A 130,004-nucleotide genomic window follows, 5' to 3' on the forward strand; every position below is an offset into this window, starting at 1 on the left:
TGCATAAAATAGACTTAAAACACCAACTCAATCAAACACACAAAGTGTGTTACTTGTTCAATTATTTTATCGTTTCTCACTATTTTTAATCTAGGGAGTTTTTTTTACGAGGGATGATCGGAAAAAAAGGTTACAAAGCATATAACTTTTGTTTTATTCACTGTAACGTAACGAAAATTTATGTGTAAATTAATAACATGTTTGTCTTGTTGCGAGTTTGAGGACTTATCTTACATGTGACATGTGATGATGTCAAAAGAGCTGCCTCACGGTGGCTACGAGAACTTGACGCGGATTTCTGTGTAACCGGTATGAAAAACCTCATCTACCGTTGTGACAAGTGCTTGAACAAAATAGGTGATTACATCGAGGACTAGTGTTGAGTGCCCTCCATCATCAGGTGTGTTGATCTTCCAGCTATGTCTAACACATACGCCATAATAGGCTTTGTAACATTTTTTTCCGATCATCCCTCGTACATTTATTGCCATTGACTTTGTTATATCCTCCGAAATTTTCCTGTTGCAATTTGTTAGAATTGGTTTAAGTTTGAAAACAGACCTTTGTAGATCATCTTGACTTGCTGCCATCAATATCTGATCGTCTGCAAATAGTATTGTATTTCCGTCAATATATATGCCTCTGGGCTTTAAAGATTTCCATTCATGAATTACTTTGTCAAGGTGTATTTGTTATTTAACGTCGATTTCCTGCTACCTTTGTCTAATCGCGACGATGAGGATGAGTTATGAGTTAAGTCGACTACTTAATGTTCTCGGGCACCGAGGTTGGTAAGAGACCACAAGAAAATTAACATTAATTGTCAAACATTTCCGTTTCAAACTAGATACTAAGTCTTATAAACATTTTCCCGAATTGAGAAAAATGCTAATTTCCTTTATATGAAATTTCATTATGGAGAAAGAACTGGAGCTGAGGTTCGTTCCTTGCGGGATGCCCGCTGTATCTCGCACCATTGTTTAGCATGATCGTTGATAACAGTTTTAGCATGAACCGTTTTCAACCCTTCTCAACGTCCTCTTGATCCTCCCATGCTTCTAGATTATAGTTTGACGAAAGCTTTGTCTAAGGGGCTTGAAAAACGTTATGGAATTCGTTGTAACTTATTGGAATGTCTCGAGGTCAACTGTTGCTTGCTTTGGTGGAGTCTTGTCCTGTCTCGTTTCTCTCGTAGCCCTTACCGAATACCGATTGGTCGACGGAGGAAATTGGTGATGAAAGAACGTGAAAGCAACCAAACATTCCAACAAATACGGAGCATTCCCTGACATTCGCTACGAGACTCGGCTGCAAGCAGCCCGGCATCAGCGCTTGTCTCTCGCAGAGAACGGATCCGCGACAGTCGCACGCTACAGTCTTCTTTTTCGCTCTCTTTCCCTTTCTGTTGACGTTGCAGACTGGCGTCAGTATAATCCTCCCTCGGAAGTTGCGTTGTGTCGTGTCCGTGTGTTGAAGATTGTGGCTTAATATGGCACCACATAAGTTTAAATTACAACAAAGAATTTATCTTGTCGAGTGTTACTTCGGAATGAGGAATTGTGGAGAAGTACGACGACGTTTTGCAACGAAATTTCCTGGTGTTCCCGTTCCACATAGGATTAAACCTTGTAAACATGTTTAGAGTAACAGGGTCAGTTCTGAATAAAAGTGGAAAGAAAAATGGGGAAATTAAAAAATAAAGTATACAAAGATAATCCGCACACCATCTGTGAGTTAAAAGAGAGTAATGTACGAGAAATCGGGAGAATTACAGTAGACGAACATGCACGTGTAAATGCCAATTTCCTTCGGAGATGCCAGGAATGTGTTGCAGCAGAGGGACATCATTTTCAACACCTTCTGTAGTCAAGGTTAGTACAGAATATGAAAACTAATTTTAATAGCCGACTTTAGCGACTGTCGCGGACCCGTTCACCGGGAAAAACAAGCGCTGATGCCGGGCCGCTTGCCGCCGAGTCTCGTAGCGAATGTCAGGGAATGCTCTATACCACAGGTGTATCGGAAGTTGCTTTAGAGATTCCGGTGTTGATTCAAAAGAAGTTGAGGAGAGTCTTCAAAAATTGTAAATTGTTGCAAGGTGCTGTTGTAGTTAGAGGGAATGTTATCCATGCTTCCTGATACACTGTAATTACGAAAACACACAGTTCACGCAGAACGAATGTAGGGTTCACCCCGATTTAGTTATTTTTATTTATTTACTTATTGAGAACATTCCAGATACAGCACACATAGCCAGTTTTGCACTGAAATTGTCAACAATGCAAAAATAAAAATAATAACCAAATAACACAAAAATGAATAACAAAATAGCAAAGAATAAGTAAAAGATGGCACTATTTGATATTATTTACAAGTATTTCTTCTGATAGAAGACCAAAAGGCCTACTCCGAAAAAAATATGTCAATACGTGATGGGAGGTCATTATATAGCGTTGGAGGTCTGCAGAAGAAAGATATTTTTTGAATTTCTAGTAGGTATAGGTTTTGTTATGTAAAATAAGCTTGTGTTACGTGTTGCTACCAAAGGAAAGGCAAGATTGGGATAATGCAGATAACAACAGATAAGCAATTTGAAGTTCTGAAAACGACATTGGATAATGATGCAATAAATACAAACATCCACGGGGATGTCCGTAGAATGGCTTACCAAATACAGGAAAGGTACCGACAAGGATGTATGTGTGTTTAATAAAAAAATCAAATGGATTTCACTTTGGTTCACTTTTGCTTCTATGAATAGAAGCAGCTATTGTATGAGTTAAACATTTGTAATACTTACCTTGTTTCATTAAAAAAATGTCTAAAATTATAATAAATTTGTAATTTTCATAAAATTTTCTGCGTACCTTCCTTCACAAAATAGAGAGGCTCATGTTACCAGCACGTTTTGTAGAAAATTGAGCTTATAGTTCCGATAAAATAGCTGAAAAACAAAATGGGGTTCCTTATTTCACCTTTTCTTTGCAGAATCTGGCAACCCCGCGCAGGTCCGTAGCAAGGTGTAGACTTGGGGGCTGATGTCTAATACGCTATGCACAGCGAGCAACATTCAAAGCTCTTATCTTTAAAAAAAATTAAAAAATAGATAATGTCAGAATATACGATGAAGGTATACACTTGCCAGAGGTATATTCTGGTAACACTGCTGCAATTTTCTGTTTCCCAGTAGTACGATTGTAAAGATTTTTTCAGACACTATAGAGCGCCTCAACCTTAAAAGTCAGTATGGGTTAAATGGAGCGCGGCGTTGCCAGATCAACAAACGGAGTCGCATCGAGTCGCTGTTAATCGCTAATGATTGCGACAAATTTACTTTCTTAATATCGTATAGGAAATCATCAAAATCTATGTATTTGATGCATCTTGAAAAAAAAACGATACTTACCTCAAGATTTGCATGTAAATGTTTATATTTCGACGTAACTATTTACCATTTTACATTTGCATTATATGTGTAATACACGACGCAACTATTGTTACTTCTTTCGTTGAATGTTGTATCCTTTTCATAAAGAGATTTAAATAAATGCAAAAACAAACATTAAGATACTTTTTTACGGAAAATAAAGCACACTGCACTTCCTACGAACCAGGGCACCTGCCTGCAACTGAATTATAACCTTGGTGGCTCGCAATGAATTTGATACGCGAGACAGCCCGCATAAACAAACTACGATTGCGGAATAAATAACTGTGCTGTGGAGTAACAATGCATTCTAAATATAACTTCAAACAATGGTCAACACTTTTCTCGCTGGTCTGCATGTGTATCGCGACAAACCGAAAAGTTTCTCGCTAACCAACTTTTTCGTGTTACGGTCTGATGATTTATACAAAATATCCAATGTATATATAGTATATAACTCTTCTCGTAAGCAAATTAATTCACTCAGGCGAAGAATATGATATCTGCAAACATCATAGATCCCGTAGAAAAAAAATTGGCGAAGTTGTTCAAGCGGTTTAATGTTTATGGCTTTTGAAGTATTTACTAGAAAAAAATTAAGTGTTTTGCAAAATTACATAATTATAAAAAATTCAGATCACATGAATTTATGACAAGTTATATGATGCCGTCATTAAATAGAGCATAAAAAAACTACAGGATAATGATTTCACTGTTTGAAATTTATGACTCACATTTTGTAAATTTTGTAACATCTGGCAAAGCAGCGGTGGTAGAGAAGGACAGAGCTATTGGCAAAACTCACGTATTAGAGAGAGAGGGAAGTACTCCATTTACTTCCATACTGACTTTTAAGGTTGAGACACTCTATAAGGCATTACTGAAATATTCTTAAATGTGCTAAGCTTTTTTCAAAATAAAAAAATTGCAAAGCAGGAATATTAAAATATAACCTATGTTATTTCTTAACACTGGTGTACGTAAATTTTACGTGTGCTGTGCCCTTAATTCCCTTCCCTACCTCCCACCTAGCAGTGCCTCGAGTAGTCTGACAGACGTAAGGCAGCACTGTCGTAAGGAGGGTGCAAGCGTTATCGTCTTCATTTTGTTTGTTATGTTGTGTACTGTTCGTCAATTTTACGTAGCTCTAGTAAAACGAGAAAAATATTTGACGTAAATTTGACATTCGTAAATACGACTTTAATAATTAGATTTTGAAAACAAAATTTAGAAGCATGCGCTACTTTCTTGTAATATATTTGAATTACATTCGTTCCTTGTTTACAGTGTTATGAATATTATTATTGTTTGTTTTTCATTCTAAATATTCTATGTTTAATAAAACCATTTTTATACATTTTAAAATGAAGAATAAAAAACAATATAAGGAAAATAAACAAAATAATGTTAAAAAAGTATCGTCATTTTGTTTTCATGATGTAGAGGTTCTGTTGAAAATCAGTTTCTTCATGTACGTAAACTTTAGGCACTAGTTCTACGTAGTTACAATGTAATATGGGAACACGCTAGTGTTCTAGGGTTAAAGAGTTTACTCATTTCAAAATTTGTAGAATGTAAATTTCACAAACCGTGGCATTAGAAGAAAATATCGAAGGACGCACATAAAATGTCGGTACTTGGCGCCAAACTGAATGCAATCCTACACAGGACGTCAAAATATCTAGCTACTGTGCTGACCCTACGAGTGCCTTACCTAGGACTCGAATCCTGGACCCTTGTTGTCGTAACGCGTCACTAACCACATCGCCACAGAGGGCAGAAGGTGGCAAGTACCTGTAAACATAATCTTGTCTCACTTACTAGTCGGAGCTTGTGGAAGGGTCATGAAAAGGCTTTTACCACAGCATAAACAAAAGCATAAATACTGGTAGGTCCACTGGTAGATGTTATCTTAGGCGTCGTGAGGGGTGTTAATTAGCGAAGCGAGGGAGTGTAATCAGGTTGCATAACTGACCTCCTCCGTGACGCTTCGTGAGCAGAAAGGGTAATAAATAATTTAACACCCACCGATGCATACGAAATGAGTCGCCCGTTCCGCCATTTGGGTGCAATGCATCATGGGAAGACGTGTGACGCCATGACTCTGTGATTCACATTTAAAGCAATTGTTCTGTACTTTGCAATGATTGTAATTTATTTTTACAAATTGCCATTATGGGTCCGCTTCAGACGAAAGCATATCCCTTAGCATTTTTTAAACATTTGTGCCATGACCAGGGCCGGATTAAGGCGAGTGCTATTGATGTTGCAGCATTAGGCCCTTTCCTGAAATAGGCACAGATGAAAACAGACGAGAATTTTCCGAAAGCTGAACAGTTTTATTTTGCTATATTAAACTGAAAACAAATCTTAGAATGAAATTTGGATCTCCAATTTTGGACGCCTAGACACAGCGTTACTTATTATACAGTTACTATTATTCTTTACGCTGTGACGTAACTATAACGTATTTGTGTTTATTGTTCACCGAGAATTTCAAGCATCAGGCCCAATTTCGTCTTAATCCGGCCCTGGCCATGGCCAAAAAGCTACCGTGTAGTGTGAGAAATGTTATGGCATATGTTAATGCATATTTCATGGCATTTCTCAAGGATAGGCTCGGTCCGTATCATTTTTCGTAGCGTAACCAATTAGAAGCGACCTCTAGGTCACGAGTGCAGTTGTAATGGCGGCCGCATGAGATGTAAACAATGTATCACTTCACACTTTTAAACGACGATAACTATTCAAGCGAGAGGAATATCGCTTCGTGTTAAATGGTTTTAGATACAAAAGAATGGCGCTGATTACATACAAAATTGTTCTTGCTCTCCCTAGTTTTTGCACCTTGCCCCCCTAGTTTTGGAACCCAATCGCCGCCACTGTATAACTAGAAGTACGGACTTTTTCATTATATGAAAAACAAGGACTATGTTGAACATCTCTAGCACACGCAAGAATACACAGATTCTAATTGTATCTTTTTTATCATGTAGGCAAAGAAATTGCCTTTATTTTGATGAATAACATTGTTGAAAATCACATAAAATGCCCGGGTTTCTGAGTTATTGCCAATTTAAATACCTTGGGATTCAATGTGTTAATTATTAGCAATTTTATCTTAAGGTTGTCACTATCCCTCCTACTTTAATATACCTCTTTTCAAGGTTCAAGCGTTTCGGAAGTGTACCGTTGCACTTTTGCGTGTCCAATTTGAAATTCGCCGTATTAATATTACACCATTCAACGCCATATTTGGCCATTCTAACTTTCAGTTTTTACTGCCGTTGTATCGCAAGAGAGCTTGTACTTAGTGCTAAGTCTCCACTCTTCCAGGATATGGTACAGCAATTTCTTGCGCTCCCCAAGTTGCTGATGGTAATTCTAGAACTCCAAGTAACTTGCTCTGTTCAATTATAGTCCAAAGTCTAAAGGCAGAATCAACACGGAACTGGATTTCCAGTAGGAATGCCCTAGTTGACGCTGTACAGTGGGATCCACGAGTATTACCGTGCAAATTGTCCATCACCATGTTCGTGCACTTTATTTAACCCAATAAGAGCTTCAAGAATTATAAGAAGACTCAAAACAAGCTGTTGACAACTTCTGCACCAGCATACATAAAAATCCGTCGCTTAAAAACATCTAGGGTGTAGAAGAAAAATTAATGAAATTAGTCATGGACAATTTGCACGGTAATACTTATGGATCCCACTGTACGTGCTACCTGGCAGGAAATGATGGCTGCCAGACTTTCTGAAGACTGGTTTTGATGAATAGACAGTGTTCTCATTGTAAGATTCTGTGGAAGAACCAATCAGAGCGAAAGTTTGGCCATGTGAAGATAATCTATGAGTTTGGAAAGGGAATTTTTTTTTATGTCTGTGGTTTCCGAGTGTTGGTTGTTCGCAGCTCGATGAAAGAAAAATAACAGAGATGATGTCCATTCGTGCTCATAAAATTAGAAATTCATCCTCAGCGATAAGATTTGTACACGATAAATGTGATTAGCCGACAGTGGCGTCGCCAGAAATTTTTCTTGGGGTGGGCACAAGGCAGGATAAAATATCTGTAAGTGAGCTCTGTTTCGGTGGTCATGGCCACTGGCGGCGCTGGGAATTTCTCATGAGGGAGCAACGTTTATGAACGTTGTGCTGTACTGGAGCATTCACGTTCATGACGCAAATTCATACTTATAATGCAATTATTACAAATATTTTGTATACAATTTTTATTAGTGTTGAAAATTCGGCATATAAATTCCCTGTATTTTCTAAAAACAAAAGAATATTATAAAAATTAAGCCAAATAAGCTTTCATCGGTTAAGAAAAGCTTCTCTATGCTTTTACAAGAGAATCGAAGCTTGTAAATGGGAAAAATTATCTTCAACTGATGATAAAACTCATTTAGTTACAGTTACAGGAATACTAAAAATAATTCTGGAATAATGATTTTGAACAAATTTATTCAATAAACTTTTTCTATTTTTGTAGCTTTACTCATTGTTTTTACATGTGTTTAATATGAACATTTTGGCGCACGAAATCATTTTTCGCACATTAATGAAATGAAACCAACCTATTGGAGAATCTAGAAATGTTCTTCACTTTTGAAGTCAAACTGAGTTATGTTAGTCAAATGTTCGCATTGTGGCGCTTCATATTATAATTATTTACCAACTTGTTTTATTGCGTTATCTAAATAATATATATCATGTATTCATTCTATTTGGGTGGGCTGAGACTATTTTAAGTTGGGCTAGAGCCCACTCTCACCCACACAGTGGCCACGCCCCTGTTAGCCGATAATGAAAATCCTTATTATTACCAGTGTATTAAATAGTTGACACATTCAGTTGAACGATTTTTTTTTTTATGAATGAAACCTGCGAATCTCATGTGATTGCCATATTTTGCCAACTTCTAGCCCATACTATTATTGAAATTCTTTTAATTTTTAATAACAGCAGTAGCTACAGTAAAACCTCGTTAATCCGGACACCGATAAGTCGGACTTCGCTTAATCCGGACAGGCAAAAAACAACAACAACAACAACAAAAAACAACAACAGAATGCAAGGTTTTAAATGTGGCTAGAAGTCAACAAGAGAGCTTCCCAAAGAAAAGGCAGTCAACCACTGATGAAATTCTGTTTCCCGCAGGCCTATGCCCTTTAAATACACCATAATAAACGTGTTTTGTTGCTATAAACGGAGTTTAATCATTTAGGTTATTTCAGTTAATCCGGACTTTCGTTAAACCGGTCAACTTATCCCCCCCATTAGTTCGGATTAACGAGGTTTTACTGAATTCTCCTACAACGTTTATCAAATCGCTTTTCCATCTTTTTAACTGGTCCGCTCTGCGTAATGCCTTGTGGGAACAAAAGTATGTCGACAAGTATCGTGTGAGGCGAAAACTAACAGATGAACCAGTACGATACACACAACTAGTCCAAGTCTACCTTGAAAACCCAGCCAGAAATCGAGCCTCGTGTGATTCGGCCATAAGCTCTTGCCTTTCTAAGTCTCGACACGTTTGGTGAAGAAACGTGGATCTGCAATCGCTGTGCATGCTCAGCAGGTGGTAAAATTAAATGCAAAAACTGATGATGTCAGAGATATTGCAATTTACTCGTCTTAACATGAACTTCCGACTACTACCTTTGACGCTTCACAGCCTTGCAATTTATGGCTTAAATGCTGCATATCCTTCCACCTGTCCCAGCAAGGGCAATCGCCTCCTAGGAGTTCAGGAAACTGCCGACAGATGGCAGGAAACAAGAAACGTATTAAAATTACTATCATTTGTTTATTTTAATCACTTGCATGTAGCAAATAAGTAACAATTATTTACAAGGTCAGTTGGTTTATAATTGAAGGAACAGTATTAAAAGTTATATCCCATAAACCTTTTAGTAGAGTAACTTTTACTTGTGAAACTGTATATAATTAATAATATTTGCTTAATGTTAATTAGAATTTCTCCTCGCTCCGCAACTAGTCAAGAAAATCAATTTATTCTAAATTATGCAATTAGAAAAGAAGAAATAATTTTAGGTGTAGATATTCAAATTGTGGCCAAGTGCTTACAGAGGTAATTTTATTCAAAGATCTCGGTGTTTTCAATGACTACGCTCTGACCTTCAAACAACACATTGTACATACGGTAAATAATACCTATGGATCATTAGGATTTCCCATGATGAATTCTGGAGATTTTAAGAATCTACTGTTTAACAACATAGTAAGAAAGAAACTGGAATACGCGCCCATTATTTGGTCTCAATATACAGCTCATGCGAAAACAAGGTGGAAAGAATACAGAAAAGATTTCTAAGGTATCTATGTTACAGAAAATACACACACTACAAAATAACTAGAATTATTATAATCTGTTTGAAAAATTCGGGTTGATTTTGTGCTTGTTATAAATACATGACTTGCTTATAAAATAATAAGGTAGATATCCACTTGGTATATCTGAAGAAGTCTCATAGTGAAGCAAATTTTGTTTGGATTCTGTTTTCAATACGTACAATATCACATAATATCATGTAATAAGTAAGTCTAGGAATGTCTAGTCTCGAGAACTCTATTACGAGTCTGTATCTATTCCATCTATATTAGGCTTATATGACTGGAAGTACCAAACGAAAGCACATTTTAAGTGTTAATTTAATTGAACTTAATTATTTTCGTAAACTGCTCACAAAATTATGAAGCTTGTTATGTTGTTACTCCTACATAATGCAGCAACTGAAAGAACAAATACATGACAAGACGTATTCATTTGACGATAACCTTTTACAATTACAATATTAAAACATATTTTCCCGGATTTAAATATTAACCAACATAGCAGATGATCTTTTGAAAAAAAATATATCTGTTTGATGCAATTTATAATTTTTGTACTAAATAACTCCAGATTTATCTAATTGAAGAATCAATTGCTTGTACATTGGAAATGAATACATTAAGTGTAATTGTTTTGAATCTAATGCAGGAAAACATATTTATATGTATGTTAGATCATTGGTGCAACGGACATTTGTATTATAGAATTCTACGTATAGGTATATATATTAGAATTCAAACATAGAATGACCATCTTCTTTATCTTTGCTTGTCTGTGGCAGCACAGTCATACACGCAACATACTCTGGTTTCACTGTACTATACTCTATCCCGGGAATCTAGAGAATCGCTCCAGAGATTCCCTGGACAAAGTATACACCGCTCCAGAACGTAGTGCAAACGATGTAGACACCAAATCAACGAAGCAGACGAGTCGGTGTTGCACCGGTAACCAACTATACTGATCGCACTTCCAGCTGGCGGCGGGGAAACGACGAATCAGCGATCAGTTGAATTCTCTTCGGCTGATATCGGGCATTTTCGAGTCACGAGGCACCGGAAGTTTCTGGCGGGACGAAACAAATGAGCGGCGTCGGTTACACAGAATGTTGCCAAACGTACTGTAAAACGGTGGGCGGGGGGAGAAGTTGAGAGCGCCGTTACTGGATAAATGTACGTGCCTCCACCGAGTATCGAACCCGGGACCCTTGATTACAAGCTGACGACGCTACCACTGCGCCATCGGTTAGGCACTTAAGTAGTACGAGGAGGTATCAAAAAGTTTTGCCTGTTGAGGTATAATTTGTTTAATAGTTTAAGGGTTGAAACAATGAACATAGATATAGTTTGCCTGTAGTGTCCTCTACTCAGAGTTACCCTTCCACACAGTTGCCATCACGTTCGATGGATTTGTGCCAGCGTTTTATCCAGCCCTCAAAACCAGTTTGGAAAAATTGCAAGAATACTCCCTGCCTCACCTTTTTGAGCTATTTTAACCTCCTGTAGGTACTCGAATCTCATGCCACGAAGCACAGACTTAGCTCAGACTTTATGGTATCCCAAATTCTTAATCATTCCATGTGCTGACCCATAGGACATGTGCACTGCATCAGAAATTTCCTGGACGGTGATGCGTGTATCCTCTCGAATGAGCTCATCATCCTTGTGGCGGTTGTCGTCGGTCAACGACGTTGATGGCCTTGTCTCTCCTTGTCATGTCCACACTTTCGATTTCTCCCACTTTGAACTTAACTACTTAAGTCTGAGCTAAGTCTGTGCTTCGTGGCATGAGATTCGATGACCAACATGAGGTTAAAACAGCTCTGAACAGTGGGGCAGGAAGTGTTCTGTGGAATTTTTCCAAACTGGTTTTGAGGGCTGGATAAAACGCTGGCACAAATGCATCGAACGTGATGGGAACTATGTGTAAGAGTAACCCAGAGAAGAGGACACTGCAGGCAAACTATATGTATGTTCATTGTTTCAATCTTTCCATTATTAAACAAATTATACCTCAACAGGCAAAACTTTTTGATACCCCCTAGTATAATCAATTGATTGATTGATTGATTTGGTGTTTTAAGTCCACTTTATGCACTGTAAGGCTAATCAGGTCACTATGTGTCTCCACCGGGTATCGAACCAGGGACCCCTGCAGTATAAGGCGCCGACGCTACCACTGCGCAATCGGGGCATAACTCATAGTTTATATCAAAAGAGAAAATTAACGTTTCAAAAATCTTAGAGCAACTTGATAAAAATCTTAATCCACTCACTTATGAGTGCCTTATCCAGTTGAAACTCTTAAGCTTAACTCCCATTGAGACGCGGCACAGAGTCAGGGAGCGATATCCTTTAAGAAAACCTGCAGACTTCTGGCACGGAAATTCCCTCTTCGGTTCCGCGCGTTTCCCTATAGTGGGCGTTACACTATTTGATTTTAATAGAAGCAGACAACATAAGTTCTGTTGCTTTCTGCTGCAGCGTTTCTCAGCGTCTCAGTTGGCGTCAAGCTTTAGTCAATTATTGTTGCATGTCATGTACACTCAACGGCAAAAGAAATGGCAGGCGAATGGTAGGCCATTACTACTTTCATTCAGCCTTTTTTACACAATTCGATGATCATAAATTGAAATAAAAGTTTCAATAAGCATAGGACTACATCTGCTTTGCATCTATATTATGTCATATATAGTATAAAGGAGAATAAAAATATCGATGGACAACTTACTTACTATTCATGGACGTCTGGAAGGTGGGTGGCAAGGGGGTCACGCCCCCTGGATAATGAATGTCCACCTTATTTCACACGTATAATTTCATTTCAGTTACAATAATTTATGTTACTTATTGGATGGGCTTTGCTGGAACATGATAACGTGAAACTGAGTTCCCTTTTATTTTTACGAGGCTTGTCCATTATGGGGGGAAATTGACTTGTTTGCCGCTCTGGAGGAACTATACCATGTCTCATTTATTTCTGAAGCAAGGCCGCGTGTAGCGGCAGAGAAGGGAGAAATCGAGCGGGCAGAGCAAAATAGTACACGCTACTGGGACGGCTGATAAATGCAGTCGCTTCTCCCTCCACGCAATTCCGTTCCCCTCATGTGTGGAGCTGTCTCGCTCCAGAGAGAGATGAGACAGGGTGTACCTTGCTTGCCTCTTCCTGAAAAAATCCTGCGGACATCCTAGCTACTATTGTCGTTGACTGTACGATAATACTGTACGACTGCAGTAATATTGATCTAACTCTATCCAACAACCGCATGAGCCCTCTTATAGAGGGATGGAAAGTCCTGGACATGGTAACAACCAGTGACCACAACGTCATTGAGTTTTATGTCAACCTGGAAGGTGCTCCAAAAACCCACACGTTGAGACCACCTACCTACAACTGGGCAAAAACGGACAAGACTGCTCTGCTAAACAACATCGATCTGCCAGAATGTTCTAGATCTGCAAATAACGCTAATGATTTGGCAGAATTGCTCACGAAACAGCTTCAAGCAGCCATAGAGGCATCCACGCCTAGGCACGATATGGACAGACCTCCTAAACCATGGTCAAACAAATTGACAAGGCTAAGGAACAACATGCGCAGATCTCGAAAACTATACCAAAAACCAAACATTCCTGACATAAGAGCAACTTATCTAGAAGACTATAGAAGAGCAAAGTCTAAATATGCAGAAGAGTTGAAAAGCTTCAAATTGAAAAGGTGGCATAATTTCGTAAATAGATATCTTAATAAGGATAAATGGAGTCTGCCGTATAAAATTATCACGAGCAAAACTAAACAGAGAGAGGTGACAACAACCCTAAAAAGATCTGATGGAACCCTAACCAATAACGCAAGGGAAACCGCGGAACTGATGCTGCATGGACTCCTCCCAGATGATGAAGAACAAACGGACAACGAGGAAAATGCCGCGATAAGGAGGGAACGTGGACGCTATCCTAACAACACTCCCATAGCCCCATTCACATCTGAAGAAATCGTCCGAGAGCTGACATCAATGAAAAGTAACAAGGCGCCAGGCCCAGATGGCATACCAGCTGGAGTAATCAAGCAAACGCTTCCAAAAACACTACCTTTCATTACAGCCCTCTTCAACCAATGTATTATAGGAAAGGAATTCCCCAGGGCATGGAAGGAGGGACGCCTAGTAGTAATCAGGAAGGAAGGAAAAGAAGATGCTGCGAGCTTAAAATCGTACAGACCCATCTGCCTGCTAAATACTATGGGGAAGCTTTTTGAAAAACTTATAAACAAGCGTCTGCAGGAATTCCTCGCCATGGTAGGAAAAAATGACAACCAGTATGGCTTCACAAAGGGTCGATCTACGGAGGACGCTATAAATAAGCTAAAACAGGTTGTGGAAAAATCAGAAACGAAGCTCGTCGTAATCGTTTTCGCGGACATTAGCGGGGCTTTCGACAATTTGTGGTGGCCCCACCTCTTCTACACCCTCAGGAAAATAAACTGCCCGGTTACACTTCTCAGATTGTTGGAAAATTACTTCAAAGACAGACGAGTTCACCTCGACTTAAATGGAGTAAAGGTATTAAAAATAACTACAAAGGGCTGTCCACAGGGTTCGGTATTGGGCCCGCATCTATGGAATGTAAACCTTGAACCCTGTCTTCGAGCGCTAGAAAATGACGAAAACATTGACCAAGTTATTGCTTATGCCGATGATGTAGCGGTGGTGTGTTCGGGCAACTCGAGAGCTCAAATCGAGAATAAAGCAAATCAAGCATTGAGAACGTTGGCAGAGTGGTGCAGAGGCGCAAAATTAGAACTTTCGTCATCTAAGACGAAATACCTTATTGCCAAAGGACATCTAAGTCATAAGAGGAATCCTAGCATTAAAATATCTGGCTCAACAGTGAAAAGGACAAAAGAATTTGAATACTTGGGTGTGACACTGGAGGAAGGGATGAGATTTGGGGCTCACATTCGCAAAATTACCCAAAAAGGTGAAAATACCATGAGCAAGTTAACGAGACTGGCAGCCCAAAACTATAATCTGCCACCAGGCATCATGGATACATACATAAAGTCCATATATGAACAGATTACCACATATGCGTCCTCGGTCTGGGTGGATGGACTCAAAAATAAGAAGAATGTTAGGGTACTTCGATCCTCACAAAGGAGAATACTCCTGAGAGTGACGGGAGCATTTGGCACGACCTCCACGGAGGCACTCCTTGCTGTAACTGGTAACATACCACTAGATAAGGAAGTGAGATGGCGAGCAGCCAAATACCAGTTCAGGAAAGGAGATGAACAGGAATTGACGAAATGTGTTGGAATCTTCCTCCCTACCCTACACGATATAAGAGCAAGATTGACAAATGAATGGCAAATGGAGTGGGAAACTGCTGAGAATGGAAGAAGAGTATATAGCTTTGTGCAAAACATCAGATACAATAAACTAGCCAGCAATCAATATTCAAGAGGACTCGTACATCTTCTGACAGGCCATGGCCCATATGGTACGCATCTCTGCCGAATAGGCAGCAGACCCACACCTGCGTGCAGCGCATGTGGTGTGATAAGAGATACGCCAGAACACAAAGTCTTCTTCTGCCAGGCAGCTGGTGAAGAGATCAAACGACTAAGACGGGAACTACCAACCACTGACATCAAAACACTCTTATGTCCTCAGCAGTTGGACAAGCTTAGAGCCCTGGCGAACGCAGTATCATTAGATGAACAAAGAAAATTTAATACTCGGCTCCAAAATCCCCAACCGGAAGCGCCCATCCCGGCAAGACACAATGAAGAAGTAAGGAATATCAGGTTTCAACCGGCAAGGAATTCACACACCAGGAATGTGCCTCCCGCACCGGCTCGGCTGGACGAACAGGAGGCAGAAGGAGACGAAGTGTAAGAAGTGGAGGAAGCTCCGGAAAATGCTTCTAGAAGAAGATTCTTCGCTGTCTTACTGGGAAGGCAGGAAGCTGAGGAGCGTAGGAGAATTCGTCCAATCAGAATGCCTGGTGAGAAACATGAAGACTACCTTATAAGGGTGGCTGCATCCAGAACATCAAACATCTAAATTAATCCTCTAACTCATATAAATATCCTCATCAGACCCAAACAAAACACATATCTTTAAATTGCCATGCTAAAGTGCACTTTACACATTTTATCCCTGCACTGGTACTCCAGTGTCTTATATTTCAGTTTCATATTTAGCACCATATATCTACACTTTCAGTACCATGTTTTCACTACGCTGGAACTCCAGTGTTTAAAATATTTTTCTTCTTCTTCTTTTTTATTATGTTTCTTTTAAATTTTTATATCTATTATTATCTCATATATAATTTTTATCTCAAAGCATTAAGAAACCACACATACCCGTTCTAAGGAAACTCGCGCGCGCTATAATCACTCTTTACGAACTCAAAATCCCAAACTCTTGTACAGACGGGGGCTGGACACCGACAGCGGAACACCTAGCCTCTGGGGTGGAGCATTCTTTGACAACAATAATTGCAAAACGTAAAAATAAATGGTCTTAAACCAAGAGCTCACCCGCTTTCGGTTGCCGGCTCCTGATGCAAGATGCATCAATAAACAATATTATGTAATGTATAGGGCGTGCGAGCTCCAAAAACTTCTCATTCATAGATCCTGGAGACCGGGATCCGGTACATGCTAGATCACCACACATTACAGCATACCACCTAAAATTGTAATACAAACAATATGTAACGGAAGATACTTATTCACGTGGAAAAATGTATAGCATTGTACTGTCTACAAATGTAATGTAATGTAACTCAATTTATTAACTATGTTATTTAATCTTGTATTGTTTTCTTTTTATTTTCAGTCTTATGTATCTGCAATTATCAATAAAATAGTAGTGCACAACAATAACGGGGGAACCGTAATTCGAGCAAAAGACGTCCCAGTTTATTGCAGAGGCACTGGGACAAGCGTATGCCCTCGAATGCATACGGGTGGAGGTTTGGTTGTATTCGGGGGTTCCCCCCTTATTTGTACGATAATGACGCCACATAATTCGGTAATGCATGTCTATAGAAAAAGAATGTTCTTGAAAAAAAAGTAGATCTTGCTGTGACCTTAATTTCCCTTCGAAAACAAATGACAAATGATATGCTGAGATATAATCAGTGTTGCATTTTATACTCTTTGAACATGTGGATGATGAAAACGTGTTGAACAGGAAATCAGAACAGGAAAATTAAGAAAACAAAACAAGCTATTGGCAATCTACATTTCGAGCTGATAGTCATAGACCTGAGAGCACAATTAACTTTGATGCACACGATGGACAACTTTATTGCGATATCCCGCGGGTGCCAGTGGTTCTTTGGAAGTAGAAGTGAGTTGTTACACAGGAACTCTTGCACGATGGTTGTTCCTTGGTACGCTTTGATGAACAAGAGGTGCATGGACACCCCACACGTTCACAGAGATTACGCATGGATGGCAATAGATCCTGAACGAAGATAATAGGTTATTATTTCTTTAGCGGACATCCATTATGAACGTTTCTGGTCTTTGACTTCTAATTAGTGTATGGTTCCTTCATTTGTGTGTCTGGGATCGTGCTGGACGCACTGCTCTTCCGTGCTTTGAGGACCATGTACACTGTGCTTCCTGTTTGGTTGGTGTTCGCGGTGTGTTTCTGTAAGGATGTTCACAAAACTCCTGGTCCTAGTGAGACGAAGCTGGACAATAATGTTCCAGCAGTGGCAGAGGAACGTGCGGACACGAACCAGTTCTCGCACTGCATCCAGGACTGGGATGTGGACTGCATGAAGGCGAATGTGGTGTCCAATCTCGACAAACTTCAGAGCTTCAACCTTCTGAAACTGTTCGACGGCGTCGAGTTACGAAAGAAGCAAGGTGCTGAACGGTTTGACATCCCCGTTGCTGAAGGCGTCGCAGAAACGCCAAGAGGGTTTAAGGAGGACGATTTGTCTTCCAGGATAAGGCAGCTGGCGAAGAAGTTCTACCTGAACATCAACATAGCACCTGGTGCTGATCTGAGGGCTTTCCGAAGCGATGATGACAAGTCATTCCACGCCGGCATTGTTGTCGCCGATTCTGCCGATCTAGGAGCTGTACAGGGTATGTATGTACTCAAGAATAAAAAGGCATAAAGCTAGTGTAAAGGTAAGGTTACACTCATTCTCGATCTCGGCAACAGTGAAGGTGATGTGTAAACAGTACCATGCTCCAGTCGCTTTTACTCCCAGGTAACGGTGAGAGAGTGGATGAGACCCAGAACTGGTTATGGAGGGACATTTACAGAGAAATTTCCACCTGGGAATCGAACCCTGATCCCTCACATGACAAAAAATACGCCCAACTAACTTTTTGCTAAGAATTTCTTTGTGTGTGTCTATAATGGCATCACCTGTATACCTCTGAAATTTCTCACTTTACTCACGTTGCCATAACGATACTGAAAGATCTGTTACAAAACACATAAATGCTTTGCAAGCATTCACATCCATTCCTTACCAAAATTAGAACCCGGGACACCTGTTGCCCTAGCGCACTATGCTGACCACCGTGACAATATGCTGTACATTAAAGAAGCAATGTAATTATGAATAGGTGCGCAAAGAGAAAATTGAGGGTATACATGTACGCCGAAATGCCCCCCTCCCGCCAAGTCCAAAGATGCTTCTCCCTCCCACAGATTATGTCATAATCCCCACAAAGTGTTTAATTATGACAGCAGGTCTACTACTACCCTCTTACTGAATGTCACTTTTTTTTAGCTTTACTAACACTTTACGTCATCTCCCCCCTAAAATTCTTCCTTTTCTACATCTAACTGATTAAATATGGTGAACCTAGATGCAAACGTAACTCGAAACCAGCTGTAGTAAATGAATTACTAAGTAAATATATTCCCATTCCCCTACCCGCCTCATTGTACATATTGCAACATGGTGCCAATATGTAAACTTTTTACATGTAATTTAGAAAAAAATATATTCTTGTTGAATTTTATATTATACCAGCTGATTACCCGGCGTTTCCAGTGTATTTATTTACTCCAATCTTCTATTAGACAGGAAAATAATGGATTCTAACTATAGTGTAAAATGAAACTAATTTTAAATGTGATCGTGAATGTCACCAATTAGCTTAGCGATTCCGAAAACTATGGATTCGACACGAATCTACGTCATTTGTCTAATTTTATTTTTCACCCCCTCTCACCCCCCATGCCGATATGTCATGAACTTGAAGTTGAACCGCATTGGGAGCGTCACGAAAATTATGGATTCCATTCGCAACACAGCCTGAATGTTAGACAACCCGAGAAACACTATCGTTGTGCGGATTGCATAAAGTCACGGATGTGTGTTTGTGCAGAATTTAATATCGGTCGTTCTCGATTATTTTTACATGTCACCCCTTCCCACCCCACCCCTATGGGTGACAGAGGTGTCTTACCCCCAAAATATTCTTTCCAGATTGCAAGTGATACGTGTACTAAGTTTGGTTGAAATTGCTCCAGGCGTTCGAGAGTTATGCCGGAACAAACATATACAGGGAGGTTATTTCAGTCGTTCACCGCCAGAGTGACGGCCGTTCAGCGGTCTCTTCATGCAACAGGTCCCGGCAAATTGCATTAGAGGAAGTCCGTAACAGAAACCGCTTGTTTTGTAATGTTTCCACTTTTCACAATTACAGTTACAATTACAATTGAAATAAGCACGTACCTTGTCGCAAGGATGCTGTGTGTGTGTGGAAAAGGTGTCCTCCCAAATACAAATATTTCTGGCACCTTATTTCTGACAGAAAATCTTAGATTAGACATCGCTACTTTATCCTCAGTTGTCGCGACAGCGCCGGCAGCTTATCGGGGGTTGGGTGAGTTGTCAGCCGCGAGAGGGCGATTCAAACTGCACGTGTCGGCAGTGATGCCAACCGTAGGGACATGTCCCTAAGCATAGGGACTTTTCACTAAATTTCGCCCGCGTAGGAACGTAGGGACAGATTTTGCCAAATGAGGGAAAACGTAGGTACTTTTTTCAATCTTGGTAAATGACATTTTATGAATTAGTTTATCTGGATACTTTAGCGAAGAGGAGAAAAAAGAACTAACTAACAAATCTCCATCAGAATTTTGGAACATGTTATCGGTTGCCAAAAACTTTCAAGGCAAGTTCCTTTTTGAAAACATTTCCACTCTCGCGAAAATAGTGCTAACATTGCCACATTCTAAAGCGGAAACGGAAAGAATATTTTCAATGTTAAGTGATACAAAAACAAAAAAGGGAAATAAAATGGGACCAGAATTGTTAAAGACTGCAGGAAATACAGCATCACCAACCAACATCTATCTCTGCACAGCAGCAGCATGTATGACTTCAAATAACATAATCAACAGTAAACGACTCAACGTTATTCATTAGGGGTGTGCGGGATCCTTTACTTTAAAAAGTCGTTAATTCTTGACGTTTTCTGCCTTGTAAGTTTCTGGAACTTATCGAAAATTGTAAGTTTTTATTCTAGAAATGCAAAAACAATCACTTAAAGTGAAAATGACTTGTAAAATTCGAGATTTCCAGTGCTTCGGGAAATTTCGAACATTTCCCGTCCCGAAAATTTTCCGACTTGGTCGGGAAATTGCAAATTTTTCAGTCCCGAATGTCGGGATTTAAAAAAATTACCGTCCCGATCCCGTCCCGACCCAAAAAATTCTGTCCCGCACACCCCTATTATTCATTAAGGCAAGAATTTACAATACCGGACCCTTCTGTAATTTCTATGCTACGTCTTATATTCACGAAATAATTATTCGTGATGATTTATCTCAAGTTAACATGTTGGGGTGAGGGGGAAAAATGTTAATTAACGTGTAGAAGTTGTAAAATAAGCATTTCAATTCTCGCAATGATTCTCCGTATACAAGTATGGTAGCCATATTTGTTGATATGAACAAATTACAATTAGTTACGCTGTCTACAGCGTTGCCACACTGTTGATTTCATACTTGGAGAGCATGGATTGTGTAAGAATAGCGGAAGAGAACAGTAAAAAAGTTGTTAATGTTATACAGATTGTTAGGTGGAGTGTGCAGGAGGGCTAATTAATAAACTTATTCATTTCAGTATATTGCCCAAAGAACGTGCTTACATGTGACAGCGACAATCGCGATGTAGAAGAACTGATTTGATTACAGGTAAATTTGGCAACATTACATCAATCATAAAATTGCAGGATACTAAAATGGCGTCTTCGATGATGTTAAAGTGCTACGAAAAAAATATTTTTTATCGGTTCGAAATCACAATTACCGCAAAACCATTCAGGAATAGCCCCACTGAGCATTCTCGGTAAGGTTAGGTTAAGTTAGGTTAGGCAAGGCAAACATAGTTAAAATTTGGGCTCGAAAAACGGGTAGCCCAACAAACCATTGACGGATAGCCCCACGAACCATTCAGGTACAAAAAAGGTAAAGTGTTCCCCTGTGCATAGCACCACGCCATGAAGGCGTATAAGGGGTGTGAGGGTAACGCCCCACACTTTCTTGATCCGGTCGTGAGTGGGGGTGATGTGATCAGCATCACGCCCCTGACCGCCTTTACCCCCCAGGGTTTCCCCCAGGTACCCATGTTATTCGACGCTGGGTAGGCGCCGGGGCCGCTTCCAGGTACGGTTAGGTTAAGTTAGGATAGGCAAATGTAAATTCGCTCCTTCATTAATTGTGGAAGCACCGAGCAGAAAGATTTGGTAAGTAAATGTGTATATTTTATCTTCTGTTTTGCATGCTCATGAGGTGATAATTTTTTTAGTCGCTTTACTTGGCGTAGGGACATTTTGACTACGTCTGTAGGGACATTGCCGAAAAATGGTTAGCAACACTGTCGGCTACCAGACGTCAGTGTACGTTCATGTTCACTTCTGTTTGCGTTTATCAGTACACGTGTTGCTTATACTGTGTTATTGTAATGTGCTACTCATGGCCAGTGCTTTATTGTGTGTTAATTGTTATTCATTCATTAGTTATGTCGTTAAACAAATATAGTCTTGAACAGAGAGTTTTTATGTACGATAATTACGTGAAAACGAATTCTTGCAGAAAAGTGGTCAGGGAATTACGATAGACAGGATCTCTTGAACCTAAGAAACGTGTTGTATTGCTGTTAAAGGAGGTCATTTTCAACATCTCTTATAACACAGGAGGTTAGTGATCATCATTATTATTACTTTTAAATATCATTTTACGCTTTCGGTTTGCTTTATGCGCCGGGATGCTGTCTTCCCTTTCTGACAACTGACGATAAAGTAACGATGTCTAATCTAAGATTTTCTGTCAGAAATAAGGTGCCAGAAATATTTGTATTTGGGAGGACACCTTTTCCACACACACACAGCATCCTTGCGACAAGGTACGTGCTTATTTCAATTGTAATTGTAACTGTAATTGTGAAAAGTGGAAACATTACAAAACAAGCGGTTTCTGTTACGGACTTCCTGAACGCAATTTGCCGGGACCTGTTGCATGAAGAGCCCGCCGAACGGCTGACACGCTGGCGGTGAACGACTGAAATAACCTCCCTGTATATACACATACATACATCCATTTTTATATATATAGAAGATAAATTACGAAAAATATATCTCCCAAATTTTGATGGCTGAAACTACACGAGGTTCGGCAAGCGACAGAAAGCACGGCAAAACAAACTTTGAGAATTTGAAAATAAACCCGGTGCTTTAACACATTAGGTTGCTTTTTTGAAGTGGAGATTATAAAATGAAGTTTTCTTTGGTTCCTTTTCTCCGTTGTTTGTGTGCGTGCATGTGTGTGTGAGATTATTCATGAAATAATTAGGAAGAAGGCCATACCTTCATACAGTTTCGTCGGTCCTTAGGATGGCGTGATTTTGCCCAATTCAGGTGAAATATGAATTGTATATGAAAGGCAAGTAGGCTACTGTTTTTATGGCTAGCGTTGTGTGAAGTTAATGCTAACCTTCACATCCTGATAATTTGTAACGGAGCTGCATAAACATTTGACTGGTTCATAAGATGCGAACCTGAAAGCTTAACCTCAGAGAATGTTCACGCAAAAAAAGCTCCGTGTATCAATCAGCGTATGCGTTCGCACTATGCATAGTTTTATTTCTACAATGCGTTCGTTTTGGCTGTGGGCCGAGATAGCGTGTGACATGACGCAGATGCCGGCATTTTCGTCCCGTAAAGTCTCGCTTATTTACACGGATATGTTTAGCATGTAGGCAATTATATTTATACTAGCTGGTTGCCCGGCATTGCTCGGGTATTTATTTACGCCAATCTTCTATTAGACAGGAATATAATGAATTATAACTATAGTGTAAAATGAACTTGGAGTAGAACGGCATTGGGAGTGTCACTATTCATCTCAGCGGCCAGAAAAACTATGGATTTCACACTAATATCGATCGTTTTACATATCACCCCCTTCCCACCTCCACCCCTAGAGGTGCCATAGGTGCCAGGGGTGTCTTAGAGTTGAACGGCATTGGGAGTGTCACTATTCATCTTATCGACCTCGACAACTATTGATTCCACACTAATATCGGTAGCGGAGCCAGGGGTGTCTTACCTCCACAGTATTTCTGTCCAGATTGTAAGTCATAGTATGTGTACCAAGTATGGTCAAAGTGAATGTCACCAATTAGCTTCGAAACTCCGAAAACTATGGATTCGACACTAATCTAGGTTATTTTTGACATTTTATTTTTCAGCCCCTCTCACCCTCTATTCCGATAGGTGATGAACTTGGAGTTGAACGGCATTGGGAGTGTCACGATTCATCTTAGCGACCCCGAAAACTATGGATTCCACACTAATATCGGTCGTTTTCGATTATTTTTACATGTCACCCCTTCACACCCTCACCCTTAGGGGTTCCAGGGGTGTCTTACCCCACAGTATTTATTTCCATATTTAAAGTCGTATGTGTACCAAGTTTGGTTGAAATCGCTCCAGGCGTTCGAGAGTTATGCCGGAACAAACACACACACACACACACACACACACACATCCATTTTTATATTGAAGATTGCATAGCGAGTACTAACCTGTGTTGTAAGAGTTGCTCAAAGTAGTTTACGCGCTATCGTTGCCCAGAACCAAAACGAACGCACTGTAGATTCGTAGATAGTTTTCAGCATATCGTATATGCATATCTCAATATTCATACAAAAAGGAAAAATGATATGATTTTATTTCCGCAAATTTTGATTTCAATTCACGTTATGTTCAGATGAACAAATCGATAGAAGATCTACAGCTAAGAAAGTGCCTCCACCAGTAGTGGAACCCAGAACCAGTCGATTGCAATGCAAGCATTAGTCCCTACGCTATCAGACAGCGTATTTACAAACCCTAAAGTGCTGCAGAACCAGAGGTATATAACGCTCTCTTATTGGCTGTGCGCACCGGAAGTGTTTACGTTCTTTGTCCGTCATTCCTTGTTTCACTGTTTACAGGATAAGTATGGAAAGATCAGTCTCGTGATTATTTAGGAATAAAATTTATACTCAAATTGTCGAAATTATGCTAAGAAATATATATTTCAATGAAAAAATACTTTTAATTTTAAAAAAATATTTTTCAAGTTATAAAAATCAATCAACATGAGGCTACCGAAAATAATAATTTTGATACCTCTAAAAGCGCTTGTAAAATAATTATATGAAGTGATTACTGCATTAAAGAAGAAATTTCATATCTTGGAATATACTAAATAATTCCATTTCTGTATAATCTACCATGGACGCGACATGGAAAATATACAATAAATAGGAAGGTGCATAAGTTGTTATAATGTTTGCACTGATGTGACTTTAAATAACTTCATTAACTTCAAGAGTTCTGATTTTCTCTCTTTCAAAACATTAATTTAGAAAATGTGCTAAGAAATTAACTTTAGTTTGAAGGGGTTTCTTATCTTGTTGGGATGGATCTCTGAAATCTACACTGTCAGTTTCAACCCTGCCATCTAGCGTTACCTTGAAGAAACACTGCACTTACTTCCGGAATGACAGCCAATAAGAAGCCACACATATCGCTGGAGCTTCTGCAGCACTATAGGGTTTATAAATACGCTCCCCGTTTCCACGAGAAACGCAGAGGCTACTTAGTGCAGAATTTCTTTCGTGTGTTACCTACCTTTGAACAAAGCTTGTTTTGTTGAAAAGTATTTTTTTTTTTGTAGACAGGATTGTGCAATTACGCGTAAAAAAGGTTTTCTACATGAAACGTAAATTATGCGTAGAAAAACGCGTAAATACGTAAAGTACAAAAGTAACTAAAATAAAACATAAAAAAGGAAAGAAAACATTTTTTGCGATGGTTATTGTTATGTATGGCAGTTGGCAGAAAACAAAAAAAAGGGCTTTAAAGTGCTTTTCTTTGGAATTTGTACGTACTTTTGTATCGGAATTTTACAAACTACCATATTCACATTCATATCATAAATAGCCTATGCAAACGTACAATACGTGCCTCTCCTATGGCGCAGTGGTAGCGTCGCCGCCTTGTAATCAAGGGGTCCCAGGTTCGATACCCGCCAAAGCACATAGAGGTTCGGATCACACTTTAAACTGTAGGTCCAGCCCCGATTAGCTTTTCTGTGCATAAAGTTTACTTAGGCCGTGTCCGAAAGGTGTAAGAGCGCACTTTAAGCGAGCATCCTCCGAGCATGGTCTTGCAGTGCGGTCTTCAAGTCGTGTACTGGAAGTGAAAGTCTTTCAAACAGCACTTCGACTGCAGCGCCAAATACGAACAGTAGATAAAACTGAGTACTCGTTGGTTTCCTCGCCATTTAAACACTTGTTTTTCACCATAGAAATCACATAGTATTTTCAAATGCTCGTACACATACATTTCCACACATTAGAAGAACTATAACCAACAACTTGCTGGCCAATAACGTACAGGTGTTGGCCATTGAAACTGAAACACCTGGTAGAAAGCCATTATTTTTATTTAATAAGGGTTGGGGCACCTTTGGCGGCCAGTACAGCAGCAACACCACGTGGGAAGGATCGAAAGAGGCCCTGCACCGTGGGCAGAGGGATTTGGAGCCATTCCTCCTGAAGCACAGTGACAAGTTCAGCACGTGTATGTGGTGGAGAAAAACGTTTCCGCACTCGATTCTCTAACAAACCCCATACAGGCTCAATAATGTTGAGATCCGGCGATTGAGCGGGCCATGGCAGATGTTCAACCTCACTGTCATGCTCATCGAACCACTGTGTGGTAAGTTTAGCAGTGTGAATAGGGCAGTTATCATCCTGAAACACAGCACCACCGTCCGAGAAGAGTGTTTGAACCATAGAGTGTAAATGGTCCTTCAGAATGGTCCTATAGTCTTTGGTAGTGACACGACCCTCGAGAACAATTACTGGGCCCAAAGTCTGCCACGATATTGCACCCCACACCATCACGGATCCGCCTCCATGTTTGACTGTGGTTACCAATCAGTCTGGGTTGTATGCATCAGAGGGACTTCTCCAGACAAACACTCTTCCTGTTGTTGGGAACACGGTGTAGCTAGACTCAATCCGAGAATATGACACGTTTTAGGTCATCCAACGTCCAGTTTTTATGAGTCTGGCACCACTGAACCCGCTTTACGCCATTTGTGCTACTGATGAAAGGCTTTGGGATAGCAGCCCTGCCATGAATGTTCGCCTTATGCAGGTATCGACGGACTGTTTTCGTGCACACAGATTCTGTGAGGTGTGTATTCACTTCTGCGGTGATTGCCGATGCGGTGGTTTTCCGTTTTCTTGCAACAATCCTAGTCAATGCCCTGAAGTCCCTTTCCGACAACTTCCGTTGTCCCCTGCAGTTGCTCCTCCTGGATGTGGTTCGTCCTTCCTGTTCATATGCACACATCACCCTGGATACTGTAGCTCGTGAGACGTCACAAAGTGTTGCAGTTTTAGACACAGATGCACCTGCTAGACGTGCCCCCTACGATCTGCCCACTTTTGAAGTCGGATATGTCCCCCATTATACCGCTCTACACACACGATTTGACGTTCACTGACGAACCTCTTCTACTGGAGTGACTACCAAGGACTCGCAAACGTGACTCATTGCCGATAAGTACGATTTCAACTACCAGATGGCTCTGGCGAGTCCCGCGAACATCCCAGGCTATTTGCGCAGGTGTTTCAGTTTCACTGTCCAATACCTGTATATCTACCTGTGCTGCTCGCTTTCTACCTCCGTGATTTTAAACAAATGAACAACGAGTGTGGAAATCACGTGACCTAGTCAGCTCCCGTCTGTACTGCAAGCTGTGCACTTGCGTACTTCTGTTCTTGGCGCTTTCGAACTGTACTAGATGACGTCACTTCCGCTAAGACCATACTTAAAGCCCGTACTTTGTACCTTTCGGACAGAGCCTTAAAACAAAACAAAGACAAAGACAAAAACTTTACAAAGATTCTTTAAGGTCCAGAACCCATTTACGCGTGCTGATTTTCTCTCCTGGACCGGAATTGAATTTATTAAAAAAATCCTGGACCTTTAAGAACCGTGGCATGAAGCAGCACAGCCCGGAGTCTTCGCGCAAGTGAATGTAGCACACAAAACGGCAATCCAAAACAGCACCCGACGGGATATTCCTTACAGCTTCATAAACACAAAATAGTAATTACGAAAGTCAATAAATTTACATTAAATGTTAATTGTGTTTCTTTAAAATGTATTATAAATTAAAGTTAACCAAACATGAATGACTGAAAACTTGTGAAGGTAAATTAAAACATGAGGTATCGTTAGGAATGTTGCATTTATTGGTACTCATAATTTTACGTTGCTAGGTTAGGAATGTTATGTTTAACACTGATAGCAGTTTTTTACGTTTTTGTTAGGTTAAGAGTGCTAAGTTTGGTTGCGTTATCATTTACAGGTGTTCTTCCATTATTCGAGCGTGTATGCAACCAACCAGTGATTACGAATAAAAAACGAGGAAGCCACACAGATATAGTTTTTCATTAACATACCCAAGCTGTACTTTGGGATCAAATATCTCAGTTATTTAAAACTAAATATGCTGACCAAGGCAGAAATTTATTTTATTTTAAAACATAAACTAAACGTAACGTTTCAACCTTCTAGCAAGGTCTTCTTCAGACTCGGTACCAAGTACAAATGAAACAAGGTACAACAGGAAGATATATATACACAAAAATCACTCCCCTTCAGCACAAGGTAATTAGAAAGTTGCTTTTTTCTGGAACATTCCAGCAGGTGGCCTTCCATTGTCAACTGTACTTTCACCTGACAGGCGATTTAGCTAAACATTTCCTTTCATCTGGAAAGTGGTTTGACTCTATTTCACGCTCTTTTTCCTTATCCTTTCTTTCTTCATGCCTTTTCCTTCTACTCTCCTCTTTCGCTGTTGTCCTTTCCACTCTTTCTAACACATTCTTCCATTCTTTGTTTATCTTCAGTCCCCCATTCCAGTTCATTGTGTCTTCTTCACCTTTCTTCTCTATTTCCTTGGCCTCCTTCCATTTTCTCACTAGTATTCTCTTCTCCCTTCCTATCTGCTTAGCTTCATCCCACTCTATGTCATGTCGCATTTCTCTCTCTCTCTTAAGTCGTACATCGTCCCTATGTTGTTTCAACCTGCCTTTCATTCTCTTTCTTGTTTCTCCTATGTACACACACTGACATTCTTAAGAATACCGAAGAATGGAAATAAGAATAAGGAAAACAGAGAAGAGGAAGAGGAAGAGATTATCTATGAAGTTAGGTGTAAATAATGTCAGAGTGTGTACATAGGAGGAACAAAAAATAGAATGAAAGACAGGTTGAAAGAACATAGGGATGATGTACGACTTAAGAGAGAGAGAGAAATGCGATATTTTAGCACACGAGAGAAACAGGCCATGACATAGAGTGGGGTGAGGCTAAGCAAATAGGAAGGGAGAAGAGAGAACTACGCAGTGAGAAAATGGAAGGAGGCCAAGGAAATAGAGAAGAAAGGAGAAGAAGACACAATGAACTGGAATGGGGGACTGAAGTTAAACAAAGAATGAAAAAAGGTGTTAGAAATAGTGGAAAGGACAAGAGCGAAAGAGGAGAGTAGAAAGAAGAGGAATGAAGAAAGATAGGATAAGGAAAAAGAGCGTGAGATAAAGAGTCAAACCACTTTCCAGATGAAAGGAAATGTTTAGCTAAATCGCCTGTCAGGTGAAAGTACAGTTGACAAGGGAAGGCCACCTGCTGGAATGTTCCAGAAAAAAAACTTTCTAATTACTGTATTTTGTGTGTGGAAAGGATTGATTTTTGTGTATATATATATATATCTTCCTGTCTTGTACCTTGTTTCATTTGTACTTGGTACCGAGTCTGAAGAAGACCTTGCTAGAAGGTTGAAACGTTACGTTTATTATATGTTTATAATTAAAATAAATTTCTGCCTTGGTCAGCATATTTAGTTTTTCATATCATGGGAACAAGGCTTAATGGTGTTATACTCAATTATTTGTATTTTTCGCGGATAAAACAATTTTACATATCATAAAATATCGAACTCTATCGCTGAAAAACAACTCGACATAATTCTCAATGCGGTACAAGGGTCCCGATTAATTAATGCACAAGACAGGGTTGCCAATTTGGTGCTCTTTACACCAGATCTGATGTTCTAACACCTCGAGCTGGTGCCAACTTTTTGAAATTGCGCCAAGATGAAATTATTTTTTAAAATTATTATTATTATTTTCTAGTGTAAATCCTGGTACGAAGAATGTCATCGTTATATTCAATTTGTAATGAGTTATAATAGCTTAAATGTAAAGTAGGCGACTGTAACCTCCCACCCTCTCCTTCCCTATTCGTAGCTACGTCTTTCAACACAATTCCACTTTACCACGGGAAGTTCTGAATACGTGTTCCAATGCACATGTTTCGGAATTGATTAACGAACTATCCACGGCCCAAGATTATTATAAAGAAGACGTTTTCTTTGTCAGATGATGATGATGATGAAGGAAAATATACTATTGTATGCTATAATTCACTTTTTTGTAACGTTTCTGGTGATTTTTAAGCTGGAATCTAGTGCATTTGTCCGCTGTTATTTGGCAACCATGCAAGACAACAATGGGGAAATAAGGTCCTTATCACAGTGTACGAATTAACGGGAGAGATGCCAGGTATTTCCACACCACAAAATATTTTAACCCCTGCAAAAGAAAATTATTTTTATCCCTGCCAGGGGTGTTTTTATCCAGGGTTGTTAAAGGTCCAGGAATTTTAAATAAATTCAATTCCGGTCCAGGAGAGAAAATCAGTAAGCGTAAATGGGTTCTGGACCGTAAAGAACCTTTTTATCTTTAAGGTATTTCAATTCGGTCCACGAACATTTTTTTCCCGATACGGTCCAGGAATAATTTTCTGAATGAATTTAAATACGGTCCCAGGAACCTTTTTTTCCAGAATTAATTTAAATTCGGTCCAGGAACCTTTTTTCAGAACCAATTTAAATTCGGTCCAGGAACCTTTATTCCAGGATCAATTTAAATACGGTCCAGGAACCTTTTTTTTTTCAATTAAACAATACACAACTTGGACCGAATTTAAATTGTGTGAGAAAAAAGTTCCGGTCCTGGAGCGGAAGCCAATAGAACCCATTAGAATTTATGGGTTCCAGGGCTTTAACAACCCTGTTTTTATCACCCTCAAATATGATTGAATTGAAAGCATAGGCTATAGTGTGCCATCTTAACATGTAACAAACACAATTGAAAAATCATCGGTGTCCATTATCGGGCCAGTCATCAAAGATTTCCCTGCCGAAGAAGTATGGACCCTTGTGGATTAAAGAAGGACACCATTCTGAAACTGACCAACCTCAGCTGCCGAAACCACAGCTGGCTGGCTGTCAGTGATGTGCCGTAGACTATAAGTTTACGTCTACATGCGTTGTCTACACGTAATCTACGCGTAGATTACATTGGGTTGTAGTTTACATAGACTACGTAGACAATCTAAAGTGCATTAAAATTAATTTTCAAGGCTTTCATGAAAGGAAAGTGGCATTTTCAACTATATTGGTTCCCAAAGAAATCAGAAGAATCCTATTTACAACAAAAAATTTCTTCTCTTCTATCATCAACTATGGAAGAAGATAAATAGTATGCAAAAACAATAACAGATGGCAGTCGTGAGGCAAGAGTGGTCTTTTTCCCATAAAATACTAGAATATTTCCTGTATTAGGTTTCTTTCTAGGTGAGAAATTGTTCCAATTTGGAAGAAAGAATATGAAAAGTTCTCTTCACACATCAGCAACTGATACGCAGTATAATTTTATTTTAATTCCACGGCGCCCTTTGTTAAGTTATCACCTTTCGCCATGTTGTTTACATAGATTACGTCATCTACGTGTATAAAATAGTCTACGTGTAGAATGAAGACTATCGTTGTTTACGCGTAGACGCACATCACTGCTGGCTGTTTTACACTTAAAGTTTTCATGGCATAGTGCTGATATTTTGCATGTATTAAAGTGTTCGCAATAAACGTGTCGGTGGGTTAGAAGGACGTTAAGCTTGAACTTGGTAATAATCAAGTTATTACCTCCATAGCTCTTTTTATGTGCGAGTTTGGGTTCTCTTAGAATGTAAACGATCCACTAGTATTGCTCGGCAAATTGTCCATGACTATTTTCATTAATTTTTCTCTTACATCCTATGTGTTTTTAAGCGATGGATTTTTATATATGCTGGTTCAGAAGTTGTCAACTGCTTGTTTTGAGTTTTCTTTTAATGCTTAAAGCTCTGTTTGGGTCAAATAAATTGCACGAACATGGTGATGGACAATTTGCACGGTAATACTCATGGATCCCACTGTACTATGTGTTTCTAAATTACGTGTAAATGTTATAAGATTTAACGACCTAAGTTACAACCAGTGTTCTAAACTACATAGAAATGCAAGGCAACGGTTTAGTTTATTGAGTGGTAACATCCATACAAATTTGCATGAAAGAAGTTACTCCCAAAATTAAATCCCAAATACGCCACTGAGTGGACTTCCCAAACCCCAAGTAAAAAGGTTAATTCGCACAGGCCTTAAGCAGAACAGATGCAGCTGGTACCTTATAAATAGGTTATCATGTTTTTCATAAACTTTATGCATTATCCTGTTGCGAGAATTAAAGTTCATATGATACCTTCTGCATAACGTGATGTCTCAAAATATACCCTAATTCTTGTTTCATCTATTTAAATTTATATTTAACAGCTGGAAGAGGAAAGAAGGGCCACAGGTATTCGTCACTGATGTACCCGTTTATGATTGGACTTGTGATTGTCGCCTTCGCCACGTGGGCCATCTACATGGTGATAATGCAAGCTATGTTGTTAGGGAAGATAGCCCTTATATTTACTCTGGCGTATGGCTCACGCGACATCCTGGGGAAAGGAAAGAAGGACCAAATGCTCGATCGTCATCACCACCATTTTCCGGAGGACGAAGAGTACTATTATGTTCATGAAGGAGTTCGGTCAGCCGATGAAATGGCGGACTTTTCTCAAGATGGCAGAATGGCCCAAGCAGCTGACTCTCAGCACATGGTTTACGCTGGTCAGATTCCTTTTACGCATGCGTAGTGGATCAACAAAGTAAAGAGGTAAGTGTTCACTAGTAGTTAAGTCAAGTGCAGTCAGGGACAAAGATGTTAATAGGCAAATTGTCCATTGATATTTTCATCCTGTGTTGTTTTAATGAATGTAATGTATATGCGAAGGAGATATTGCTATCGGTTTAGTGACGTTTTTATTTCAAGTCATGTGGTTGATTTGATTGATTGATTGATTTAGTTTATTTAGTTTATCTGACACTTTCGGCTAATCGCAAAGATGGGCATCAATGACGATGAGATAGATGAAGGGTGGCGGCGATTAGGGGGGTGAGGGAGGGCAGTAGCCCCATACTTCTCGCCACTTTTGCCCCCGCACTATGCTAAACCTTATCTACAGTTGAAGTATACTGTCTTTGCCCCCCAGTTTTGGCACCTGCCCCCTCGGTTTTGGAACCCAATAACCGCCATTGACTTAGGGACAATCATATTGGGACGACACAACATAAGGCCCACAGAGGATTATACTGACCATGAGTCAAGACACCAGAGCCTCGTTAGTCTGCAAAATGCAGTCCAATGTGTACTACTTAGAAGGAAGGTTGACATTTGGGTGTCTGCACAAAGGGTTACCCCTTAAACCCTATCACATTGTGTGAAACAGACTGAGTGGAAATGGTGAAGACAATTCACCTACTATTACTCTTGTTGTTGGGTGTACCTCTTACACCTGCATATTCTACGTATAAATAATTGTGTTCATGATTACGAAAAATTGCATTTTCCATGATCTTTTTCATTTGAAAAAGTGTATTTTTATATATTTTAAAGGAAGGAAGCATTAATTTTGCTTTTACAAGTTATACCAAAATTAGAAAAATGTACCATCTTGTTAAAAATTTGGCAAAAAAACTAATTATGTACAAGCATTTATTTATACATATTGTATATTTTCTGTTTTCCTATTTACTTACTCTAACTCCTTCTCTCTGGTTCCTAAGTGAACTAGCGCCGTGGCAGAGAGACATACTAGTAGCATATGAAGAGACTAATGATACTGGCACAGCTATCTTGGTACCCTTGCCCCTCTGTACACGCAAGAGAAAGTGAAATTTCTTGCATGGTTTATGAAGATTTTGTTGTTTATGAACATTTTCAGTTGATTTTAGCTCTCGGAAATGTGTTATTGTGAAGTGAAGTACGTGTGTTAACTTAGAATGTAACTTTACTGTTAAGCAGAACAGACCGAAGGCTTCGCGCAAGTGAATATAGCACCCAAAACGACTTTCCACAACAGCAGCTATAATTTTACGTAGTTAGGTTAGGATAGTTACTTTCGACGTGTTCTTTCGCTATTTTAGTGTGCATACAGTTAGTTTTTACTAACAAAAAGCAGCGAAATTACTCCGAAATTGCAGGTTTTAACTTACGTGGACCATTCTTTGGGATCAAATATCTCCGTTATTTGTGCTTTCCTAACGCTGGAACCACTTTCACACAGGGAGTCGTAACGTACCCAATTTGCGTTACACGGTACGTTCCATTTTGTAGGAGGAAGAGTATGGTTCAACTGCTGGTACCCATGTAACGTAACGAAATGCAATATGTTATAGACTGACGTTACAGAGAACGTAACAAAATGTATTATGGTAGATATTAACGTTATAAAGGAACGGAACGAAATGAGCACATTGGAACATAACGTAATATGCAATTTGGTATATACTACCGTTACAAGGAAAGTAGTAACGAAATGCATTGTGGTATATACTAGCGTTACAAGAACGTAACGAAATGCAACATGGTAGTAAATAACGGTACATAGGAACGTAATGAATGCAATCCTCCGTAACGGAATGAAGTGAAAGGCAATATGATTAATTAACGTTACATAGGAATGTAGCAAAATGTAAACCACTGTAGCGGAACGGAACAAAATGCAGTTGGGTACATACCATCTGCATAAAGAACGTAAATAAATTCAGTGTGGTAGATGTTAACGTTACAAGGAAAGAACAATTCACAAATATTAGCTAGTAACGTTATAGGCGCGTGACGAATATAATCTATTTAACATCAAGGAAGAAAAAGGAATAGCCAAAATCTCTTACCTTTCATTGGAACATTGCGAAAAATAACTCAGTATATCGTATGGGATTAATGTGAAATAGCCGTGAAAAATATGGTTGTTTGTAAAAAAATGAATTTCAACCAGGGTTGTTAAAGGGCCAGGAATTTTAAATCAATTCAATTCCGGTTCAGCAGGGAATATTAGCAAACATAAATGGATCAGGACTGTAAAGAGCCTCTTTATGTATTTCAATTCGTTCCAGGGACATTTTCTCCTGATCAATTGAAATACGGCACAGGGACCTTCTTTCCGGATCAATTTAAAGACGGTCTAAGTTTCATATTGAAATGAAAGAATACGCAACTTGGACGGAATTTAAACTGTGCGATAAAAAAGTTTCCGGTCTTGTTGCGGAACCCAATAGAATTTATGGGTTCGTGGACGTTTAACAACCCTGATTTGATATTAAATTACATTTTTGGCTCGAAATTGAATAAAGCTTCCAACTAGTGTAGAAATGAGTAGCAATAGGCGTGCGCACGGGGTGCAAGGGGGGGGGCAAATGCACCCCCCTAATCATGGACATCTGTCGATATTTTAGACGCAGGGAAATATGCCATATGCATATGCATATTAACCCGATAATAGTGTTGCCCCCTCAAGAAACACCACTTGAATTCGAAATTATCGCATTCCTGCATCCCCATTATAATAATTAATGTAAATTACTATGACAAATCAAATTATACGTGTGAAATATATACTTTTAGCTGGCATTCGTTTTCTAAAGGGGAGAGGTGGCCATCCTCGCCCCCCTTCCAGATTTCCATGCCCCTATATTATTATACTTTATTCCATAAATTTAGGGTAGACGAATCATATCGCCGGTTATTAAACGATATTATGCTCTTGAAGAAAATGTAGTATTTTGAAGCCGATGAAAGTTCACAAAGGAACAACGGCGGAAGAAGGTGTAGTGGCACAACCACAGGGGGCAGGGGAGATTAGCCCTCAAACTTGTACAGAAATCAATTCTAGGAGGTAAGGAAGGCAAACATTGGACTATAGAAAGAAAGGTTGCAGAATCTAAGAGTAGCAAAACAAAAGGATACTCAAGATGGATTTAGTTTTCACGTCTTTCGTGCACTATTTCTTCCAGACGGCGAAGAGCACCTGCAAGGGGGCACAGAGGGGCAATTGCCCCCTCTCGATTTCTATCTTTATACCAATTTAAATAAAGTTATATAAACTTGGACAGTTGCTGCTGATTACGGTGTAAGTTTTGCCCGTGTAAGGTAATAAATAGATTTATTATTAATTTTTGAAGCCGCACCGTTCATTTATAAACACACTGTATATGAGCCATTGTGAATTCGAGTCAATTTAAACATTTTGCGTTGTTGCGAGATTATCTATTAGGATAAAATTTGGACATAAATAATCTTAGAAAAAGTGCAACTTGTATATCAAAATTGCCATGTCCATCTGATCTCCGAAAGTAGTGTTTAGCACGTCACATTTCAAGTATATGATTGATTGATTTGGTGTCTTGAGTCCACTTTATGCACAGTAAGGCTAATCGGGACTGGACCTTCAGTTTGAAGTGGAATCCGAACCCCTTGTGCCTCCACCGAGTATCGAACCCGGGACCCCTTGATTACTAGGCGACGACGCAACCACTGCGCCATCGGGGAGGCCATTTCAAGTATAGTCCATGATTGTATCTAGTATATGAACGAGATTTGTCCCTCCTCTCAAACAATTCGTGGCTTGTCCCCACCGAACGAAGTGTGTCACTGATAAATTAAGTTTCCGAAAGCAGGCATTATGCATGAACAGAACAAAAAATACTCCTGAGAAATTACAAAAATTATAAGCCAGTTCGTGACCGGGAGTTATTGACGGTCTCCCCCCCAACCTATCCGCTTTAGGTTCCGGGTTCGAATCCTGGTCTGTAAATATCTTTTTTAGATGTCTCTTCATCAATTTCATCTATTTATCATCCATCTTCATAGTTTCGATTAATTATAAAAGTGACATAAAAGCAAAGCAAAATAAGAACAAATAAAAATAATTGCAAAATGACTACAATGTCAGAACTACATTTGAAAAATAAAATGCGAGCAGAAGATTCATTTTCAAACAGGTATTTTGGTAGAATTGTGTAGACAGACAGCATGCCTAAAGTTGCCAATCCACGTGTAGCATGACCTTCGATACTGGGGTTGCGCTTTTTCAGGAAAGTTTTCTCGACCCTCCTCAAGCGTCTTATCAAGAATGCCTCGGTGTTCGCAGCATTGCCAACTTATTTTCCGTCGGAAAAAGTATTTTTCCTCCTATTTAATCTGCGGTTGGCTCTACAATACATCTTATTAAACAAGATACAACAACTGAATTACGGCGAAGTAGGTTAGAAACCCTGCGTGCTGAAGAGCAGCTTCGATAAGGCACCTGAATTGTTTCGAGCTGAACCAGGAAATGGGCGATTTTTATTCCCGAAGGCCATTCCGTAAAACTAATGCCACAAGAATTTTTCTGTGTGGATTTGAGAGCATGAAATTGTAGGTTGATGATAGTACTACAAGACGTCAAGTGGATTTTTTTTTCTGTTTCGTTATTTTATATAGCTTTGCTACCTATATAGTTTGAATAACTAATCAATCATTTGATGAGCAGACAAACACGAAGAAGCCGATCCCGTGGCAAATTAGTTAGCGTAATACACTGCGAAGTCTAATGTCGGATTAGAAAATATGGATGGGTCATTTGTCTTTATACCACTTCCATCACCTATCACATCCTTTATCATCGCGATTAACATAAAGTGGTAGACGCGAAATAAAAATAGAACCTTTGCATGAATGTCCGAAAAAGAGGCAAGGGCACGACCCACCTGGAAAAGGAAAGTCAACCAAAAATTATATATATCGCGCAATTGCATTTTAGCTATAATAATATATGTTAATTATTGCATGAACATGATAACTTCAAATTAAAGCAATGGTTTTTGAGGAGACAACACTGTTATGGGGGAACATGCACCTTGTTTGCCCCCCCGCCCCGGAAAAAAAAACTACCTTGCTTGCACCTCCCTGGAAAAAAAATCCTGCAGACGTCCATGAACCTTTGGTATCGACTTCGGAGTATAAAGCTGCAACGTGCCACCACTCGTAACTCCAGGGTATGCCGAATTGGCAACACATCGCTCCTTGCTCCGGCTGGTCAGTTGGGAGCACCAGTTCTCACCCAGGGATCGGGATTAAGACGATCCACCCTTCCTCCAGGAAGGAAACCACCGAATTGCGACACGTGACAGTAAATAAAATTCCAAATACTTTATAATTAAAATGTCCAAAATCTTTAATCACGAATCGCGCGCGTGCATACTGATTCGCACAAGTTAAAAGTTATAACTTATTGGGTCATGCACGCTCGCAGGCAGTCATAAGCAATTTATTTAACACGAGAGTCCGCGCACCGCCTTCACAGTTAAAAGCAAGACCTCAACTGCTACCTCAAGCGCGAGGTGCAGCATAACAGATTGTTCTAACTTACAATACAAACTCATCACATAAAATAACACAAGAAAAACTGATAATTTATATAACACATCAATGTTAATTAGCGATAGTAAGCTAAAGTTAAGGTTGGCAACAATTAAAAATGCCAACGTGGAAGTTTTTACATCGCGAAGAACACGAAGCGTGGTTCCCCTACTCCTAACATAAACAGCCAATAGGAAAACGATATTTTATTGAAAACGAGGGAGAAATACTTTGCTATAATATTACAATATTAAACTATATAGAAATAACTAAACTGATTTTATCAAATAAATCATACTTGCCCTTGTACATAAAAAAATGATTAAATAAATATTTAGTATATAAGGAAGACAAATTACTTCAATCTTGTACATTGTTGAACAAAAATCGATATTAAGAAGAAATGTACTTAACTTGTGCTTCAAAAACAATGAAAACGTTGCATATATTATTTGGGATCCTATAAATTCTGAATAAATGTTGCAAAAATACGCGAAAAAGAAAGTAAAAAAAAATACGTGAATAATATTATAAAATATAAAGAAACGTAATATATACATGAATTATAAAAACAATTAACTATAAATAATTTAATCCAAGTTCTTAACTTGAAAATATACGAATAAGACAAATGCCAATATACAACTGAAATCTGCCCAACATGGCGGTCATTAGAAAGCATTGTTTCTTCAATGTATAGCGCGGCAATAGACCGCGACAGCCTCTTATTTGCCAGGAAATATCAACACGAGAACAGGGATAGGAATTCCTCTTATTTTAGATTTTCTCAAGCTAATGGAGTGCATACATTGCTCTAAGCAGGATGCTCTCCACCTTATGATGGGAGCAATGTATGCGCTCGAAACATTGGACGCTAACGCAGATTTACGCTGGCTCGCAAGCCGAGAACACTGTTCGAATCTCCACAGGAATATAATAAAAATGTATCATACACAAATGACACATCTGGTGTAATACCTAACGTGCCAAATTTTGGAAAATAGGAGCTGGTAGCGCCACTTCCCCAGGATTATTATCCTTGGCCTGCAAGCAAGGTTCTTGTATGTGTGACTTTTCTGTTTCTCAGACTACGTGTGACTACCTACACATTATGTGAAACAATAACAAACAACTTCCCGACCGATTTCCAAGGCTCGTTTCACCCTAGCTACAAACTACCACTTCGATCACTGCATGCACGAGTGAGTAGTGGTATTCGCGTGTCTTCCCTTTAATGCAAAACCACAATTTGCTCCACAGCATGCTAAGATTTTCGAAAGCAACACTTGTGTGTTAATTTAAATTTTGCCCCGTTCATTCATCTATACAGTATTTACTACTTCCAAATTTGTGTGCCTGTCTTGAGTTTGCATTCTCGTGGCTGCTGCCATATTGCGTAGATGAACGAAAAACACACTCAATATACCAAATTGCTTGTATGTAGACATCAGACGATAAGAGATTAAACAATTGCAGCCTACAATTTCCCTCAATCAACTACAATTGCCATCTGAATATGAGAAACCACTTGCATTCTAACCGGGTTCGATTCCTGGTGGAGGCACAGTGGTTCATTTCCCACTTTAAACTGTAGGCCCACTCCCAATTAGCCTATCTGTGCATACAAGTGAACTTAAAACAAGACAAGCTTTCATTCTAACCTCAGTCACTTGTGGGAGCTGCTTAGAAGCAGTAGTGTTGCTTGCATGGTGGACTTCGGTTCTTACTTTTGCTTTTAACAGATAGATACATTTTGAATAATAGTGAAATCAAAGTAATCGATTATTTTACCTAATGACAAAGTTATAATGGAATTGTGTTATCTCCATTACAGAACAACTACCTAATCTCATTGAATTCCAGTGTTCTATCTGGTAGATAGATATCAACCTTTGCAATGATGTAAACTTTCAGTGCAATGGCAACAAAGGTCCAATAACTATAATGTCAAACTTTAAAGGTTTCCTGACAAAATAAAAAATGGACAGATCATTTACATTCTCAATGGACATGTTGAAAAAAAGACTAATATTGATTTTTTTAAATTTCTTTTTTTAGCGTAGGTAAAAGGAAGTCACTTGAATAAAGTGGGAATATAATCAAAATGTCCATCAGGTATTCATTGATTTCAAAAAAGCATATGATTCGGTCAAAAGAGATAAATTATATAATATATTAGTTGAATTTGGAATACCTAAGAAGCTTGTTAATATGATAAAAGTATGCACCAGTGAAACAGAAAGTAAAATTCGTGTGGGTATTTATGTGTCTGACAAATTTACAATTCATGATGGGTTAAAACAACGAGATGCATTATATCCATTGCTCTTTAATTTTGCCTTAGAATATGCTGTTAGGAAGGTAACAGAAACTGACGAAGGACTAAAATTAAATGGTGTGACTCAGTTGTTAGCATATGCAGATGATGTAGACTTATTAGGGGATGATATAAATACAATTAAGAATAATGCTAAAATACTTTTCAAAACTGCTAAAGACAGGTTTGGAAGTTAACAAAGAGAAAACTAAATATATGCTTACAGGCCGAAACCAAGGGTTAGGTAATAATCAAAATGTAATTATTGATAACAACTCGTTTGAACCAGTTTCCAAATTCAAATACTTAGGAGTAATATTAACCAATGAAAATTATATTAAAGAGGAAATAAAAAGTAGGCTTAATTCAGGAAATGCATGTTACTTCTCTCTTCATAAACTTTTGTCTTCTAGTTTAATAACTAAGAAACTAGAAGTTAAAATATACAAAACAGTAATTTTGTATGTAGTGCTCGTATTATATGGGTGTGAAACTTGGTCTCTTTAATTGAAAGAGGAACATAAATTGAGAGTATTTGAAAATAAGATTCTTAGGAAAATATTTGAACCTAAAAGGGATGAGGAGACAGGTGAGTGGAGAAGGTTACAAAATTTTAGAACTACATAATTTGTATTCATGTCCAGATGTTATTAGACTGATTAAATCAAGAAGACTTAGGTGTGCAGGCCATATGGCACGAATGGGAGAGGAAAGAGGAGTTTATAGGATTCTTGTTGGGAAACCTGATGGTAAGAGACCTATAGGAAGACCAAGACGAAGATGGAGGGACAACGTTGAGATGGACCTAAAGGAAATCGGTAGGGATGGAAAGGAGTATATAGATCTTGCTCAATATAGGGACAGATGGAAGGCCTGTGTTACTGCAGCCATGAACATTCGGGTTTAAGAAAGCTAGAGAGTTAGTTAGTTAGTTTAAAAGGAAGTAACTAAAAATGAGTAAATAAAAAATATTACGTGGCAGAGTGGTTAGCACAGCGCACTACGACGCCAGGGGTCCCGGTTTCGAATCCCGACCTGCACATGAGTGTTCTCTGCGAGTGTCCCTTCATCAGTTTCAGCATTCGTCGCTCATACTCATCTTCGCTTTCTGAACCGCCAGGTGTACAGCACGTGGCGTAGCGTTTCGCGTCCGAATTCCAGGAACAGGCAACTTACGGTTACCTGACCAAGTAGCGTTTCGTCCGAGGGCTACCATCCTAATAGTGTTTAATGAAGCAAACTCTTGCTAACACTCTTAAATGCTCCATCGAAGAAAATATTTTTTTTTTGTTTTAATATTTCTTTCCCTCTGGAAATTGCAAATCTCACCTTCGTAGTTGTCAGATAGTAAGAAAGTGTTACCATCTGCCATGACTAAAATTTCTAGATCCAAGTTCACTTCCTCTCGACGATTTGTTTTGATTTGATTTGTTGTTTTAAGTCCACTTTATGCACATTAAGGCTAATAGGGATTGGACCTACAGTTTAAAGTGGGATCCGAACCACTTGTGCGTCCACCGGGTATCGAACCCGGGACCTCTCTCTCGACAATTTGTCTTGAGTCTGCACTGCACTGTCTATGCAAATTAGTTCTAAAAGTTGTAAACCGAGGTATGCTAGTCACCAATTCCATCGCTGCGAGTGGTTAGTCAAGGTGTGACTCATCATCAGCCAGGCTCGAACGAAACGCAACTCATTAAACCGTCGCAGACGAACTGTAGCATTTTTCTAGAAATTTCTCTTTCGGACGAAACGCTACTGAACCGTACAGCAGTCCCAATGCCTGCTCCAAGTTGCACAGCTGCTTTCGGAGCTCTTGGTTTGGAAAGGGGGTGGGGATGAGGAAAGGATCTTGATTTTTTATACTGAAGCTCGTTCATTTCGTTCTCCTATTTCTCTTGGTTGAATTTTCTGAGATACGGAATCTCCCTCATTTTGCTTTTCATTACGTTTTATTGCATCACCCACGGTACGCTTACATGTACTACTTAACATTTTCAATTTCCCTGTACCCTTTGGTTAGGTACGGTAAAAGTAAATAGCTGCCGTTCGTCAAATGTTGTATTTTTGTTTTTGTTACCCATTTTTCTGGTACTTCAGTCAGGGAGCAATGCAGCTACTGGTAACAAATGTAGTCAGGAAGTAGCATCAATTCTTCCTTCCCCGCACTGTAGTTGACCAGTAAAAAAACTATGTAAAGCCTCGTTTCTATTACCAGAAATTTGCCGTGCAACATGACGCGCGGCATGCGACGCTGAATGTGCCAAGCATTTGTTGAAATGGAAACTGTCTGCAACATGCCGCGGCGCAAGTGCCGGGGACAAAATTGCCCCAAACGATTAAGACGCACAACTTGCGCCGCGGACAATGGAAACAGCCTGCAGCAAGTTCCTGGGGCATGCGCACTAGAGTAGAAACAGACGACGCGACTACCATCTGTGGTCCAACAAGATTTAATAACAATGCAAAATCACTTACAGTCATTCTTACAAAGTTTTCGTATCCCCTTTGAAGACGTAAGTCTCTCATCAACGAGTTATACGCTCCTTCCGAATTTCTTTTCGCTAGAAAACTTCTAATCCACCATCTAGGTCATTTTCGCCTCTTTTTTTTTACAAGTTCATGGTACGCGCCTGCCATAACCACAAAACCCGCCATAGTTGTATTGTTCATCTTTACACAAGTTAAATCACTACCAAATTATTACAATACAAGAGAAGAAACACTGACTACTCTAAAGCACAATGGAACAACGCTACACTCAAGTCCTGCACTCCGGTGTTGTTGCGGGCGTATTTTGCAGAAGTAGATTTGAATTGGAAACAGTGCACTAAATGACGCGCAACATGCGCCGGGACATGTTGCGCGTCATGGGTCTGGAACTTGTCAGAATGGAAACGTAGCTTAACAGAAACAGAAGGCTTTCACGATTTGTCTGAATATTAAAGTGATCTCTTTTTACACACCCAAACATAAATAACTATTTTCAGATTTGAAAACGTAACAGGGGTGTAAGGTACCTTCAACGTATTACATTCAATCCTCAACTTCATTCCACGTAGTACACCCTGGATTGCTCTTTGCAGACTAACGAGACTCTGGCGACTGGCCCTATAGCCAGTATAATTCTGTGTGTTCTCCTGCTTTCTGTCATATGTGCTGAGTGCCTCTTTACAGCCTCAGCTTTTAACCTAAGTCAGAATATTTTAATATTTCATTTATGCGACATTACAGTTATGTTATTTGTTATGGTAAGGGGCTGCACCCCGTATAACGTGGCGGGTGCAAAATAGCCTAAGTGCTGACGCACCCAAAATTTTAAAAAAAAAAGTTACATATAACTTTAAGAAATGCGTATAAATATTTCACCATCGTTTATATTTATGTACATGTTGTTAATTTTCAAATATTGTTAAGAAATGCAGCAAAATGCTACGTATTTGATTACTAATGTGAGCCACTGTATATGTTATGTTTTTATTTCATGAACGATGTATGGTCAAACATTACTTTGCAGAGCTTCGTGGCGAAGTGGTTAGCACAGTGCAATACGACGCCACAGGTCCCGAGTTCGGATCCCAGCCTGTGCATTATTTTCTTTGTGATGTCCTTTCATCAATTTTGTCATGTCATCACCCATCCTCGTCTTCGCGATTAGCCAAAAGTGGCATAAAACCAAAGTTAAATATAACAAATCAAAATCAAACATTACTTGGCATGACAAGAATGGATAGGTTATTTTGAAGCTGCTGTTATTAAAAGCAAATTGTATGTAGCTTTCCTAGACAGAAGTTTCACACACAGAAACTGATTGATCGGATAACGGCTGCGGATTCCTACTCGAGCAGAAAATAAATATATTTCCATTTATTACTTACAACAATAGCAGACTGATTTCCTGCTAAATCAAAGAAAACTTGCATTCACAGTTACAAATTGACGTGTTGAATGAACTTAACCACAGATTTCTCTCACTCCAATTCCGATTAATCGAACAACACACCACAACGTGGGTCATTATATATTTCCAATTTCCTCTCGAGTTCCTCAACTAAAAATAAATTGACTGCGAGACAAAAACTCCTCTCCGATAACATTATATGCAGAGTATACGTAAGTTGAAATTCCATCATAATAATAATTTGAATTCTTCAAGTAGTAGCTACAAATATAATTTTTCATACATATTTTCTTAGCAAAATATGAAGTTCCTCACTTCACAAGGATAACATATACACAGTATTTCACAAGAGTTTTTAGTTCGAGCTAGTCGTAGGACTAATATGAATATAAACGTCACTTCATTACTTAGTTAAAAAAAAGTGCCAGGCAATCAGAATTCGAGGGTATGCCTGAAATTATTTGTAGTATCTCATGTATCAAGGGGGCTTTTTAAGTAAAATGAAGGATACATACCACATGCTTTGGTCAATTCAGAGTAGTAGAAACGTAATTATACTCCATGTTGCAACTGAAACCGTAGCCTCGAAGGCCGAAGTCGTTTAGTGATCCACTCATACACTCGGTACCAAACATTTCAAGTTCGAGTAGACATCTGGGCATGGCTGTTTTTTTTTGTAAGCATCCCTTCATAGATTTAATATGATCATCATTCATCTTCATCGTCGCGATTATCTACAAGTGGCAGAAAAGCGATATTAAACATGAATAATACAAAAGTATAACAAACAAAAGAGGATAAAAGAATGAACTGAGTTTGAGTTAATGATAGGAAGTTTTATAAAATTACTGTTTCTTGAATAATCTTGTCCTTTGTTCCGATTGTATTTCTCAGTCACACGTTGGTCAATGTCCATGTCGACTGCCTTTCTTGCGTTCTTGAAAATTACTTTCTTGTCTGTCTATGCCCTTCTTTCAAACGTGGTAGGTAGGCGGGCGTTCAGTCTGTTTCTACACCAAAAAGTTTAATGCACTTCCTGTCCAAGAAGACAAGAATTACTGAAAGTAATTTTCAAAATTGTAAGCGGATGAGGGCCCTTGTAAATGATAAAATATGCTGTCCTTTTATTCGCTTAGTTTTGAGAATCACTTTCCACACAATTCTTGACTTCTTGAGAGTCCAATGGCCCTGTCTAGCTACAGACCAGTTGCACAAACGCGGTTTCGTTTGTTTCGTACAACAATTCCATCTAACATTTCGTTTCTACGCATTTTCTACTTGCCAAAAGTGCCTTTCATATCGCCCCAAGGCGTTGTCTACTCGGATGCTTCGTGATCGAAGGTCACGTGTACAAAGTTTCAGGATTCAGATTTTCCGATTTTGCGTGGTGCTGCTGCTATCAGTTCGGTTCGCCTTCTCAAGGTCGCGCAACAAGCGATTATTTTTCGTCTTCCGATAGGAGAAAGCTTGCCTCTCGCTTAGGTGGACGAACGCGTGGCACGGATGATTTTTTGGCTCGACCATGGTTGGTCCTTTATGTTTCGTCCTTCAGCAACTTAATCTAAGCACGAATCATTCTCATCGCCAAACAACTGTATTTTTTTAAAAAAAAATGATGTAACACATGTAAACAGAGAGAGAGAGAGAGAGAGAGAGAGAGATATAAACGTTTTCCCTCAACAAACATTTGCTTTGCTATCGTATAAAGTGAACGTACATGTTAAAATTCATCTCGCATAAATAATCAAATTAGAACAAATTCACATAAAGCGATTAAGTATGCAGAAAAGAAATATATTTGTGATAAATACATAGTTAATAAGTAAATTCCAATAACCAGAACTTTAGTCACGCCGAATCTTGTTTACGGATGTTTTCAAACGTTTTGTTTTACAATTTAATTTTTTCACTGACATCCAAAACGAAAATACGTATTATAACTTAGTGACTTTCAAGGGGTCAAAGTACTGTAATGTTAGTAAGCTGCCGATCATAATTATGAGGCTTCTTCGAAAACGCCTTCGATAACGGTATTTGCTATTCGTAACGGACATGTGTATCACTTTTTGGAAACAGACTTTTGTGGAGGAAAAGAACTGTAACGTTACAAAAGTAACGAGCACAATTATACGAGAGACCTATGTTATTCTCTCCGGAACACGGCATCGGACACGGTATTGCACATCGGAACGTCTGTATGATACCAGCTATAAATAACGTTGTTGTTTTGAAAAAAGGAGTGTAACGTTTTTACAGTCGTGACCTCAATTAAGTTACTGGTTAATAGTAACGTTACTATCACTTTCCACACACACTAAAGTTACTAGTCAATACGTGACGAACCTCTTTCTTACCCTGTAACGTTACTGGTTGCCGGCAATGGATGGAACGTTAGAGTGTCACGTAAAGACCTACTCCTTTAGAGATCAGTTATGGTTCGGTACCGTTATGCACACCTGTAACGTAATGTTTATATACCTGAGGTAACGTTTCTGTTCACGAAAAAAGTTATTCTGTTTCTGGTTGTAACGTAACGGAAACCGTAATTGAAAATACCGTTCCATTTCGTTACGTTACGACTCCCTGCTTTCACATTCCGTAAAACGTTGATATCCGTCGATTAAAAAAATTGGCGTAATTCTCGAGGGGGTACAGTGGGTAAACGGCCCCGCTATCTTCACGCTTGATTTTGCGTCTTGATTATGTTAGCCATGAATATTTAAAATTAGACTTCCAAAAACTTAACCTTGGTTATAAATTTATTAGTTGAATACAACTATTATCAATAAATATAAACTGAAGTAAATGTTAATATGTTTCTAAACCCGACAATATAGTTAAAAGAGGGGTTGTATAAGGTTCACAATAAGTTATATTTTTATGCAATCGCTGTCACCTTTTCTGAAACAAAATTGTCAGCACCGAGATATTGTGACAATAAATTACATGTATGTGAGTGTATGGATGACGTAACAGCCTTCATTAATACGAGGGGGTGTAAGGGGATGTAAGGGGTGATCCTTCCACGTAGTGCACCCAATAGTCAACCTCACTTCCACGTAGTAACCCTGGACTCCAGACTAACGAGGCTCTGGCGACTGGCCCCATGGCCAGTATAATTTTGTTTGTGTTGTCCTGTGTTTTGTCTTTATTTGTGCTGAGTGCTCCTTTACAGCCTCAGCTTTTAACGAAAGTCAGAAGATTTTATGATTTTAGTTATGCAACGTTAGAGTTGTTATGTGTAACGATAAGGGCTGGACACCGTATAATGTGACGGGAGCAAAATAGCCTTAGTTGTGACGCACCCAAAATTTTAAAATCAATTCAAACCAAATTAATACGAGGACTGGTTATGATGTATTAAATATACTTAATGAATGCATGCAAATACCAGGTGCAAAACTTAATCGTAAAAAATCATATTTGTTGCCACTGGGAAAGGAAACGAAGTTAACATGTGGAAGTTAAAATAATATTAGGTATGTTTTTTCATAATAAGATACAGCCTACGATAAGTATGAACTTTGGAAAATTAACGAACAATGTAGAAGGTTTGATTAAATCATACGTGATAAGAAACATATTGCTTATATCAAGAATGCACTATTTAAATAGATACGTCTTCGCTAATTTTTTTTTGTTACATTTGCAATACGTTTGCAATCGTTAGCTACGCATTTCTTGTGGCAAGGTCAGTTATTCAGCGGCCTTGTTCAACACGTGTATCTTCAGACACTATTGCAACAGCCACATAGCTACACAGCGAAAGTGCTTCGATCGACACTAGATACAATTCCTTTTGACCTTGCCAGGAACACAGAAGTTATACCAAAGAACTATGCTTATATTTTAACAGGTAGAATGCGTCTTCATCGGTTGGAAAGAGGACGTACAATACAGGACCTGTAAGTCAACGAATTGTATCAACGCGAATTTGACCTAAATACAAAACTGACGAAAGTAGAATAAGGAACTCTCAACAATGCGTGGAACACAAAGCCGCGGTTACACCGAACGTTACCAACAAATGTCAACTTCTTGTTACCGACACGGTTAACAACAGCTGTCAACAAATGTTGGTAACCAGAACACTTAATAACTTATGTTAACATTTTGGCTGCATGACCTCAATTAGCTGCAAGATGCCGACTGTGGAGGAACTTGTACTCTCTGTGGTGCAAGAGAGAAGACCAAGAAGATTCTGAGTGAGACCCTTTACTGCGGGCAAGAGCGGAAGTGACTTGTCTTTTAAATTGTGGATAAGTTTGTTCCCAAAGGTCAGGCTTCTCGCGAAACAATTCAACTAAGTTGAGCACTTGATCTTTTGACCACTCCATCTCCCTCAAATGACTTTGCATGATAAATAAATTACAGAACAAAGGACACCTCGCAGTCGCTGGCTGGTTGTAACTGGCGTGATGGTGGCGGGGGAAATGCTGCTAACATCTAAAAGGTAACAAATTTTGCTAACATTCTTTGATCTTTACCCACTTCTTGCGGATAACAACATTTCTGTTGCCAACACGAGAAATTTGTTGCTAACATGAGATGTTGGAAACAAATTCACAAGAGTTTTTTCGAAATGTTACCAACATTTGTTGGTAACATGTGTTAGCAACCCCGGTGTAAACGTGGCTTAAGGCAACATATTTGGGCAAAGCATTTCAATTTTTGTGGTATATCTTAGTTCATGATAAATACGATACAAAAAGTAAAAGATGTTACAATTTAGTAACACGTATCTATGTACCTGAGCAGTGGCGGCGATTAGGTAGGGCGGGGAGGGCCAAGCCGGCCCCCCACCTTTTGCCACCACACTATGCTAGTAGTTGTATTTGTGATAGGATGAGCGCAAAAATCATACAAATGAAGAGCTCATATGATTAAACAGATTGATTTGGCTATACTTAAAACAATGTCAAGATGTCTATATGAATCAATCGGCCTAGTGTGCACACAGTTAAATCTAAAGAATCTTGAGCCCTAGTGTACAAATGAAGAATCACACAGTGTACAAATGAAGAGCTCATATGATTAAACAGCCCGATTTGGCTATACTTAAAACAATGTCAAGGTATCTATATGAACCAATCGGCCTAGTGTGCACACAGTTAAATCTAAAGAATCTTGAGCCCTAGTGTACAAATGAAGAATCACACAGTGTACAGATGAAGAGCTCATATGATTAAACAGCCCGATTTGGCTATACTTAAAACAATGTCAAGATGTCTATATGAATCAATCGGCCTAGTGTGCACACAGTTAAATCTAAAGAATCTTGAGCCCTAGTGTACAAATGAAGAATCACACAGTGTACAAATGAAGAGCTCATATGATTAAACAGCCCGATTTGGCTATACTTAAAACAATGTCAAGATGTCTATATGAATCAATCGGCCTAGTGTGCACACAGTTAAATCTAAAGAATCTTGAGCCCTAGTGTACAAATGAAGAAGCCTCAACAGACAGATTTGGCCATGTGTGCAAAGGCTGAATCTGTGAAATTGTTGTTTGATGTAAGCCTGCTAGAGATATCTAATACAATACAGGATTACCTTGAACAAAGGCAGGCTGCAAATAGAACTGCTACCTGTTTTCTTCCTAATCTTTGATCAGTTTTATGCCTGGGGCAGTAATTACTTAGCTCAGAAATGCATTAGTCTGTCAGACAGTTTCGATCGGGGAGATCGATGCATTGCTTGTCCCGGTAATAAATTATGCACGCTTGGGGGCTTTTATATTCCATTATTGCTGTCATGCATGGGAGGTAATCTACACAGAAAAAAATAAGTTGAAAGGGGTCATTATTGATATTTCTGAGCAAAGCCTTTTAGAATTGGACTCAGGCCTGCATGCCATTGACTCCAATTCACTGGAAGGGCAAGAAACTTCAATTAATATTTCTGTGTAATAGGGGGAAATTCTTACTAAAAGGACATTACTCCTTTGCATGACAGCATGCAAGCCTGAGTCCAATTCTAAAAGGCTTTGCTCTGAAATAATATATACACAAGTGAGACTTTGAAAATATTCACTGCTAGCTGATATCCAGCTCAGAGCTCCCGGGTCTGAAGACCGGTAGAGAGTGTGGGCATAGCCCCATGGCTTATATGCCTTGTAATCAAGAGGCTCCTGGGCTCTGATACTCAGTAGAGCGTGGCATAGCCCCATGGCTTATATGCCTTGTAATCAAAGGCTCCTGGGTTTGAGGCCTCCCCATGGAGAAGTGTTAATATTGCTGCCTTGTAATCAAAGGCTCCTGGGTTTGAGGCCTCCCCATGGTGAAGTGCTAGTCTTGCTGCCTTGTAATCAAGGGCTCCGGGTTTGATACCAGGTAAAGTGTGTAGGCATAGCCCCATGGCTTATATGCCTTGTAATCAAAGGCTCCCGGGTTTGATACCTGGTAAAATGTGTGAGATTGAAATACATGTGGCAGAATAATATCCCCACACGTGAGACTTTGAGAATATTCACTGCAGATTTAAAGTACAACTTTGAGTGTATTTAGCTGATATCCAGCTGATAGCTCCCAGGTTTGATACCTGGTAAAGTGTGTTATACAACAGCATAATAGAGCAAAACTACTCTATATTGGGGATCACCAGAGCCTAGTTACTGCTGTTGTCTGGGTATAAAAGCACCAGCTCAGCCACTAACTGTTGTTATAATTGTTTTGGCATACTATCCATAGTTCTGTTTTTTTTGGACCAAGAAATTTTATATAAATAAACAATAAAAATACCAAACTTGAAATATTGCAGTCAATGCAATAAAAATATATCTAGTTCTAATTGGGCTAGGCACCGGCATAATTGTGATCCTAAGAAATGCAGAAAGGCTACAAAAATATGTTCAAGATACCATAAAATATTAAGCAAAGCATATTACAATAGGCATAAGTGTACTTGTTATGTACAGTCATCAACATTGCCCTCACAGCCATCTACATCTGGTCTGAAAAGGAAGCATGAAACAGCTGTTAATGCTAGAGCAGCAAAGCAGCCACGCTATGCACCACCTATCCATAGCAGTTTTAATGGCCAACTTAGGGATCACTGTTTTGAATCAGAACCAAGATGTGACATTAATAATTTTTTGAACAGTATAAATCCTGATGTGCAGGCAATTCTAAATGCACAAAATGGCTCTTATAAGCTGTCCCTCAAATTGTTTACACAATATAAGAAATCAAATGGCACAAAATTTATACAGCCCCACATAACAGAAACTCTAGCTGTATATTCAAATGCAAATTTAGACAAAATAATAAGCAGTTTGATAGAGCAATTGAAGATTAAACACTCTGAATTCGCAGCAAAAGAATCAGGATGGAGCCTATGTGGATCTCCACACAAGTTATATATTAATATTTCTGAATTCAGCCCACTACAAGGTTCTACATATCTGCTATTACCTGCCAATATTAAAAACAAAAAAGCCGTGGTTAACATAAAAAATAATGACGAGAAATGTTTTATGTGGTGTATTTTAGCTGCTTTGTATCCAGTTTTAAGGGATCCACAAAGAATAAGTTATTATAAACAACATTAACATGATTTTGATGATGCTATGGAGGGCTTAGAATATCCAATATCTGTTCAGAATATTGATAAATTTGAAAAAAAGGCCAGGGATCTCAATGGTAAACAATTATCTATTAATGTTTTTATTTGTTCTACTGGCCGTGGCAATTGCTTGATAGCACCTCTCAGAATCAATACACTTGATGATGATTCTGCTGTTCCGATTGATCTGCTCTTAATTGAAGGGGATGACACACACCATTACACTCTGATACACAGTCTTGAAGCTTTAGTCAGAAAACAAATAGACACATCCAATACAATATTCAAGTTGTGCAGAAGATGTTTGACTGTATTTGATGGTAGAAAAATGGTGAATGGTGTTTGTGAACAGAATGCAGAAATTGCTAAAAACAAGTTAATTGAACATTTAAAATACTGTGGCAACCATAAACCTGTTCATATGGTGATGCCTAATCCAAGTGAAAATGCCAAATTCAAAAAATTTGAAGCCTTGTTGGAACACCCAGCATATATAGTCTGTGATTTTGAATCAAACCTCAAACCCCTTGCATTTGGCAGTCCAGATCCTGATGAATCTTCAATTACATCATACCAGTTACATGAGCCTTCTAGTTTTTATTATGTTGTTGTACAGGATGGTGTTGTTAGTGAAGAATATTTATACATGGGACCAGATGCTATCAAAGAATTTGCACATAGAATAGAAAATGAGTGCCATGACATAGCATCTAATATCTTATGAAAATCAAAACCTATGTTGCCTTTAACAGAGGATCAGATTGAAGATTTCAACAATGCAGAAAAATGCCCGGTATGTGATTCTGAATTTTCAGATACAAATATCAAGGTGAAACACCATTCTCATACAGATGGTAAATTCAAAATGGCCCTGTGTAATAGTTGTAATATTAAGATCCAGAGACCAAAATTTGTCCCAATATTTTGCCATGGTGCTTCTAATTATGATTTTCATCATTTGATCAAATATGAGGGGTTTGACAAGCAGAATTTAAATATTTTAGCAGAAAATAATGAGAAATATATTGCTATTAGCAAAATAATTAAAATTAATGGTGTTCCTATTCACTTAAGATTTCTTGATTCCTACGGAATTCTGTCTGCTAGCCTGGCTACACTGGCCACTCAATTATCTGATGATCAATTCAAAATCACATGTGCTTTGTTTCCAAATCAGGACCTGAAATTAATTAGGCGGAAGGGTGTATATCCATATGACTATGTTACAGATTTTTCTAAATTTAATAAGTGTTCTCTACCACCACAACAAGAGTTCTACAGCAAACTCAGAGCATCTGAAATCACTGATGAAGATTATCACCATGCCCAGTTGATGTAGAACAATTTAAAATGCCAGATATTTGGTGATTATCATAAGGCATATTTAAAACTTGATGTGACTCTCTTAGCTGATATACTTCAGGCATTTAGAAAATCATCGATGGAAAATTATAAGCTGGATCCAATGTATTTCTACAGTGCTCCAGGCCTAGCATGGTCTGCAATATTTTTAAACACTAAAATGCAGTTGGATCTGATCCAAGATCAAGATATGTATCTGTTTATGGAACAATGTATAAGAGGAGGCATGGTGCAATGTTCTCAAAGATATGCCAAAGCTAACAACAAATATATTCCTGATTATGATCCAGCACTGCCATCAAATTATATATTGTATGTAGATGCCAACAGCCTGTATGGTTATGCTATGATGGATAATTTGCCATATGCAGGGCTTGAGTGGGTTGAAGATTTCAATATTGAAGATCTTCAGGATTTTGATGACAGTAACTATGGCCTGTTCTTAAAAGTTGATCTGACAATTCCTGATGATTTACACAACAAATTTTCTGATCTGCCCTCAATTCCTGATGTTGAGTGTTCACCTGGCTCTAAACAGAAGAAGCTAATGATGACTCTAGAGCCAAAACAGGATTATGTCATATATTACAAAAACCTCCAGTTCCTGATGCATCATGGTGTTCAAGTGACCAAAGTTGGCAAAGTTTTGAGGTTCAGTCACTCAAGATGGTTGAAGCCATATATTGATACAAACACAGAGCTTCGAACATCTGCAAAGAGCCAATTTGATAAAACTTTGTTTAAATTGATGGTAAATTCAGTGTATGGCAAAACCATAGAAAATGTCAGAAAACATACTGATGTTAAATTAATTAATGACCCCAGCCTGAGCAAAAAATTGATTGCAAAGCCTAATTTCAATTATAGAAGAATTTATGATGAGAATATGGCACTTTTCAACATGAAAAAAACAAAGATTAAGTTTGATAAGCCTATTTCTGTAGGGGCTGTGATATTGGAATTGGCCAAATTACACATGTTAAAATTGTATTATGATGTGTTGAAACCTATTTATGATGATCGTGTAAAACTGATGTACATGGACACAGATAGCTTTATTCTTGATATTCAGACAGAAGATGTTTATCAAGATATGTCCCAGCCTGCATTGCTTGAATATTTTGATACCAGTGAACATACAAAGATTCAACCCCACAACAAAAAGGTGCCTGGCAAGTTAAAAGATGAGACACTTGGTGATGTTATTGTGGCATTTGCTGGGTTAAGGGCCAAGATGTACAGCTTTGAAACATGTAGTGGTGCTGTTGCCAAAAAGGCCAAGGTCATTGGTAGAGATACTGTAGACAAAGAGCTTGAAGATTACAAAAATTGTCTCAAAACCCAGAGTTTAATAAGATCATCAGAACACAGAATTCAGAGTGAGGATCACTTGTTGACTACAAATGTTGTAAGAAAAGTGGCTCTGGACCCACATGATGATAAGAGATGCATTTTATCATTTGGCATACATACTCTACCATGGGGTCATTGTGATTTGAAAAGTGGCAAACAATGTCCAATTACAGAGCATGATTTGAAATAAATAAACATGCCTATGAACTTATTTGGGTTCAAAAAACAGGCTATTATGGACCTGCCAACACCATCACCCACTTCTGATATACAATCTGTAATATCTAAACTAAGTGGTTTGTTAATTATTCATCTGAACAGCATACTTACAGATGTTGATGATGAAACAGGTAAAACATTGTACATATTTATCAATAATTTAAATCACTACCAGTTACCTGTAGGTGGTCAATTACAATTTATTACAACCCCCGAGGGTGATGTCAAGGTTTCAATAGGGAGAAATATTTATAGAATTAAGCACTCAAACATGATTTCTGGCACTGTATATACTGTTTCTGCTGGTGACTGCTTATATATTGAGGTTTCAGGATCCTATGACAAGCTTATACCTTTTTTTATAGAATTAAGAATTAGATATTTTATAATAAATAACCACTAAAACAAAAATGCCTAATGATATATTTTGCCATACAAGGCATGAAGATCACAGTGATGAGATCCTGATGCTTGATGTCAGAGTCAAAGAATTAAGAAGTTATTTACAAGCTTTACAAACCACACTCAATGCCAGTCTTCAACTAGAAATTACAAATTTACAATCACAATGCATGGACCCTCTTCTTAAAATTGATTCAGAACTCAAATTGCTGCTTCAAAAATATACTGACTTGGCCACATTAGATAATTTTCAAAATTTAGAGGAAGTTGTAGCAGCTCTTCAAGCCAAATTTAAGACTCAGGCTACCAACTCTGAGCAATTGAAACAACAATTGGAAGAACAGATAAATAATGTCCAGACATAGCTCCAAACAATTGTCAAAAGCATAAAATCACAAGAAGATTTTGATCTAGTGATTTCCACTCTAAAAGAACAGATTCAATCACTACAGATACCTAATCTGGACCCTCTGAAAAATGCCATAGCCGAGGTTAAAGAAAAAATTGAGACACTTGAAAATTTTATGAACAACCTACCATCTTCTGATGCTTTGAGTGCAATAACTCGGAGTGTTGCCAACATTAAGCTGCAACTTGAAACATATGAAGATTTTGGAAAAATTCAGAGTACCATAACCCATCTTGAAGGTACCATAGCAGCAGTGCAAAGTGATCTGACAAATGTACAAGAATCTCTAGAATCCCGCTTGCCTGGTATTGTAGACACCCTTGTCAGTGTCCAGCAACAGATCACTAAACTTGAAAACCTCAACACTGAATCTGAGCTATCTCATTTTCATCACTTGATCGATGATATCCAAACAAAGCTTGAAATTTTACAACAATCAACACCTACTCAGGCAGACATAACCCTGCTCCAAGATGCTATGCAAAGTGTGGCTGATGCTTCTGAATTAAATGATGTGAAATTGGCACTTGAATCTTTGCAAAATACTGTATCAAATCTGCCTACATCACAGGAACTTAAAAATATTAAGAGAGCTGTGAATCGCATATTGAAATCAGAAGATATCACGAATATCCAGACAGAGATCAAACAACTTACTCAGACAGTGGCCACTCTACCAACTAATCAACATATTAATGAATTGCATGCCTTGTTTGAGGATATCAGAAGACAAGTCCATGATCTTACAGCTCAAAATTCAAAATTGGCAGTTGTTGAAAATCTACAGCAAATTGTAGCCAACATCAAGCAACAGCTAGGGACCATGGAATCCAACCAAGCAAATGCTTTGTCTGTTTTTGCCACCCAGCTTCAAGAGATTGTCCAACAATACAAAAAACTTGTTGTGGACATAAAGATCAAGCCAGGCCATGATGATGTTGTTAGGACTATCAATGAGCACCTTGAATCTGTAACAAGTAGATTGCTTACAGCAGAAAAAGAAATAACTGGCCTAATCGAGAATCCTAAACATACAGCAATTCTTGAATTGTACAGTATCCCCAACAAAGAATATGATTCACAATTTACACCAGGTGGCAAAATATATATGCTGTCCCCTGTACAATTTTATTACCAGTTTTTTGTTGGGGGCACACTTAGACCAATCAAGATCAAATATTGGCTACAACCACAGGCACACCACTACCCTACCTTATCAATAACAAATGCTGACAACAAACCAAAGGTCACCAGTGTAGAGTTAGAGGATTTTACAGACCCCAATACATTAGAGACATCTTATGCTGAAGATGATGGTTCTCTTGAATTTAAAATACAAATAGGAGACAAATTATATTTAGAAAATCCTGTAGTATCAGCTGCTGAACATCCCATAGTTGCAATATTCTTGTTTACATATTATGTCTAGACAAATTATTGTTGATGAATTACACAGACAAGCCAGACATAATTATAAGAGACTGCCAGTGGTTACAAAAGGCATAGATGATTTATGGCAGTGTGACTTGGTTGAGATGGCAAGTGGACAGCTGAAAAACTTAGACAAGATCAACAAGGGCTACAAGTATCTACTCACTGTCATAGATACATTTTCAAAATTTGCCTGGGCTGTGCCACTCAAATCCAAGACTGGAGCATGTGTTACAGAAGCCTTCAGGACAATCATCAATCAGAGTGGAAGATCACCGCGCTATTTGCAAACAGATAATGGCAAAGAATTCTATAATTCGGTGTTCCAACAATTTATTAAAAGCCAGTCAATACAACATTACTCGAGTTACAGTGATCTCAAGACCTCTATTGTTGAAAGATTCAACAAAACCCTAAAAAATCATATGTATAAACAATTTACACTTCAAGGTAATTATAAATGGCTCAGTATCCTACCAGAACTTTTAGATAGATATAACAACTCGGTCCATTCCACAATCAACATGAAACCCTCTGAGGTAAATTCATCTGATGAGCAAAAATTGATCAGTACTGTTTATTATCCTAGATACCAGCCAACAACAAGAAAAGCCAAATACAAGGTAGGTGATCAAGTAAGAATCAGCAAATATAAGCACTTATTCAAAAGAGGCTTTACCAGAAACTGGAGCACTGAATTATTTACAGTGGTTCAAGTTAAACCTGGGACCCGATACACATATATAATAAAAGACCACCGAGGAGAAATTCTCAAAGGCAGGTTTTATGAAGAAGAACTCAGCAAAACTAAGCAGCCTGACACATATCTCATAGAAAAAATCATCCGCAGAAAAGGCAACAAGATACTGGTTAAATGGCTAGGACTTCCAGAACACAGCTGGATGGAGGCCGACAAAGTGATACTATGAACACCTGGGATGTTATAAAGAGACTGCCAGAGCCTGAACAGCAGATTAAGAGAAATGGCAAGCTCCTGCCTGATAATATTAGATGTCTTATTGTTGGGCCATCGGCTTGTGGTAAAACTACACTAATGATTGATATTTTTTTATTGGCACCCAACTGGTTAGACTGGAAAAACAGGCACTTGTATGTCTTCTCTAAGAGCTTGGAACAATTAAAATATCAGCAGCTGATGAAGCTATATGATGGACTGAATATAGCCACTTTTGAACCAGATGTTAAGCCACTCCATGAATGTCTTGATAACTCTGTTGTTGTGTTTGATGACATTATACTGGATAATCAAAACAAGGTTAGAAATTTTTTTAAACAGGGGCGACACAAAAACATAGATTGCTTCTACCTGGCACAGACTTTTTTTTAAAATTCCAAAGCAGCTGATCCGAGACAACAGCAATTTTATATGTGTGTTTCATCAAGATCATACCAACCTCAAACACATACATGATGAATATGTAGGTGGGGACTTGAGCTACAATGATTTTTCCAAGTTTTGCAGTAGGTGCTGGAACCAGGACAGCTATGGGTTTGTCACAATTGATATGACAAGGAAACCCAATAGTGGCAAATACAGAAATAAAATCAACAATTTTCTAGACATTGAAACATATATAAATAACCATGAAAAGGCCAATCATTGATGATCTTAAATTAAGAGATTATCTTGTAAAAAGATTTAAGGGATGGAAATCAGAGAACCGAGGAATCTATGAACAACACAAGCAAACAGAACAGCCTATTATTGATGCTATTAGTGAATTAGGTAAAAATATCAAAACTGTTACAGAGCAAAATCAAAATTTGATCACAGAGCTTGTACCTGTAGCTGCTAGGAACATATTAGATTATCCAATCACCCCACTTTCTAGTATTCATACACCTAGCCCTGTTGCTCCTCGAAGAATTGAAGCTACTCAGGATCCTATTGAATTGGGTCTTCTTGCTCAAAAATATTTAAGCAGACCTAAAGACAACAAAGATGAGGTTTTTGGCTTATATGCTGACACAGAGCGTGATGGTAGCATCATACATAGAATTGGCAATTTTAGAGTAACATTTATGGGAGATGATCTAATTGTATATTCAGAATCTCATCTTGGAGAAAGAGGTGCTTTTGTTAAGTACCCTGGCACACCTGTATTGTGGGAACTGATGACTAGGAAGAGACCTGGCAACTATACAGATCAAGATTATGAGCATTACAAAGAAATATTAATAAAATCAGATGCTCTATACCAGAACAATGATCCCACACAAAAAAGAGTCAAGTCTAGCAGTGGAGCAAAATACAACAACTTAATCAAGCCCATATGGTCACAGATCAAGACAGGTAGTGGAATCAAACAATACAACACCCTGCCTAAAGAATTTGTCTGGGTTGATGATGTCAGGAAACTTGTAGATAGGTTGCTGGTGATAGCTGGGGAAGAAAATGCTGGCAACAACAATTTTTACAATGAAAAGGTTGGAATTATGGACATGATAAGCACCAAATTGTCTAATTTTATAGTGAATGACACTAAGGGGATTCGATATCTTATAAAAATTATTAATACTCTACCACTTAAATTTTGGAATATCTCTGAGGGTCGGGGGTTGGTTAATGACATAAACAAGCTGCCATTTGAACTACACATACCAGGCTATCAGTATTGTGGTCCCGGTACAAAATTGGACCATAGATTAAACAGAGGTGACCCTGGTGTTAATCCTCTAGATGCTGCTTGTAGAGACCATGACATAGCATACAACACACATTCTGATCTTGATAGGCGACATGTTGCAGACAAGAAATTAGAAGAGGCTGCATTTGGTAGATTTGTAAGCAAAGATGCTTCTTTGGGTGAGAGAATAGCAGCATTGGGGACCACCATAGCTATGAACACCAAACAAAAACTGGGGTGGGGGTTGTGATAAATTAAATAAATTTAAGCCACTTAATTAAGCTATGTAATCCCAGAATATGTATATATTAAACCTAGGATGAAGGCCAAGGGTGTTATGTATCAGATACCTTATGCAGGTCTTAAATCTCTTAAAACTATTGATAGCCTTCTAAACAAAAAGCAGCGCAAGAAAAAAAGCTCTTGTCTTGCCAAGGGCCATGGTATGAAATTATTACTTAGTACCCCTCAATTAAAAAAAAATACAGCAATCTAGAAAAAAATTGCATACAGGTGGCTTCATATTTACTATCCCGGCCATCTTAGCAGCTTTGGGGGCTGTTGGGAGCTTGGCTGTGGGATCAGCTGCTATAGCAAAAACAGTAATAGATGCTAAGAAGAATAAGGCAGAATTAGATGAATTGAAGCGCCATAATCTGGCTATGGAAAAACAAGGCAAAGTTGTTAAGAGAGCCATGAATAAGTTTAAAAAAAACAAGAGCCGCTTACAAAGCAAGATATTGAAGCTTTAATCAAGCCACTGGGCATCAAAAATTTTAGAGGTGTGTACATGTCTGATTCTTTACCAGAACAACCACTCAACAAAGAGTGTGGCATAGTTAATTTGGATAAGAACAAAAATCAGGGCACTCACTGGATCTGTTATCTTAAATATTTAAAAGATGAGGCATTTGTGTTTGATTCATTTGGAGGTATTCCACCTGAAAATTTAGTAAAATATCTAAAATCAACTAATCTTTATTACAATAATGCCCGTGTTCAAAATTTCAAAGATGTTAATTGTGGACATCTGTGTTTATCTGTTCTTAGATATCTGTCTCAAATAAATAAACCATCAATTGAAGATTTTCAAAAAGCCTTGTGGTATCTGAAACATCATGGGGGTATTCCATCTCACCAGCCAAAATTCAATATTGAAATTCAAATTACATGATGATATAGTGTATCCCAAAACAATAGCTCTCAGAGCATTTTATGGCATGTACTTGATCCCTAATATTACACACCACAACAACAAGATTGCAGTTGGTGATCAAAAAATTGTTATCACTCCAGGGCAATATAATCTGTCTACTCTAAATGCTCAGTTACCCAGAGGTATAGTGTTAACTCAAAATTCTGTCACTCACAGAGTAGAGATTGTGTCTGCTACAGAAACAGTGGATCTGGGTACTATAGGAGAGCTGTTAGGCTTTGAGAACAACACAAAATTTGAACCAGCCATTAAAAACACTGCTATTAATATACCTAAATTCTTAGCCATAGAAACTCTGAATATTCACTGTAATGTGGCCGAGGGTATGATCACCAAATCAAATGGCATAGGCACTCACAAACAAACTGGCATCATTGCAACATTCAAACCTAACTCTGAATTTATGGAGCCAATCATCTACACTCCATCCCCAACATTATATTTTCCTGTGTGCCATAATATAATAGATAATATTGAGTTGATGGTCACTAATGAAAAAGAAGAATTAGTTGATTTTGCTGGAGCCACAACAACTGCAATCATAGAAATTAATATTTAAATAAAAATACATACAAAAAAAATGGAAAATATTGAGAGTTATGAGCTACAATCATTCCCCCCAAACAGGAGGACCTTTGCAAATTTAAATCAATCCAACACAGAGATTGAGGTTGATCTTGATGTAGGAGATGGCTTTATACACCCCCACCGAGCAGATCTATATATCAAGTTTGATGTTGTAAAGCTCGATGGTACAGATTATCCGGCAAATTCAAATATAAGATTGGTAGACAATTTTGTGCCACATCTGTTCTCTGAAATTGAGATCAGAAAACATGGTGTTGTTATAAACAGAGTAGATTGCCCTGGTATTACCTCTACAGCTTTGGCCACACTAAAATTATCCAAAACCGAGGCATCATACTACAAAATAAGTGGATTTGAAGCTGGTGATAAAATAATATCTAAGAACCACACAGTGCTGTTTCCCATGCGCCTGTTTCCAGGATTCTTCTCAGATTACAAAGATATTATGTGGAAGGGTGGTTTAAGAATCACATTTAGAAGAGCTGCCAATGATAATAATGCTTTGATGAGGTACAGTACATTAAACTCAACAGGGGAAGCTCTGCCTAATACCCTACCTGATGAGGGCAAGTGCCTTATTCAGACTATGGAGCTAAGAATGCCAGTAGTTGAATATGAAGCCAGCTATGCTCTTAAATACAAAGCAGATATCCTAAAAAATCCACAGGTGCCTTTACAATTTTATACATATCAATGTGTGCAGAAGCCTGCCACTGGTAGCTATTATAAATTTGATGCTACAAACTCATTCTCTAGTATACAATATGACATGCCAGATTTTGTGGTGGTACTGTTTCAGACTGGAAGACACAATAATCAGGAAAAAAATTCAAGTAAACTTGGTAACTGCAACATCAAGAACATATATCTTAAAAATGGCAGAAATGAGGTGTTCCCCAGAGAAAATTATAATTTAAACATGTCCAAGGATGATTTCCTCAAATTATATGAAGCATTTACAGCATACAAAAGGGTCACTACTGGCAATACTGACATGTATTACACACCAGATGAATTCAAAGCACAGAGACCCATTTTGTCATCAACACCTCAAAAAGAAAACAAGTTGTGGTTAATGACAGGACAAACATTAAAATTATCTGTGAATTCCACGATACACTCCCTGATGACAGTATATGTAGTGTTATTCTTATAGGTGAAAAATCATATGTTTATGATGTAAGAAATGAGAGAGTCACAGAGCAATTCTAGAAAGCCTCTGCATATTACATTGTCTTAGTACTAGATATGCAAGTTGAGGCTGGTGTCCAATTAAAATATTGAGCATATTCCAGGTAACAAGTATTTAAGCATATATTTCATTATACTACCGTGTAAGCAAAAGCTCTTATGAGCATTTTTGGCTTAGTTTTAAGTGTAGCCATAACAATATCAAGAATACTATATCTTTAGCAGGCTTACAGACAACAGACTGAGAGATTCAGCCTTTGCACACATGGCCAAATCTGTCTGTTGAGGCTTCTTCATTTGTACACTAGGGCTCAAGATTCTTTAGATTTAACTGTGTGCACACTAGGCCTATTGATTCATATAGACATCTTGACATTGTTTTAAGTATAGCCAAATCGGGTTGTTTAATCATATGAGCTCTTCATTTGTACACTGTGTGATTCTTCATTTGTACACTAGGGCTCAAGATTCTTTAGATTTAACTGTGTGCACACTAGGCCGATTGATTCATATAGACATCTTGACATTGTTTTAAGTATAGCCAAATCAATCTGTTTAATCATATGAGCTCTTCATTTGTATGATTTTTGCGCTCATCCTATCACAAATACAACTACTTATGCTAAAACTTATGTACCAAGGAAAAATAAACTGTCCATGGCCAATAGTTTTGGAACCCAATCGCCGCCACTGTACCTTAGTATATGTAATGAAGATGATACTGTAAACTATAGAATAACTAACTACATGCCAACAAGCAAGAACCACGTGGCAGCAAGTAAGAACGATGTTAAGGGGAATATGTCGTACTCCATTAGCTTGTAATACTACACAGATTGTAACAAGCCCAAAATTTATGTACTACCCACATACTACATGGTAAACAGTGCAATGGCTCTCTGGTAACTCTATTTACTACTTATTAAATTCCAATAATATAACATATGCATTATGACACGTTTTTCATGCACTTTACGCAAAAATCTAAAAATCAAACGTGTTATTATGCCTTCGGATCACGCACACGCAGAACTGGAATAAGGAAAATAATAATTACAATTTTTCAGATTTTCACTATGTGCCATCTTTTCTCAGTGGTGAAGATGATACTTGTTTCACTTCTTTCTTTATTGATATTTTTTCTTCCCAGAATCAAACACAGGCTGACATAATTTTTACAAAGTTTGTAATAACAAAATTGAATTTTTGTTTGACAATATTGCATAAATTTACCTTATAAATGAATAATTAATACCAGTGTAAAGCCATGGTTTACTGTGGCAGACAATAGATGGCTCTGAAATCATGAGTATTTTCTTATTACTTTTCATTATGGTTTTTGAATGTTTCACTGTGGCGAAAATATGTCAATATATTAGTCTTTTTTACAGAATTTAGGCTTTACATTAAAATTGAGAAGATGAGTATGAAGATAACTACATTTAATTTATAATTGCCATACATAAAATGTATGTTAATGCCTTTTATTAAAGTATAAGAAAGGATTTTTTACATCATGAATTGATGCAAGAATCTTTTGTACAAAACCGAAAGCATTATGCAAAATTACTATGAGTACATCACAGACGCTTCTGGGTTGGAACACTACCATTGAAAGTAAATGAGATCATTACAACCCAGGAGATTCCGTAACTGTACAAGGAACGAATACCACAACCACATCATGTTAACTTAAATTTTGTAAATTGTTATATTATTAAATGAATAAAACAAATACGGTTAGTAGAGCTCTCTGCGACACCAGAGTCCCGGGTTCAAACACCGGCCTGAGCATGGGTGTTCTTTGTGATTGGCCCTTCATTAATTTCATCATATCATCACTCATCATCATCGTCGCGATTAGCCAAAAGTGGCAGATTAAACAAAATAATGTGGGACTGTGTTCTTATCGATAACAAGGATTGATCCTCTGACGGGACTACGAAGTGACCCAGTTAGCTAACCACTATTCTACCTCCAACTCCAATTCGAGAAATAGCTTTAGAGCAATGCCGGATGAAAATTAAATGTTTATTATGTCTTATACGTTAATTATTACATGCCAAAAAATGAGAAATATAGCCCTCAAAAGTACAGAGGCGACGAACATTCCAACACGCAAGAATTAACCACACACCCAAAAGAGTGCTAGCAACAATATTCAAAATGTTAGGATTTAAATTCTTACCTTTCGCATTCTTGTTACATTTTCTTAATTGATTTTACAAACTTACAGCATTTTGAATTTTGACATAATGCACATTTTTCTCAAGTAAATAAATTCACATAACAAAAACATCGTGCAGTAATCATCACAATATTCCTAAAGTTAAATGGGCCTTCCAGATGGCGTAGTGGAATGTCGTCGCCTTATAATCAAGGGGTCCGGGTTCGATACCCAGTGAAGGCACATAGTCAGTGGCGGCGATTTGGTTCCAAAACTAGGAGGCAAAGACAGTTTATTTACCCTTGGTACAGTGTCTCTCAAAAGTTTTAGGACAACGACATTTTAAACTAGGCAACCCAATCTACACAAGACGTTGGTGGGTTGCGTGTAAAGTTAGGCTCAATTTCAGGGTTGCCACATGCACAATAGATATTTGTGAAATACGCGAAAGAAATGAAAGTGAGTATTATTGTATAAAATTATTAAAAATATCAATATTATATCGCAAATGACGAAATTCTTTCTAAAAGAAAGAAACTAGGTTTTCTAGTATTTCATCGCTGATGAGCCTAAGGAAAGGATAAGAGGTTAGAGGAAACGAAAGGTGACAAAGTAGAGGAGAAAGAGAAAGCGAAAGGAGAAGAGGAAACGTAGAGGAGAGAATAAAGATAGGATAGACGAGGAGAATAGAAGTAGTGAGAAGAGATGAGGAAAATGGAGCAAAGAAGAGAGGAGGAAACCGAGAGGAGGGAAGGAGACGAGAAGAGGGGAGTGGAGAGTAGAGTAAAAGAGAGTAAAAGGGAATAATGAAAAGAAGAGGAGAGTGGAGAGTAGAGTAAAAGAGAGTAAAGAGGAAGAATGAAAAGAAGAGGAGAAGAGTGCAGTGGAGTCGGAATTCTAAGACAGGAAAGGAGATAAGAGGAGTGGAGAAGAGTGGGATGGAGACAAGATGCGAGAAAAATAGAGAAGCTGATATGAGATAAAAGCAGAGGAGAAGGAGAGGAGAGAAGAATAAGAAGGATAAGAGAAAATAGAAGAGAATGGAAACGAGAGGAGAGAAGAGGAATTTGGAGAAAATGTCGTCTTGGCGTCAAGAATTGATGCATTGATCAAATTATCGACATGAAACACTCAATAACGTTTTGAAATATATTGGAGAATGTATTAGATCGGTGTCATATGCCTTTTGGCTGAGTTCAGAACAAGATGAAATCTTTCACGTAAGATCATTGCTTTTACCTGCGATTATACCACAAAAAACATGAATGTAATTTTTATACTTATAAGAATTATCCAATTTTTCTCGACTTCCCGGTTCGTTGAAATGAAGAGGTTGTAATGTAATATTTCCCCTCCCCCCATCGTTAATTCCAAACTGAATCATTCCGTTTCACACAGCGTGGACAATGAACACAATGGGATATGTCTAAAACTTACGGAAATTTTCTCCAACCGGAGGGGTTTGAACCTACGACCATCAGGTTGACAATCCTTAACGATAACCACTACCCCACAAGCTTTCGCTCCCGAAAACAGGTAGAAGGAGCTGACCAATGTGAAATGTAGATGCAACTCTCCTCCTACATGTAATGTGCAAAGAATACTGTTTGTAACAAAGAAAACGAAGGTAGGACGAATAGGCGAAAATATTTAACGGAGAATTGCACATGTTGAAAACTTTTCATTCGATATTCGCGGAGGTATCCTTGCATTAATCTCGAATGGGAAAAGGGGTAAAATTAGTATATCCCGAATTGCCACAAATATGAAGAGTTATTTCATTAATATTTGTCAATGTCTTTAAAGCAGTAAAGAATTATCGTTAGAGTATCATAACTCATGATCTTATACATGAAAATATCCCTTTGAACGTCTGTCAATTTAATTCTTATTTTTTTATAAATTCCAGATGCAGAACAATGTAGCCACTATACACTGCTATTACAAATAATGCCACCATGCTGTTGTTTAATAAAATGAGAATCGAAAAAAATAGAACACTTCGTAAGGAGGATCGATCCTAGTAGCGCTAGCAGGCCAATCGAGAACACTAGCCACTACACCACGCTCTTACTTTAGGTTGAAACATCAATTATAAAGTATTCTGTCCTTCCAATATTGTAAATGTCGTTGGGTATACATGTAGTTAAACTTTCACCTTAATTTTGACTTGCTTTCTTGTAGTATAGCAGCTATCGGCTTCCCCGATGGCGCAGTGGTAGCGTCGTTGGAGCGAATTTTCAATGCCGGACCCCTCCCCGATTTTTGTAATATTTCGCAAACTCACTAATCGAGTCCTTCTAATTACGTATTTGAAATAAAAATTTGGTGGTCACGTGTAGAAATTGCAAAATAAGCGAAATTGAGTGGTCCGCGATCGGCACGATTGCTCATTATTTACCGGAAAATTTTGTGTTTTCAATACTTAAAAAATATATATATATACATTCCTGATATTACTACGACCCCAAATTTTAATTATGCTTGCCTAACCTAACTAACCTAACGACCGTGAATGGTTCTTGGGGCTATCCGTCAATGGTGTGTGGGTCCACACGTGCATGGTTTTTCGACCCCAAATTTTAACTATGTTTGCCTAACATGACCTAACCTTACCGAGAATGGTCAGTGGGGCTATCCGTGAATGGTTTTGCGCTAATCGTGAAAACGAACCGATAAAAAATATTATTTTTGTAGCTCTTTAAAGGCAAATGTTCATAATCGAAGTCGGCATTTTCGTATCCTGCTCTTTTACGAACGGTGCACTGTTGCCAAACTTACCTCTAATCAAATCAGTCCACATTCCACATGTTCTTCTACATCGTGATTGTCACTGTCACTATCGTCATCTTCGTCATCCTCGACGCATTTCCATGCCCTCCAAGTATAAAATCAACAGTGTGGCAACGCTGTAGACAGCGTAACTAATTGCTAACGTCAATTGTTCATATCAACAAATATGGCTGCCATACTAGTATACGGAGAATCATTGCGAGAATTGAAAAGCTTATTTTACAACTTCTACATGTTAATGAACAATTTCTTCACCTCACCCCAACATGTTGACCTGAGATAAATCATCGCGACTAATTATTTCGTGAGCATAAGACGTAGCATAGAAATTACAGATGGGTCCGGTATTGTAAATTCTTTCCACGTTGCCTTGTAATCAAGGGGTTTCGGATTCGATTCCCGGTGGAGTCACATAGTGGTTTGGATCCCACTTTAAACTGTAGGTCCAGTCCCGATTAGCCTTACTGTGCATAAAGTGGACTTAAAACACTAAATCAATCAATCAATAGCAGCTATCTTCGAGAAATAATTTCATGTGATCATGGAAAACGAGAATATTAGTAGTTGTGAAAATACGAGTTATTTCTTCTAACTTATTATTGTGATTAGATATTATGAATGGGAATGGAAAATATCTAGAGGCTTGAACATTGCAGAACGATGCTCTCTTCCTGTGGTACTGTTAACAGACGAAATGCTTGTTTACTGACGCAAGTCTCGTGTCCAGAACAGTCTTATGAAATGTATTTGCTGTTGCGCAAGGTAACTCGAAATAATTACACCGTTTGCAAAAACGTTTGCGAACTGCCAAATGCGAGAAACGTTATACCTAGACAGGCGAAAAATTTTATTCATGAAATCACATCATATTTGACAGTGTTTGACATTAAGGTAGAGCAACAGTTCCGATCTTTCTAATTTCTTTTAAATTCTTACACATTCCTTTAATTTTGTGAAAAATAAATAAAAATATTGCTTGCATTTCTGTCATTGACGTAGACCAGGCACGTATCCAGGATTTCCTTGAGGAAGGGGCGGGAGAACATTGGTAGAATTTCTTTTCTTGCTCTTTTGAGAGAATGTATACTTCTACAATAGCAATCGCGTTCGGAAAGTGTGAAAAAAATGACAGTTTTCAAAGGCAGACATGCTTGGTAGCGTAGCTTGCTCGCTTTCAAAGTGACTCACTCTATATTCAAGGCCGCTTCTTATCGCAAAACACTGTGTGTCGATGCACAATTTCTGCACCCAGCACGTTACAAGTGACCAGAGTCGAATTTTAAAGAGAATCTGAAGAATGATAAATTTCATCAGATGCGGCTAGGTGGGCACTAGCTCAACATGCATAAGTTTAAGTCATAATTCCTGACAAACAAAAAGCTTATTAAATAAGTATTCGAATAGTAATACGTGCTTTATCCTCTAACATGTAAAATACATAAGTAGTGTAAGTTGATTGTTTCTACGTCGTACTTTGTAGGTATCCTCTTTTATCCTCTTTTTTATCAATTGAATATCAGTTTTTGACATATTTTGACAATTTTTTGTCGATGTTTTCGCGTTTAGCGATGTTTTAGTACAATTTTCAATGCACCTCTTTTTTTCCCACCTCATACTTGTAGGTATATCACGATCTTACGTGATATAACTTAACCTATCCTTTTTTTCTTACGATTTTTTTACGATCTTCTGTTATATAACATAACCTATTATTTTTTTTATTTGCGATCTTTTACGCACCGAACTAACTTACATTGGACTCCGTTTGTTTTAATATTTCAGTATTTTAAAGTTTTTTCACATATTTTATATAACCTAAAAAATGTGTTGATTTTTTTTTAGTATGTGGCAATTTTTTTTTACGAATTATTTAAAACTGTTCCGTCACCCTCTCGTTCCTCCCGTCGTATGCGACCAGGATAAGGCTGCACACGGTATCCTCGGGCAATGGACTGTTGAACTCGCAAACGATCTTGATGTTGGTTCGATCGTTGACCACCACCTGCTTCCGCTTCGTCGTGTTGATGACGAACATCGGCCTGTGGATTTTGAATTCGCTGGGCGTGTAGTACATGTCGACGTTTCCCTCGGTCACGCGCTTGTAAGCAGAGTACGCTTCGTAAAGTTTTAGATAATCATCTTTGGTCATGTCGACCTCTGTTTTTCAAAAATTCGAGATATTTGCAATTTAACGCAGGACTTGGAAAAAAATTCGGAAAATTTTTGGTTCCATGACGACCTATGTTCATTTTGGTATGGGAGGACAGAGGACACCGAGACTCGACCGACACACTAAACCCGACCTCTCTACGCGTACTCTACGTCACCAAAAAAAAAAAATCGACAAGGGGAGATTTTTCGATAACTCTCACTGTTTCCAAGGTACTTAGGTTTTTTGATAGACGACAACGACGGAGTCATCAATGAGTAAACATCTGAACTCGGTGATAGAACCATGTAACTATCTACCATCTTGTTAGATGTTTTGTGAACTAAGTGGTGCTTTGTTTGTGTGTAAAAAAAAATGCAATGCTTTTTGCACTTCTTTATCATCACCTAACATGTTATTAATTGTTTTTTAAAATTAATTACAACTGAAAACTAATAATTAATATTATCTAAAGTTACTAATTAATAATATACAATAATTGATATATTTTTTTTGTTCTTGTTGCTAGTGTTGGGTAATTATAGTTGTTGCAAAATATAGCTCTCGCGTATGACAGTTTCTGAGTTTTGTTGGGTATATATAGACGAATCGAAATTTTACTTGTGTTAAATTGTATGTTAGGGTACATTGTAGGAGAAATCATTGTATATTAGAGCGCTCTTTTAATGATTTGCCTATAACTGCATACAGGCAGCCGTAATTTAGCATAAAATATCCTGATCCTGTTTCTTCTAGCATGTGCGACGTTTGTTGTGGTGGGATCATTGGAGGAAATGTGATTCTCCAAGTATGTCATCTGACTTACTAGCATATGCGATACGAAGAACAGGTGTGTATGTGGCTTACTAGGATTAGGCTCATGGTAATGAGGTCCTAGTAGCTGAAACGTTGTCGGGGTATTTAACAAAAATTTTCCTTAAACAGTTAAAAAATATAATATATTTTTTAATTCAGACATTAGATGGGTTTTACAAATATATTAAATAAAATAGGTTAGGTAATTGTGCCTTCTACAGCACTGCCAAGCAGGGTGTTCTTGCATAAGCTCTTATCAGTCTGTAAGTTGTAATATATCACCAACAAGGGAAAAAAACTATTCACCACCCTTCCACCTTACCAATGGGCGAAATTTGCACACACACAATATTTTTTCTGTTGCTTCGTATGAATTGGACGCTTTTTACAAATCGGTGGAAATCAAAGAAAGGCGGATCTCGAATATGGACACCCTCATCAAAATTAATTGGAGACCAAATCTCATGAAACATCGATAAAGGATGCGCTTTCTACTGAAAATTTAATTACTTATAAACATGGAATGAGTGATATTCTCGAAAAAATTGAACCCCCCTCCCCCCTGAAGAATTCGAATCCTGTTAAAACAATAAAAACTTCAACATGGACAACAAACATGCTTCACAAGAAATATTAGCATATAAACCAACGATTTTTTTTAAAGAAACCTATTTCGTTTAATTAAAAAAATCCTAATGAAAGCACATGCCACTATACAAACTATAAAAAAAATACAATCCCTGGCATAATATGAACTTTAAAGAAAATTAATGAAACTTATTTCCACATAATGAACCTCAACGTATACAATTGTACATTTTTTTTCATTCTGTGTACCTCCAAAAATATGAATTAAATAGATTCGATATTTTGCAGGATTTTAAATGAAACAGACGTAAATAAGAATTGGGAGCACGTACGTAATGCAATAGAATCAGCAGTTAAATAAAGTATAGATCAAGAAAAAGTAAGCCATGGTTCGCATAACCTAATAGAAATAGACTTAGGTGGTTAAAGAACAGCATGTTTAGAAGATTACTTGAAAAGTAAAATTAACGAAATTGAAATAAAAGTATCAGAGGTACAAATGAATTGAGAAAGGGGTGGCAACCTAAAGTAAACTTGATAAAAAAAATGGCTGACTATTTTAAATAAATGGAAGAACTACTTTAATGACGTTTTAAATGTTCATGTAGGAGATAAATCAGAAATAAATTAAGTACGCACAGCAGAACCTAACTTGATTGAAGTTATAGATGCCAAACAGATAAATTAGTCGAGAAGAAACTTGTTAATATGTCTGACAAATGTACAATTCATGATGGATTAAAAAAAAGAAGATGCTCTTTTAATTTTGCCTTAAAATATGCTTTTAGGAAGGTAAAAGAAACTAACGAAGTACTGTTACCATATGCAGATAATGTAGACTTACTGGGGAATGATGTAAATACAATTAAGAATAATGCTAAAATATTTTTTCAAAGCAGCTAAAGAGATAGGTTTTAGAAGTTAGCAATGAGAAATCTAAAGATATGTGCTTACAGGCCGAAACCAAGTGATAACAACTTGTTTGAACCAGTTTTCCAAATCCAAATACTTAGGACTAATACTAACAAATGAAAATGATATTAAAGAGGAAATGAAAAGAAGGCTTAATTCATGTTACTTTTCTCTTCATAAAACTTTTGTCTCCTCGTTTCATATCTAAGGAACTAAAAAATTATATATATATATATATATATATATATATATATAGAGAGAGAGAGAGAGAGAGAGAGAGAGAGAGAGAGAGATCTTGCTCAGGATAAGGACAAATCGAACTTTCGGGTTCAAGAAGGGTAGATAATTAATTAATTAGTTAATATTCAATGTAATATGGTTTCACGTATTAAACAAAAACAAAGATAGTAATATGGTTTTCATATTGACAAGGGAATTCTTACAAATTCATTCTCTTCGTAAGTTTGCCAATAGCATTTTTCATCCTGTGTTATTTCAAATCTTCAATTATGGAATGCAAAAAGGAGAAGAATTTCCATGACATGATAACATGAATTTGTACGTTGAAAGAAAAATGAAAACGAAGAGCTGTGATATAAAAAAAAACAAAAAAAACACGCTTGACTCTGACGAGCGGGAAACATAATAGAAATCAAGGACGGAAAATATGAACAGAGGAAAGGGGATATTCAAGAGAAGGTGGCTCTTCCATGATAATTTTTACTTTCTCAATCCGAACAAATTCATAAACATTATCATCATTGAATGTTGTTGTTGTTGAGTTGGTGTTTTAAGTCCACTTTATGCACAGTATGGCTAATCGAGACTGGACCTACAGTTTAAAGTGGGATCCGAACCACTATGTGCCTCCACCAGGTATCAAACCTGGGACCCTTTGATTACAAGGCGACAACGCTACCACTGCGCCATGGGGGAGGCCCCATCATTGAATGGTTGGTTACGTTGCCCCTCCGAACGAAAGATGGAATGTATACAAGCCTGTGCCTCCTAAGTTCATCGTGGCTTGCGAAATGAAACCTCCGATGATTTTTATTTTTTTAAGAACATGCTTCGCTAAGGAGGTCAAAATGACAAGTTCCGTAATTTGAATAACTTGTTGATTTCATTACGAACGAAGAAGGAATGCATGGCTGTAGTATCATTACATCAGATCATCTTTTATCTTGTTCGCGTCGATTAATCTCCTTACGTTTCTTCTTCTCCTTGTTGTTTTCGTCCACAATCGTTTCCATCTATCCTGTTATTACAATCGCGACTTCTAGATTATCACTTTTTCTCCCTGTAATTTTATAAATATATATATTTTTTTCATGATCATCTAGAGAACACCAGAAAAAAATTTCAGCAATATCGATCACTCAAATGGATATCATCATCTCCGTCCAATACAATTCTTGAAAATTTTATGTAGAACTTCCAGGAGTAGGTTGGTTAAAAAAAAAGCGACCCCGAAGATTCCACTTTTATCTTGTTCTGTCTCGTTTAACCTATTTTGAATTTGAGATTTTTTTAAAATTATTATTTTGCCTTTCGCGACACGTTCGACTATTTGTGACAATACGTTTCAACCTTTCTGTATAAACGTTTCAACGTTCCGGTCAATTTTTCCCACCTCGTACTTGTAGGTATATCACGTAATTACCGGAACGTGATTATATCAATTACTTGTATACTATTAATTAGTAACTTTAGATAATATTAATTATTAGTTTTCAGTTGTAATTAATTTTAAAAAACAATTAATAACATGTTAGGTGATGATAACCAAGTGCAAAAAGCATTGCATTTTTTTCTACACACAAACAAAGCACCACTTAGTTCACAAAACATCTAACAAGATGGTAGATAGTTACATGGTTCTATCACCGAGTTCAGATGTTTACTCATTGATGACTCCGTCGTTGTCGTCTAACAAAAAACCTAAGTACCTTGGAAACAGTGAGAGTTATCGAGAAATCTCCCCTTTTCGATTTTTTTTTTGGTGACGTATAGAGTACGTGTAGAGAGGTCGGGTTTAGTGTGTCGGTCGAGTCTCGGTGCCCTCTGTCCTCCCATACCAAAATGAACATAGGTCGTCATGGAACCAAAAATTTTCCGAAATTTTTTTCCAAGTCCTGCGTTAAATTGCAAATATCTCGAATTTTTGACAAACAGAGGTCGACATGACCAAAGATGATTATCTAAAACTTTACGAAGCGTACTCTGCTTACAAGCGCGTGACCGAGGGAAACGTCGACATGTACTACACGCCCAGCGAATTCAAAATCCACAGGCCGATGTTCGTCATCAACACGACGAAGCGGAAGCAGGTGGTGGTCAACGATCGAACCAACATCAAGGTCGTTTGCGAGTTCAACAGTCCATTGCCCGAGGATACCGTGTGCAGCGTCATCCTGGTCGCAGAGAAGTAGTGGGGTTTACGGGGGGGACAGCGCCGGAAAGTATGAACCCCCTCTCAAGCAGATTTGCTATACTTAAAACTAGGTTAACATGAGCATATGAGCTTTTTGCTCAAGTGTGAAACCCCCGTATAATCTAAGATTTTTGTGAAAAAGCCCTCATGGATTCCATGAGAAAGTATGACCCCCTCAGATTGATGAGGCTACGCTTATAAAAGGCATTTTTGTGAGATTGTTGTCCATAAATTGCTCAATATGCCCCCTCTTTTGGCCACACTTAAAACTAGGCCAAGACACACACACATACACACATATTTACTTCTGGTTTAAGTTCAATTGGATACCAGCTTCAATTTGTTTATCTAATATTAAAACAATGTAATTCTTATAACAATGTAATATATATTTGATAAGCAACAACAACAGAGTCATCTATGTGCAAATGTCTGAACTCGGTGAATACTTGAGAACAAGTCAATTTTTTCCAACAACAACAGAGTCATCTATGTGCCAATGTTTGAACTCGGTGAATACTTGAGAACAAGTCCATTTTTTTTCATTATGTCAACATTTTTAACTTCTTTTGCCAGTAATAGGGAAATGGTAGCAAGCAATAAACAAAGTACTTTGGAGCTGAATATTCCTTTCTTAAGACGTCGTATATTACTAAAATATTTTCAATTCACATATTTCTCATACCGCTGTATCTTGTTCTATTAGGCCTCTTCGAGAACATTGCCTATTAGGACTCTTCGAGAACATTGCCTATTAGTGAAATAATAGGGCAAGCATATGGCGGTATGGGGATATGTGAATTGTTGGTTTCTTCGATTCAGATAAATGGATTGAATAGAAACTGGGATATTTTGCATTTGTTATATTCAGTTTCTTTGTTGTAATCTGTTCATATATAAAATCAAGCCCCGAGAAAGTATAAGATCAATACTTGAACAATATGTGCGCATGACGGCCCCAAAGCGGTGGGATCGATACTTTCTGCACAGCGATCAGTTCATTTCGAGCCCAGCACCGGCGTGTCGATCAATATTTGGAGCAGCGATCCTTTACAAATTAGTTCCAGACAATTCCGCTCCCCTAAGCGTGGAGGCGCTGCGGTCTCGATTGCATGTACGCTCAGCAGAAAAACGGGATGTGCGCTCAGAAGAAAGTACTTCGGCAAAAATGTTAGAGAATAGCTCATGTTTCTGAATGCACTCCCACAGTGTTTCTATTGGCTCTGTAAATTTATATAAGCCAGGGCACAGTGCAGATTCTTCACCATTGCTGGATTGAAGACTTGAAGCATATAATTTGGCGGAATAGCCCAAGTAAGGTTATATATACATACACACACAAAGGACAGTGTTGAACCCAACTGATCCAGTATAGAATTTTGAATTGAATCCCAAGAAATTGTATATAAATACCAAAAGCCAAAAATATTAAGTGTATATATACATACACACACACTCACACACAAAAGACAGTGTTGAACCCAACTGATATTTTTATCCAGTATAGAATTTTGAATTGAATCCCAAGAAATTGTATATAAATACCAAAAGCCAAAAATATTAAGTGTATATATACATACACACACACTCACACACAAAGGACAGTGTTGAACCCAACTGATATTTTTATCCAGTATAGAATTTTGAATTGAATCCCAAGAAATTGTATATAATAAACAACAACAAAAATGCCGAATCAAAAACATTGTAATCAATGCAATAAAAATATATCCAGCCCCAATTGGGCCAAGCACCAAAAGATTTGTAACCCGGACAAATACAGAACTCCCACAATAATTTGCCCCAATTGCAATAGAAAATACAGCATGCAATACTTCACATATACACATAAAGATACTTGCTCTGCACAACTATCTACATCTGGTCTGAAAAGAAAGCATGAAGCACCTCTTAATGCCAGAGCAGCAAAACAGCCACGCTATGAACCTATCCGTAGCAGTTTTAACGGACAATTAAGGGATTACTGTTTTGTATCAGAGCCAAGATGTGGCATTGAGAATTTCTTGAACAGTAAAAAACCTGATGTACAGGCAATTCTAAATGCACAAAATGGCTCTTATAAACTGTCCCTCAAATTGTTTGTACAATATAAGAAGCCAAACGGCACAAAATTTACACAGCCCCACATAACAGAAACTGTACCTGTATATTCAAATGCAAATTCAGACACAATAATAAGCAGCTTGATAAATCAACTGAACATCAAACACTCTGAATTTGCGGCAAAAGAGTCAGGATGGAGCCTATGCGGCTCATCACACAAGTTATATGTTAATATTTCTGAATTCAGCCCATTACAAGGATCTACTTATGTGCCATTGCCTGCCAATATCAAAAACAAAAGAGCCGTGGTTAATATAAAAAATGCCGACCAGAAATGCTTTTTGTGGTGTATATTAGCTGCTTTGTATCCAGTTTCAAGGGATCCTCAAAGAATAACTTATTACAAACAACATGAGCACGATTTTGATGATGTAATGGAGGGTTTGGAATATCCAATGTCTGTTCAGAATATTGATAAATTTGAAAAAAAGGCCAGGCACATCAATGGCAAACAATTATCTATTAATGTATTTATTTGTTCCACTGGCAATTGCCCGATAGCACCTCTCAGAATCAGTACAATTGATGATGAATCTGCAATTCCGATTGATCTGCTCTTAATTGAAGGAGATGATACATACCATTACACTCTAATACATAATCTTCAAGCTTTAGTGAGAACGCAACTAGATAAATATAAAAACATATTCAAGTTGTGCAGAAGATGTTTAACTGTATTTGATGGTCAAAAAATGGTGAAGGGGGTTCGGGAAGAGAGTGCAGAAATTGCCAAAAATAAGTTAATTGAGCATCTGAAATACTGTGGCAATCATAAACCTGTTCATATGGTGATGCCCAATCCAAGTGAAAATTGCAAATTCAAAAAGTTTGAAGCCTTGTTGGAACACCCAGCATATATTGTCTGTGATTTCGAATCGAACCTCAAACCTATTGCATTCTGTAGCCCAGATCCCGAAGAATCCTCAAGTACATCATACCAGTTACATGAACCTTCCAGCTTTTGTTTTATGGTTATACGGGATGGTGTAGCTAGTGAGCCATACTTATACAAGGGACCAAATGCCATCAAAATATTTGCACATAGAATAGAAAATGTGTGCCGTGACATAGCATCTAACAACTTATTAAAATCAAAACCCATGTTGCCTTTAACAGAGGAACAGATTGAAGATTTCAACAATGCAGAAAAATGCCCGGTATGTGATTCTGAATTTTCAGATATAAATATCAAGGTTCATCACCATTCTCATGCAGATGGTAAATTCTTAATGGCCCTGTGTAATAGCTGTAATATTCAGATCAAGAGACCAAGATTTATCCCCATATTTTGCCATGGAGCATCCAATTATGATTTCCATCATCTGATCAGGTACGAGGGGTTTGACAAACAGAATTTAAATATTTTAGCTGAAAATGATGAAAAATATATATCTATTAGCAAGATAATTAAAGTTGATGGTGTTTCTATTCAATTAAGATTTCTTGATTCTTACAGATTTTTACCTGCTAGCCTGGCTACACTGGCCTCTCAATTATCTGATGATGACTTGAAAATCACACGTGCTATGTTTCCAAATCAGGACCTGAAATTAATTAGGCGGAAGGGTGTATATCCATATGACTATGTCACAGATTTTTCTAAATTTGATGAGTGTTCCCTGCCACCACAAGAAGCATTTTACAGCAAAATCAGAGGATCTGGAATCACTGATGAAGATTATCACCATGCTCAGTTGATGTGGAACAATTTAAATTGCCAGACATTTGGTGATTATCACATGGCATATTTAAAACTTGATGTAACCCTCTTAGCTGATATATTGCAGGCATTCAGAAAATCTTCCATGCAAAATTATAGACTGGACCCAGTGTATTTTTACAGTGCCCCGGGCCTAGCATGGGCCGCAATGCTTTTGAACACCAAAAAGCCATTGGATCTGATCAAGGATCAAGATACGTATCTGTTTATGGAGAAGGGTATAAGAGGAGGGATGGTGCAATGTTCCCAGAGATATGCCAGAGCAAATAACAAATATATGCCTGATTATGATCCAGCACGGCCATCAAATTTTATACTGTATGTAGATGCAAACAGCCTCTATGGTCATGCCATGATGCAAAAACTGCCATATGCAGGGCTTGAGTGGGTTGAAGATTTCAATATTGAGGATCTTAAGAATTTTGATGACAGTGACTATGGTCTCATCTTAGAGGTTGATCTGACAATTCCAGATTATTTGCACAATAAATTTTCTGATCTGTCCCCAATTCCTGAGGTTAAGTGCTCACCTGGCTCTAAACAGAAGAAGCTCATGATGACCCTGGAGCCAAAACAAGGATATGTCATATATTACAAAAACCTCCAGTTCCTGATAAAACATGGTGTCCAAGTGACCAAAGTTAGAAAAGTTTTGAGGTTCAGGCACTCAAGATGGTTGAAACCATACATTGATACAAATACAGAGCTTCGAACATCTGCAAAGAGCCAATTTGATAAGGCCTTGTTTAAATTGATAATCAATTCAGTGTTTGGCAAAACAATTGAAAATGTCAGAAAACATAACAATGTTAAAATAAATACTGACCCCAGCCTGAGCAAAAAATTAGTGGCAAAGCCGAATTTTAATTATAGAAGAATTTATGATGAGCACATGGCACTTTTCAACATGAAGAAAACAAAAATCAAGTTTGATAAACCTATTTATGTAGGGGCTGTGATATTGGAATTGTCCAAATTACATATGTTAACATTGTATTATGAGGTGCTGAAACCTTTTTATGGTGATCGTGTAAAATTATTGTACATGGACACGGATAGTTTTATTCTTGATATTCAAACAGAAGATGTTTATCAAGATATGTCACAGCCTGAATTGTTTCAATACTTTGATACCAGTGAACATACAATAGTTCAACCCCACAACAAAAAGGTGCCTGGCAAGTTAAAAGATGAGACACTTGGTGATGTTATTGTGGAATTTGCTGGGTTAAGTGCCAAGATGTACAGTTTTAAAACATGTAGTGCTGTTGTCAAAAAGGCCAAGGGCATTGGCAGAGTAACTGTTGAAAAAGAGCTTGTATTTGAAGATTATAAAAATTGCATCAAATCACAGAATTCAATCAGAACATCAGAAAATAGAATTCAGAGTGAGAATCACTTGCTGACTAGCAATATTGTAAGAAAAGTGGCCCTGGACCCACATGATGACAAGAGATGCATTTTATCATGTGGCATACATACTTTACCTTGGGGGCATTGTGATTTGAAAAATGGGATTCAATGCCCAATTACAGAGCATGATTTGAAATAAATAAACATGCCTATGAACTTATTTGGGTTCAAGAAACAGGCTATTATGGAGCTGCCCACACCACAACCCTCTCCTGATTTACAATCTGTAATGTCTAAACTGAGTGGCTTGTTAATTATTCATCTGAACAGCATACTTACAGATAATGATGATGAAACAGGCAAAACATTGTACATATTTAACAATAATTTAAATCATTACCAATTACCTGTAGGTGGGCAATTGCAATTTATTACAACCCCTGAGGGTGAAGTCAAGATTTCAATAGGGAGAAATATTTATAGAATTAAGCACTCAAACATGGTTTCTGGCACTGTTTATACTGTTTCTGCTGGTGACTGCTTATATATTGAGGTCCCTGGATCTTATGACAAGCTTATACCCTTTTTTATAGAATTAAGAATCAGATACTCTATAATAAATAACCACTAAAACAAAATGCCTAATGATATATTTGGCCATACAAGGCATGAAGATCACAGTGATGAGATTCTTATGCTTGATGTCAGAGTCAAGAAATTAAGAAGTGATTTACAAGCTTTACAAACCACACTCAATGCCAGTCTTCAATTAGAAATTACAAATCTGCAATCACAATGCATGGACCCTCTTCTTAAAATTGATTCTGAACTCAAAGTGCTGCTTCAGAAATATACTGATCTGGCAACATTAGATAATTTTCAAAGTTTGGAAGAGGCTGTAGCAGCTCTTCAAGCCAAATTTAAGACCCAGGCTAACAACTCCGAGCAATTGAAACAACAATTGGAAGAGCAGATAAATAATGTCCAGACACAGCTCCAAACAATTGTCAAAAGCATAAAATCACAGGAAGATTTTGATCTAGTCATTTCCACTCTAAAAGAACAGATTCAGTCACTCCAGATACCTAATCTGGATCCTCTGAACAATGCCATAGCCGAGGTTAAAGAAAAAATTGAGACACTTGAAAATTTTATGAACAATTTGCCATCTTCTGATGCTTTGAGTGCAATAACTCGGAGTGTAGCAAATATTAAGCTGCAACTCGAAACATATGAAGATTTTGGAAAAATTCAAAGTACCATAACCCATCTTGAAGGTACCATAGCAGCAGTGCAAAGTGATTTGGCAAATGTACAAGAAACTCGCCTGCCTGGGATTGTAGATACACTTGTCAGTGTCCAGCAACAAATCACAAAGCTTGAAAACCTCAACACTGAATCTGAGCTATCTCATTTTCATCATTTGATTGATGATATCCAAACAAAACTTGAAATTTTACAACAATCCACACCCTCTCAGGCAGATATAGCCCTGCTCCAAAATGCTATGCAAAATGTGGCTGATGCTTCTGAATTAAACAATGTGAAATTGGCACTTGAATCTTTGCAAAATACAGTATCAAATCTTCCTACATCACAGGAACTTAAAAATATTAAGAGAGCAGTGAATCGCATATTGAAATCAGAAGATATCAAGAATATCCAAGCAGAGATCAAACAACTCACTCAGACAGTGGCCACTCTACCAACCAATCAACATATTAATGAACTGCATGCCCTGTTTGAGGATATCAGAAGACAGGTCCATGATCTTACTGCTCAAAATTCAAAATTGGCAGTTGTTGAAAATTTGCAACAAATTGTAGCTAATATCAAGCAACAGCTAGGGACCATGGAATCCAATCAAGCAAATGCTCTGTCTGTTTTTGCCACCCAGCTACAAGAGATTGTGCAACAATACAAGAAACTCGTTGTGGACATAAAAATCAAGCCAGGCCACGATGATGTTGTTAGGACCATCAACGAGCACCTTGAATCTGTAACAAGCAGATTGCTTACAGCAGAAAAAGAAATAACAGGCATAATCGAGAATCCAAAACATACAGTAATTCTTGAATTGTACAGCATCCCCAACAAAGAATATGATTCTCCATTTACACCAGGTGGCAAAATATATATGCTGTCCCCTGCACAATTTTATTACCAGTTTTTTGTTGGGGGCACATTGAGACCAATCAAGATCAAATATTGGCATCAGCCACAGGCACACCACTACCCTACCTTATCAATAACAAATGCTGACAACAAACCAAAAATCACCAGTGTAGAGTTAGAGGATTTTACAGACCCCAATACATTAGAAACAGCCTATGCTGAAGATGATGGCTCTCTGGAATTTAAAATACAAATAGGAGACAAATTATATTTAGAAAATCCTGCAGTATCAGCTGCTGAACACCCCATAGTTGCAATATTCTTGTTTTCATATTATGTCTAGAGAAATTATAGTTGATGAACTACACAGACAGGCCAGACATAATTTTAAGAGACTGCCAGTAGTCACAAAGGGCATAGATGATTTATGGCAGAGCGACTTGATTGAGTTGTCAAGTGGACAGTTGAAAAACTTAGACAAAATCAACAAGGGCTACAAGTATCTACTCACTGTAATAGACACATTTTCAAAATTTGCCTGGGCTGTGCCACTCAAATCCAAGACTGGAAAATGTGTTACAGAAGCCCTCAGGACAATCATCAATCATTCAGGAAGATCCCCGCGCTATTTGCAAACAGATAATGGCAAAGAATTTTATAATTCAGTGTTCCAACAATTTATTAAAAGCCAGGCAATAAAACATTACTCGAGTTACAGTGATCTCAAGGCCTCAATTGTAGAGAGATTCAACAGAACCTTAAAAAATCTTATGTATAAACAATTTACACTTCAAGGTAATTATAAATGGCTTAATATTCTTCCAGAACTTCTACATAAATATAACAACTCTGTCCATTCCACAATCAACATGAAGCCCTCTGAGGTAACTCCATCTGATGAGCAAAAATTGATCAGGACTGTTTATTATCCTAGATACCAGCCAACAACAAGAAGGGCCAAATACAGGGTGGGTGATCAAGTAAGAATCAGCAAATATAAGCACTTATTCAAAAGAGGCTTTACAAGAAACTGGAGTACTGAATTATTTACAGTAGTTCAAGTTAAACCTGGGACCCTTAACACATATATAATAAAAGATCATCGAGGAGAAATTCTCAAAGGCAGATTCTATGAACAAGAGCTCAGCAAAACTAAACAGCCTGACACATATCTCATAGAAAAAATCATCCGCAGAAAAGGCAACAAGTTACTTGTCAAATGGCTGGGTCATCCGGAAAACAGCTGGATCGATGCAGACAAAGTGATAATATGAGCACCTGGGATGTTATAAAAAGGCTGCCAGAGCCTGAACAGCAGAATAAGAGAAATGGCAACTTGCTGCCTGATAATATTAGATGTCTTATTGTTGGGCCATCTGCTTGTGGTAAAACTACACTAATGGTTGATAATTTTTTATTGGCACCCAACTGGCTAGACTGGAAAAACAGGCACTTGTATGTTTTTTCTAAGAGCTTGGAACAATTAAAATATCAGCAGCTGATGAAGCTATATGATGGATTGGATATTGCCACTTTTGAACCAGATGTTAAGCCACTTGATGAATGTCTCGATAATTCTGTTGTTGTGTTTGATGACGTTATACTGGACAATCAAAACAAGGTTAGAAATTTCTTTACACAGGGCCGACACAAAAACATTGATTGCTTCTACCTGGCACAGACTTTTTCTAAAATTCCCAAGCAGCTGATCCGAGACAACAGCAATTTTATATGTGTGTTTCATCAAGATCATACCAACCTCAAACACATACATGATGAATATGTAGGTGGGGACTTGAGCTACAATGACTTTTCTAAATTTTGCAGTAGGTGCTGGAATCAAAACAGTTATGGGTTTGTCACAATTGATATGACAAGAACACCCAGTAACGGCAAATACAGAAATAAAATCAACGATTTTCTAGACGTTGAAACATATATAAATAACCATGAAACGACCAATCATTGATGATCTTAAGTTAAGAGATTATCTTGTAAAAAGATTTAAGGGATGGAAATCAGAGAACCGAGGAATTTATGAAAAACACAAACAAACAGAACAGCCTGTAATTGATGCTATTAATAATTTAGGTAAGAATATCAAAACTGTTACAGAGCAAAATCAAGATTTGATCACAGAGCTTGTACCTGTAGCTGCAAGGAACATATTAGATTATCCATTCACCCCACTTTCCAGTATTCATACACCTAGTCCTGTTGCTCCTAGAAGAATTGAAGCTACTCAGGATCCTATTGAACTGGGTCTTCTTGCTCAAAAATATTTAACCACACCTAAAGACAACAAAGATGAGGTGTTTGGCTTATATGCTGACACAGAGCTTGATGGGAGCATCATTCATAGAATTGGCAATTTCAGGGTAACATTTATGGGAGATGATATAATTGTATATTCAGAATCTCGTCTCGGAGAAAAAGGTGGTTTTGTTAAGTACCCCGGCACACCTGGATTGTGGGAACTGATAACTAGGAAAAGGCCTGGCAGCTATACAGATCAAGATTATGAGCACTACAAAGAAATATTAATAAAATCAGATGCTCTATACCAGAACAATGATCCCACACAAAAAAGAGTCAAGTCTAGCAGTGGGGCAAAATACAATAATTTAATCAAGCCCATATGGTCACAGATCAAGACTGGCAGTGGAATCAAACAATACAACACCCTGCCTAAAGAATTTGTGTGGGTTGATGATGTCAGGAAACTTGTAGATAGGTTATTGGTGATAGCTGGGGAGGAAAATGCTGGGAACCACAATTTTTACAATGAAAAGGTTGGAATTATGGACATGATAAGCACAAAATTGTCTAATTTTATAGTGAATGACCCTAAGGGGATTGGATATCTCATAAAAATTATTAATACTCTACCACCCAAATTTTGGAATATTTCTGAGGGTCGGGGGTTGGTTAATGACATTATAAACAAGCTGCCATTTGAACTACATATTCCAGGCTATCAGTATTGTGGTCCAGGCACAAAATTGGAGCATAGATTAAACAGAGGTGATCCTGGTGTAAATCCCCTAGATGCTGCTTGTAGAGACCATGATATTGCATACAACACACATTCTGATCTTGACAAGAGACATGTTGCAGACAAGAAATTAGAAGAGGCTGCATTTGGTAGATTTGTAAGCAAAGATGCTTCTTTGAGTGAGAGAATATCAGCATTGGGAACCACCATAGCTATGAGCACCAAACAAAAACTGGGGTGGGGGTTGTGAATATGTATATAATAAACCTACAATGAAGGCCAAGGGTGTTATGTATCAAATACCTTATGCAGGTCTCAAATCTCTTAAAACTATTGACAGTCTCTTGACCAAAAAACAGCGCAAGAAAAAAAGCTCTTGTCTTGCAAAGGGGCATGGTATGAAATTGTTGCTTAGCACCCCCCAATTAAAAAAATTACAGCAATCAAGAAAAAAATCACATACTGGGGGTTTCATATTTACTATCCCTGCCATCTTAGCTGCTCTCGGGGCAGTTGGGAGCTTGGCTGGGGGATCAGCTGCCATAGCAAAAACAGTAATAGATGCCAAGAAAAATAGGGCAGAATTAGATGAGCAGAGGCGCCATAACCTGGCCATGGAGAAAAAAGGCAAAGGTGTTAAGAGAGCCATGAATAAGTTTAAAAAAAACAAGAGCCGCTTACAAACCAAGATATTGAAGCTTTAATCAAGCCACTGGGCATCAAACATTTTAGAGGTGTGTACATGTCTGATTCTTTACCAGAACAACCACTCAGCAAAGAGTGTGGCATTGTTAATTTGGATGAGTACAAAAATCAGGGCACTCACTGGATCTGTTATCTTAAATATTTAAACAATGAGGCATTTGTGTTTGATTCATTTGGAGGTGTTCCACCTGAAAATTTAGTACAATATCTAAAATCAGCTAATCTTTATTACAATAATGCCCGTGTTCAAAATTTCAAAGATGTTAATTGCGGACATTTGTGTTTATCTGTTCTTAGATATATGTCTCAAATAAATAAACCATCAATTGAAAATTTTCAAAAAGCCTTGTGGTATTTAAAACATCATGGGGGTATTCCATCTCACCAGCCAAAATTCAATATTGAAACTCAAATTGCACGATGACATAGTGTATCCCAAAACAATAGCTCTCAGAGCATTTTATGGCATGTACTTGATCCCTAATATTACACACCACAACAACAAAATTGCAGTAGGGGATCAAAAAATTGTCATCACTCCAGGGCAATATAATCTGTCCACTCTAAATGCTCAATTACCCAGAGGTATAGTTCTGACTCAAAATTCTGTCACTCACAGAGTAGAGATTGTATCTGCTACAGAAACAGTGGATCTGGGTACTATAGGAGAGCTGTTAGGCTTTGAGAACAACACAAAACTTGAAGCAGGCATCAAACACACTGCTATGAATATACCTAAATTCTTGGCCATAGAGACTCTGAATATTCACTGTAATGTGGCTGAGGGTATGATCACCAAATCAAATGGCATAGGCACTCACAAACAAACTGGCATCATTGCAACATTCAAACCTAATTCCGAATTCATGGAGCCAATCATCTACAATCCATCCCCAACATTATATTTTCCTGTGTGCCACAATAGAATAGATAATATTGAATTGATGGTCACTAATGAAAAAGAAGAATTAGTTGATTTTGCTGGAGCCACAACAACTGCTATCATAGAGATTAACATTTAAATAAAAATACATACAATGGAAAATATCGAGAGTTATGAGCTACAATCATTCCCTCCAAACAGGAGGACATTTGCAAATTTAAATCAACCCAACACAGAAATTGAGGTCGATCTTGATGTAGGGGACGGCTTTATACACCCCCACAGAGCAGATCTATACATCAAATTTGATGTTGTAAAGCTCGATGGAACAGATTATCCGGCAAATTCAAATATAAGATTGGTAGATAATTTTGTACCGCATCTGTTCTCTGAAATTGAGATCAGAAAGCATGGTGTTGTTATAAACAGAGTAGATTATCCCGGCATTACCTCCACGGCTTTGGCTACATTAAAATTATCCAAGACCGAGGCTTCTTACTACAAAATCGGGGGATTTGAGGCTGGTGATAAGATATTAACCAAGAGCCACACAGTGCTGTTCCCGATGCGCCTGTTGCCAGGATTCTTCTCGGATTACAAAGAAATTATGTGGAAGGGCGGTTTAAGAATTACATTTAGAAGAGCTGCAAATGATAATAATGCTTTGATGAGGTACAGCACATTAAACCCTACAGGAGAAGCTCTGCCTAATACCTTACCAGATGCAGGCAAGTGCATTATTCAGACTATGGAGTTAAGAATCCCGGTTGTTGAATATGAGGCCAGTTACGCTCTTAAATACAAAGCTGATATCCTAAAAAATCCCCAGATTCCTCTGCAATTTTACACATATCAATGTGTACAGAAGCCTGCCGCTGGTACTTATTATGAATTTGATGCCACAAATTCATTCTCCAGTATACAATATGACATGCCTGATTTTGTGGTGGTACTGTTTCAGACTGGGAGACACAACAATCAGGAAAAAAATTCGAGTAAATTTGATAACTGCAACATCAAGAACATATATCTTAAAAATGGCAGAAATGAGGTATTTCCTAGAGAAAATTACAATTTAGACATGTCCAAGGATGATTTTCTCAAATTATATGAGGCATTTTCGGCTTTCAAGCGTGTCACTACTGGCAATACTGATATGTATTACACACCAGATGAATTCAAGACACAGAGACCCATGTTTGTAATTAACACTTCAAAAAGGAAACAAGTTGTGGTTAATGACAGGACAAATATTAAAATTATCTGTGAATTCCACGATACACTCCCTGATGACACTATATGTAGTGTTATTCTTATAGGGGAAAAATCATATGTTTATGATGTAAGAAATGAGAGAGTCACAGAGCAATTCTAGAAGAATTACATTGTTTTAATATTAGATAAACAAATTGAAGCTGGTATCCAATTGAACTTAAACCAGAAGTAAATATGTGTGTATGTGTGTGTGTCTTGGCCTAGTTTTAAGTGTGGCCAAAAGAGGGGGCATATTGAGCAATTTATGGACAACAATCTCACAAAAATGCCTTTTATAAGCGTAGCCTCATCAATCTGAGGGGGTCATACTTTCTCATGGAATCCATGAGGGCTTTTTCACAAAAATCTTAGATTATACGGGGGTTTCACACTTGAGCAAAAAGCTCATATGCTCATGTTAACCTAGTTTTAAGTATAGCAAATCTGCTTGAGAGGGGGTTCATACTTTCCGGCGCTGTCCCCCCCGTAAACCCCACTACTCAGAGAAGTCCTTCGCGTACGACGTGAAGAACGAGAGGGTGACGGAACAGTTTTAAAAAATTCGTAAAAAAAAAATTGCCACATACTAAAAAAAATCAACACATTTTTTAGGTTATATAAAATATGTGAAAAAACTTTAAAATACTGAAATATTAAAACAAACGGAGTCCAATGTAAGTTAGTTTGGTGCGTAAAAGATCGCAAATAAAAAAAATAATAGGTTATGTTATATCACTGAAGATCGTAAAAAATATCGTAAGAAAAAAGGATAGGTTAAGTTATATCACGATCTTACGTGATATACCTACAAGTACGAGGTGGGAAAAATTGAAAATTGTACTAAAACATCGCTAAACGCTAAAACATCGACAGAAAATTGTCAAAATATGTCAAAAACTGATATTCAATTGATAAAAAAAGAGGATAAAAGAGGATACCTACAAAGTACGACGTAGAAACAATCAACTTACACTACTTACATATTGGGATTACAGTGTAGTAGTGGCAACAGAACCATGAAAAACAAAATAAAACTGAATGGTTGCTTTGTTAGAGATAAATTTTTAATTTTTTTTTCTTTATTCCCTTGTTTTTTTCTTATTTAATAATAATAATAATAATGACCCATGCTCGACAGTGTTCGAAGTGCCTTGACCTATCTCCCAACTGCCAGTCTCCCTCCCACAATCCTACCTAGAGATGTGGAGTTCATCAACCGGTAATGGGGTGACGTGGGATCAGCACGTCGAACCTCAGCCGTTATCGGAGATTTCCTAGACCGGGTTACGCTACTCACTCGTAGCTCCCCAATTTCCTCACGATGGTGGGTTGCTACCGGTCCTATACCCAGGCCGAGAACCCAAAGACTGAACACAGGCGGACTCGAACCCATGACTTTCCGCAGTCGGAGTCCAAAGCACAGCGCCTTAGACCGCACAGTCAATTAGGAGGACTTTTCTTATTTAACTTTTGGCTAATCGCGACAATGAGGATGAATAATGAATAGAAAAAAATAAAGAAGGTCACGCACAAAGAAGAAGACGGATCTTCAAACCTCTTACATTACGAATTTGAATTTGAATTTGAATTTAAATTTTGGGTGCGTCATCACTAAGGCTATTTTGCACCCGTCACATTATACGGGGTCCATCCCCTTATCGTTACACATAATAACTCTAACGTTGCATAACTAAAATCATAAAATATTCTGACTTTCGTTAAAAGCTGAGGCTGTAAAGGAGCACTCAGCACAAATAAGGACAAAACACAGGACGACACAGAATTATACTGGCCATGGTGCCAGTCGCCAGAGCCTCGTTAGTCTGCAGTCCATGGTGTACTACGTGGAAGTGAGGTTGACCATTGGGTGCACTAGGTGGAAGGAGCACCCCTTACACCCCTCTTAGATTACGAGTTCAAGCCCTAAAGATGAGGATTTCTACCTTAGACCTCAATTTCAAAATTATGAATAAAATGCCTCTTTACACTAAACTTCTCATCCAGGACAAAATAGTTTGTAACTGTGAAACTACCCCTGAATGCAAATTGACATTTTTTTCTATGTGAGTAAGAATGAAATGTGTGGCACACAGAGATACTTTTTGCGAAAACAATTAATTGTGTCCTGTCCTAGCATCTCTGGAGCAAAGCCACGCATAGCAGAAGAGAAGGGGAGAAGGGGGTAAAGGGGGATCGAGTGGACAGAGCGAAACAGTGCACGCTGCTGGGAAGGCTGGTAACTGCAGTGGCTTTCCTCCCTCCACGCAATCCCGTTCCTCTCACGTGTTCATCGCAGCTCAGATACTTGTTTCAGTTCACCTCCTCTAGAGATAAGTGGGACAGAGTGTAGTTCGCATACATGTAGCAAGTAAAGAAACTTATCTCAGAATGAAAATTCCACGGAGTTTTAAAACGTTTGCTTCAGCAATGAATGACTGGAAACGGATCACATATAATTCCCTTGCAAAAATCTAGGAGTCTAAAATTCAATTGAAGACTTGAAAGTATCTGTTTACTAGATTCCAAGTTATAAGGAATTATTTTGTAGATGTTCATGTAACCGTTATAAAATTACAAATAAATTATTCACAAGCTTAGATATACTAATACGCAGAAAGAAATTCAGAGTTAAATTTCAAATGCATGTGTATAAAGCAATTCTAGAAGCACAGAGCTATATCAGAGTATTGAACTTTTCTTTTGCAAGAAATATAAATATGCTGACAAAGGCAGTAATTTATTTTATTAAAAACATAAACTAAACGTAACGTTTCAACCTTCTAGCAAGGTCTTCATCAGACCCTGTATCAAGTACAAAAGTTATAAATTACTGCCTTGGTCAGCATATTTATATTTTTTCTTTTGCAGGATAACGTTTACAATATTGAGGCGAGACAATGATTAAGAATTGTTGCTCCAAGAGAAACGAAGGGCGTAGTGTATTGGTTAGAGTTCTTGAAAGCATTGATTACGGTCCCAGGTTCGATCCTCCGTACTAGGTGTTCTTCCTTTTTTAAAAAGAAAACATATTTCCCCTTCTATTAAACAAGAACATGGTAACATTATTTTTAATAGCAGTGTAAAGTGGCTACATTTTTCTGCATCTGGAATTTATAAAAAAATAAGAATTAAATTGACAGACGTTCAAAGGGATATTTTCATGTATAAGATCATGAGTTATGATACTCTAACGATAATTCTTTACTGCTTTAAAGACATTGACAAATATTAATGAAATAACTCTTCATATTTGTGGCAATTCGGGATATACTAATTTTACCCCTTTTCCCATTCGAGATTAATGCAAGGATACCTCCGCGAATATCGAATGAAAAGTTTTCAACATGTGCAATTCTCCGTTAAATATTTTCGCCTATTCGTTCTACCTTCGTTTTCTTTGTTACAAACAGTATTCTTTGCACATTACATGTAGGAGGAGAGTTGCATCTACATTTCACATTGGTCAGCTCCTTCTACCTGTTTTTGGGAGCGAAAGCTTGTGGGGTAGTGGTTATGGTTAAGGATTGTCAACCTGATGGTCGTAGGTTCAAATCCCTCCGGTTGGAGAAAATTTCCGTAAGTTTTAGACATATACCATTGTGTTCATTGTCCACGCTGTGTGAAACGGAATGATTCAGTTTGGAAATAACGATGGGGGGAGGGGAAATATTAAATTACAACCTCTTCATTTCAACGAACCGGGAAGTCGAGAAAAATTGGATAATTCTTATAAGTATAAAAATTACATTCATGTTTTTTGTGGTATAATCACAGGTAAAAGCCATGATCTTACGTGAAAGATTTCATCTTGCTCTGAACTCAGCCAAAAGGCATATGACACCGATCTAATACATTCTCCAATATATTTCAAAACGTTATTGATTGTTTCATGTCGATAATTTGATCAATGCATCAATTCTTGACGCCAAGACGATATTTTCTCCAAATTCCTCTTCTCTCCTCTCGTTTCCATTCTCTTCTATTTTCTCTTATCCTTCTTATTCTTCTCTCCTCTCCTTCTCCTCTGCTTTTATCTCATATCACCTTCTCTATTTTTCTCGCATCTTGTCTCCATCCCACTCTTCTCCACTCCTCTTATCTCCTTTCCTGTCTTAGAATTCCGACTCCACTGCACACTTCTCCTCTTCTTTTCATTCTTCCCTTTTACTCTCTTTTACTCTACTCTCCACTCCCCTCTTCTCGTCTCCTTCCCTCCTCTCGGTTTACTCCTCTCTTCTTTGCTCCATTTTCCTCATCTCTTCTCACTACTTCTATTCTCCTCGTCTATCCTATCTTTATTCTCTCCTCTACTTTTCCTCTTCTCCTTTCGCTTTCTCTTTCTCCTCTACTTTGTCACCTTTCGTTTCCTCTAACCTCTTATCCTTTCCTTAGGCTCATCAGCGATGAAATACTAGAAAACCTAGTTTCTTTCTTTTAGAAAGAATTTCGTCATTTGCGATATAATATTGATATTTTTAATAATTTTATACAATAATACTCATTTTCATTTCTTTCGCGTATTTCACAAATATCTATTGTGCATGTGGAAACCCTGAAATTGAGCCTAACTCTACACGCAACCCACCAACGTCTTGTGTAAATTGGGTTGCCTAGTTTAAAATGTCGTTGTCCTAAAACTTTTGAGAGACACTGTACATAAGTATAGTGCCGGAGCAAAAGTGGCAAAAAGTGTGGGGGGCAACTACCCCCTCGCCTCCCTAATCTCCGCCACTGTATATAGTGGTTCGGATTCCACTTTAAACTGTAGTTCTAGTCTCAATTAACCTATCTGTGCATAAAGTTAACTTAAAACAACAATTTCATAAATTAATTATACTTAAAACTCGCTTTTATTAACACTATAGGCTAAGCCCGAAAAAATGTACAAGCTTATCTGTTACCGACGAATGCAAGAATTTTTACCACAGAAAAACGTATAATAAGTTTACCTGTATTTAGTTTATACACTACGGTTTGGCTCCACCAATTTTAAATTCTAGCTGGAATGATGTATAAATGCACCCAAAGGAAATTAGATGCGAAGTGCAGGGGTAGTGGGAGCAACTTCCACCCACGCCAACCCCTCCTAATCGTCGCCACGGGTTATTATGGCTTTTGTAATTTTACAAGGGGTATTTTTATTCTGCAAAGTCCAAATTTACCCAAGTTCTTTTAAAATTTCTGATTGGTTTTGTAATAGAGATGCAATTTGTCTCTATTAATTCCTCCTCAGTGCGGAAATATCGAAATCGACAGACATATCTACTGAATAAGCAAAACTAGCAATGCATTTGAAAAAAGTCTAGTGGATGAAAATACATTACGTCTCTCTAAGTGTAAAATATCAACAGAAGAGTCCATTCTTCCTCAAAATACAAGCCAGATCAAACAAGTAAAAACTTACCTCTTGGACTATATCTGGATTACTAATACAGGGAATATTTTATGCCTTGAATGTTCGTTTCACACACACACACACACACTGAATTTACAGTAAGGTAAGAAAATTAAGAGAAATTCAATATGTTACTCCTCAACAACCACATGCTGCGGGTGCATTTCACTTTCGTCACATTTCTCGAAGACACTGTTCGTTCATCCTTGCGTTGCAACTAGTGCTGCCCTCCGGTGACGATCGTAAGAACTAAAATGAAGTAGCAGCATGTTGATATTTCTGGTAACAGATTTTCTTATCCTACAAGTACATTTTCTTATGTAAAAGTACACATTGTTATTTTTTCACATTGGAAATCTTGGAACAAATCGGCGTTAGAAAGTAATGATAAAAAAGTGGAAAATTAATGCCTGTATTAATTAAAATAATTGCAATATTACAAAAGGGAAAAATACATTACTTTCCTATCACACAGAGACAGAAATAAAGTCAGAGATTGATTGAGAGATTTGACTTATTTTACTTCGCTTTTCTGTTAATTTAGTCTAATCGCGAAGATGAGGATGAGTGATGATATGATGAAATAAATGAAGGGACACTCGTAAGGAACACCCACGCAAAGGACTTGCAACGTCCTCCAGTTGGACACCAGTCGTTCCAAAGTTAGTTCGCTGCTACTTTTGTCGGGAACATGAGACGCTTTTATCACTCATCAGGTCTTGCTGGGTAGAAAGAAACACAACATTCTCTTCAAAGTTAAACGCAGTTTTATAATCGCTTATATTTCCTAATCACTTACCAATAAAACACTAGAACATTCAGTACTAACGTTGGGTAATTCACTCACATATAACGAAAGTCAAATTACATAATTAATTGTTTACTTTCAACTTATCGGCAAGAAGAAAACTCGAAAAACCAAAATCTATACTTCAATTCGTTTCCAAGTTCTTGTTTTCCAAACTCAGTCTGTCGTCAGGTGAGAAACATTCAGGTGGGTTCACTTCCTCTGCTGAGATGAGAAAGTGACGTCAACACGAACAGATTATGATGTATTTATAAACATCTATACAAGTTCCAACCACAACTGTATCAATCTAACTATAATTGTCTGTGACAATTTGCACATTATTTGAAGTAACAAACATTTTAAAAATCTTAACGTCTTACAAATATAAAACCTTAAACTCTCAGGTTCGTTACAGACTAGATTCGAAACCAGGATCCCTGGCGTCGTAGCGCTCTGTGATAGCCACTCCACCACGGAGGTCGGTGAGAGACGGAGAGAGGTGGAGAATGTGAGGAACAGACAGAGAGAGAGAGAGAAAAGAGAAACTCTTGATTTTAGTAATGAAATATTGTCAATATTGTCTGCCAAAGGAACAAGTTTTCATATTCCTCGTTACAATTTTGAATATTTCTTAAAAAGTATCATATTCATGTTTGTGCTCGTTGTGACATCATGAACTTTTCTCTCATAGGGTAAGCATACCAGTTATTGGCACTTTAAGAGGAACTAGTAGGAAAAATATGAATTACATATATATTGTATCAGTACATTTTTTGGGTTAAGTATTTTGTGAATTTTTACACCTGTTCTGAATTGAAATCGATTGAGACATAGTAAAAACAGAAAGCAGTTATTTAATTATTTAATTTCTTATTCAGAACCTGCCATACACTGACCAGTTGTTGTCACATTTGTGCCCAGTTATTGGCACTCCATATTTACAATGTGCTAAGCCTCTAACATTCACAGTTATTGTAGGCTACGTAGTAGCTAGGACTATATTGTAGTTATAAAACAATTCAAATAGGAATATGTCTAGTGAAAATTATGAAAGAACTCATAAAAGTAAATCAGTGAAATGGTTTAAATACCTAAGTGCACCGAAAGTCTGTACCAATAGTTGTCAGTCTGAATGCTGGTACTTGGCACTGGTCAGCCCTGGCCCAAAACCATGGTAACGGTTGAAGTTTTTGCGTGCGATGACGTGTAACCGGCCAAGTGAATGCATCACTTCAATGTGAAGTCACGTGAAATGACAGAACGACAGTGGTGCAGTATGCAGATATTAAACAACAGAACAAGAACAATGTCTAGATGAGGATGTGTACTACAGGCTGTGGAAAAGGAGACACAATAGCCACTAACGCCGTCAAACGGTTGGGCGTGAACTTTACGTCACATACCATGAAGAAGTAATAGGATCTGAGCTGCTTATGTCCTTTGCGATTAGTCCACTCAGAATTAGTTCACTTCATCAAATGATTTACTAAATCTCATCAATTTACATTGTCGAGTTCAATATTTGTGTTATTTTTTGTTTAGGTTCAACATCTTCTCCGAAGAGAAAATTATGCTCTTTTCTTTGTTTTCCTTGTCCCTGTACATCCAGGGTCAAGGAAGTCAGTAATAAGGTGTGTTATATACAGTGTACACCTATAGATTGAATTGTATCTTCTCCAAATATGATGTATAAAGAAACAAACTGCCGGATAACTAAGTGAGGTGAGTGTACATTTTTATATTACTATTATAGTTAGTGGAGCCACAAGCAAAGAAACCTGTGCAGACTCCCGACTCCTGTGCACTGTACTCCAGTGTGGAGGGGAGGGGAGAGTGGAGCAGCTCTCTTATAGCCCGAGTTGAACTGAAGAGGAGGAAGGTGCGCGGGCTTTTCGACGAAGGTTATTTTTCTTATGGTCGCTCTTATAAGTGAGGGGAACTGTGATTGGTCATTCATCTATTTTATCACTTCTTCATCATCTCAATTGACTTCAATGGCCGGAAGAGCAAAGTAAATTTATCAAATATAAATGCAAACACGTACAGTTGAATAAATAACCAAAATAGAATGAAAAATTAGCAGTTTGTATTTTTATTGCTTTATGTGAATATGTAGAGAAAAACGATAGAGAATTGTATACCAATGGCAAAAGAAATGGTAGGCGAATTGTCCATCAACATTTTCTTCCAGTCTGTTTTCCCCAATCTGGTGATCACAAATTGAAATAAGCAGAGGACAACATCTGCTTTCCATTATTTAAAACAACACAGGATGTAGAAAAAAAATGAAAATAGCGATGGACAATTTGCCTACTATTATCTATCTCTTCAAGAATAAAAATACATCTAAATTTAGAACCACACTAAGGAGCTTGCTAATGTAACATTTGTTATATAGAAGATTATTTGTGTCATATTTTCCATTAATGGACATTAACTTTAAAACTTTTTATTATTATTACAAAATACACTACATTACTTTTTAACTTTCTTAAAGTATTATTGCTTTTACTAACTTAATAGATAAAACTAGACTATAGGTTAATTTCCTTGTATTCAAAATTAGACATTAATATTATTGACATATCTCATATCATAGTGAAACTTATACTTGTATGATCAAGTGAATGGAACTCAATGAATTAATCTTTGTAGTTGGCTGTACGCCTTTAATTTTGTTTTAAATTAATGTTTCAAGAAACTATATTTCTGCCCTGAAGAACAAAGTATTGACGGATTGAAAGTATTCCAATCAAAATTTATGTGTCTTTACTCTTTACAATTCGTTTAACTCCATTACATGCCCGACTATGAGTAATTATCCTTAGGAGCGCACAATTCATCCACCTTTCTCCAATTCATATTTCATATGATTGTTAAGGGCCGCTGCTGCGAGACTTCATATCGCTAATTATTCGCGCTATCTGTTGTCACGATTAATACTACTATTCATTTTCATTAATTTCTACATAATTCCCACATAGGTATGAGGATGAGTTTAAATATATATACCTTGTATCATCTTAAACTTAACTTCTGACATGCAAATGAATGATACTATCATTGCTTCAAATGTTCAAGTTATGAAATATCAAATTTATTGCTTATTTGCACGGCATAAATATATATGATTAGAGGATGAGAATGTGAATATATTTTACATTTTATAACAATTAACAGTTTGTCAGAAACATAAGTAGAATGCAAGTATCATCATTTGTTAATATATAAACATGCACAAACATGTTGTGTACAGAGGAAACAATACACGTGCATAGCCTAGTTGTAAATATAGCGTACATAAATGCTCATTTGAACTTTTCTTTTCTGGTATGCACAGCATATTATGTTCAACGTACTTGGAAGATGTATCTTGTGCTGAACTAAAATATATAATAATAACAAGTGGTGTGCGGTATCTCGAAAAGTCGGGACCGGGATCGGAAAGAAAAATTCCGTCCCGATCCCGACTTCAGCAAATGACTTCCCTACTTTTCTGGATCCCGAGCAGTCGAGAAATACCAAATGGTCATTTTAAAACGATATTAATTCTTGACGTTTTCTACATTGCAAGTGTCTGGAACTTATGGGAAATTTTTAGTTTTCATTCCAGATATGCAAAGACAATCACTTAAGGTGAAAATGACGTGTAGAATTTGAGATTTCCAGAGCCTCGGGCAATTTCGGAAATTTCCCGTCCCGAATGTCTGAATTTAAAAACAATTACCGTTCCGATCAATAATATTCTGTCCCGCATAACAATAAGTAGCCATCGATATTTATTTTCAATTTGTCTGAAGCCACAAAATGTAAATGGATGGAAATGCTCATTTGTGTACTCGATTTCGTGTGTCCAGTTTCTGGCATGGTTTCCTATCTGCATAGTGCAACACTAGCGCATAGATTTGGAATTCATTTCATGGATAAATTCACTTCTTACCGTCGTTTCGTCATCACGAGTAAACAACGGATTGGCCCAACCTATACTTCTAATAACCTTGGCACTGGTGGCAACTACTGGTTAGCATAAAACAAGGCAATCAAAGTCAAAATGCTCGCATCGTCATTCTTATGTTTTAAATAGCACCGTGGTAGTATTAAAAACATGAAAAACTAGGCTAGGTCTATTTCTTCCAAATTGCGAGTTAGTGGCTCTTGTGCCAAGTAAATGGGCATCATGCACATTAGCAATACTAATTAATGGCACCCCTGAAAGCGTGCAGCGATTAAATAATTTATTGGCAATGGGACGTCAGTGCACTTTCTTTAAGGTCTAGCTAACCGTTAAACAAGAATGATGTGCAATAATTTCATTACAACAATAAATAACAAAAGAAACATGAAAACATAATCCTTAACCTACCTGCTTAGAATTGAGCAGAAATCTTGAAAATCACAAAAGTCTTCTAGATATACGCGATATTTCCACAAGGAATAACAAACGAAATAGACGACGCTTGCAAATGTCATCAAAATAAGACAGGGCAACAAGGCGGGAACAAGACCAATGTTGCCAGTTTCACACAGATCTTAATTTCTACAAATATTCCTCAACGTGCTAAAAAACTGGGCAGTGTCAATTATAGGAAAACTTACCCTACCTTTAATATTTATTTTTCTTATTCTCACAAATTTTTATTCATGAATGCTACTTTTATACACCAATGTATTTTTCCTTATTAATAGTCTTTAACACACACACTACATACACACACACATTCTGATGAATTTTTCTACTACACAAGAATTTTGCCAAAAATTTCGGAATACTTTATTTGCGAAATGTAGGTAGCTCTGTACATCGTAATTATACGTTTGGTACTGCATAATTATTGAACACTAAAAACAATACAAGTTTATAAGTCACTAAATTTGCTGTTTTGTTACTTACAGGTTATAAATCTCTCACAAGCGCATAACTTGATACAGGAAGACTATTGTTTGAACGTTCCATGATCGTGTAGGAAGCCATCAGTATTATGTATGTATGTATGTATGTATGTATGTATGAATAATGGTGTTTATTGGATTAATTGTCTGCAAATCTTTTGGGAAGGTTCTTATGAGTTTAAAAATGCTTCAATAGAGTAATTTATCACGATCAACAAGACATTTGCTTATTTTAGTAAATTGCGAATAGCATGGTGAATTTTCTAATGAATTCTACAAACAATGTTTGTAAAAGTGTTGCTGAAAGTGTTCCAGATAAAGTAAACCGTTTTAGTTTCTATTGTTTGTCAATCGGAAATGTGAAATGTTCGTGTTTCCAGAATTAGTTGTTTGTGTTTGTGCATTTCGTGGTGACGAAGATAAGGGTTTTTCTCTTTCTTGTTGTCACCTCTCTTTCATGTTCAACTACTTCCCCCTATGTTGAATATGTTGTTCATTGAATTTAGAATTTTCTAAAATTACAATATATAAGTGAAATAATTTGTTGAGTTGACGAGGTGTATCGTTGCGGGTGAATCCTGACCAAACGCGGCTGCGCAGTAGCAAAGGAAAGGAGCTACAGACTACCTTAGCCACTGCACGTCATTCTCCTCGCTTTCTGTACTTGCAGTTGACCACCCGAATGGGAGTAGGTATAGCAACTACGGAAATTTACATATCTCTATCTCTCTCTCTCTTAGGGCGAAGTATTCAAGATCACCCACAAAGATACAGCTCGTCAACTTTAGATAAGTTTGTAAACGTTACTCAAATGCGAATTTTGTAAGATAATGATTTCTTGATCTATGAATAACAACATGTAACAGTGAGTCCAATTGCAATGCTTCTTCAGTTGTAAATGTGTTAATACATTTAAACCTCGTAGCAAAAATATAAATTATGAATAATGTAATTTAGTCATGATTGTTTTCACACTGTAAATTGCAGTAATAAATAAAATGTTGCATGAATAGTTTTGGTGAAGACGATACAACCCGTACTGAAACACTACCACTTCATTATTTTTAAATTTAAACAAACTTTGTTTAAAACCGGGTATGGCTAACGATTGGTTTAAGAAGCCAGGTTGAAAGCGTGAATATTTCTTTATGTATTAAACCCTATAGCGCTACAGCCCAATATTGGGTCAAGGCTTACCTACCGACTGCTGGCCTCCCTCCCACGCGGGCCACCAAGGGGGCGTGGAGATCTGCAGCCAGACTAGGAGGACGGGTGGTCGGACCGACAATTCCCAGAGACTGAACCCGGGATCGAACCTATGCCGTCCCGCAACCACCGCCAAAAGCATGATGCCTTAGACCGCACGGCTACGGAGGAGGACTTCTTTATATATTAGTTTTCGTTATTGTGGTGATTAATTGAGAAAGTGAGAAAAAGCAAGGTAAATTAAGAAAAACCTGCATACAGCAAACAGAACTAAGTATTGCTTGGTATAGTAGTATGTCTCCACATTTAATCATTGCAGTATGTCTCCACATTTTTTCTCGATACGTCATTGTGAACCACGGTAGGTTAGGTTAGGTTAGGTAAATAGAACATACACATCTTGTTTTTGTATGATTAGGTTAGGTTAGGTAAATAGAACATACACATCTTGTTTTTGTATGATTAGGTTAGGTTAGGTAAATAGAACATACACATCTTGTTTTTGTATGATTAGGTTAGGTTAGGTAAATAGAACATACACATCTTGTTTTTGTATGATTAGGTTAGGTTAGGTAAATAGAACATACACATCTTGTTTTTGTATGATTAGGTTAGGTTAGGTAAATAGAACATACACATCTTGTTTTTGTATGATTAGGTTAGGTTAGGTAAATAGAACATACACATCTTGTTTTTGTATGATTAGGTTAGGTTAGGTAAATAGAACATACACATCTTGTTTTTGTATGATTAGGTTAGGTTAGGTAAATAGAACATACACATCTTGTTTTTGTATGATTAGGTTAGGTTAGGTAAATAGAACATACACATCTTGTTTTTGTATGATTAGGTTAGGTTAGGTAAATAGAACATACACATCTTGTTTTTGTATGATTAGGTTAGGTTAGGTAAATAGAACATACACATCTTGTTTTTGTATGATTAGGTTAGGTTAGGTAAATAGAACATACACATCTTGTTTTTGTATGATTAGGTTAGGTTAGGTAAATAGAACATACACATCTTGTTTTTGTATGATTAGGTTAGGTTAGGTAAATAGAACATACACATCTTGTTTTTGTATGATTAGGTTAGGTTAGGTAAATAGAACATACACATCTTGTTTTTGTATGTTTCCCTTACCTAACCTTACCTAACCTAACCTTACCTAACGTGGTTAACAAGAAAGTTAAGTGGAGAAAACATACACAAATAAAGAACTTGAGACATACATACATATCACACCTACATTCTTCCAATGTGGAGACATACTACACCTATACTGTATTGCTTTATCTAATACAAGACACTGTGCTATTATGATAAACCACTTCAAGGGTAGGTAATTTTAATATTTTAAAAAAAATTAACGTACTAATTATATTATTTGTGAAATCTCATTTACCACACTCACATATGTATGTGCATAAGAGCATTATATACACTAGTGTCTGTGTGTGTGAGTGGGTTGCGGGGGAGCAAACTTAACGAAATTTTTCACCAGTCTAGAAATACGAAATAATGCTCATGTATTTCATTTTGATAGTTTTTCTACCTCCTTAGGGTAATTGTACCATCGTGGTAGTGTCCCATGAATATGTGTGAGTAGATTAACTTTCCTTTGAATAAAATGGCGGATACACATAATCTTGGTAAAATATAGCATTGCCCACTCACATACCGTCATGACCTCTTCATTTCGAAAATCCAAGTTACGTCATTGCTTGCAACTGTGAGGATGACTTACAACATTTTGATTTGATTTGGTGTTTTTAAGTACACTTTATGCGCAGTACGGCTAATGGGGACTGGACCTACAGTTTAAAGTGGGATCCGAACCGCTATGTGCCTCCACCTGGAATCGAACCCAGGACCCCTTGAATACAAGGCGACGACGCTACCACTGCGCCATCGGGGAGGCCTTACAAAATTCTCTCTTTGTATTTCATCCGTGCCTTGCTCATGATTGTAATCTAAAGGACCACAGAAGCACTACTATCTAGAAATAATACAGAGCATTCCCTGACATTCGCTACGAGACTCGGAGGCAAGCGGCCCGGATCAGCGATTGTCTTTCCCGGTGAACGGGTCCGCGACAGTCGCTTATATTAAACCTCGTAAAAAAGTTTAGAGTAACAGGGTCAGTTTTGATTAAAAGTGGAAAGAAAAATGGGGAAATAAAGTATACAAAGACAATCCGCACACCATCCGTGAATTAAAAGAGAGTATTGTACGTAAAATCGGGAGAATTACAGTAGACGAACTTGCACGTGCAAATGCCAATTTCCTTCGGAGATGCCAGGAATGTGTTGCAGCAGAAGGACATCATTTTCAACACCTTCTATAGTCAAGGTTAGTACACAATATGAAAACTGTAATTTTAATAGCCGACTCTAGCGACTGTCGCTGACGCGTTCACCGGGAAAGACAAGCGCTGATGCCTAGCAGCTTGGCGCCGAGTCTTGTAGCGAATGTCAGGGAATGTTCTGTATATACTGCACAATGACGGCTTGAGATTTCTAATCGAAAACCTATGTTCATACATGAAAAACCTTAAGTATTTATTTCGAATCAATTTTCTAGTACTCCTGGAAGACACAAGAGAAAATTGAAAAAAAATCACACATATAAATTTGAAAACCTACTTTTGACCTTCAATGTACCATAAAAAATGTATTCTGGGGCACTAGCGTATTCAGGATGTTTCTCTGAGGAGGCTGTAATTGTTTGATTGGATTGATTTGGTGTTTGAAGTCCACTTTATGCACAGTAAGTTTAACCCGGATTGGATCTACAGTTTAAAGTGAGATCCGAACCACTATGTGCCTCCACCGGGGCTGTAATTGTGAAAGTTGATATTCCTACATAGCTACTATCTAGGAGGGGCAGGATTCACAACAAAATATTTCGGAATTACTATTCTTAACGTTATTTGACAAAAATTATAATGGGAGGGGGATTATATTTACCACTTTGGTTTCTTTCGAGTTCTTTACTGTTTTTATTTGAAAAAAATCAAAATTTAAGGGGGGACTGTAACACCATCAGCTCTCCTTGCGTACGCCAGAACTGTAGTGTCAAAGTTGTTAATGATATTAGGAAACTGGTTGTGCTACACAAAAGAAACAAGTGAATACGCTTCGATGTTCTATCTGTAAGTAAAACAATTGTTGATAAATTATTTATACTTTATTATGAGCATTGGTCTTTGTTTCTTCAGACTAAATCGGAGTTTCCTAGGTAACAATTTACTGTTGTCCAAATAGTAAGGTTTCCATCTTGATTTATGTTGTATAGGTATGTAAATTCTCTTCTCAATGGTTGCAGACGGTTCTGAGGTGGTTGATGCTGCGTTGGACATTCTCGCTTTTTTCCCAGTCCCGTGTATAGCTAGGAACGCCAACAATGCCAGAATGTTGATTGTCAAGACGCCAATCAGGAATGTTTTTGTGGTTGACGAAGATACTTCATTGTTGGAAGTCTCTGGTTCGGAATTCGGTCGTCTTGTAGTTGTAGGTGGCGCTGGGCTAGAGGAGGGTGGTCGGGGTAGCATAGGGAGTGAAGGAGGGGGCGGTAGAATAGCAGCCGTCACTTTGTTCACCGTCACAGGATCATTGTCACCGGATCCTAGCAGTCCGGTCAACGGTTGAGCAGCAGGCAAGGCGTTTGGCGTTATGGAATTCGGAGATTGAAGAAGCAGTGGTAAAGTTGCCCCGATCCCCGGCACAGCTGGTCTGGAATTTGCTGATGGAAGAAGAAGTGCTAAAGCTTGACCAGTAGTACCAGAACTAGGAAGAAGCAGTGGGAAAGTTCCAGTTCCCGCAGGAGTTGACGCTCCAGAATTGGGAAGGAAGGAGCTTTGCCACGGAGGATTAAATGGGAACGTTCCCGTTGCAGCCGTTCCTGGATTTGGTACTATGATATCGTATGTTGCCATTGAATTGTTGTGCACTACCGGCACTCGCACTAAGGAATACCTATGGCCTGTAGAATTCATGTTCGTTCCTTGGCTTGAAGTTGCTATGTTCACAACCACATTGTTTGTTGTTCCTCTGCTCGGGATTCCTAAGTTAAGCACCGCATTGTTCGTATGGCCGCTGGGGAACAAAGCGTTAGTAGCACTGCTGATTGGAATTATCCAACTTGGTTGAACCTGTTCCAAATTATCAGATATGCTGCTGTTTGGTATTGGTTGCTTAAAAACATCAGATGAATTAATATTTGGTATCACTTGCTTAAAAACACCGGATGAATTAATACTTGGTGTCGCTTGCTTAAAAACACCCGATGAAATAATACTTGGTATTGCTTGCTTCAACCCAATCGATGAACTAGTATTTGGTACTGCTTGCTCTAACCCAACGGATGAATTGGCACTCGTTATTGCTTGCTTCAACCCAACTGATGAATTGGTACTCGGTTTTGCTTGCTTCAACCCAGTGGATGAATTAGTATTCGGCACTGCTTGTTTCAAACCAAAGGATGAATTAGCACTCGGTATTCCTTGCTTCAACCCAACTGATGAACTGATACTTGGTATTTCTTGCTTCAAACCATTGGATGACATACTGTCTGGAAGTACTGGAACCCAAACACCAATTGGAATGCGACTTGGCATTTCTTGTTTGAGCCAAGTAGATGAGTTTGTACTTGGCTTTCCTTGCTTCAATTCAACGGATGAACTGATACTTGGCATTTTTTGTTTCAAACCATTAGATGAAATACTGTCCGGAAGGACTGGGACCCAAACACCAATGGGAATGCGACTTGTTATTTCTTGTTTCAACCAAGAAGATGAGTTTGTACTTGGCTTTCTATGCTTCAAAACATTAGGTGAAATGTTGCTTGCCATTACTTGCTTTAAAACACTAGATGAAGTTGAATCTGGCTTCCGTTGCTTCAAACCACTGGATGAACTAATGCTTGGGATGGCTTGCTTTATAACGCCAGATGAACTGGAAAGTGGGATTCCTTGCTTTAAACCACTGGATGAACTACTGACTGTTTCTTGTTGTTTCACTGCAACGGATGAACTGCTGCTTGGCATATTTTGCTTCGCATCACCTGATGAACTACTACTTGGCTTCCCTTGCTTCACACCACTAGAATAGCCAGAACCTGGCGTGGATTTTTTCAAACTACTTGACGCTCCGTTTTTTATGCCCTGTCCTTTGCCAGCCATCACACCATAGGGTGAAGCTGTCTTTGTTTTACCATTTATCGGCAATGCTAGTGGAATGGAGGTTTTGTTGGCCACACGTCCTAGAAAGAAAAACGAAAGTAAAATTATCAACAAATATAGTATTATTCAACAGTGTACTAAATATACTAAACAGTGTACAATGCAGAAAATCACAAACTACTCAACAGTAGTTTCTTTAGGCTATTTGTAAGTACTGTAAAGAAAGATTCAAGGACACCTGCAAGTTTTTTTTTCTCAGGAGGAGGCAGAGTAAGATTTCATATGTTGCCTTTCAGTCATGGACATTTTTATTGTTATTGTTGTCATTATTATTATCTTTATTGATATAATTATACATCACGAACAGCCGAGAAATTCCAAAGGATCTTGTTTAAAATAAGTTAATTATTGATATTTTTAGCACCTTGTGTGTCTGGAATTTCTTGAAATTAACAGTTTTTATTTCAGAAGATCAAATACAATCAATTGAAGGGAAAATATTGTGTACAATTCGAGATTTTCACATCTAGAAATTTCGATAACTTACGTCCCGAAAATTGCCTAAAGTGGTCTGGAAATTGAGAAAATTTTCGACGTCAGGGTAATATTTCGTTTCCAATTCCGTCCAGCAAAAGTTTTCCCTCTCGTCACCATCAGTCAACATGATTCTAATGTCTCTTGTGAAAGTGTTCTCTCGTTATTTTTGTAGGACATGCCAGGTAATTGGTGTAACTGACAGCCTGTAAACCGCAGAAAACGATGTTAAATATATTAAAATATTGTTACAGTTTCACCACACCATTCGACAGACCTGATACCCTACAATAGAAGGCAAGGTCTACTAATTAATTGTGGTAAATTTCTTATCATTCGAACATCCTTGACAGAATGTCAAAGTACACTACAGTCCTACCGCCGTAGCAGCCAGCGCGGGGACCGCCTTTATGGCAGTCATCCGCTGCCATCAGCCAATTAGGCCCATCGTTCCCAATGCATCATCCCCGAAGCAGCCAGCAGGGAAACAGCATTTTGTCAAAATTGCTGTTTTGCACTGTGAATAAGGACCGGTTGTTAGCGTAGCTCTACTGTAATTCAGTAAAGTTAATTTAAAAGGTAACTAGTTACAGTTACTCATTTTAAAAAGTAACTCAGTTATGTGTGCTTCTAAAGTAACTGTAAGTTACTTTTACAGTTCTTTTCTGCTGGAAAGTAGAAAGTTTTCTTGCAAATAAATTACACAAATCGATCATTAATTGAAGTAAAACAATTTGTGAAGACTTAACATGTGTTTTACTTTGTTACTGGTACATAAATCTTTATGTATATATATATATATATTATGCGGGGGGCAGGTGCCCTCCACTTTTGCCACTTTTGTCCCCGCACTATGCTAAACCTTATCTAACAAGGTAAAGTAAACTGACCTTGCCCCCCTGCTTTTGGAACCCAATCGGCAGAGATGGCGGAAGAGGCAACCCACCCTCTTGGGAGTTGAGGGAAACCACTGCCTTGTGGAGTAGGAGAACTTCAAAGGCTGAGGGAGTAAACCCTGAAAGAACATTCTGATCCCCCAGGTTGGGCGTTGGGCGTTGTGCCGACAACTCAGCCCTGGAAAAACCAAACAGTTCCGAAACTTCAATCAGAGCTTAGGAAGGATGGACATAAACTAAGACGAGCAATGCCAAAGGATATTGACATTGAGATGGGTAAAGTAAAAAAAAAAAGAAAAAGTAAAGTGTTCCCCTGTTCTTAGCACCACGCCATGAAGGCGTATAAGGGGTGTGGGGTACATGGAATATTAGAACACTTCTCAAACCAGGGGCTCAGAAAATAGTCATGTGCCACTGATTAAATATAACATACAGATAGCTGTCCTACAGGAAATAAGATGGACAAAAAATGATAATACCGGGTGGTCCAAAAGTCCCTGAACGGTCATATATTGTGAGAAATACACATCCAATCGGAAAACGAAAAATACGTGTTGAATAAGTGAAAGAAAGCTATTCAATGATATCACACTTGATACCCCACCCCCGCCCCCTGGGGGTGGGGCGATGGGGCAAATGTGAAATTTTAAATGGAAACCCCCATTTTGTATTGTAGAATCGGAAAGAGGACTTCATTCCGAGTCCAACGAGCTATTAATCATCCTCCTAGCTCAATTAGGAACGGAGATATGGCGATTTTAAATTTTCGCACCTGACCCCTTCCATATACTCTATTGAAAGATCTTGACGTGCAGATTCCGAATCTGCAATCGCTTTCACTCTAGCTCAATTAGGGGCAGAGCGTCCTTTTGAACATTTTTTGGGTTTTATGAAATTTTCACCTCTTCTTCTTCTTCTTCTTTTGGAAAATTTAAAATCGCCATATCTCCGTTCCTAATTGAGCTAGGAGGATGATTGATAGCTCGTTGGACTCGGAATGAAGTCCTCTTTCCGATTCTAAATACAAAATGGGGTTTCCATTTAAAATTTCACATTTGCCCCCGGCCCCACCCCCAGGGGGCGGGGGTGGGGAATCAAGTGTGATATCATTGAATAGCTTTCTTTCACTTATTCAACAGGTATTTTTTTGTTTTCCGATTCAATGTGCATTTCTCACGATATGTGACCGTTCCGGGACTTTTGGACCACCCGGTATGTGAAACTAAGATACATTCTACAGTAGTGGCAAATAGAAAGGACATAAGGAAGCAGAGGTGGCCTTCCTAGTAGAGAGAAGAAGGAAAGAGAACATAATTGATTTCAAAACTATAGATGAGAAATATGTAAAATAATGATTCAATCCCATACAGCACACATCTCCAAGGGACGTCCATAGAATATCCACAATGTCCAGATCACATCCACACATCCACGGATATTGTGGATATCCCATGGACGTCCCATGGATATCCAGTCATGGATATCCAGAGAATATCCCTTCCAAAGTCTAAATAACGTCCCGTTTTGGATATTCATGAAATATGTAGTATTACGTCCACGTGTTATGACAAATGTGACATAAATATTTTGACATCCCTGTAAAGATTCAGTCATAGTATCTAGTCTCAATTATGTCAGCACAGGAATTGCGTTGTCCGTAGGACCATTGTGTTTTCAGCGAGGCACGCATGCGCGCCAAGCAGGTGAAAGTTGCCACAAGGCTTTTTTTGTGTCTCGTCTCCTACACAACGGCAGTTTGAATGAGGACGTTGCCTTGCGTGGTAGTGATGAATAAGCTCTGCCTACTCTGCTTATGCGTGTGAATACAAAGTACTTTTCGGATGTGTAGATGCGCGTGTGTGAGTTTGTGTGCGTAAGTGCGTGTGAGACTAGATACTGTGACTGAATCTTTACAAGGATGTCAAAACATTTATGTCAAATTTGTGATAACACGTGGACGTGATACCACATATCCCATGAATAACCAGAACGGGACGTTCTCTGGATATCCAGGACGGGATATATAATAGACATCCCATGGATATCCAGAGCTGGATATCCAGCACTGGATATCCACGGAACGTCTATGGGATATCCACAATATCCATGGATGTGATCTGGACATTGTGGATATCCTATGGACGTCTCTTGGAGATGTGTGCTGTGAGAACTAAATTGAAGACTGAAATTGGTAAACGCTGTAAGTGCCACAATAATTCAAACACCGTTTTCTACGTTAAACTGTGGAATGTGGCATGCTTTATAATGTGGTAAACGTGAAATGTGGCTGGTAGCCCTCTAAGTAGTTCAAAGGATGTGTAAAGAGGCACTAGTGTGAACGTTCTTACGGGCTGATGTGCTGATGTGCTGATGCGATTTCCCAACACTTTCGCTTTTGGCACTTACAACGTTTACCACTTTTAGTCATCACTTCTTTAATGTGACCATTATAAATGTCTATGCACCTATAGAAGAAAGAGAACAACTAATAAAAGATTACTTCTATGATAAACTAGAAAAGATAATAGACAGTGTACGATCCAGCGATGCGAGGATAATAATGGAGGACCTGAAAGCACCGATAGGCAAAGAATACATTTTAAGAAATAATTGGTAAGCACAGTTTACATGGAAATTCGACCCATTGACCTGGCAAATAGTAAAAATATGACAATAGCATCCACAATGTTCTCCAGAGAACAAATACGTATACTATATACATGGAGATAGCCTGATGGAAGAACCAACAACCAGACCATATTTTGCTAGATCGAAGGAGGGCAACAAGCATTCTAAATGTACGATCATACAGAGTGGCCAGTTGCGGAACAGACCGTTACCTAGTCAAAATAGTCTTCAGGGGACGAATAAAAAAATCAACATGGTACAAAACACAACCGAATCAGAAGTACGATATTAAGAAACTGACAGCAAAGAAAAATTGTGAGATGTTTAAGAAGAAATTAGCGCACAAACTAGAACAAGTACCATGCAAGCAACAGAAGATGCAGACGTGGAAGAAATATGGGAGAATATAAAATCAAATATTGAGGAAACACCATAAATGATGTTAGGTTCAATGCAGAGCAACAAAGGGAAGGAATTGTTTGATGAAGTATGTAAAAGGGCCATCGAAGAAAGAGATAAATATCAGAAACATCTAGATAGACCGACAAGAGCAAAGAAAAAATATAAGATGCATTGTAGGAAGAAAAGAGAACACGTAACAGAGAAAATTAATACAATTAATCAAGACTTTAAACAAAGAAATACATATATCGCATACAAGGAAATAAACAATATAAAGGAAGGTTTAAACCAAGAACAAACATCTGCAAAGAAAATGATGGAAAATTACTGGGAAATGAAAAACAGATATTGAATAGATGGTCTGAATAATTTGAACAGTAACCGTACAACACAGACCTACAAAATGAGGACCGAGAAGTAAGACCAGGGAGGGAAGAAGACTCAGAAAAAACAGAAGAGCCAGCCACACTAGCAGAAATTAAGAAAGCTGTTAGGAATCTAAAACATAACAAAGCACAAGGGAAAGGCAGGATACGGAAGGAAGAAGTTGTTGGAATCCGTACACGTACCCCTATGCAAAGTCTGGAGCTTAGAACATATGCCAGATGACTCGAAAGAGAGTATAATCTACCCTATATTCAAGAAAGAGGTAAACAAATGAGTGCAAATTACAGGGGATTATCCTTGTTGTGTGTAGCATACAAGATATTGACAAGCATACTTAGCGAAAGACTACAACCATATGCAGAAAAACATTAGGAGAGTACCAACCCGGCTTCAGAAAAGGCAGGTCTACGACAGATCAGATACACGCAGTCGGACAGATACTGGAGAAGTGTTGGGAAGGGAACGTAGAAATAACACAAGTCTTTGTCGATTTCAAACAAGCATATGACTCCATTGATAGAACTAAAATTGGAAACATATTGAGAACATTCAGAAAACCCGAAAAATTATTCAAGTGGTAGTTTTGACCATGAAGAACACCAAAGTATGTGTGGGGATACAAACAAATATGAGAGAGAGCTGTCCAGTTAAACAAGGTCTTCTCACAAGGAGATGGCTTGGCACCGCTCTTGTTCAATCTATCTCTGGAATGTGTGATAAGGAAACTAAGGATAGATACCAGAAGAATATTAGAATATAAGTCAACCCAAATAGTTGGGTATGCAGATGACATCAATATCATAGGAAGATCAATAGGATCAATTAAAGAAGTGGTGGAAACACTAGACGAGAAAGAGAAAGAAATTGGATTACAAATTAACACAAATAAAACAAAAATATTAGTCCAAACAAAGAAAGCAAAGTCAAGGGGAAACCATATGAAAATTGGAGAACATGAATTGAAAGTGGTATCAAGTTTTCCTTATCTAGGAGTATTCATCACAGACAACAATGATGAGATAATAGAAGTAGGAAATAGAATACGGAGAGCCAATAAAGCATACTTCTCATATTTATAAGCATACTTCTCAACTTATATAAGAGGTAAAAGGTTAGAGTGGGCAGGACATGTAATCAGGGTGGATGACAGCCGAATCCCCAAAAAGGTAATACAAGGAAGCTTTGCAGGGAAATGATCAGTGGGGAGAGCCAGAAACAGATGGGAAGAAACAGTTGGAGGAGACGCAGTAAAACTACTGAGAACTAGGAACTGAAAGAGAGCAGCCTTGGATATGATGGGATGGAAGAAGAAGATTGAGGACGCCATGGACCGAATACGTATGTACCCTTTGGATGACCAAAATTCCAGAAAGGTATCGGATGGAATCTTTCAACCGATACTGATGCACGGGCATCGGTATCGACTCAGCCTTAATAATAACAATAATAATATTTTGCTTGGAAGCAATTTCGGGCAACGGTCATGCTTGTGAGTCCCCTTTCCCTTCTTCAAATGCACACATGATGGCATCTTACATGTCTATGATTGACTCTTCGGCCGAACCAGGAAGACGCTCATATCTTTCAACTAGTATTTGTTTTAACAATCCTGATTTGTTTCAACGAGCACTTGACAAATCTAATTTGTTTCAACTAGCATTTATTTTAACAATTCTCATTTCGTTTCAACTAGTATTTGACATACCTAATTTGTTTCAACTAGCATTTATTTTGACTCTAATTTTGTTTCAACTAGCACAGTTTTCACAATTCTCATTTGCTTCAACTAGCATTTTGCAAATTTAATTTGTTTCAACTAGCTTTTCTTTTAACAATTCTCATTTTGTTTCAACTAGCATTTGATATAGTATATAACTTGTTTCAACTAGCAATTGTTTCTTAAAAAAATAATTTTCTATCAACTAGCATTTGTTTCAACATTTCTCATATTGTTTTAACTAGTATTTGAAGAAGCTAATTTGTTTCAATTATAACTATAATTTGTTTTAAGAATTCTTATTTTTGTCATATCTAATTTATTTCAACTAGCATTTATTTTAACGATTCTCATTTTGTTTCAACTAGCATTTGTTTTAACAATTCTCATTTGTTTCAACTAGCATTTGTTTTAACAATTCTCATTTGTTTCAACTAGCATTAATTTCAACAATTCTCTTTTTGTATCAACTACCATTTGATTTAAAAACTCTAATTTGTTTAAACTAGAATTTCTTCTTTAAAACAATTAACACCAGATGGTACTGGAAAGCTTTTTTTTTTGTTTCAAGTTATTTTAACTACAGGTGTAATGAAAATAAACTCCAAAGTTTACAAATTTACGTACTAATTTTTCCGTCTTAACAGCTAGTGAAAGTAATTGTTGTAATGTAGAAGATTGTATGAAATCTCTGGAGCCTTGTGTTACAAATCCAACTGAATTTATCCTCGGTATCTTAAAATTCTATCAGTTAGTAACGAACGTCATAATGTGGAAAGTGACGACTTTTCAGTAATTTGCATTTGGCAGAAATAGAAGTGCTTCTAACGATTTGATGGAGGATGATGGTTATGAATGATAAATCACCCATAGATATGTATTCCCCACTCACTGAATATGTAAACTATATCATTTAATATATTAAACTTATAGACAGTACCGGAACTTCAAATTTTGGCTCCTCCCGCAAAATGTTACTTAAGAGCCCTTCTACATAAATTACACGTACTTGTGAAAGGAAGTACAAAACCTTTACTGTTATTCAGCGGTGTTTTGTCTGAATAATCTCGGGAACAGTTTGGAAGCGAAAGCCACGAAGTGATTCCTTCATTTTAGGGCTGAAATCAAAGTCACAGGGGCTTAAGTCCGGGGATTAAGGGGCATGGTAGAGAACCTGCTAGCTCCATCGATCTAACAAATCAGCCACAGGTTGCGATACATGCGCCCGAGCATTGTCTTGCAAAATGATGGGAGGATTTAGAAGAAAATATCTCCTCTTCTTTTGCACATTATGCTCCGAAAATAAAGAGTAATACTGTCTTTTCTTGTAGTGCCCAAACGGTAGACACAATCATGAAGGGGAGACAGAAGAGTTCGCAAAAGCGACTACAGGTGGCAGCGCGCCAAGAAATGAGAAAGAGAGTTGATTGTGGAAATCGAAAGATAATAAAAATGATTATATGAATTATAATAATTAGAATATAAACAAATGAAGACCAAGGGGGAAAAACGATGAATGTCGATTTTTCGCCCATTTTGAGATCGCAGCGCCATCTGAAAGCTCAGAAGCTGTACTATAAGAATGTGAACGACCTTGGTTGGGAAAACGGTGAGAAGTGCCTGAAAAACGCATTCAAACATACGGAGCAAGGGGGAAAAACGATGAAAGTCGGAGCGTCGGGAGAAGAACGATGAGTGTTTTCTGTTAAATAATGTGTGCCTCACTGAAACGGTTTAGCGCTACGGGAAGGTTATTCCAGTCGTTCGTTGTGCGTGTGTTGAATCGTACAGTGTTGTGATCAGTTCTATTGTGTACTATTTGTGACGAACCTGAATGTTTGCTTAATATTTGTTGAGATATTAAGATTTTTAAATGTTTGTTATTTCAAATTATGTGCAAGATGTCACAGACAACTTTAATTAGATTGGTACAGTTGTGGTTGGAACTTGTATATATGTTTAGAAATACGTCATAATCTGTTCGCTTTGACGTCACGTTCCCATCTCAACAGAGGAAGTGACTCGTACAAGTCGCAAAAGGCTGTGGTTGAATCAAAAAGAGAAACAGAACTCTCAAGACTGGAAACAGAACACAAACTTTATTTACTGAAAGCTCAGAAGTTTTATTCCCTCAAGAAGTTATACAAAAAGAAAGTAGAAAGGATGACACCATAGCTGCAGTTACCATGGATTTTCAGAAAAAATTACCGAACCCCAACATTATCACCAATGATGTATAGCCCTATTATAAACGTTAGTTGAGCTTCTACAGCTTCAATATTCACATCCTTTCCTCTGGCAATTCTCGTCTTACGACGAGACCGCTGCTCATAAAGGGTGAGATGATGTGTGCTCTATGGTCGACAGTTTTGTGCACAACTTTTTGCTGGAAAAAGTTCGTCGCTTGGTCATCTTTTGTGATTCTTGTGCCGGCCAGAACAAGAACTAAACTGTAATTCGATACCTCCGCCATCTCGTGACAGAAAAACGTCGTTTCGATGCCATCAACATGTTTTTTTCAAATCAGGGGCCACTCCTACTTAGAGTGTGATAAAAACATGAGCTACATAAATCAACAGTCCTATATTAAGTTACCGGACGAATGAAGAGATGTAATAAGGAGCAGCAGACACAAACAAATGCCATTTGCTGTGGTAAATTGCACGAAGGATCTCTTCAAGACGTGGACTGAGTTCTTGAAGCCAATTTACCTGTCAAATATGCACCAGGCCAGTGCATTGTTTGGGGATACGAGCTGAAAACCCTACCAACATTTTCTACCGCAATACCTATCTTGGCACTTGCTTGAGCGCTGATGTCATGTGGCGACCACCGAAGCGAGGAAAGAACAAAGGGACATCTACTTCAGCAAGAACCATTTTGACAAACCTGTACGATGGACTGCTGCCCATTCCTTTGCCCAAGTACAAGGATCTCCAGGATTTGAAGCGATTTCTCACCAACCCAGAGGCTCAACAGTTTTCCGAGACCATTCTAACCACCAACGCTATGGTAGAAAACGATGAAGATCTCTATGTGGCCTACTTAGTTGATGATCAGGAATAGTTTGAGAGTTACCCCCAAGACTGACCCAACTTTTTTCAGTTTGATGATAGTTTGATAAATAACAAACATCACTCTTTTTAATGTTGTAGTGTTACTCTCATTTTGTCTTTGTTCATTAGTGCACAACTGCAATGTAGAATTAAAACCACATTTTTCGGCATAATTTTGCTTATTACTCTTTTTTGGTTTCCTCTGATTCTCCAGCAACATTAACCAACGGTTAACTACATCTGTGGGAGTAAAAAGATACTTAAAAATAATTATTTTGGCATATAATGGCGTATTTATGAATAGAAATACTTGTTTTTCATTTCCTGGCAAATCGTCTCGAATGAACATTCATCGTTTTTCCCCCTGTCCCTTCAAATGAAGAGTACAAGAATGTATGTAAGAAATAAGTGCCACATTGTAAATAGCAAATTATTATGATAAAGAATATATTCATATACGTAACATTACGGAAAGTTAATAAGTGAGGAGATGGTTACAAAAATGTATCCTTTTTTGATCGCTTAGATCGGAATTAATTTTAATTACCTCTGGCGAGGAGAACGTCGCCGGTGGCGCTGTTGTCAAATTAGACGCCCCGAATCACTTTACGGTTGCGCTCCTTATTAGTAGGGAGACAAATTTATGGTAAATAAAAACTGAGGAGAGCGGTAAATAAAATGTTAGATCAGCGGTATATACCAGCGGTGGAAAAAAAAATTGACACACACTTTTTCATTATGAGAGGAAACAACATACAAAAGAGCTATAAATTGATAAACTACTTCATTTTTATATAGTGTACTCATACACAAGTACTTAGCTGTCCAACCAAAAATAAAACATCAACACAAAATGAAAATCACTTCATTTCTAAATTGCATATCTCAAGTGATTTATTCATTGTATGTATTTAAAGGATATCCTTGCTGTCCAACAAATAAAATAATCACTACTGCACATACAGAAACACATGTTGAAAATCACATGATGATAAACAAAATTCATTCATGACTGAACACAAATGACACCATGTGCGGGAACAGACTATCTTATCGCTGCTACAGTTAGCAAGTTCAATGAAACTGAAGTTGAGTAGACATTCGGGGGAAGAAAGGAATGTAGCTTGACAGAGAGCGAAGTTTTCGAACTGAGATTATGTGCATGGGAAATCGAAATTTGCAACGTCTTCGTGATGTGATCGAAGATAAAACGTTCTTCAGCTGCAAGTGGTAGGAAACTTCAGGCAAACGTTTCGTTACAAATCGACAGTTTGCGCACAAAACCTCGATTGCCGGTTTTTCCGTGTTTTCTACTTAATTTGATGATATTTCACGGTTATTTCGCGAGAAACCGTTCATTTCGTGGAAAAGCACAGATTCCGCATTATTTCGCGAATAAAACTCATGCATATTTCATTATTCGAGGTATAGTTACGTGCAGAATGTTAAAAATTGCATATTTTTTTCACATTTCGCGATTTCGCGCATCGCGAAAATTCAATGTCCTTACTTATTAGTTGCACTGGGCCATAGGTAGCGTTGGACATAAGCGAACCTAGGTTATTCCCCTTGGTCTCGTTTTAGGAGGAGGTGCTATTGTCAGATTAGACGCCCCTAAAAATCCTCTATAGCTTTGGTTCAATTCTCGACAAGGAATGCAGTATAATGATTTTTCTATATTATTGAGAAGAGATATGGTAAAGATAATATTTGCGATAAATAAGACTTTTTGCTGCCAAAGAAGAATAGAAGAAATAAGAATTTGCAGCGGAAGGGAATAAATATAAGAATTTATCGAGAATATAAGAAATAGGAATATCTCGGCGGAATATAGAAGAAAATAAGAATTACTGCGTAACAATAAATAAGAATTGATATGAATAGAGGAAATAAGAACGTCGAGGAATGAAAGGGGGATAACCATTTTGTATATAGAAGAATAGGAAGAAAGAAGAACAAGCTTTCATTATTGATGAAAGAAGAATAAGCCCTTCCCATTTATCATAGAGTAAATTGATGAGAGAAGAAGAAGTATTTTTCCTACTTTGCTATTGATGAAAGAAGAAGCCTTTCGTAAGAAGAAGAAGTCTTTCGTTAGAAGAAGAAGCCTTTCGTAAGAAGAAGAAACTTTCCATAAGAGGAAGAAGCCTTTCGTAAGAAGAAGAAGCCTTTCATTTATTTACCATAGAAGTTGATGAAAAAAGAAGAAGCCGTTAAGAAGAAAGAAGAATAAGCTGTTAAGAAGAAAGAAGAAGAAACTTTATCATCCATATATAAGAAGAATATAATTCATGTATACTCAAACTTGTCATTTATTTCTCTGTACTTTGTTAAGTTTCAGAATATAGATCCGCCTTTAAACATATCCTCTTGGGTATGAATGCTTTCTTATTCATATTCTCGAACCAAGAACCAATTAACCCTGAGATTAAGATGTCTGTAGCCGTGGTATAAATTGTAAAGTTAAGTACGTACCATAAGGGAGGCGTGACACGTTGTTCTCACAACGTGGGGCTTGCATTACCAGTCACGAAGGGACGTGTGACATGCTGAGCCTAAAGAGTTCTCAGTAGGCTGCAAATTTCAGATTTTTCCTCTGTCCCCCTTTTGAGGATACAGGGTATCAAACTTTTGATTTTTTCAAAATTTTCAATTTTCTCGGGCATACCCGGCATCGAACAGTAAACATAAAAAATATGGTTAAGGTGCTTTGCCCCTTCATGGTTATTTTATGCCCCAAATATTATCAATTATAAAAAATATATAGTCCTCCTAGTAGTCGAGCGGGTTAAGGCGTTCACTCGTCTTGAGATCGTTTGCTGCGGGACGGCGTAGGTTCGAATCCGGCTCTGGTCGGAATTTATTCGGCCTACGTATAGGGCCGGTGGCAACCCACCATCGTGAGGAAATTGGGAAGCTCCGAGTGAGTGAGCGTAACCCGGTCGAGAAGACCTACAACAACGGCTGGGGGTTCGTCGGGCTGATCACCCGTCACCCCAATACTGGTCTAAGATCTCCACGCTATAACAGGTGACGGAGGAACAGTGTGGGAGGGAGACCAGCAGTCGGTAGGTAAGCCAAGGCCCTCCTGTTGTATTACCAACCACGGTAATATGATATAATAAATCAGGTGGGTTCGATTTTATACAAAATAATAATTTAATCCATAACTAAGAATATACATACAACATGGCTAACTCCATGCTTGACAATCCAAATCAACAAAACAATTGAACATCTATATTCAAAGATACAATAACATCATAGATGTTTCACAATCTAGCTACTGTAACTTTCCCCTTCTTCCAAATGACAGTTGCAACCTGTCAGATGGTTTCCTCCTTCTAAAAGATCGTCGTGGACTGTTCACTGCGGAGGCATAACAGCTTCCTCTCGCCCAGTCTGCGGTCTCTCCTCACACGCCCTGTCCTGCGCTGACACGGAACCATCAAAGATCCAAAAGTTATCTTCTCCACTGTCTGTATCCGGCCTGTTAGATTTAAACTTCACTTGATGCAGGTGTACCCTTCTCGTTGTTCCACCGGCATTGACCAATAACAAGCGTCTTCCTAAATGACCCGTAACTGTAGCTCGAACGTATTTTGGAAATCTGGATGTATAATTTCTTGTCCACACTGTACTTCCGATTGATGGTAATTCTTCGTTCTTATTGGTCTCACTTCTCACCACCTCCTTCTCCATTATTTGCGACCAGGACCGATTATAGATATTACGAGGTTGATATGACAACAACAACTCTGCAGGAGTCTGGAAAGGTGTAAACCTGGCTACTCTTAACGCACCTTCCACCGCTTCTCTAAAATCGAAACTTTTTCCTAGATGGCAATCTTCTAACCACCTCTTCTTCAGAGTACTTTTTACGTTTTGGACCCACTTTTCGGCTAAACTATTACTGGGTGGATGATATGGTGGTGAATGAATAATTCGTATTCCTAACTTGGTGCAAAATTCTTTAAGCTTCCTTCCCGAAAATGGAGGTCCATTACCACATGCGATTACACTAGGATATCCATATCTTTCAAAACATTCTTTGAGACAATTTATCGTTTCTTCACTAGATGTGGACTTAACTTTCCAAACCTCTATCCATCGTGTGCATGAATCAACTAACAATAAACATGTGCGACCAGCGAAATGAAAGAAATCCAAATGAACTCTTTGAAATGGCTTATCTGTTTGCTCCCAAGGTACATATTTATTTTGCGGAGCATTGTTTTGAAGTGCTTGACACTGTGGACAGTTAACAACTTCTCTTTTTAAGTCAATATCAATTTACGGCCACCAATACATAGATCTCGCTAATTGTTGTAACTTCCACAAGCCTAGATGATTATAGTGCAGTTTTTTCAAGACTGCATTATGCAACGATCTTGGAATAATTAACCTGTTGCCCCATATCAAACATTCTTTTACAATCACTATTTCATGTCTTCTCCGAAAAAAATGTGCAAATGGTGAAGCTTGTTGATCTTTATTTAGCTTTGCTGGCCATCCTTCAGTAACATACAACTTTATCTGCTGCAATAACAAGTCTTTGGCTGTTTCTTCCTTAATTCATTGTAACAAGACTGGTTCACATTCTAAGTGAAATAAAATACTCATCGCTGGGAACATCATCTTCAGGTACTTCCATTAAGGGTAATCTTGATAACAGATCTGCTACTTCCACATGCTTAGTGTACTCAATTTTAAAATCATACGTTGATAAAAGCAAAGCCCATCTTTGAAGTCTACTGTTACCCGTAGAAGGAATTTTAGCTTTTTCTCCAAAAATATATTTCACAGGAAGAGAATCGCTATGTACAGTAAAGGATCTACCATACAAGTATTTGTGAAATTTCTTCACGCCATGTATAAGAGCTAAAGCTTCCCGTTCAAACTGACAATAATTCTTCTGAGCGTCAGTTAACGTTGCTGATGAACAAGCTACTGTGCGTAAATTACTTTTGTACACATTACATAATTGGCAACCTATTCCTACAGGACTTGCATCTGTAATTAGCACAACTTCCAAATTCTGATCGAAAGGAAAAATGACATCTGCTTTCTTCACCATTTCCTTTACTAATTCATATTCCTGTTGATGAATATCAGTCCATTCCCATTTATGTCCTTTCTTCAGCAATTCATGCAAATGAGGTATATGCATTGACAAGTTGGGTATATGCCTATGGTAAAATGAAATACCTCCCAAAAATGACTTTAGTTGACTGACATTACTAGGTACAGCACATTTTAATATTGCTTCCAAGTTCTTCACAGATGGTCTAATTCCTTCACCAGAAATGCAAAATCCTAAATACTCAACTTCCGTAGCAAAAAATTGACACTTCTTAGCATTTACCTTCACATTATATTTCTGAAGACGATCTAGTACATTCCTCACGTTATTATAACACTGTTCCAGTCCTTTACCACAGATAATTATGTCATCTAAGTAACATTTAGCGAATGGAATTCCTGTTAATATCTGATCCATTACATGTTGAAATATCAAAGGACTACACTGCAAACCAAAAGGTAATCTGTTGTAACCAAATAAACCAAAATTAGTATTTATTACCAAATATTTCTTCGAATCTTCATCTACTTCCAACTGTAGAAATGCATTCTTCATGTCAAGAACCACATATGTATCAGAATCACCTAATGTGTTCAAAATATCATCTATTTTTGGTAATGGATAAGTTACTTTCTCAAGTAAAGTATTCAGTCCTGTCTTAAAATCAGCACATAACCTAAGATCATTTGACTTCTTGACAACTACTACCAGTGGTGATGCCCAGTTAGAATAAGTTACTTCTGACAGTATACCATCGGAAACCAATTTACTTATATCCTTTTTAACCTGTTCACTTAAACTATAAGGTACTTCATAAGCTTTCCTAAAGATTGGTGTACTGTTAGGTTTAACCGGAATCACAGCTTTAAAACATTTAATAGGCTCCTTAAGATCATCTGAAAATACTGCCTTGTACTCAGACAACAACTTATTCATCAGTACTTCCTTATTATAACAACTCTGAACTTCTATTTGCTGTAACATAAAATTTTGCCTCCAGTTAGGCCATAAAATATCCAGCCAAGTTCTTCCTACAATCGGTTGTGGCAGATTTTGCTTACAAACAAAAACATTCATATTATATTTCTTATCTTTCCACAATACATCCAACATAACCTGACCTTCTAATGCTAATGGTCTTCCATCAGCATTTTTCAGATTGATATTTGCAGGTTGGATCTTTAAATATGGAAAATATTGATCGAGAAATCTTTTATCAAACACACTTACAGAAGCTCCAGTATCGATTTCAAAATAAACTAATTTACCATCACAATTCAAATCAATTGTACATTTGTCAGCATTATGCAAAGTTCCAACTACAGAGTTAAATTCAAGTTGCCGTTCTTTAGTAGAACCATACTTGTACAACGGTAACTGAAAAGTGTGCAAGGGCTCGCGTGAAATTAACAATTCTTGATGTTCCTCATCTGCATTAAACTCAATAGAATCTTTATATTCTTTCGAAATTACACCAAGAGACACATTACTTAAGCAACTGTTAGATTCAGCGGATTCAAATTGTAAACTTGATAAGTTTTTATCTGTCGGTTTATGACGAAATCTACAAAATTTCTGAATATGTCCAAAGAATCCACAATAATTACATCTAACTTGCTTTAAATAACATTTACCTTTTTTATGCGTCTTTCCACACTTATAACAAATCCATTGTCTTGAAGTTCCAGGTTTCTCATTAACTATGCTCTTTTCAGTCTGATTATTAAAGATAGTTTTCCTATTGGAGAAAGCTTGGAAAGGTTTAGACTTGCTTTCATGAAGCTTATGTACATTATAATCTGTAGCAAAACCTTATTTTTGATGGAATAGCCGTACATCTTTCTCAACCATTTCCATATTCACTGCAATGTCGCAAGCTTTAAGAAAGGAAACGTCGCCTTCTGACAACAATTTCTTTCTTGTAACTTCACTGCTAACTCCAAACACCAGCTGATCTCTTAGCATATCATTTAAGAATGCTCCAAAGTTACACTTAGTAGCTGCATGTTTAAGAGAAACAATATATTCTGATACAGGTTGACCTAACTCTTGCTTTAGAAGATGAAAACGGTATCTTTCTGCAACAACATTATGCTTAGGTTGAAAATGATTCAACAATACATCTTTTATTACTTCGTATGTTTTACTAGCAACAGAATCTGGAGTAACTAAATCCCTTAAAACATCATATAAATTTCCTCCACAGAATGCAATAAAATGACTAATTTGCTTTTCCTTTGGAATACCATTAGCATCACAAATCTGTTCAAACCGCTCCAAATACGAATCAATGTTACCTTTATCCACATCGAAAGGTTCCAGAATATGTCCTTGAATCCCATACATAGTCGCCAAATTGTTGTATTACCAAACCACTGTAATATGATATAATAAATCAGGTGGGTTCGATTTTATACAAAATAATTATTTAATCCATAACTAAGAATATACATACAACATGGCTAACTCCATGCTTGACAATTCAAATCAACAAAACAATTGAACATCTATATTCAAAGATACAATAACATCATAGATGTTTCACAATCTAGCTATTCGGCCTACGTATAGGGCCGGTGGCAACCCACCATCGTGAGGAAATTGGGAAGCTCCGAGTGAGTGAGCGTAACCCGGTCGAGAAGACCTACAACAACGGCTGGGGGTTCGTCGGGCTGACCACCCGTCACCCCAATACTGGTCTAAGATCTCCACGCTATAACAGGTGACGGAGGAACAGTGTGGGAGGGAGACCAGCAGTCGGTAGGTAAGCCAAGGCCCTCCAAGGTGCTGTAGCGCTGTGGGTTATTATGTTATAAAATATATATATATATCGCATTTATTCTAGTATAGCATGGAAACTAGTAATCTGGAAGCAAAAATGATAATAATAAGAAAAAAAAGAGCATTTAATTTCAAAGAAATGGTTTTTAAATCATTATATTTGGAATTATAGAACAGAAGCTATAGTGATTTTCATAATGGTCTGAAAACGTTAAAATCACTGCACGCAGCTGATTGAAAATGGCTGCCAGATCCAAACGCAAATCTGGAAAATAATGTCAATGTCGGTTTTGAACACATGAAAGGTGTCGAAAAAAGTGGTTAAAATACTAATATACTTTTTTAAAATGGTGAGGCGACAAATTAACTTAAAATTGGTCGAAATGATATGGAATGAACCAACGTACATTCAAACTATTTCTCCGTCCTCCGAAAATGCTCTAATCAAACAATAGTGTTACAATGAATATTCTTTGAGCAAAATTTAAAACTATAGTTGCATTCTTGTCTAAAGAGCTAGAGAATTTGAACCTTTATTACAACATTTGCAAATATTATTAACTTCGCTGTGTAAAAGGAAACATCGCGTTATTCTAGCTCTTCAAAAATGTAAAAGTGCCAGCATAGAATTCACTTTTTACTTTGCACCATCTATCCACGTTTCAGGAAACTACCTGATATACGAAGATAAAATACTGGGTATTTATGCAGTACATGTACAGGCTGTCGTCAACCAGGTGCTGAAATATCAAATAGAAACATTTAAAATAATGTTTCGTCGATGCGGTATATATATCTCTTTTCTGAACTCGGGGCCTCCCCGATGGCACAGTGGGAGCATCGTCGCCTTGTAATCAACGGGTCCCGGGGTCGATACCCGGTGGAGGCACATAGTGTTTCGGATCCCACAACCGTAGGTCTAGTCCCGATTAGCCTTACTGTACATAAAGTGGATTTAAAACACCAAATATATCAATCAATCTTTTCTGAATTCAAAAGTAAACTATTATATTGCATTTACAAGAATGAATTAATATTATTAATAATAACAAATACATTTCCTCACCAAATTGATGTTTAGACCTTTCACCGTTCTACTATGGACTCTACTAAATTTTTGCATTTAAATTAACTACAAAGTATGATTCCTACACATACAGTTAAGATGTGTATGAGGCAATTAGTGCGAGTGAAAGAACAGAAGAGAATCAGGCACAGTATCACACACACACAAACAGAGAGAGAGAGAGAGAGAGAGAGAGAGAGAGAGAGAGAGAGAGAGAGAGAGAGAGAGAGAGAGAGAGAGAGAGAGAAACAGAGAGGTACAGAGTAAAAGGAGCAGAGCTGTTGTCGTTTTAAGTCCGCTTTATACACCACAGTAAGGTTGACCGGGGCTGGACCTATAGTTTAAACTGAGTTTTGATAGATTAATTGATTTGGTGTTTTAAGTCCACTTTATGTAGTACAGTATGGCTAATTGGGAGAGGACCTACAGTTTAAAGTGACATCCAAACCACTGTGTGCCTCCACCGGGAATCGAACCCGGAACCCTCTCATTACAAGGCGACGACACTACCACTGCGCCAACGGGGAGGCACTAGTTTAAACTGAGATCCGAACAGCTATGTGCCTCCATCAGGTATCTAATCCGGAATCCCTTGATCACAAGGCGACGACTTCTCCACTACATCGGGGAGACATGAAAGACGAAAAGACAAGCACATAAAGAGATACTCGTATAAAGATCCAGATATTGATAGAGGAGCTATTTACATAGAGTGAGAAAGAGATGGAGAGACGAGACATCAGAGGAAGAGAGGGGCAGAGAGAGAGAGGGACAGAGACAAAGACAAATAGAAAGATGGAGGGAGAGAAATAAACACCAAGAAGCAGAAAACAGAGGCAGTTAGTAACAAAGATAGAGAAAGAGAAAGAGAAAAAGAAACAGAGAGAGAAAGATAGAGAGAGAGAGAGAGAGAGAGAGAGAGAGAGAGGTAAAACATCACACCTTAACCTAACCAATTTCTATAATGAACATTATTCTATTTCCTTACTGTTTGCTGGGGTCCTATGAACAGGCCTAGTCTGGAGGCTTATGTTGAACGAAGAATTCTGCGTGGTATCGCCAGACACACGGACATTCAACCAAGGAAGCAGTCTCAACGTCAAGGCATATTCCTCCAAAAGACGGTTAACGAAGAACCTTGGATCTTCCTGCTTGACACCCGCGTACAACATTGGACGATGTCCATGCCTTGCAGGCAAAGCACTATTGGTAATACTGGCCCTACTCCTCCCTATCGGGTACTGGAAGAATTGTCTAATGCACTCGAAGGTGTCAAACCACAAGCAGTTTGACCTTTTGAACCTTGCAACACTACTGGCGGATGGAAACAAGTCACTTTTAACACTGGCACACGTCCCATTCTGGCATTTCTTGGCACTGTCCACAACAATAGCCTCCGAGGCTACGATTGCCCGAAGCAAGAGCAAAAGGGTGAGTATTAGTCCATTGGCACTGCACATTGTTGTGAGCAGCACCATTGTTGGCGTGCCTCACGCTCAACAAACACTATTGGTTTTGTATGAAGATTCTAAGGAGTTCCTGCATCCTTCACGCAAAGACATCTCTGGTTACTCTTCCGGAACCGGTACTCTAACCCTCCTACCACCCTCGCAGTGGACTTCCATCAAGTACTGGAGTGATGAAGACAATATCCAGAAGCAGGTAAGCTAAAGTTACAATATAAGAGATGATCGCAAGTCCACCAAATCAATGACTTGAAGATTAGATACATTTATGGCATTTCCTAATTGACTTCCAGAAGCAGCTATTGTTGTCTCTGCAGAAAATAATTATAGTTTCTGCAGTTCGCATGTTTTGTTGTGGAAGGAAAGAGGAACGAAGTTTATCGTTGCGAAGATTGCATGACAGAAGAAGGCGGCCGAAAGTGCAAGACGTAGGCAACGAGGTTCTTTCTTTTGGCCTTCATTCTTCTAACAAGTTCGCAATAATTATTGCATCTTACGTTCCACATTTACACTAATTTGGCACTGTTGACATACACACGTGGCGCCGACTTGCGATCTGGCAACTCTTTACATTCTTACACAAATTCAACTGCAGGAGTTATAGAATTTTTTTCACCTTTACCCTCATGAACTTCCAAAAAGTATTGAGTCAGACTAAGGGTATTGAAAGGAGGGACTTTCCATAATTCAGAATCATGATGTTTGAAGGGGGTGGCAAATATCTTCTTGTGCATAATACTGCATATGTGCTATCCAGAATAGAATCTGTCAATTAACCTTTAAGTAGGTAGGTGGTCAAATTGTACACAAGTGGGTAGTGGAGTGCTCACGACACCCACACAGAAAAAATACACTTACAGTTATATTTCTAACAATTATAGTTGTAATATATGTACTTTTACATTATTTGTACGGTTGTAAGATTGCGAATAATGAAAATAACTAAATTTGAAACTTTTTAAGGACATTTTTATAATTATCCTTTTTCCTTCTATTTTATATGGACAATTCCTTACTTTATTACATTTTTTCTTTTTTTTCTTCTGCACTACTAACCAAGTCCAATAACTCTTATAGCTTTTTGACATGTTCCTGTTCTTTCTTGTATTCCATTTCAAAGAAAAGAAAAGCCACAAGTATTGCAACACTCGAGCAAAATAAAGTTTTAAACAATACGCAAATAGGTAGGCGGGGTGCTGATAACACCCCAGAAAGCGGAGCTCTTTGTTATTGTGGACCAGCGCACAACAATCAGGTGACTAAAAGACCTACTCCTCAAGGAGTAAACAACATGAAGGTAACGGTAAGATGAACAGTGTTACCAACTTTTAAGACTATTTTTTTTTAACAATTTTTAGACCTGGTGTGTTGTGGCCACCCCACATACCCACTTAAAGGTTAACCAGTACGTATCTTAGAATCAAGTTGTAACTGAGCAATAGTCAACATTTGAGAGTTTGTCATAATATAATATCTTACCGTTTAAAATAATTTGTCTTTATTATTACGTTATGACATTGTGTCTTTTGTTATTTTATTATAAGTATACAATGGTTTATCCTTTGTGATGTAAGAGATGACCATTTCTAAAGACACCCAAATACTAACCTCTCTTTCACGTAGATCACCACCTGAACCAAGTGCGTGCGCAGAGGGGGGACATGGGACACTTGCCTTCCCTGATATTTCTGGAAAGACTCGTATAATTCAAATGGAGAAATTGTAGCGTGACAACATGGATGAGGGATGCCACGAAAGACAGCAGGTTATGTGCCTATGCAAATTATCCTAATGGTGGGGATGCTTTATGAGAATTCTCTTAACTGGAGGGAAAGCATCCTGCCGCTCCATCCCCCTGAGATAAATTCCTGCGGTCGGCCTTGCCCTGAACTATATTCGTGCGGAGTAACTAAGCTCTGGAGTCATAGACAAGATCTCTGCGACTTGAGTTCTGTCGTTCATATGTATTTATAGTTGTTACTCCTAGGACATAGCATGCGTAGTTCCTAAAACTAAATTTGTTCACTTGATTTTTTAAAATCATAATCTCAGTGATTTTTTACACCTCTAAAAACTATTTAACGTTATTCACTATCATTTTTGACTTCCAATTACACTTTCAGTTGCCTTTATTGGCATTATCTATTACTTTTTACAAAACTTCAACTTTTCTTGTCTTCTTTGATGCAAAGTTTTTTATGAGCTCCCCGTAATCTAGAGACGATGAAATTCTTTTCTCAATCCGACGTATTTGATCTCAAGTAATTTTTGATAAGATTAAGCTTCGAAAAACTTCTCTCGGAGCTACTATCGAATAAAAAATTATAGATACTCGAGTTTGGACTTCAATTAAAAATTAACCAGTAGACCTATATAAAAAAAAACGAGTTACATCAAAATTTAGTTTATTCAACTCTGCGTTAATCTATGGTAACCATTTTTTTTTGAGTATGCCTTATATTTTTTAACGTTGTGAGAGCAGAAAAAGGACCGTTTTTTTTAGTTTTTCAAACGACAGTCTTCTTGAAATTCTATAAATCAAAAACGGGTTGTGCGATCGTTATGATATTTTAGTATGGTGAAGGCAGAAAGGTTTTAAACATAAATCTTAATTTTCAGATTTCAAAAATTTGTCAAAAAACAGTTATAATCAATTTTGCGAAACAACTTTTTCTTAGTACTGGTTAGTCCTACAAGTACAGAATTGGTGTTGTTTTGAAGTTCTTTGCATCTGTTTTTAAAATCCATGATCATAGTTAATTCACATTGAGAAACCGATTTTACACAAATTTTTATTCATCGGAGTAAAGATGTAGGCTGAACGTGGCAACACAGGAAACACCGACTCGCAGTGCCATCCCGGCAGTTTCCATGGTTTAACGGATATAGATTATAACTTGACGCAGCCGCTCCCACCCCCTCCCACTGTTTTGTACCATCACAAAAATAATGGCATTAGAATATTTGACAGTTGTACCGTTTTCTACCACTTTTTTTTTCGTTTGTATCTGGTTTCCGAGAAAATCAAATCCACATTTGGCTGGATGACAAATAACAAGAAATAGATAGTATTTTGTTTGTACCGGTTTGTACCGTTTGTAATGATATAGTGGGGTCAAGTTGTGGTTGCACGCGGTATTTAATTTGGAAGCGGCTGCGCGGCAAACTGCAACTAAAAAAAATTAAGACCCGTACCATATATTACAAATTCCAAATTTGTGTCGCACTTCTCGCACGATAATGCGGGAGTTTACAGGCAGAACCTACGAGAAGCGCGAGACAAAGGCCCTGTAAGAGAATACACGTATATATATATATATATATATATATATATATATATATATATATATATATACATATATAAACGTCAAAGGGTCCGGCAATGAATAGCACGTTATGCAATAGATTGTTTTCGTGATTAAATTAACGTTATTCCCTCTCATTTTTATAATTGCTATTCCCCAATGATCTCTTGGATTCCAAATTGCTATTTGACTCGTAACGTATACTTCGTACATTAGCTTACAGACTAGAGTTTCAAGGTAACGGAAATATACTGTTTAATTTTCTCAATTATCAACAACATAAATACATTGTGCACATTATCGTATATTTCTTGAACAAAAACAAGACGACTCGTAAAAGAGTGCCAACATTAACAGCAACAGTACATGCAAAGCTACAATTCTCAAAGCGTGCGGCCACGCTGTAAATTCCTAGCACGTCCTGCGTGCTCTAATTCAATCATGGACATTTAATCAAGCACCAATTATGGATATGTAATACGTACACGTGTATGCATTTAACAACAGACTCAATTAGACAATAGACAACCCAAAAATTAGCCAATACATTTCCTCTCTCTCATGCATGTGTGAAATACACTACAAGTTTTCCTTTTATTAGACTAATGTACTTTTAATATAGCCATATCCCACTTATTATTATTATTCTAATTCTTCCGACATTTTAATGCTACCGTTAAAAGGGAGTGGATAAATAGGAACGAATAGTCCCGAGTAAACTAGGGGTGCAATGAAGGATCGTAGTTTTTCTACGCAATTCAAGTTCAATTAGGCGCACCTTGTGTCTTTAGACCAAAAATGTTAAATTAAGGGGGCAAAAGATTGCGCTACAAGATCGACGGAACGCGACTTGTTTGTTCATCAAATTGGGGTACGCCAATTCATAGATTATTTATACGTGCACTATGCGTTTATAGTCAGAATAAGCATTTTTGAGCACAAGGACCAGTAAACATAACTTAATTCAGTTCGTACTCGTTTGCGCACAGTTTTCCTTCTTTTTCCCTTTTAGCGTAAAACAGTATAGGTACACTTAGTCTGTTCAATACACCCAAAAAGGGGGGTAAGGGGGAGAGTGAAAAAACAACACTCGCCTTAATGTCTGATAAAAAGGGAACGTGAAATTACGATAAACGTACGGCACAGTGTTATTGCGTTCCTAAAGCACAGCGAAGAGTTGTTACGTACCTAACCAATAATGTTCACCCTCTATAACCATATGACACCGCACTCCATTTGTAGTCCTTATACTCTTTGCCATGGCCCATCTCACGAGTGGCACAAATGGTAGGCTTCTATTCAGCAGGCAGCATGGTAGGTTCGTCTCTCGCCGACGAGGAAAAGATGTAAGACAGCCAACTGGTTGATGCCGTTTCGTTCCAGCTGATCGAGCGTAACTGGGGACTGTGCGCCGAGATTTACGGCAAGCCCACTTATACCGAGTTGCCACTAGAGGCAGCACCGGTAAAGCTATCAAGAGGGAACGCCCTCTGATAGCTGAAAATTGAACCATGAACGTATTTACGTCAATTTTCAGTTTATGTAAGGTTTACAAATATCAAGGTATTGAAAACGTTACACGTTC

General features: G+C 37.8%; 1 protein-coding gene across 1 annotated transcript; it reads left to right on the top strand.

Moving 5' to 3' along the window:
• Nucleotides 1–17,375: 17,375 nt before the first annotated feature.
• On the top strand, nucleotides 17,376–99,689 carry LOC146004058 (uncharacterized). Its single transcript, XM_083142671.1, has 3 exons — nucleotides 17,376–17,905; nucleotides 32,073–32,460; nucleotides 98,714–99,689. Exons 1-2 carry the CDS (start codon nucleotides 17,416–17,418, stop codon nucleotides 32,438–32,440), a joined length of 858 nt encoding a protein of 285 aa, XP_082998797.1. The 5' UTR covers nucleotides 17,376–17,415; the 3' UTR covers nucleotides 32,441–32,460; nucleotides 98,714–99,689.
• The last annotated feature ends 30,315 nt before the right edge of the window (nucleotides 99,690–130,004 follow it).

Source organism: Lepisma saccharinum, chromosome 21, assembly GCF_977018435.1.
Source record: "Lepisma saccharinum chromosome 21, izLepSacc3.1, whole genome shotgun sequence".
Lineage (NCBI taxonomy): Eukaryota > Metazoa > Arthropoda > Insecta > Zygentoma > Lepismatidae > Lepisma > Lepisma saccharinum.

What these genes read in the sequence shown, in the direction of transcription:
- LOC146004058 (XM_083142671.1), top strand. Translation starts at nt 17,416, where the DNA reads ATGTACACTGTGCTTCCTGTTTGGTTGGTGTTCGCGGTGTGTTTCTGT. An exon ending in CGATCTAGGAGCTGTACAGG is followed by an intron (nt 17,906 to 32,072) that starts GTATGTATGTAC and finishes TATATTTAACAG; the next exon opens with CTGGAAGAGGAAAGAAGGGC.